Consider the following 139,380-nt stretch of genomic DNA (forward strand, 5'->3'; position numbering starts at 1 on the left):
TTTGTAACCATCAGCAGGCGAGCGTTCTGATGTCTGAGGAGCACCGAGGGCGACGGCGTCTCCTACAGCCCCGCCGAGCTCGCCGCACGCCGGATCGGTCACATTGACATCATGGAACAGACTCCACATCTTCACTTGACTGGCTTAGAACCAGGATGACACGCTGGCTGAGGTATAAGACTAGAGGTTCTTCTCTGCGTACCCCCAAGTCGGCTAACTGCGCTGGCCGTCAGGGAAGGGAACAAGGCCGAGGGGAGGACGGCGGCCTGGAGCAGGACCTATGGCCGCATGTCGAATCTGCAGCTACAGAAACCAGCTGTTCTTCAAAAGTAAAATCTTATCAGTTAGCACAAAAGTCATGAAAAGAGTCTTTACTGAATAGGACTTCCCCCAAATCCATGGACCATATTGTCGAATAGATCTTTGATCATTCTGCTTCTACTTTCTTAACTTACTTGTGGCCAAAACACAAAAATACCTAGTGCCCCCCCCCCAACAAAACAATTCCCTTCAAACTAAACATTTCTGGATCACCTCTAAAAGAAAAAAGACCCCGATTATTCAAAAGACTATTGTCATTTAGGTGACAGCTGACTGGAAATTGTTAATTTATAAATAACTAAAATATTAGGAATGAAATGCACCAAACTACACCTGTGTAAAAGCAAACAAGTTTTAATTATGGGCTAAAAATGTCTAATACAGTAAGCATGAATTAGAAAAATTAAGATTCCAAATACAATGCTAGAGAATTTCACAATGGGGGGGAGTGGGGTTAATGAAGATCCTCTTCTACATACATTATGATCATTAACAGACTAGTATCTTAATTGGAATGATAAGGCAAAAATAGTAAAACCACACTTTTCCTATAAAAAGTTACACATTATCTTCTGTAGGGATAGCTGTCATACAAGAAACAGAGAAGATATGATCACTCTATTGCACACCCAGGGACAAAAGGGAATCTGATCGTAGAATGATCTAATCATCTTCCTCCTCTCCATCATCTTCAGCATCTCGTTTCCTTTTCTCTCCCCGAAGACTTTCTTCATCTGAAAGAATGAAAGACAATATGTAAAATACGTGATTCTTACAAATGAATTTTTTTTCCCCCAAGGTAAAATCTCGCTCTAGCCCAGGCTGACCTGGAATTCACTATGTAGTCTCAGGGTGGCCTTGAATTTATGGCGATCCTCCTACCTCTGCCTCCCAAGTGCTGGGATTAAATGTGTGTGCCACCATGCCTGGCAAGTTAAAGTTTTGAATTTGTTTTTTAATTTTAAATTCTTTATTGAAACGTACTTAGTTTTTTTTTTAATTAAGATTTATTTTTATTTATTTATTAGAGACAGTGAGGGGGAGAGAGATTGGCTACACCAAGGCTTCTAGCCACCACAAGCAAACTCCAGACACATGTACCACCTGTGCATCTGGCTTACATGGGGACTACATAAGGCTTTGCAGCAAGCGCCTTAACCACTAAGCCATCTCTCTAGCCCTAAAGTTTTTAATCTTAGGGAAAAGCTAATGACAGAAGAAAATTACATATTAAGTTTCCACTCTGGAATTCCTTTCCTTTCAGTTAATAAACAGATGTCACACTTGGAAAGCCATGACAGTTTGCTATGCACTCTTGTGGACAAATCCTGAAATACAGGTCAAGAAAATAAATGCTTGACCATCAATGCAACTCTTAGTAGATTTTAACAATTAATTATTTGAAAGGGCTGGTAAATAAATCCATATAAAAGTAAAACTCGCTAGGCGTGGTGGCACACACCTTTAATCCCAGCACTTGGGAGGCAGAGGTAGGAGGTTCCCATAGTGAGTTCCAGGTCAGCCTGGGCTAGTAAAACCCTACCTCGAAAAACCAAAAATAATAATAATAATAATAATAAAAAACTCGGGCTGGAGAAATAGTTTAGTGGCTAGCGTGCTTGCCTGTGAAGCCTGAGGACCCAAGTTCAACTTCCCAGTACCAACATAAACCAGATGCACAGGGTGGAACATGCATCTGGACTTCATTTGCAGTGGCTACAGAACCTAGCACATCCATCTCTCTTGCTCTTTCTCTACCTGCCTCTTTCTTTCTCATAAATAAATAAAATAATTTGAGAGACCTAGGTTTAAAAGTACCAAAAAGCAAGTTTAAAATGGCATAATCTGGACTAATCTGTTCCTCTGACAGACAAGGATTCACCTGCTCCAGAACGAGACACTATGCATATAAAAAATTGAGTTTGCTGGGTGTGGTGATACACTCCTTTAATCCCAGCACTTGGGAGGCAGAGGCAGGAGGATCACTATGAGTTCAAGGTCTCCCTAAGACTATAAAGTGAATTCTATGTCATTCTGGGCTTGCGCAAGACCCTATCTCAAAAAAACAGAAGAATAAAAAGTTAAAATAGGGCTGGATAAATGACTGAGCAGTTGAAGTGTTTGCCTGCAAAAGCAAAGGACCCCAGTTCAATTCTCCAGGACCTACATAAGCCAGATGCACAAGGGAGCACAATGCATCTGGAGTTCATTTGCAGTGGCTAAAGGCAATGGCATGCCTATTCTCTCTCTCAAATAAATTATATTTAAAAAATAAAAATAGGGCTTAGTGGTTAAGGCGCATGCCTGCGAAGCCTAAGGACCCCATTTCAATTCTCCAGGTCCCACGTAAGCCAGATGCACATGGTGGCACATGCATCTGGAGTTCATCTGCAGTGGCCAGAGGCCCTGGCATGCCCATTCTCTCTTTCTCTCTCTCTGTCTCTACAAAATAAAAATAGAATAGGGCTGGAGGGATGGCTTAGCAGTTAAGGCATTTGCCTACAAAGCCAAAGGACCCAGGTTTTGATTCCCCAGGACCCACATTAGCCAGATCCACATGGGGACGCACAAGTCTGGAGTCTGTTTGCAGTGGCTGGTGGCCCTGGCATGCCCATTCTCTCTCTCCCTCTTTGTCAAATTAATAAACCACTAACCCATCTCTGCAGCCTGAGTTTTTATTATTATTTACTTGAGACATAGTATGGGCACAACAGGGCCTTGTGTTATTACAAACTCCAGACACATGCGCCACTTTGTGCAGCTGGCTAACGTGGGTCCTGGGGAATCGAACCTGGGTCCTTCGGCTTTGTAGGCAAATGCCTTAACTACTAAGGCATCCCTCCAGCCCAATTTTATTTTTATTTTGTAGAGACAGAGAGAGGAAGAATGGGGCATGAAACCCATACAGGCTTTGCAAGCACCTTTAACTACTGTTTGTTTGTTTGAGGTAGGGTCTCACTCTAGCCCAAGCTGATCTGGAATTAACTATGTAGTCTCAGGATGGCCTCAAACTCAGTGATCCTTCTACCTCTGCCTCCCAAGTGCTGGGATTAAAGGTGTGTGTCACCACGCCCGGCTTTTTTTTTTTTTTTTTTTTTTTTTTTGAGGTAGTGTTTCACTCTAGCTCAGGCTGACCTGAAATTCACTGTGTAGTTTCAGGATGGCCTCGAACTCACACAATCCTAGGAACTCTGCCTCCAGAGTGCTGGGATCAAAGTCATGAGCCCATCTTAAATGTTTTTATTTATTTATTTGCAAAAGAAAGGAAGATATACAAAGAATGGGCATGCCAGGGTCTCTAGTCACTGAAAACAAACTCCAGGCACATGCATCACCTTGTACATCTGGCTTACATGGGTTCAGGGGAATTGTACCTAGGTTCTTAGGTTTCTGAGGCAAGTAAGTACCTTAACTGCTAAGACATCTCTCCAGCATATGAAGTATTTCTCCTGCTGTTTCAAAAGAATGCCAGATGCTTATATGACCTTTTTATAAAATTTTTTATATGTTATTTATTTACTTGAGAAAGACAGAGAAAGGCAGATAGAGACAGAGAATGGACATGCCAGGGCCTCCAGCCACTGCAAACGAACTCCAGACACATGAGCCCCCTTGTGCATCTGGCTTACACGGGTACTGGGGAATGGAACCAAGGTCCTTAGGCAAAAAGCCTTAACCACTAAGCCATTTCCCAGCCCTTATATGACTTTTTTTAAAGCACTTGGATGAAAGGCTTTGCAAGCAAGCATCACTAATCACAGAACCACCTTCCCAGCCCTGTTGATTTTTATAAATGAAGCCATGCCCCAAGAAATTGCTCTTTTAAAAAACCTCTAAGGCTAGGCATGGTGGTGCATGCCTTTAATCGCAGCACTTGGGAGGCAGAGGTAGAAGGATCGCCGTGAGTTCGAGGTCACCCTGAGACCACATAGTGAATTCCACGTCAGCCTAAGCCACAGAGACCCTACCTCAAAAAACCAAAATTTCATACCTCTCAAGTTACTTTATGATAAACATGAAACCAGAAAATCAGCAGTACTTTGCACTAGAGCCTCATTCCTTCAAAGTCTATGCACAGTTCTACAACTGTAACTTGAATTGTTTGTAGCCAGCGGAACTACTCACCCTCTTCCTCATCTTCTTCCCCCTCTTCAACATAATCATCGTCATCTTCTTCATCCTTAAAATTGAAATATTCAGTTTGAGGTAAGTAAATCATGACATGGATTTTCCAGGTTTTTTTGTAGGGTCTCCCTCTAGCCCAGGTAGACCTAATCTCAGGGTGGCCTGTAACTCACACTGATCCTCCTGCCTCCCAGAATGCTGCGAATAAAGGCATATGCCACCATGCCCAGTGGATTTTTCACTTAATTCATCCAAGCAAGAGCAAAGAAATTATCACTAGTCTATGTTCTGACAGTGACAACTGCCTACTCTACATGGATGTGTTTTGAAATCCAACAAAGTATCTGGTTTCTTTGTAAAAATATATTATGGCACCAGACCACCACTGTGCAAATCTGCGTTGTGCCCATCACAACTCTAGCCACACACAGCCACTGAGCGCTCCGTCACCAGCACGGGCGAGGAGGCGAACCTGTCTGCATCGGCTCGGGTCTTACTGTGCAGTCCAGGCCGGTCATCAACTTCCTGGCTCTGCCTCCCCAATGCTAGAGTTCCAGGCATGCCCCACTATGTCTGGTTTAATTTTAAAAAGCCACGTATGTGTACTGGCTACCATAATAGACAGCAAACTGTTAACTATTTTAAAGTTTTTATTTTGTTATTTCAGAAAACGCAGGAGAGAGAAGAGAGATGGCCAGGGTCTTAGCCACTGCAATCCAGATGGGCATGTGCAACCTTGCGCTTGCCTCACCTTTGTGCATCTGGCTTACATGGGATCTGGAGCGTCAAACATGGGTCCTTAGGCTTCGCAGGCAAATGCTTTAATCGCTATGGCATCTCTCCAGACCTTGACTATTTTTAAAAAAAAAAAAAACAGGATACTGTACAAATTGAGGCAGAAATCACCTGACTCTTACCCTGAGTTGAGTAAGTAAATTTATTTCTCTGGACTTGGGTTTTCTAATCAATGAAAACAAAGTTAAGGTTAGGCATTATTTTTGTTATTGTTTTCTTTTCCAGGCAGGAGCTAACTCTAGCATAGGCTAACCTAGAACTCATTCTGTAGACCTAGGCTGGCCTCCAACTCACCACAATCCTCCTACCTCAGCCTCCAGAGTGCTGAGATTAAAGGTGTTCACCACCACGTCTAGCAGATCACTTATTTGAAACAGGGTCTCATTGCACAGCTCAGCTTCTACTGGATCTAACTATACAGCCCAGGCTGCCTTTGCATCACCGCCCTCCCATTAGGACTGGATGACAGGCATGAGCTCCATGGCCCAAAACTTTTGTATGGTTACAATGTTGATTGTGAACATTCTGCCTATTAGTATATGCTGACCCTGTGAGCCTATCGGGGTGAGATCCTACCTCAAAAAACAAAATAAGTAAATAATAGGGGCTGGAGAGATGGCTTAGTGGTTAAGAGCCTGCTTGGGAAGCCTAAGGACCCCAGTTCAAGGCTTCATTCTCCAGGACACATGTAAGCCAGATGCACAAGGTGGCCCAGGCACACCCATCCTCCATATTTCTTGTTTGCTTGCTCTCCTCAACTAAATAAATATTTTTTAAAGTAAAATAAAATAAAATTCAACTGGTGTTTACAGCTATCTGAACATTATATGAGGCAGTCAGTAGCACTCAGTAAAAGAAAAGACAAGCAGAGGGCTGGAGAGATGGCTTAGCGGTTAAGCGCTCGCCTGTGAAGCCTAAAGACCCCGGTTCGAGGCTCGGTTCCCCAGGTCCCACGTTAGCCAGATGCACAAGGGGGCGCACGCGTCTGGAGTTCGTTTGCAGAGGCTGGAGGCCTGGCGCGCCCATTCTCTCTCTCTCCCTCTATCTGTCTTTCTCTCTGTGTCTGTCACTCTCAAATAAAAAAAAAAAAGACAAGCAGAAAGATACATGCACATTGACAAGTTAGGAAACAACTCAGGTTCTGCACAACTTACTTTTCTTTTAGGTATTTTGGGGCAAGGCCTCACTTTAGCCCAGGCTGGCCTAGAACTCACTCTGTAGCCCAGGCTGGCCTCAAGCGTATGGCGACCCTCATACCTCAGCCTCCTAAGTGCTGGGACAGGTGTGCACCAACACACGTGGCTACAAATCACTTTTCATAGTACTAGTCCTATATATAAATACTTTTATTTGCAAATATGAAATTATTCACCTGAATTTCTTCTTTCATTAAGTATGAGAGGCCCACTTCTTCTCCTCCTCCCACTTCTGAACCTCCTTCATCTTCATCCTCATCCTCATCTTCATCCTCCTCCTCCTCTTCATACCCTTCAGGGGGACCAGCCTCATCTTCCTCCTCATCTTCATCATCTTCATCTCCATCTTTGAAAACATTTTAAAAGATAAGCAAATGGCTGAGCAAATGTGGGATCTTTTTACTATGATGAAAAGTATCCAGGTCAGCCTAACTTGGAAAAAAGGAAAGAAAGAGAGAGAGAGAGAGAGAGAGAGAGCACACAAGCGAGCAAGCCGGGCGTGGTGGCACACACCTTTAATTCCAGCACTTGGGAGGCAGAGGTAGGAGGATCACCATGAGTTCGAGGCCACCTGAGACTACATAGTGAATTCTAAGTGGGCTTGGGCTAGAGTGAGACTCTACTTCAAAATAAATAAATAAACCAAAAACAAATAAATAAAGAATAACAATGACAAAAAGAATAATTACCTTCCTCATCCTCCTCTTCCGAGTCTGGGGCTTCGTTATCCTCCTGATCAAATCCATCTAAATACGTGATTTGTTGCAGCAGTTCAAAAATACTTTCTCTATAATCTTCCAGGTTTGTGATCTCACAGTTAAACAAGTCCAGACTTTTCAAATTTTTCAGATTTTGCTGAGAAAAGTAAAGTGAAAATTATAGTCACAATTTTTAAATACCATGTTCTTTATTTTTAATGAGAGATCCAGAAAACAGGTTTAAAACTGAGGAAAGGATTTTTAACTTTTTTATCTGTGCCATCGGCCAACGGTGGACAGGCTCCTCCTGTCTGCACTCCCCCCAGGGTTAAGATTAGGGCACATGCCATCACACCCACTTTTGACATGTGTGTGGGGGATCCAAACTCAGCTTCCTCATGCTTATGTAGTAAGCACTTTACCAACCGAACTAGCTCCCATGCCTGAGTGCCTAATTTCTGTTAGACACCCAAGTCATTTTTTTATTTTTTGAGATAGGGCCTTGCTCTAGCCTCTAGGGAGGGCCATCCTTGAACTCATAGTGATCCTCCTCCCCCTGCCTCCAGAGTGCTAGGATAAAAGGCATGTACCACCATTCCCTGGGTTTTTTGTCCCCCCCCCCACCCCCCCCCCCCGTCAAGGTAGGGTCTCACTCTAGCCCAGGCTGACCTGGAATTCACTATGTAGTTTCAGGGTAACCTCAAACTCATGGTGATCCTCCTACCTCTGCCTCTGGGATTAAAGACATGTATGTACCACCATGCCCAGCTTTCACTCTTTTTTAAAGACCAAAGCCACAATTTTCAGAGTTTTACCTAATCATCCTTTCCTTCCTGAACACCAAGAAACAAGGAGACATATAAGAAAGTAACTCAGAATTAACAATGAGCGTGGTATGGTGGCACACGCAGGAGGCAGAGGTAGAAGGATCACCCCTGAGTATGAGGCCACACTGAAACTACATAGTAAATTCCAGGTCAGCCGGGGCAAGAGTGAGACCCTACCTTGAAAACCAAAATAGAAAAAAAAAAAAAAAAATAGATTAACAATGACAATACAAATCTGAAAATTACTGAATATTTAAAAACAGAAAGTAAACTTTAACTAATAGAAACTAATAATAAATTCATACTGATAAAAAAAAAAATCAAGGAGCTGGGCGTGGTGGTGCACACCTTTAATCCCAGCACTCAAGAGACAGAGGTAGGAGGATCTAACTCTAGGTTACCCTGGGACTATAGTGAATTCCAGGTCAGTCAGCATGGACTAGAGTAACACACTACCTAAAAAACAAAAACAACCAAAAAAAAAAAACAGGGCTGAAGATGTGGCTTAGCGCTTAAGGCATTTGCCTCCAAAGCCTAAGGAGGCAGGTTCGATTGCCCAGAACACATGTATGGTGGCACACGTTTCTGGAGTTTGTTTACAGTGGCTACAGGCCTGTTCATTCTCTTTCCCTCTCTCCTTCCCTTCTTCTAATAAAAAATTGTTAAAAATATTTTTAAAGGGGGGCTGGAGAGATGGCTTAGCAGTTAAGCGCTTGCCTGTGAAGCCTAAGGACCCAGGTTCGAGGCTCGGTTCCCCAGGTCCCATGTTAGCCAGATGCACAAGGGGGCGCACGCGTCTGGAGTTTGTTTGCAGAGGCTGGAAGCCCTGGCGCGCCCATTCTCTCTCTCTCCCTCTATCTGTCTTTCTCTCTGTGTCTGTCTCTCTCAAATTAAAAAAAAAAGGTGTGAAAAAAAAATTTTTTTTAAAAATATATTTTTAAAGGGACTGGAGAGATGTCTTAGTGGTTAAGCACTTGCCTGTGAAGCGTAAGGACCCCAGTTCAAAGCTCCAATCCCCAGGACCCACATAAACCAGATGTACAAATTGGCACATGTGCCTAGAGTTTGACTACAGCACCAAGAGGCCTTGGAATGCCCATTCTCTCCCCCCACCCACCCAGTTTCTCTCTCTCTCTTCTCAAAATCCAGACACATAGTGGCACATCTATTATGGAGGAAACCAACCAATCCATGGGAGGGAATACATCCCTGACACTGAAAACCTACAACAGGGGTGGTCATGAGCCCTCGGGGTATAACGTCTGCAGCTGTCTGGCTAAATGTATACACTATGCTCACCAAACTACCCAGTAAGCACTTCTCTTAATGTTCATACCCATATATTAATGCTTTGGTTTTTCGAGATAGGGTCTCACTCTAGCTCAGGCTGACCTGGAATTCACTATGTAGTCTCAGGCTGTCCTCGAACTCACAGCGATCCTCCTGCCTCTGCCTCCTGAGTGCTGGGATTACTTTTGGTTGGAGAACCTTCTCTTTTCAGATGACAGTAATCTTTGGATGACTCAGAAGCACCATGGTGCTGAGAAGTGACAGAGTGTTCAACACTGAAATATCTCTATCACACCTGCCAAGGCTCAGAGTCCATTGTGGAAGAGGTGGCGGAAAGAACATAAGAGCCAAAGGAAGAGTAGGACTCCTTACAACGTGCTCCTCCAGACACAAAATGGCCTGGATATCCATGACCTCACAGTGCCTGACACCACCTACACAAGACCATCATAATAGGAGGAAAAGATCATGACATCAAAATAAAAGAGAGACTGATTGAGAGAGGGAGAGGATATGATGGAGAATGGCATTTCAAAGGGGAAAGTGTGGGGGGGAATTACCATAGGTTATTGTCTACAATTATGGAAGTTGTCAATTAAAAAAAAAAAAAGTCCAGAGACAAAATCATCCCACTTACCAAAGCTTCTACTGTACTGAGATCTTTGATTTTGTTTCCACTCAAATTGAGGTAGGTAAGATTTGGGCATTTCTCTGCCAGGACTTCCAAGCCTCCAGAAATTATATTGTCACTAAGTTCCAACTATATATTCAACATGAGGAGAAAAGAAAGAGTAATGAAGGCCTTTAAATGTATACCAATTAGAAGAAAAACATTTGTCATTCGCTTTGGCTTCATGAGACTATAACTGAAATCATTCGTTTTCAAAATTTCCATCTATATCTATCAAATACATCAAGCCCCTAAAATACATCTAATAGGTTTCTACAGTGAACACTGCACGCCTGAAGTTTGATCAGCCAGGCCCAATGAGTCAGTAGGTACAATATTGGCAAGTCTGTTATGGGAGAAGCCAACCATTCACTCATTGAACCGGCAGCCTGCTCTACAGGAGGAAATACTTGCCTGATACTGAAAACCTGTGACAGTTATGAGCCCTAGGGGTGTAATGCCTGTTGGTATCTGGTAAATGCATATATTGTGTTCCTCAAACTGCCCAATAAGCACTTCTCTTAATGTTCATATTAATATAGTAATGCTACTCTCACTTTTGGATTAAAGTTTCTCTTTTCAAATAGCAGATGACTCAAAAGGCACCATAGTGCTGAGAAGTGACAGAGGAGTGTTCAGCAATGAAACATCTCTATCACACCCTCCACGGCTCAGGGTTCATTGTGGCAGAGGTGGCAAGAAGAATGTAAGAGCCAAAGGAAGGGGAGGATGGCTTACACTGCAGACTTCCAGATGGCCTGGATACTCATGACCTCGCAATGTCTGATACTACCTACACAGGACCCGCATAATTAGAAGAAAAGATAATAACATCAAAATAAGAGAATGAGCTGGGTGTGGTGGTGCACGCCTTTAATTCCAGCACTTGGGAGGTAGAGGTAGGATTGCTGTGAGTTGGAGGCCACCCTGAGACTACATAGTGAATTCCAGTTTAGCCTGAACTAGAATGTGACCCTACCTGGAAAAACCAAAAAAAAAAGAAAAGAAAACAAGAGAGAGAGAGAGAGAGAGAGACTGATTGATAGGAGGAGGGGATATAATGCAGAGTGGATATAAAAGGGAAAAGTGGAGGGGAGGGAATTATCATCGCTTACTATTTATAATTATAGAAGCTGTCAATAGAAAAAACTTTAAGCCAGGCGTGGTGGCGCATGCCTTTAATCCCAGCACTCAGGAGGCAAAGTAAGAGGATCTCCAAGTTTGAGGCCACCCTGAGACTACATAGTGAATTCCAGGTCAAAAAAATTATATATATAAGCTGGGTGTGGTGGTGTACACCTTTGAAGGAAGAGGTAGGAGAATCACTGTGAGTTCAAGGACACCCTGAGACAGGCAAAAGTGAGACCCTACCTCGAAAAAAAAAAAGTGTGTGTGTGTGTGTGTGTGTGTGTGTGTGTGTGTGTGTATAATGTCAATAAAAGTTTTAAAATGATAGGTTTATAAACTCAGTTGTGGTCCCAGTTGTGTTGTTTGGACTTTGTGATTTAGAGAACGGTATTTGAAATTTTTGGGGGCGTGGGGGTTGATTATTTTTTTGAGGTAGACTCTCACTCTAGCTCAGGCTGACCTGGAACTCCCTCTGTACTCCCAGACTAGCCTCGAACTCACAGTGACCCTCCTACCTCTGCCTCCCAAGTGCTGGGATGAAAGGCGTGCGCTACCATGGGCAGCCTTGGTAAGTTTTAAATTCAAATTTGTGTCACGAAAAGATTCTACTAATAAATTTAAATTGCTAGGCAATACAAATCCTTGAACTCTTCTACAAATGTAAATATTTATAATTAGCAGGTAGAATGGTATGTCATTTCACCAAGAACTAGAGCTAACAGCCTTGGTATTGAAACCACACTGCTTATATACTAATCCTGACTTACCTTTCGAAGTTTATTTAAGCTGGGAAGCCGAGCCAAGGAGCTTAACTCCACATTAGCCATGCTCAGAAACTCTAGTTCTTTAAAAGTGTCATTCAGGCCTTCGATTTCCCCATTGACACACAAGCAGTTATCAAGGACTAACTCTGTCACCTGAAAAAAGAAACACATGACCAGTTACTCACTTCGCACTTTACTTAGCATAGACCTGGGTCTTGGTGCTCTGGAAATGTTAAAGTATTAAAAATACCAGTTAAGGGCTGGAGAGATGGCTTAGTGGTTAAGCGCTTGCCTGTGAAGCCTAAGGACCCCGGTTCCAGCCTCGGTTCCCCAGGTCCCATGTTAGCCAGATGCACAAGGGGGCGCACACGTCTGGAGTTCGTTTGCAGAGGCTGGAAGCCCTGGCGTGCCCATTCTCTCTCTCTCCCTCTATCTGTCTTTCTCTCTGTGTCTGTCGCTCTCAAATAAATAAATTAAAAAAAATTTTTTTTTAAAAATACCAGTTAAGGGCTGGAGAAATGCCTTAGCAAAAGCATTTGCCTACGAAGCCAAAGGACCCAAGTTTGATTCCCCAGGATCCACAAAGCCAGATGCACAAGGGGCACATGCATCTGGAGTTCATTTGCACTAGCTAGAGGCCCTGGTATGCCCATTCTCTCTCTCTCTCTGTCTCTCTTCTCTCTCCTTGCAAATAAATAAAGAAAGAAAAGAAAAAAATACCATTCCGGGGCTGGAGAGATGGTTTAGCACTTAAGGCACTTGCCCACAAAGCCTAATGACCAGAGTTCAATTCCCTAGTACCCATGTAAAACCAGGTAAATAAAGTGGTACATGTATCTGGAGTGGTTCATAGCAGCTAGAGGCCCAAGAGAGAGCCCATTCTCTCTTCTTTCTATTTTTTTTTTTCTTTTTATCTTTCTCTGCTTGCAAATTTTTTGTTTGTTTGTTTTTGAGGTAAGGTCTCACTATAGTCCTGCCTGAACCTGGAATTTACTATGTACTCTCAGGGTGGCCTCAAACTCAAGAGATCCTCCTATGGGCCGGGCGTGGTGGCACACACCTTTAATCCTAGCACCTGGGAGGCAGAGGTGGGAGGATCACCATGAGTTTGAGGCCACCCTGAGACTACATAGTGAATTCCAGGTCAGCCTGGGCTAGAACAAAATAACAAAAATAGAGTCCCCTAAACCAGATGCAGTGGTATGCGGTTGCAGTCCCAGCTACTGAGATGAGAGGGAAAGCACACTGGAGCCATGAAGTCTGAAGCCAGCCTGGGCAACAGCAAAGCCAAGTCTCTAAACAACAAATCTTCCAGCTACAGATCCTTCTCATTCCTGTTCTAAACTAATACGTTGTCCAGCCATCACTATGAGCAAGTTTGGGGTTTTTTTTTTGCTGTTTTTTGTTTTTGGTTTTTGTTTTTCAAGGTAGGGTCTCACTCTGGTCCAGGCTGACCTGGAATTCACTATGTAGTCTCAGGGTGGCCTCGAACTCTCAACGATCCTCCTACCTCTGCCTCCCAAGTGCTGGGATTAAAGGCGTGAGCCACCACGTCCAGCTACTACTATGAGCAAGTTTTTAAGTTCAAACTTGAATTAACACATTCAATGCCAGCTTCAAATCACTGAGGCAGAAAAGTAAAACTGGAAAATAGTCAGAAAAACTTTGTGAAAAATATTTTGGACCCTAATGATCATTATTACCCAGCCATACCTTTACACAAAAGGGGAAATCGGCTCTCTGGGCGGGGGAGGGAAATCAAGTGAGCTACCCTTAAAAAAAGAAAGGAAGGGCTGGAGGGATAGCATAGCGGTTAAGGCATTTGCCTACAAAGCCAAAGGACCCAGGGTCGATTCACCAGGACCCACGTTAGCCAAATGCACAAGGGGGCACATGCGTCTAGAGTTCGTTTGCAGTGGCTGGAGGCCCTGGCATGCCCAGTCTCTCTCTCCCTCCTTCTCTGTCAAATAAATAAATAAATATAAAATATATTTTAAAAAGGAAGGAGATAGAAAAAGGGAAAAAAAGTAACTTTCATCACTTGTGTGTGACCCTCCTCCTTGACTAATACCACTAGAATTCAAACTCTGTTGCTGTTCATGAAGACGGCTTTCAGGAGCTAAGTCAAACAGCACCAAACAGAATGATAAATCCTGGGTGAAAGTATTATTTCTCCCCGTGGCTCTAGAAGGTAGCAGCTCTGTGGGCGTGCCCATTCTTGGAGGGAAGAGAAGCTGGATTCCCTATTAGATCAGAGCTCCAGCAACACACGTACGGAGGGACCCCTGAATGTACTTCATGTTAAGCGGAGAAGCTGCTTCTCTATCCCCAGTACAAAAATTCTGACTAAGGTTTAAAAACTGGCAACAGTGCATGCCATCTTCTGAGTATGACGCCGACATAATTATTTCAAGGATCAGAAATGGCATCATGATCTCCCTTCTGGAGGAGAGGAAACTCAGCAAGAATGACTTGCATTAGGTCACAGAGTGAGTGTGTGACAGCGTTTGCCTTGCTGTTTAACACTTGTGATTACAAAGCCAGGCATGATGGTCCCAGAGGCAGGAGGATCAGGTCAGCCGGAGCTAGAGTAAGACCCTATCTTGAAAAACAAAACAAAAAGTCTAGGGTGAGTGGCAAGAGGACTACTAAATTCAGTGTGGGCAAACCAGTCGGGGCACTTGAACAAATCACTTCTCTACCTTGAGTGGATTCTCAAACAGTAAAACCCACCTTCCAAGTTCCCCAATGGGAAAAGTAAATAAACTTGAAAAGTGTTTGCAAACTGCATAAGCAAATATGAGACCGTTAAGAAAGAGCCTGCAAAAAGGCAGCCACCTGCAATTCCCCCCAACTGGGAAGGAAATACTACTGCAAAAGAATTAGGGCCCAGAGGGCTGGCCAGATGGCTTAGAGGTTAAGGCACTTGCCTGCAAAGCCAAAGGACCCAGGTTCCGTTTCCTCAGTGCCCACGTAAGCAAGGTGCACAAGGTGGCTCAATGCGTCTGGAGTTCACTTGCAGCGGCCTGAGCCCATTCTCTCTCTCTCCCTCTTCCTTTCTCTCTCAAATAAAATAAAATAAAATAAAGAATTAAAAAAGAATTGGGGTACATTTTTTTAATTTTTTGAGAGAGAGAGGGGGTCGGAGGGAGGAACAGGCAGGGAGAGAGTGAAGAGGAATGGACATGCCAGGGCTTTAAGCCACTGCAAATGAACTCCAGACACGTGTGCCCCCTTGTGCATCTGGCTAACATGGGTCCTGGGGAATTGAGCCTTGAACCCAGGTCCTTAGGCTTCACAGGCAAGCGCTTAACCGCTTAGCCATCTCTCCAGCCCCATTTTTTAAAATTTTTATTCATTTATTTGACAGAGGAAGGGATAGAGAGAATGGGCACACCAGGGCCTCTAGCCAATGTAAAGGAACTCCAGACACATAGGCCCCCTTGTGCATCTGGCTAAGGTTGGGTCCCAGGGGATCGAACCTGGGTCCTTCGGCTTTGCAGGCAAATACAATTAAGCTATCCCTCCAGCCCATGGGGAATATATTTTAATAAGACATTAAAAAAAGCATATTATATGTGTGCTTCTGAGACAGCTTATTAATTACCTAATTATTTATTTACTTATTGATTTAAGAAAGACAAAGAGCAGGCCAGGTCTTCAAGTCAAGATACATGCGCATCTGGTTCTACATGGGTTCTGGGGAAGTGAAAAGCTGGCAGGTTTTGCAAGCAAGTACCTTTAACTACTGATCCATCTCCTCAGACCCAAGACAGCTTTTCTTTTTTTTTTTTTAATTTTTTATTTATTTATTTGAGAGTGACAGACACAGAAAGAAAGACAGATAGAGGGAGAGGGAGAGAGAATGGGCGCGCCAGGGCTTCCAGCCTCTGCAAACGAACTCCAGACGCGTGTGCCCCCTTGTGCATCTGGCTAATGTGGGACCTGGGGAACCGAGCCTTGAATCGGGGTCCTTAGGCTTCACAGGCAAGCGCTTAACCGCTAAGCCATCTCTCCAGCCCCAGCTTTTCTTTTTTTAACTTGAAAGAGAGACAGAGGAAGAGGCAGAGAGAAAGAATGGGCTTTCAGCCACTGTACTCCAGATGCATGCGACCCCCTTGTGCATCTGGCTTATGTGGGTCCTGGGGGAATCAAACCGGGGTCCTTAGGCTTCACAGGCGAACGCCTTAACTGCTAAGCCATTTTCCCAGGCCAAGATAGCTTTTTTTTGTTTGTTTTGTTCTATCTTGTTTTCTTTGAGATAATCTCACTCAGTAACCCAGACAAGCCTGGAACTCACTATGTAGCCTATTGTTGGCTTTGAACTTGCAGCAATCCTACCTCAGCATCCATGGACTGAGAATTACTGGTCTCACCACCTGCAGCTAAGTGAGAGCTTTTAAGTATGATTTTGTTACTGTTTTGGTTTTAGTGGCAGGGTGACTCTAGCCCAGGCTGAAACTCACTCTATACCTCCAAGCTAGCCTTGAACTGATATCTCCGACCTTAGCTTCCCTAGATTAAAAGATTTGTAGCACCACGGCTTGCTTTTGTTTTTCTAGACGCCCAGAATAATCTCTAGAAAACTCACAAGTTCCCCCCCCCCCACCCCGGATGACCCTCACTAGCAACAATGTCTCCTCCCCTGCTGGCTGCCAGTTCGCAAGGATATAGGTAGTAAAAACAGAAAGAAAAAAATATATATGTGTAAGTAGAGAAAGATCTTATAGATACCACTGTACAAGTGAACTATCTGGAAAGCCAGGCAGAGCCTACCCATCCTCTTGACGGGTGTGTCCACGCAGGACCCCAAGTTTAAAAGAAGTGTCCCTTGGATTCCAACGCTGCTGCTTATTTCAGGGGACCACCGGGCAGCACGGTCCTCCGAGACCACAAGCCCGAGGCTCCCCGGGCTGCGGGGACGGGACGGGGGAGGGAGGGAGGGTGGAAAGTGAGGACCCCGCGGGAAAAAAAAACGGGGTGTCACCTCCCAGGGCGCGTCGTCGGAGGGCGGGGCGGGGGAGGAAAGGAGACGGAAACACCCGGCCGGGCCCCCCAAAAGTTTTAATCGCGCCCCGCCCCACGTGACCCTCGGGAGCCCGCGTCTTTAAAGGCCACAGCATCAGCACCCTCGGGGCGGCGACCGACCCTCGGCCGCACCGGCTGCACTTTTCGCGAAGGACCGGGGGTGGGGGTGGTGGAGGGAGGTCACGGCCACGACCCACGCATGAAAGTCGTGCCGAGCCGGGGGTGGAGGACCCCCGAACCGGATGCGTCGCACACGTCCCCGCCGCGCCACCTCGGGTCACCGCGCCGGCGGCGGCGACGACTCGCGACAGCCGCCCGCGGTCCGACGAGGCGCCGCTGACCCAGATTCCGCCGGCCGCGGGCGGGCGCGCGAGCGAGCGTCCCCCGGGGCTGGGGACAGCGGGGCGCGGACTCCACCGGAGACCCACGCGCGACCCCCGATCTGCCCCCCCCCTCCGTGGGTGGGTGGGTGGGGGACCCTCGCGTCCAGAAGCCCCACCACCACCCTCCAAGTCGACTTGGCCGCACGCACGCCACGAAAAGTTGGGACTTAACTTCTGGGCTACGGCCGGGGCGACCGGACTGGGGCGGGGAGGATGTGGGCGGGGGGCAGCGGGGAGGGTCGCAGCCCACGCCGAGGCGCGGACGCGCGCGGGGAGCGCAGCAAGCTTTCCATCCAGCACCTTCCCCCCCCTCCTCCGCCCCGCCCGCCCCACGAGGCCCCAGGCTGCAAGGGAAGCGAAGGGGCTAAGCCCTTGCACACGCACACGCACACGCACAAAAACGCCCCTAGAAACTTAAGCCCTTCGCCATTTTAACCATGCGATCTGGATGATTTAAAAACTTAAAAATAAGCCGGGCGTGGTGGCGCACGCCTTTCATCCCGGCACTCGGGGCGGCACAGGGAAGGTGGACCGCCGTGAGTTCGAGGCCAGCCGGAGACGACAGAGTGAATTCCAGGTCAGCCCGGGCTAGAGCGAGACCGTACCTCGAGAAATAACCAAAAAGAAAGAAGGAAGGCGGGTGTGCGGGGGGGGACAAAAACTTAAAATAAACACTCCCCACCCCCACCCCAAGTGAGGATGAGCCCAGGCAGCCCTCCACGCGCACCCACCCAGGACCCCAGAAACTGAACATCTCACAAGAGAAGACTGATGGCCGAGGGGTGGGGTGCAGGGGGGGGTGGGCTGAGTCATCTCACCTCCTCCGGGGCTCTGTTCTTTAACTCCAGGTTAATCTTCTTCTTCATCTCCATGTCCTCCTCCTGCTCTTCCGACACTACTCTCTCTCCTCCTTTCCCACCCTTTTCCTGCCTTTCCCACCCCACCCCACAACCTTACCAAAAAAATAAATAAATAAATAAAAATTTAAAAGATTTGGTAATGAATGAAAAGAAACGCAAATATAAACGCCCACGACCACCAAAAGGTGTGGGGAAGAAAAGAAATGGAGCCCAAGGAGTTGGGACTCTTCACTAGCCTCCCCCCCCCAACAACCACCACCACCTCCTCCTTGTCCACACACCCGCGCGCGCGCGCGCTCACACGCACAGACACACACACACGCGCACACACACGGGCACGCACACACACACACACACGCCCGCAGTTCCTTCCCCTTCAATGGCTGCTGCGAGACTGAGCCTCCATGACACGGCACCGCCAACCCCCTGGCCTAGACTCCACCCACCTCCCGAGTTGGATTGGTCTGTTCTTCGGAGTCGCGCGATGCCATTGGTCGGGGCAGGCGTCGATCTGTGTTTAGGGCGGATCTAGGCCACAACCTCTGTGCCTATTGGCCAGGACCAAGCGCGCAGTTAACTCCGATAGGCCGAGCGGGGTGTTCGTCCTGGCGAAACGATTTTGAATCCCAGTCGTCCCCCTCCTTTTCTTTGTGTGATTGGCGCGCTTTCCCCAGGCGCTGGGATGGTTTTGGTGTCTGGTGGGTTTGTTTTTGTTTTGCGGGGTGGTGTTGTTGTTGTTGTTGTTGTTGTTTTTGTTATTGTTGTTTCTCACTTCTGGTTTTAGTGCTGAACTGGGAGGAAAGACATCCTTGAAGCATTTCCGCGGCGTGCCCGTGCTGGGAAATTGGTGATTTCACCCACTACGCGCACGAACGCTGCCAGCTGCGCTTTCTGCAGGGTTGCCAAGGAGTGAGCAACGTGCACGCGGCTTCAGAATCATCCCTTTGTGGCACTGCCCTCACCCACGCTGACCTGGAGCCTTGCAAACCCAGGGCCCGGATCAAAATGGTATTTATTTTATTTTTGTTTTTGGAGGTAGGGTCTCACTGTAGTCCAGGCTGATCTGGAATTCACTGCGTAGTCTCGGGGTGGCCTCAAACTCAGGGTGATCCTCCTACCTCTGAGTGTGCTGGGATTAAAGGCGTGCGCCTCCATGCCCGTCACTCAACTCAACCATGGTATTTTAACTTCCACCGTGCTGAATGAAAGGCTGAACGGCGTTTGAAAGCAGTTGAGCGAAGCACGTTACGTTAGGAGCGTTTACATAAACTGTTCGGGAGGAATTGCTACTGAGGTAATTGTGTGGTCATACAAGATGAGACCTTGGAGGAAAAGCAAGGCTGGCCGAGTGAAAACAGGCATTAATTCTCACGGGACAGGCGCAGCAATGTCTCTCCCCTCTAATTTCTCTTTCATTACTTCCCACACTGTCATTAAGATGCGGCTAGCCGGGCGTGGTGGCGCGCGCCTTTAATCCCAGCACGCTTGAGAGGCGGATCACTGTGAGTTCGAGGCCAGCCTCAGACTACAGGGTGAATTCCAGGTCAGGCTGGACTAGAATGAGACCCTATCTCGAAAAAAAAAAGAAGAAGAAGAAGAAGGGCTGGAGAGATGGCTTAACGGTTAAGCGCTTGTCTGTGAAGCCTAAGGATCCCGGTTCAAGACTCAATTCTCCAGGACCCACGTTAGCCAGATGCACAAGGGGGCGCACGCATCTGGCGTTTGCAGTGCCTGGAAGCCCTGGCGTGCCTATTCTCTCTCTCTCCATCTGCCTCTTTCTCTCTCTGTCCATCGCTTTCAAATAAATAAATAAAAATAAAAATTTTTTAAAAAGAAGAAACCTGGTGTGGTGGTGTGTGCCTTTAATTCCCAGCACTTGGGAGGCAGAGGTAGGAGGATTGCTCTGAGTTCAAGGCCACCCTGAAAGTACATAATGAATTGCAGGTCAGCCTAGGACAAAGTGAGACCCTACCTCAAAAAAAAAAAAAGCCTATGCAAAAGCCAGGCATTGAGGTGCATGCACATAATCCCAGTACCTGAGAGGCTGAGGTAGGAAGATCACCAGGAGTTCCAGGCAGACTGGACTGCGACAGTGAGTCGTTTTTTTTTTTTGTGGGGGGCAGGGAGGGAACTATATAAAATAAGGATTTTTTTTTTTTTTTTTTTTTGAGATAGGGTCTCACTCTAACCCAGGCTGACCTAGAATGCAATCTCAGGGTGGTGTGAACTCATGGTGGTCCTCCTACCGCTGCCTCCCCCAAGCGCTAGGATTAAAGGGGTGCACCACCACACCCAGCGGTTTTGTTTGTTTTTTTTCTTTTGAGGCTCTAACGTCACTTAGTGTTGCTTAAATTCCGGCTGCATTCTCTTAGACCATTCCTGGGATAATTATCCAAAGAAGTTCCAAATGATTTGAGGAAATGAGTGTACTCCCTGTCTTCTAGAATTGATGCTGCTTACCCCGGTCTAGAGATCTTTGACTTTCCAACAGAATCCTTACCACTCTACCCTCCTTCTTTGGCATTTATGGGGGGTGGGGAGAGAGACACACTGTAGTGGATTGATTCAGGTATCCCCCACAAACTTAGGTGTTGTGACTGTTAGGTCCCCAGTTGGTGGCAATTTCAGAATTAAAGCCTCCTGGAGACAATGTATTGTTGGGGGTGGGCTTATGGATGTTATAGCCAGTTTCCCCATGCTAGTTTTTGGCACATGCTCCTGTTGCTGTTGTCCATCTGATGTTGGCCAGGAGATGATGTCCACTCTCTGTTCTCATGCCATCGTTTTCCCCTGCCGTCATGGAGCTTAGCCACATAAGCCAAAATAAAAACCCTTTTTCTCACAAGCTGCTCTTGGTCAGGTGTTTTCTGCCAGCAATGCAAACCTGAGTACAGCACACAGAAATAGGCTTACACTTAATAGGTAATATAGGGTTGGAGAGATGGCTTAGCAGTTAAGGTGCTTGTCTGGGAAGCTTAAAGACCCAGATTACATTCCCCAGTACCCAGGAAGCCAGATACACAAGGTGGCACATGCATCTGGAGTTCCTTCGCAATGGATAGAGGCTGTAGCCGCCCCCCCTCGGCCATGTCTGTCTCTGTCTGTCTCTTTCTCTAACTCTCAAATAAATAAATAAAAAATACAAAAATAATGACCCAGTGAGGTGGCACACACCTTTAATCCCAGCACTAGGGAGCCAGAGGTAGGAGGATCACTGTGAGTTTGAGGCCAGCCCAGGAGTAGAGTGAGAGTGAGTTTCAGGTCAGCCTTGATTAGAGCGAGACCCTACTTCAAAAAAACAATAATAATAATAAAATTGCAAATTTGAAAAGTTATGTTTTGTTTGATTGTTTTTGTTTTTGTTTGTTTGGTTTTGGTTTTTCGAAGTACGGTCTCTCTGGAGCCCAGGTTGACCTGGAATTCACTAGGTAGTCTCAGGATGGCCTCCAACTCACAGCAATCCTCCTACCTCTGTCTTCTAAATGCTGGGAATAAAGATGTGCACCACCACACCCCATGTTTGCTTGTTTTAATGCTAATAATGCTAAAGGAAGCCAGGGTGGTAGAGAAACAAATAAAATGGGCAAAGAGCTGGCCAAGGAAGAGTTTAAAAATCAGCGTGAGGAACAAAAAAAAAGGAAGAAAACAAAAAACAGTGGGGGATGAGGGAGAAAAAAAAAAAGTCAGGCAGGGTGTGGTGGCACTCACCTTTAATCCCAGAATTTGGGAAGTTGAGGTAGGAGGATTGCAGTGAGTTCGAGGCCACCCTGAGACTACCTAGTGAATTTCAGGTCAGCCTGGGATAGAGTGAAATCCTACCTCGAAAAACCAAAAAAATAAAATAAAATAAAGATTAATTTTTTTTCTTTTCATTTTTTTTTATTAAGAACGTCCATGATTATAAAAAATATCCCATGGTAATACCCTCCCCCTCCCCCAACCTTACCCTTTGAAACTCTATTCTCCATCACATCCCCTCCCCCCTCTCAATCAGTCTCTCTTTTATTTTGATGTCATGATCTTTTCCTCCTATTATTATGGTCTTGTATAGGTAGTGTCAGGCACTGTGAGGTCATGGATATCAGATTTATTTATTTATTTATTTTTCAAATTCATTTTATTTTATTTTTATTTTCACAATTTTTATTAACACTTTCCATGATTATAAAAAATATCCCATGGTAATACCCTACCCGCCCCCCGCACTTTCCCCTTTGAAATTCCATTCTCCATCATATTACCTCCCCATCACAATCATTGTACTTACATATATACAATACCAACCTATTAAGTACCCTCCTCCCTTCCTTTCTTTTCACTTTATGTCTCCTTTTTAACTTACTAGCATCTGCTACTAAGTATTTTCCTTCTCACCCAGAAGCCCAATCATCTGTAGCTAGGATCCACATATGAGGGAGAACATGGGGTGCTTGGCTTTCTGGGCCTGGGTTACCTCACTTAGTATAGTCCTTTCATGATCCATCCATTTTTCTGAAAATTTCATAACTTCATTTTTCTTTACCGCTGAGTAGAACTCCATTGTATAAATGTGCCACATCTTCATTATCCACTCATCAGTTGAGGAACATCTAGGCTGGTTCCATTTCCCAGCTATTATAAGTTGAGCAGCAATAAACATGGTTCAGCATGTACTTCTAAGGAAATGAGATGAGTCCTTAGGATATATGCCTAGGAGTGCTATAGCTGGGTCACATGGTAGAGATATAAGATTTTTAAAAATAGATAAATAAATAAAAATAAAGTCAGGGAACAGGTGGGCACTGTGGCAGTCTCCTGTATTCACAACAAGGACAGTCTGGCCTATCTAGAGACACCCAGTCTCAAATACCCAAACAAACAAAAAAATCAACCAGGCATGGTAGTACTCCTTTTTAATCCCAGTACTCAGGAGGCAGATGTAGGAGGATCCTGTGAGTTCAAGGCCAGTCTGGAACTACAGAGTAAATTGCAAGTCAGTCTGGGCTAGAGCAAGACCCTACCTGGGAAAGAAAAAAACAAAAATGACATTAATGAGGTAGATGAAGGAGTAGATTAGTGAAAAGGTGATTCAGATGTCTTTTTTTGTTTGTTTTTGAGGTAGGGTCTCATTCTAGTCCAGGTTTACCTGGAGTTCACCACACCCAGCTTTCAGAGGACTATTTTATTTATTTTTTTTTAACTGACAACTTCTATAATTGTAAACAATATCCCATGATAATTCCCTCCCTCCCCCCTTTGAAGCTCCACTCTCCATCATATCCCCTCCCCCTCTCAATCAGTCTCTCTTTTATTTTGATGTCATGATCCTTCCCTCCTCTTATGATGGTCTTGTGTAGGTAGTGTCAGGCACTGTGAGGTCATGGATATCCAGACCATTTTGTGTCTGGAGGAGCATGTTGTAAGGAGTCCTGCCCTTCCTTTGATCTTACATTCTTTCCACCACCTCTTCTGCAATGGACCCTGAGCCTTGAAGATGTGATAGAGACATTGCAGTGCTGAGCACTCCTTAGAGGATTATTTTAATTCAACAATAAGAAGCAGACATTGGGGATGTTATTTAACAGAACATATATTTAAGATTCAAACCAGGCATGGTGGTGCATACCTTTAATCCCAGCACTCAGGAGACAGAGGTAGGAGGATCGCCATGAGTTTGAAGCCACTCTGAGACTACATGATGAATTTCAGGTCAGCCTGGGCTTCAGTGAGACCTTACCTCAAAAAAAAAAAAAAAAAAAAACACCACTTATCAACCACTGGTAACTCATGACATTACAAAGCTTTTGTACAGCAAAGGACACTGTGAACAGAGCAAAAAGACAACATACAGAATGGTAGATGATCTTTGCCAGCTATTCATCTGACAGAAGAGTAATATCCAAGATATACAAAGAACTCAAAAAACTAAATAACAAGAAATCAAACGACCCAATTATAAAATGGGCTATGAAACTAAATAGAAAGTCATCAAAAGAAGAAATACAGCCAGGCATGGTGGCGCACGCCTTTAATCCCAGCACTCCGGAGGCAGAGGTAGGTGAATCACCATGAGTTCAAGGCCACCCTGAGACTACATAGTGAATCCTGGCTTAGAGAGAGACCCTACCAGAAAAAAAAAAAAAAAAAATCTTTGGACCAAAACTTCAGTTGCAATTATCTGAGAGATTATAACCTTTGAGATTGGGGCAACAGGAAGAATGTAGACTCTTTCAAAGGGGCCTGAATATTCAAACTGTGTCCTGTTCTTCAAAGTCTGTTTTATCATCCCCTGGACTAACAAATTGGCACCCTACCTGGTATTGTGGAGTATGAGAAATGCAGGACAAAGGGGGTCATTGAGTTTGCAACACAGTCTTGAGTTTTGGAAACAGCCATGGGCAGTGTGAAGCAGGTTTGCTGGATGCCTTCATGGAGTCCCCATGGAGCAGTAAGGATGGACCGTGGGTTGCAGTGGAGATGCCAGGACCACAAGATGGCTGCTAAGGAGAACTGCCAGCCCTGGATGAAGTTTTCCAGGACTGTGAGTAGCGTAGCTGGAGGAGAGGATTGGAATTCCAGAGACTTGTTGCTGGTTAGAATGATCGGACTTGGAGCCAGGTGTGGTGGCGCACACCTTTAATCTCAGCACTTGGGAGGCAGAGGTAAGAGATCACCATGAGTTCAAGGCCACCCTGAAACTACATAGTGAATTCCAGCTTAGCCTGGACTAGAGTGAAACCCTACCACAGAAAAAAAAAAAAAAAAAAAAGAATTATTGAACTTGGAGACTTGTTTTTTTTTTTTTTTTTTTTGCTTTTTCGAGGTAGGGTCTCACTCTGGTCCAGGCTGACCTGGAATTAACTCTGTAGTCTCAGAGTGGCCTTGAACTCATGGCAATCCTCCTACCTCTGCCTCCCGATTGCTGGGATTAAAGGCGTGCACCACCACGCCCGGCTGAGACTTGTCTTTGACTACAGTTATTGGACTTGGATGTTGTTTTCTCTGTTTAAATCTTGTATTGGTTGAATATTTCTTTGCTATGTCCAATGTGTGTTTAGTGTGTGTCATTATGGGGCTTGGGGGTGATTTTCTGGTATTACGGCTTAGTTAAAAGATCTTGGACTATGGGAATGTTTGAACATCATTGGGATTGATAAAAACTCTGGGGTTGTTTAAAGTTGGACGAATGCATTGCATTTTACATCATGGATGGTTATCAGTTTATGGGGGCCAGGAACGGAATGTAGTGGTTTGATTCAGGTGTCCCCAATAAATTTAGGTGTTCTGAATGCTAGGTTCCCACCTGATGGAGCTTTGGGAATTGACTCCTCCTGGAGGCAGTGTATTGTTGGGGGTGGGTTTATGGGTGTTACAGCCAGTGTCCCCTTGCCAGTGTTTAGCACACTCTTCTGTTCCTGTTGTCCACCTGATGATGGCCAGGAGGAGTGTCCACCCTCTGAGCATGCTATCATTTTCCCCTGCCATCGTAGAGTTTCCCCTTGAATCTGTAAGCCAAAATAAACCTTTTTTTCCCACAAGCTGCTCTTGGTCGGGTGATTTCTTCCAGCAATGTGAACCTGAATGCAACACCCAGCTATTCCACTCCTAGGCATATATCCTAAGGACTCGTCTCAATACCTTAGAGATACCTGTACATCCATGTTTATTTCTGCTCTAGTCACAATAGCTAGGAAATGGAACCAGCCTAGATGTCCCTCAACTGATGAGTAGATAATGAAGATGTGGTACATTTTATACTATGGAGTTCTATACAGTGGTAAAAAAAAAAAAAAAAAATTGAAATTTGCAGGGAAATGGATGAACCTGGAAAGGATCACACTTAGTGAGGAAGCCAAGGCCAAGAAAGCCAAACATCACATACTCTCTCTCTCATGTGGATCCTAGCTACAAATGTTCCAGTTTGTATGTGAGTTGGAGTCAAGGTCAGTAGTAGACATCAGGAAGCTAGAAAGGGACTATGAGGGAAGGAGGAGTGGGAAGGACTTAAGGGGGGGTATTGTAGATAGGTAAGTAGAGAGCCAGATTACTGGAGATGGAATGGTCGAAGTGGATGGATGCTAGATACATATATATTTAAGAGAGAGAGAAGTTTGGCGAGGTGGCGTACACCTTTAATCCCAGCACTTGGGAGGCAGAGGCGGGAGGATAGCTGTGAATTCGAGGCCAGCTCAAGACTCCATAGTGACTCCAGGTCAGCCTTGGCTAGACCAAGACCTTACCTCAAAGAGAGAAAGAGAATGGGTAGAAGCATCCTGTGCATATGGATAATGGTGCACCCAGAAGCCATAGATTGTTATTAGAAAAATTTCAATGCCACAGGTCAGATATCTTTCAGTGAGTTCTTGGTCAGGGAGACCCCTGATGCCACCAAAACATTACAGGCCATTGCCAAGGCTCATAGCTATCCACCAGAAATAGATGGTAAGAACCTATTGCTGAAGACCCCTCATGCTTGGGCTGCAAGGTCACTGAGAAGTCAAGCTGGAGCTGAACTGAAAACCTCCTTCCCTGTGGACCAGCTGACAGAAAGCTGGAAAGACCTTTCCTGCATGCAGACCTTTTGGATAGAGATGTCATCAATAGTGATAAACAACAGTGCACTTTGCAAGCCTTAAGACTGGCCAGGCTAAATGTGCCAACTGGTGCAATAGTGGCATGTCTGTTATGGGAGAAACCAACAGCTCCCTAATTGGACTGGAGGCCCGCTCCACAGGAGGGAATACATGCCCCATACTGAAAACCTAGTCAAAAGTCTATGGCAGGGGAGGTCAAGTGCCCTAGGGGAGTAATGGCTGCTGCTGTCTGGGTAAAGTCACATATTATGCCCACCAAACTGCCCTGTAGAAACTTTCCTTAATGCTTATATCCATATATTAATGTTACTTTCACTTTTGGTTAGAGAAACTTCTCTTTTACTTTTTTTTTTTTAATTTTATTCATTTATTTATTTGAGAGTGACAGACACAGAGAGAAAGACAGATAGAAGGAGAGAGAGAATGGACGCGCCAGGGCTTCCAGCCTCTGCAAACGAACTCCAGACGCGTGCGCCCCCTTGTGCATCTGGCTAACGTGGGACCTGGAGAACTGAGCCTCGAACCGGGGTCCTTAGGCTTCACAGGCAAGCGCTTAACCGCTAAGCCATCTCTCCAGCCCCTCTTTTACTTTTTAAAAAATATTTTATTTTTATTTATTTGTTTGAGAGAGAGAGACAGAGTAGGCAGGTACAGAGAGAGAATGGGTGCACCAGGGCCTACAGCCACTGAAGACAAACTCCAGATGCATGTGCCCCCTTGTGCATCTGGCTTATGTGGGTTCTGGGGAGTCGAACCTGGGTCCTGTGGCTTGGCATCTTAACTGCTAAGCCACCTCTCCAGCACTTTTTTTTTTTCCTGGTTTTTCGAGGCAGGGTCTCACTCTAGCCCAGGCTGACCTGGAATTCACTATGTAGTCTCAGGCTGGCCTTGAACTCCTGGTATTAAAGGCATGTGCCACCATGCCCAGCTCAAGAAGCTTCTTTTTTTCAGATGGCGATGACCAATATGGGGTGACTCAAAAGTCACCATAGTGCTGAGAAATGACAATGGAGTTTTCAGCACTGAGACATCTCTATCACACTCTCCAAGACTCAGGGTCCATTGCAGAAGAGGTGGCGGAAAGATACAAAGAAGGGTAGGTCTGCTAACAACGCACTCTTCTAGGCACAAATGGCTTGATATCCATGACCCCATAGCACCTGAGACCACCTACACAAGACCTTCATAATAGGAGGAAACGATGAAGTGTTGAAACAGGAGAGCTGGAGAGATGGCTCAGCAGTTAAGGCACTTCCCTGCAAAGCCTGAGAACCAGAGTCCCCAATAACCCACAGAAAACCAGATGCACAAGGTGGTACACGCATGTGGAGTTTGTTTGCAGTTGCTAGAGGCCCATTCTCTGTCTCTCTCTCACTCTCTCTCTCTCTCTCTTTCTCTCTCCCTGTTTCTCTTTCTCTCAACTAAATTAATTAAATATTTGAAAAAAGAAATGAAAAAAAAATTATTTTAAAAAGCCAGGCATGATGGTGCACACCTTTAATCCCAGCACTCAGGAGGCAGAGGTAGGAGGATCGCCATGAATTCAAGGCTACCCTGAGACTACATAGTGAATTCCGGGTCAGCCTGGGCTAGAGTGAGACCCTACCTAGAAAAACCAAACAATAAAATAAAATAAATAATATAAAAAAAAAACAAGCGTGGTGGTACACGCCTTTAATCACAGCACTCAGGAGTCAGAAGTAGGAGGATTGCTGTGAGTTCAAGGCCAGCCTGAGACTATAGAGTGAATTCCAGGTCCACCTTGGCTAGAGAAGACCCTACCTTGAAAACAAACAAATAAATAAATAAAACAAAGGAAGAATGTCTTTTTTTTATAAAAGTACAGTTTTGCTAGGAGGCTTTGAACCCATGAAACTCCCAAGCACTGGGCTTAAAGGTATAGCTACCATGTCCAGTTTTACTTGTAATTTTCAAATAATTATTTTATGTATTACCTTATTAATAATTCTTATTAAACTATTTTATAATTAAATAATAGGATCACCATGAGTTCGAGGCCCACCTGAGACTACATAGTGAATTCCAGGTCAGCCTGGGCTAGAGTGAGACCTTACCTCAAGAAAAAAAAAAAAAAAGAAAAGAAAAGAAATATAATCGTATCTAATTTGGTCTCGCCACTAACCTTCCTCTCTCCCAAGTGCCCCAGCACATGCTCTGAAGCAGTGTGCATGTATATCCAGGTTAAAACCTTTTAAGAAAAGATAAACAAGTCACCTCACTTGAACACTTCTGACTTTCACGTTTCACTGCATCGGCAAGGACAGAAGATGGCGCCAGATGGCAGTGCAATGTCTTGCTTTTAGTGAGATTTAAACCTATTCCAGGGTAAGAAAAGGGCTTGGGAAAGAAAAGGACGAAACAGATACAAAGGTGCCAGAAATTAAGCAGAAACTCAAGGGGAAGAGAATGATAGTCACCGTCCCCCCCACACACACACACAACTAAGTAGGGTGCTTTTTTAAAATATATATTTTATTTTTATTTATTTGACAGAGAGAGGGAGAAAGGGAGAGAATGGGCACGCCAGGGCATCCAGTCCCTGTAAACAAACTCCAGATGTATGTGCCCCCTTGTGCATCTGGCTAAAGTGGGTCCTGGGGAATCGAACCTGGGTCATTTGGCTTTGCAGGCAAATGCCTTAACAGCTAAGCCAACCCTCCAGCCCTAGGTAGGGTTCTTTTCACACACACACACAAAAAAAAAAAAAAAAAAAAAAAAAAACCTAGGTAAGGCTCTTTACACACACGTAGGGTAGGGTTGAGGGGTTTTTTTGTTGTTGTTGTTGTTTTTGTTTTGTTTTGTTTTTTGTTGTTGCATCAAATCAACTCCCAGTAACCATGACCCAAACAGACTCTCAGCATGGAGGGATAGCTCAGCGGCTAAGGCACTTGCCTGCAAAGCCTAAAAACCCTAGGTTCGATTCCTCAGTACCCATGTAAAGCCAGATGCACAAGGTGGATGCGTCTGGAGTTCGTTTGCAGTGGCTAGAGGATCTGTGCACCCGTTTTTGTTTTGTTTTTTTTGTTCTCTCTCTCATAAATAAATGAAATATATTTTTAAAGACCTGCCAGGCGTGGTGGCTTACGCCTTTAATCCCAGAATTCTGGAAGCAGTGGTAGAAGGATCACCTTGAGTTCGAGGCCACCCTGAGACTGCACAGCGAATTCCAGGTCGGCCTGAGCTAGAGTGAGACCCTACCTCGAACATCCCCATCTCACCCCTCCCCCCCAAAAATAAAAGACCTTTTCAGGACGGCGTTTTCTCGCCCAGTCCTAGAAACCAGGGCCACTATGGAGCGGCTGCCCACGGGGATCTACAGCGAAAACATCTTTATGAAGCTGTATTCTGGGGGGGGGGAACCTCAAAACCCGCGGGCAGTGAAAACGTCCCATAAGGAATGGTACACACTTTAAAGTTCACAGACGAGCCAGGAGGTGGCGCTCGGCAAGACAGGCTACCTGCCTGGATGCTGAGCCTCGGCCCCAGATGCTCCAGGGGACCTGTCTGTCCCAGCAGAGGTCATTCTGTCTTTCCCGTCCTGTGAAAATTGCTTTCTTTCTTCTTTTTTTTTTTTTTCCTTTTCCCCCTTCTACGATCACCTTACTGACTCCAAAGAAGTCTTAATTCACACTGGATACCTTTTATTCTTCCTAGCTGAGACGGGATGGGGCTGTGGGGAACTTCAAAACAGAAACTTCTCTTTTTGTTGTTGTTTTTGTGGCTGGGTCCCATTCTAGCCCAGGCTGACCTGGAACTCACTACGAAGTCTCAGAGTGGCCTCGAACTCACGGTGATCCTCCTGCCTCTGCCTCCCGAGTGCTGGGATGAAAGGCGTGCGCCACCAACGCCAGGCTGAAACTTTTCCTTTTTTTAAATGTTTTTATTTATCTGAGAGATTGGGGGAGAGAAAGAAGAACAAGTGGACAGAGAAAGAGAGAATGGGGCTCTCCAGGCCCTTCCGGCACTGCAAATGAACTCCAGATGCAAGCGTCACCTTGTGCATCTGGTTTAGGTGGGTGCTGGGGAATCGAACCTGGATCCTTAGGCTTTGCAGGTCTTAACCGCTAAGCCATCTTTCCAGCCCCCCAAACAAAACAAAACAAAACTTTCTTGCAGGGAGGAAGTGTTCAAAAGGTGAGGAGCAAATGACCTTGCGCCGCAGCTCAGCGGTGAGCGCCCATCTCCGCGGGGGCTGAGGCCCCAGCACATGCGTTATTCTGCTCATTTGGCTTTTATCCAGTGCCCTTCATTAGCTTCTGCTCCCCTGGCTTCAGCTACTTATTGCTACTTGATAGGAGCAAAGAGGGTAGCAAGAGCTCAGATGGATGCATCCTCTGGGCCAGCGATGAAGGGTACGGAAGGACAAAGAGATTTCCATGTCTAGCTTGAAATTATCTGTGGTTGTCACACACTCTAATGAGGGATTTAGGACGTACATTCCGATCGGGATTTCCAGTCCCGTGGGGGGGAGCGCACACAATCCCACATTCCTCAGACGCTGCGCAACCTCCCTGCTCCACGGGCCCCAAGTCCACCGAGCCAGGTTCCACCCGGCCCCGCTGGACCTGCCTCGACCCTTTTGTTGGACAGTGGAGACCCTGGGGTGGGGGTGGGGGGCAGCATCCGTCCGGATCACGTGGTCCATGGTTCCCCACCCCTCTGCTTTCCCTAGAGTCCGCCTTTTTTTTTTTTTTCTCCTGATGGTGATAGTGATTGTTCCCACAGTGTCCCCCCCTCCCCATCGCTTCTCCCTCTCCCGCCCCAGCCTCTTCTGCTAGGGGTCAGTGTCCTCTTCAGTGACAAAAGGCGCCCTAGATCCTGGGCTCCCCGGGGAGGGAGGTGGCTGGGTCTGGCAGTTAGAGCCGCTGTCTCTCCATGGTGCAGCGGCCACCCCTCCCCCGCGGTGCACACAAATGGGCTTTATACAGCAAACAAAACCGCCCCCCCTCCCCACTCCCCGGGGGGCCACTCAGGCACGTGGACCCAGGCCTCGCCGTGGGAAGGGGTGGCGACAGGCACAGGAGAAAGAGCGCTCGAGACAAGTTCTCCTCGCCTCCCTTATTCTCCACAACCCAGGTTTTATGAAACCTTGACTTTCCACCCTCCATCTGCACCGTGAGCACCACACCCACCCACCCCCAGGACACCCCCCCCACACAACCTCCTCCTGGTCCTCTGTCCTCCCAACCCTGGACTCTGCTACCCTTGTCCCCAAGCCCGCCGGCGCTTTTCCGCGGGCTTTGCAAGCAGGTTCGCCCACCAGCCGCGCACACACCCAAAAGAGGTGTTCCTTGGAGTTGAAGAAACCGAGCAGGCGGATAGGAGAACACAGTGTCCTTGGGTTGGGAGGTGGAGGGGGGGGGACTGGGCCCCCTTCTCTGCTCCCCCCTCCCCACCCCTGGCAGAGCCGCGGGACACCCATCCTGAGTCTGTGAATAGCAGAAGAGCTCACTCCAGCTGGGCTCCTGAGCCAGGGCCAGGACTCGCGGGGAAACGCGCGCGCTCCGCTCCGTAGGGCCATCCTGCATGCCTAATGGGCTATTTAAGGAGCTGCCCGCCAGACACAGTCACCACCGCCCCCCCTTCCACCGCGTTCACTCGTCCAGAGCCACCTTAAAAGCGGGAGGCAATTGTGGAGCCGCTGGCCAGCCAGCCAGTGGAGTAGAGACTAACTGAGAGAGGGGAAGGCAGGAAAAAGGGGGCTGCGACAAATTCATCCTCACTTCCAGAAATCGGTGGCACCCTTGCTGAAAATCAAATCAGCTGGAAGCCTACAGAAACAGCAAGAAAGCAGATATATACATTAAGCGCCACAAACTCAACTCTCCTCTCCTCTATTTTCTTTTCTTCCCTCTCTCTCTCTCTCTACCTCACCCCCTCTCTCTCTTCCAGTCCCCAAATTCCTGGTCTCCATGCTCCATTGTAGGGATACCATGCTGTTCTTGGCTCTCCTGGTAAAGGTGACTTGGATCCTGGCTGCAGAAGGCGGTAGGTACAACTGGATGGCTGTGTGTCACCATGTGTACTTAGCTTTGGGGGCGGGGGTGGGGTGGGGTGGGCGAGGAGATGTGCAGAAGGAAGCCTGGGGGCTGGAATAATAGGCTCAGGGGTGAGAGAAAAGAGTATAAAGAGGATTCTCCTTCCTTTTACCTCCCCAGCCTAGCTGTTACTGTGAATGGCGGAGAACTAGCCGGGGGCAGGGTATGAATATACACATGTGCAGGAATTTCTACAGGCTTCAGTTCTCTTTCCCGGCCGCGCCCCCCCCCCCCTTCTCCATTCATGAACTCTGTGGGTTAGGGAGACAAATAGAGACCAGGGTGGGAGGGAGCATGGCTGCCCAGCTCAGACCCGGATTTCCAGCTGATCATCTGGTAACGCGCCCTCTATTCCATAGAGCCCCTCGCTAACTTATCCATTTCCCCGAAAGTAATGGCATTACCAGACTACATGTGCTTGGGGCCTTCACAGTGTGCAAGCAACTTTCAGGAGCTCTGGAGAGACGGGTGGAGACGGGTGATAGGGAGAAACTGCTGGAATAAAGAGGCCAGGTGCTCCTGCAGCCCTGGGCTGTCTCTGGAAGTTCCTTTACCTCTTTTGTTTGGTCTTATGGTGGTGGATTTTCTGTTCTGTTCTGTTTGGTTTGAAACAGAGTTCCTTTTAGCCAGGCTGGTCTCAGACTCTTTATTTTATGATTATTATTATTTTCAATGTTTTTGAGGCAGGGTCTCATTCTAGCAAAGGGCTGACCTGTAACTAACTTACTTTGTGGCCCAAGCTGGTTTCAAGCTCCAGGCGATCAGCCTCCCCAGGGCTGGGATTAAAGGTGCCTTGCCGCCTCATCCGATCCTAAACAAACTCTTTTTGAGATGGGCTGGGGCTCCTGACACTCTCCCCTCTGTCTCCTGAGTTCTGGGGCCATGGGTTCCGGCCACCACCACAGCGCACTCCTCCCCTCACTTTCCTGCTTCCCATGCCTAGTGCAGTGTGCAGCACATAGTAGGTGTGCAATGAAGGTTTATTGGAGGAGGAACAAAGTGGGGTGGAGGCAGTAACTCAAGTGCAAGAAAATCATCGGACAGGAGCCGCATGGGAAAGGAAGAACTCGGAGAGGAGCTAGGAGATTCGGAATCTGGGAGGATTTTGTTTGCTTGCTTGTTTTTTGTTTCTCTTGGCAGGGATTGGGGGTTCGAGGTAGGGTCTCACTCTGGCTCAGGCTGACCTGGAATTCACTATGTAGTCTCAGGGTGGCCTCGAACTCACGGCGATCCTCCGTCTGCCTCCCAAGTGCTGGAATTAAAGGCGTGTGCCACCACGCCCGGCTTTCTGGGGAGGATTTAATCGAAGGAGAAAGACATCTTTGTGGACATAGGGAATTCCACCAGAAATCACAAAACGAGAGGCTGCCTCCAGCCCTCTCTGGGGCTGCTTTTCGGAGTTGCCTTGAACTGAGGAATGGCCTTTGTTGTGTAGACCAAGGTTGAGAGCCAAAACATTTTACAAGTTTGAGCATTTAAAGGAATATATTACAGAAGCTGGGCATTGTGGTGTATACATATAATCCCAGCACTCAGGAGGCTAAGGCACAAATGCCACTAGTTCCAGGCCAGCCTGGGTGATATAGCAAGACCCTATATCAAAAATAATAAATAGTCGGGCATGGTGGCACACGCCTTTAATCCCAGTCCTTGGGAGGCAGAGGTAGGAGGATTGCCGTGAGTTCAGGGCCACCCTGAGACTACATAGTGAATTCCAGGTCAGCCTGGGCTAGAGCGAGACCCTACTTCAAAAAACAAAAATTTAATTAATAAATAAAATAATAAAAAAGAAGGGTAAATTGGGATTTTTCTTGTTTCTCACAGTTTAAGTATTTCAGTAATAAAGTTTAAAGGCTTCTCTTTTTTCTTTAAAAATATATTTATTTTCGGGAGGCAGAGGTAGGAGGATCACATGAGTTCAAGACCACCCTGAGACTACATAGTGAATTCCAGGTCAGCCTGAGCTAGAGTGAGACCCTACCTCGAAAAACATATATATATATTTGTTTGTTTTTTGAGGTACAGTCTCACTCTATCTCAGGTTGGCCTGGAATTCACTATGTAATCTCAGGATGGTCTCAAACTCATGGCAGTCCTCCTACCTCTACCTCCTGGGTGTTGGGATTAAAGGCATGTGCCACTACGCCCGCCACTAAAAGTATTTTTATTTATTATACGCAAGCAGAGAGAGGAGAGGGAAATGGGTGTGCCAGGACCTCGTGTCATTGCATCCAAACTCCAGATGCATGTACCACTCTGTGCATCCAGCCTTTACATGGGTACTGGAAAATTGAACCCAGGCGGCCAGGCTTTGAAAGCAAGTTCCAGCCGGGTGTGGTGGTGCACGCCTTTAATCCCAGCAGAGGCAGAGGCAGGAGGATCACCCTGAGTTCGAGGCCACCTTGAGACTACATAGTGAATTCCAGGTCAGCCTGGGCCAGAGTGAGAGCCTTTCTCAAAAAAAAAAAAAAAAAACAACCAACAAAGCAAGTTCCTTTAACCGCTGAGCTATCTCTCCAGCCTTTTGTTCTTAAAGCAATTTGGCTCAGCGGAGGTTGAGGGGAAGGGCTAGACCTGGTCTGGCAGACCCCCAGCTTTTTGGCCAGAGACAGGACTGCACGAGAGGCTGGCATGTGACCGTGCTGGCAACTCTCCTCTCCACACACAATGCTTTACTTTCATCATGTCCCTGCCAGCCTGGCTGCCTGTGCCCACCCACCACCCTCAACCTAGAATAGACCCTGCCCTGACTCCTGCCCTTCGCAAGTCATCTGGGAGTGCAAGAGCAGAGGTTCATGGTGGCCAGGAGCTCCTCAAGAGACATTGGGAACACGGGGAAAAAAAAACTTGAAACCCAGGGCATGGTGGCATGGTTTAATCCCAGCACTCGGGAGGCGGGGGTAGGAGGATCGTCATGAGTTCGAGGCCAATCTGAGACCACATAGTGAATTCCAGGTCAGCCTGAGCTAGAGTGAGACCCTACCTCAAAAAAACAAAACAAAACAAAAAGGCTTGAAATACCAGCCTGGAGCCAGGAGTCCTCATTCATGTGGCACTTAAAGAACACGGATCTTCCTTCCTACTCTTCAGGGTTCCTATCCTGCAAACCCCACCCCAATCTTCTGTTTGGTTGATTTGGCCCAAGCAGGAGAAAAGCGTTGGGCCGACTGCACCTTTGGATCCAGGTTAATTTTAGTTTCAGAGCTTTATCTTTCTATTCTTTCTTCCCCTTCGCTCAGCGCAGCCAGGCTAGTGATTTTTAAATATCACCTCCCACCGACCTTTCCAGCGAGGTGTCCAGTTTCAGGGCTTCCGTGGGGAAGTGCTCAAGCTGAGGAGGCCAACAGCACAGGGGGAGGGGGACAGCAGCAGCAGGAAAGAGTGGAGGTCAGCGTGCTGCCCCAGGCTTGCTGGCCCTAACTCAAACCACTCTGCCTTACAGGTCACCACTGGACATATGAAGGTGAGAGCGGAAATTCCGGTGGGCTGATAACCGCCCCCCCCCCACCCGTCACCCTGGGATCCCTTCTCCTGACAGGAAGATTCCTTTAGTTGAACCACCCAGCTCCTCTCTCCCCCATCTCCCACGGCCCTGGATTTTGTATATGTAGCTGCTAGACCCTGTTCTAATCATTAAATCCCTCACCTCCTGACTCAGCATCAAACCAACGGAGTTCTGAGTAACTCCATGTGGGACAGCAGCAGTTGAAATGGAAGGGAACCTGGGTGGGGTGAGGAACCCTGAGTTTAGGGACAAAGTTTGAGATTAGGGGTGAGGAGGGGGGCTGGCACGACCCCTTCAATTCTGGGGAAGAGGGAGCTCAATCCCTTTGGACTTCTGATGGATGATCTGAGTCAACAACAAGCCCAGTGTGAGAGCAAGAAGTGAATGATAGAAAGGATGCCTGAATCCTGAGACCAGTTGACAGGGAGCCCCAAAGATGCCCCACTTCTCTAGGATCATTTGTTTCTTCTTACTTTATTACTCCTGCCCTGATCCATCTCCTCTTCCCCTTCATTCACCTTTCTTGTTCTCAAAGTTAAGTAAAAGAGCCCCCAATCCTCCACTAGTTGGGAGACTGATTTTAGCCTCTGGGGAGGCAAAGGGAGCTGTCGACTTAAGTCCAGTGGGGACCCCTACCTTATCCAGCCTACCCAACTCCATGAGAACGTGGCAGGTAGCACTGAAGGGTGTCTGGGGCTGTACAAATGTACATGGTAGCCCCCCACCAGGCCCACATGGTCAGGACCACTGGCCAGCCTCCTACCCTGAGTGCGGAAGCGATGCTCAGTCTCCCATCGACATCCAGACGGTCAGTGTGACGTTTGACCCCGAGCTGCCGGCTCTGCAGCCCCATGGGTATGACCAGCCGGGCACTGAGCCTTTGGATCTACTCAACAACGGCCACACAGGTAAAAGCCCAAGCTCCCAGGAGTTGTAGGCTCCGATCCAAACTGTGGGAGTGCAGGGGGAGCATTCTCATAATTCATGAACTCCAAACACAAAAACCTGGAGACATGGAAGTGGGGCTCGGGCTCCCGGAGCCGGGGTGGGATTGAATGTCTGTGGTCAAGTTCGATGTGCAGTTTAGTGTCGTAGTGCTGACTTAATCTTCCCTGAAGAGGGGAGCTCTCTGCTGGAAAAACCAGTGGCTCTGAGAGGCACTGCCTATCGCTGGGGCTGGAAGACCATGCGTCTCTGAGAAGTGATGGCAATTAAGGGTGGCATGACCCGCATGACCCCGCCAATTCCAGCTTGCTTTCTTCCCCCCCCCCCCATAGTACAGCTCTCTCTGCCTCCTACCCTGTACCTGGGTGGACTGGCCCAGAAATATGTAGCTGCCCAGCTCCACCTGCACTGGGGTCAGAAAGGGTCCCCCGGGGGATCAGAGCACCAGATCGACAGTGAAACCACAGCTGCAGAGGTAACAATGAACGAAATGTCACAGGAACGGTCAGTCCTAGAGAAAGGATCTAGCCAGACATATGGAGGGATAAAGCCAGGCTTTGGAGGGAGAGTCTTGGGGTCTGGTGTGGACTGCCTACTGTTGACTTAGGTCAAAAGCTTCGAGGGGGCTGGAGAGACAGCTTAGCTGTTTAAGGCCAGGTTCAGTTCTCCAGGTCCCACGTAAGCCACATGCACCTGGCGGCACCCGCATCTGGAGATTGTTTGCAGTTGCTACAGGCCCTGGCACAGCCATTCTCTCTTTCTCTAACAAACAAATTAATTAATTTTTTAAAAAGCCAGGTGTGGTGGCTGACACCTTTAATCCCACCACTCGGGAGGCAGAGGTAGGAGGATCGTCGTGAGTTCCAGGTCAGCCTGAGCCAGAGTGAGACCCTATCTCAAAAAAAAAAAAAAAACGTTTCGAGGGAGTAGAGAAACATTCAATGACTCGGTTTTCTTCCCACAGCTCCACATTGTACATTATGACTCAGAGTCTTATGACAGTTTGAGTAACGCTGCTCAGAGGCCTCAGGGTCTGGCTGTCCTGGGTGTCCTAATTGAGGTTAGTGACCCTCACCCTCTCCTGCCCCCCCACCTTCCTCTGCATCCCTTAGTCCTATTCCATTACCAGTCTCCCTCCCAAGGCAGACTGCAACCCACCCTATGGACCCAATACATTCATATCTTACTCCAAGTACACAGTTATTCCGTATGTTCTCCCTTTCCTTCCAGGTGGGTGAGAATGAGAATCCAGCTTACGAACATATTCTCAGTCATTTGCATGAAATAAAACATAAAGGTATGGCCTAAAATCTATAGTTGGTGAAAAATAATTAGCCTTCGGGGAAACTTCCAAAACCTAACCCTAACTCAGGGGCTGGAGAGATGGCTTAGCAGTTAAGCGCTTGCCTGTGAAGCCTAAGGACCCCGGTTCGAGGCTCGGTTCCCCAGGTCCCATGTTAGCCAGATGCACAAGGGGGGCGCACGCGTCTGGAGTTTGTTTGCAGTGGCTGGAGGCCCCAGCGCGCCCATTCTCTCTCGCTCTCTCTGCCTCTTTCTGCTGTCTGTCGTTCTCAAATAAATAAACAAAAAAAAAAAAATTAAATTAAAAAGAAAAACCCTAACCCGGGGCTGGGGAGATGGCTCGGTGGTTAAAGGCACTTGCTTCCAAAGCCTGCCAGGCAGATGGACTCAGAAAGTGACACAAGGGCTGGAGAGACGATGGCTTAGTGGTTAAAGCGTTTGCCTGCAAATCCAAAGGGCCTTGGTTCAATTCCCCAGGGTAAGCCAGATGCACAAAGTGGCACATGCGTCTGGAGTTCATTTGCAGTGGCTGGAGGCCCTGGCGTGCCCATTACTCTCTCTCTCTCTTAAATAAAATATTTTCATTTAAAAAAAGTGGCACGAGCATCTAGGGTTCCTTTGCAGCGGCCTGGCACACCCACACCACACACACGTACACCCACACCACACACACACACACACCCTGGACTGAAGAGGCCTTGGGAGGAAGAGATAAATTAAAGCAGTGGGTTTGGCCTGCAGGAACCCTTTCTAGGAGGGTTAGGGTGTGGCCAGAGCAAGGCCAGTCTGATCACCTGTTCTTCCCAGATCAGAAGACCTCAGTGCCTCCCTTCAACGTGAGAGGACTGCTTCCCCAACAGCTGGAACAGTTCTTCCGTTACAATGGCTCCCTCACAACACCCCCCTGCTACCAAAGTGTGCTCTGGACAGTTTTCAATCAAAGAGCCCAGATTTCAAAGGGACAGGCAAGTGATGATGTGAAGGCACTTGTTAATTTCAGACCCTTGCCCACCCTCCAAAAGTGACATCCCTCTTCCATTCCTCAGCTGGAAAAGCTTCAGGAAACACTGTTTGCCACGGAAGAGGAACCATCTGAACCCCTGGTACAGAACCACCGGGCCCCGCAGCCTCTCAACCAGAGGACGGTTTTTGCTTCCTTCATGCAAGGTACTTGGCAGGGCCAGGAAGTGATGGGAAACTTGAGGGCATCAAAGGAACTCGCCAGTGAACCTAGGAGAAGGCTGAGGGGAGCAGTTCTGAGTACATCCCTCAGCCATAGGTGTCCGGGCGACTTTCTGGGGCATATAAGCAGTGCTCTGAAGCACAACTGACCGTTTTCTCCCTCTACAGCGGGACCCTTGTATACTACAGGTAAGGAACGGGGGGGGGGTCCCCCCAAAGGCTCACTACTCCTCGGTTTGGGCTGACATTTTTATTCCTTCAGGAGAAATGCTGGGCCTAGGTGTGGGAATCGTGGTTGGCTGTCTCTGCCTTCTGTTGGCCATTTACTTCATAGCTAGAAAGATTCGGTAAAGTTCTACTTACTATTCCCTTTTGGCTTTATTATTATTATTATTAATGTTTCTATTTTTCAAAGTAGGGTCTCGCTCTAGCCCAGGCGGACCCAGAATTGATTGATTATTGTAGTCTCAGGCTGACCTTGAACTCTCAGTGATCCTCCTACCTCTTTCTCCCAAGTGCTGGGATTAAAGGTGTGTGCCACCACGCCTGGCTTTACCTTCTAATCCTGAAGTACATTCTTTTCTATTAAAAAGCATTCTTGGGCTGGAGAGATGGCTTAGCAGTTAAGGCATTTGTCTGCAAAGCCAAAATACCCCAGTTCGATTCCCCAGGACCCATTTAAGCCAGATGCACAAGGGGGCACATGCATCTGGAATTCATTTGCAGTGGCTAGAGGCCCCGGTGTGCCCGTTCTCTCTCTCCCTCTGCCTCTTTCTCTCCCTCTCTATCTCTCAAATAAAGAAATAAAAACTTTAAAAAGTTAAAAAGCATTCTCGAGGGGCTGCAGAGATGGCTTAGCAGTTAAGGCATTTGCCTGCAAAGACAAGAGATCCTGGTTCGATTCTCTAGGACCCACATAAGACAGATGCACAAGGGGACACGTGTCCGGAGTTCGTTTGCAGTGGCTGAAGGCCCTGGCACACCCAATCTCTTTCACTCTCACAAATAAATAAAGAAGCTTTCTCTTGGGCTGGAGAGATGGCTTAGTGGTTAAGGCGCATGCCGGCAAAGCCTAAAGACCCAGGTTCAAGTCCCCAGTACCCATGTAAGCCATAAGGTGCTATTATTTCTGGAGTTCATATGAAGTGGGTGGAGGCCCTGGCATGCCCCTTCTCTCTCTCTCAAATAAATAAAATATTAAAGAAAAAAAAAAAGAAAAAAGGAAAGGAAAGGAAGGGAAAGGAAAGGAAAGGAAAGGAAAGGAAAGGAAAGGAAAGGAAAGGAAAGGAAAGGAAAGGAAAGGAAAGGAAAGGAAAGGAAAGGAAAGGAAAGGAAAGGAAAAGACATTCTCAAGATGGGTGTGATGATCCACATCTTTAATCCCAGCACTTGGGAGGCAGAGGTAGGAGGGCTGCTGTGAGTTTGAGGCCACCCTGAGACTACCTAATGAATTCCTGGGCTAGAGCGAGACCCTACCTTGGTGGGAGGAGAAGCATTCTATCTCCAAAAAAAATAAAACAAAATTTCTCCTACTCTATCTCGAATCTTCACCTAGGTCACTAATTACTCCTATGAACCACTATTCCTCCTTCCAGGAAGAAGAGGCTGGGAAACCGGAAGAGTGTGGTCTTTACTTCAGCCAGAGCCACCACAGAGGCATGAACTCTCTCTCTCAGACACCATGGATGCCTTCTCCTCATTCCCACCAGGGAGCCTCTACAAGGGGGTGCAGGAATGGGTTAGAAAACAGAGCTAGTAGCAGTAGGCAGATAGATCCCTAAACTTCTGGACGTGTCCCCAGGGGAGCAAGGTCCCAGGCCTCTTTCTTCAAGGAGGAACTGGGCCCTCTGCCTCTATAAGCATGTGGAGGGTCAGGAGAGCCGTTTTAGTGCAGACAGCAAGCTAGGTTTAGTTTTAAGGGAAATTGGGGGTGTCCCCCACCCCACACCTTCACATCCCTCCTCTAGATAGACTCCCGGATTTCCCCTTAGGAAAAGGGGCTGCTGCTGGAATTATATTTTTCTGCTGAATATATATTTGGAAATTAAAGTTTCTGACCTTAATCCTGGCCTGTCCTTTGCAGTATTCAAAGGTGTGAGAGTTCCTCAATCCTTCAGGTAACAGAGATGGGCAAAAGATAGGAACAAAAGAAGGCTGGGCGATTAACTCCTTCTGTTCCACCCCTGGCCCAGAAGAAAATACCTGAATCTCCACAAGTTAAGCCACCAGCCCACATTCCTACCATTGCATCAAAGCTACCAGTGGAGCTCACTGGTTGCCAGGTTGGGAAGGAGGCTGGATGAGAGACATGGGAGGGCAGAAATCTCAATTAATGATGTTATCCCTTCCCTTAAAAGCCAAGTTTCCCCACAATTACAAAGTCCTTTTTATTAGTCAAAATCACAATCACCTTGATTAAAAGGATGGAACACTCCACCCTCGGCAGAAAATGATACAGTTGATAGAAAACCTCCCCGACCCCTCCCGCGCCCCAATTAAAAACTAGAAAAAAATCTGCCCTCCTGCCCCGCGACGTCATGTCGTCTGACTCCAGCGGCGCTGTGGCTCTGGAGTGGGCCAGCTCCCCCCCAGCACCCTCTACTTCACCTTGGGGAGAGAAGTGATGCTAACGGTGAAGGAGGTTAAAACCATTAATTCCAGTAATGCCAGTTCCCAAACATGCACTCTCTTCCTTCCCCCCAGGGCCTGGGACCAAGAGGAAAGGGACTAGAAATGAGCCCAGCCACCAAGGAGCAATTTGAGGATGTAAAATATAGCCTCCTTCTCCCCACCCCCCTGCCACCCCACGCTTAAAAAAATAAAATAAAAGGCAGTTTGGGGTCTTTATCATACCAAAAAAAAAAGGTTCCCTTCAGACCTGAGAAAAAGACCAGGATGTCCAGTCTGGGCAGGGATACTTGGAAACTCAAAGCTCGTCTACCCTTGAGCGTCCATTAATTGCATCTCCAAGGGCCATGGCTAAACTACGTCCCTTTTCCTTACAACCTGCACTGTCCAGAACTGGAGATGGAGAAGTACATGGTGAGGAGATGGGGAGGGCACCCCAGGCCCAGGGGTCCTCCCCCCCACGTTCCCTCAGTCCTCGGGTGGGATGCGCAGGGCAGAATACACCATCACCCGACTGTCCTCCTGCCGTCGGCCTGCAGAGGGGAAGGGGGGTGAGTTCGCGGACCGGACGAGAGCACTGACACACGGGGAGACCTGGACAACAAAGGGGTCGGGTCCCCGCATGGCAGGGAGCGAGTGTAGGTTCAAGCCCACCAGGCCACGACTGGCTGCACCCAGGCTGCTCCTGGTGAAGCTTAACACGCGAGAGGTCACACGAATGGACAAAGCAAAGGACACACCACCGAGGACACAAGAGACCCGGGCTGGGGCTGGGTTCAATCATGGGCAGTGGACAGGCAGGTGGGATCGGTCGGGCGATCAGTCCAGGTAGTCAGTCCTTACACGAAAGGCTGCGCTGGATACTTCGGAGGGAGCCTCCGGCTGTGAAGAAGGCCCAGAGCCCCATGGAAACGGTGACTGTATAGATGGGCAGCAAGCTAGCCTCATACCAGGGGTTCAGGAAGGTCTAGGAATGAACGCAGAAAAGAAGTCAGATTCAACCTCCCTGTTTAAGCCCCACATTCGCTCGGCGCCTCCTGCCCATCCCTCTCTCCCCAGGTACCTCGCGCAAATGCCTAACTTCCCCTTCAAAGTACAACACACCTTGTGGCTTGAAGGGGGCTTTTTGATTTTTCAGCTCCCTCAAAGGTCTCAACCCTCCGACTCACCTCGGGCCTCCTGCGTTACTGTTTGACTTGGTCAATCCAAACTCCTCCCCAGAGCATTCCCACAGCAGGTGCCATTTAAGTGATGCTGAGGTGAGAGACCTCTAGAAACTCACCTTTCTGCCTCAGCCCAAGGTAAGTGAAAAACTACGAAGATGTGAGACGACATACCCCATCCCACACGCCATGGAATACTTTTCTTTTCTCTCTAACTCAGGCCCCTATCTCCAACTCACCAGTCCTGATGTCAGTAGGTGACTCCCAACCACCAGGCCCAAAGCCCAGTACCGTCTCCTCTCACAGGCATCAAAGAACACAACTCCCCAAAAGGTATGGAGCAGGATAATGGCTGCTGTCAGAAAGGCTGCGGGGAGGGAGACGGGGATGAGATACATCCCTGACCTTCTCTCAGCCTCCTGAGATGATGAGCCAAAGAAGTCTCCCAGGGCAGGCCAAATACATCAGATCAGGGCCAGGGAATGGATAGGGCACAAAAGCGAGGCTGGAAGCGAGGCTTACCTGAAGTCAAGAAGTAATAAGGTGAGTCTCCATGGATCCCAACCACACCTGGCCCAAGTGCATCAGCCAGAATATTGATAACAGAGAAGACACCACTGATGATACCGAAGGACAGACCAGAAACTAGGGGGAGGGAGGGGCTCATCAATGTCACATGCCACTACGGTCTCACTGCCAGTGTCCCCTCCCAGTGCCCAGTGAACGTTCCCCCGTACCTACTCTCCCTTGAGACCACCTCTCCTTGGAAATCAACTAGGAAGACTGACCACTTTGCACATGTGGGTGTTTAGACTACCCCTAGAGGACAGGGTCTCTCTCCCTTTGGCTCACCATAGGCCATCTGGCGGATGGAGATGGGTGATCTTCCGTCCTCACTCAGCGAGGCTAACCCTTCATCTGCCTTCCTGGGGTGAGGTAGAAGAAATGTAAGGGAAGAACACCCTCCCTTTAGCGCCTATTTCCAACCAGTGCCAGCGGGCTGGGGCCACTTCCCACAGTTCAAACCTCTGCCCCTTTTCCCTCCGGAGCCCCCCCCCCACCATCACCACACACACACACACACACACACACACACACACACACACTTTTCCTTACTTAAGTAGCTTGTAGTAGGCAAAGCGGAACAACTCCTGTAGAAGGACGGACACGGCAGCACCAAAAATCAGGAGGCCATACTGGAGCCGGGCATCTGAGCGGTCTGTCACATGGACCAAGATGAACCAGACCACAGAAGCCAGGAGGAGGGAGACCAACCAGAAAAATGCCCTGAGAAAACAAAGGCAGTGAGACAGGCGAGGGCAGGGGGTGCGGGCAGCCACAGAAACCAAGGAGGGCAACTAATCAAGGCTGTAAAGTGAGAAGTGGAAGTCAAGACTTCCGGGTGGTCAGGGAGACAAGGAGCAGATAGGGTCGGGGGCGGGGAGGGGGGTGTCTCCCCAAGGGCCTCGTCTGAAGGCACCTGCAGACAGAGCTAACTGAGGGGACAGAGGCTCATGTCATGTGTCTTGCGAGAAATGAAGATTGACTCAAAGTATACGGGCACGGAAGGGCAAAGTATCCATTCCTGATCCTTCCCGGGGAACTGGCAACTAGGGTGGCCCCAAGTCAGCCCAACCCCTTCACGAGCCTTTGGCCTCCTCCACAGAGCAAAGGAGAAGGAATCGGAGACGTTCCCCATGAGGCGGAAACCGTGTGCGGTTAAGGCTAAGGGTAAATCATCCAGACACCCCGAAATGACCCTGTCCCCCGGGCCCCCCAGCTTCAGGCTCGCCCCAGTTCCTCCAATCCCGTCGGCCTGCATCTCTCTCCACCACTCTCCCCCACCCCAACTCCATCCCCCCCTTACTCACCCGGCGACCAGGATGATAACGCGAAGAGGGTCCCCAGCCACAGTGATCAAGAAGAGCGCGAAGGCTGGGCCGAACGCCACGAAAGTGCATCCGAAAAACACCGCAGCCCCCATGGCTGGGCGGCCCGGGGTGGGGATGGGGGCAGGGGGCGGGATGGAGCCCCAATCCAGACAGGCGAAGGGCAGCAGCGCGCCAGCTGGGTGGGTGTGTTGGGGGGGGGTTCCGCGTGGGCTGGAGACGCAACCCCGCGAGGGGCGCGGTGCAATGTCACCCCCGGACCCCGGGGAAGGGGAAGGGGGGGGCACCGAAACCCCAGACGAAAGTCCTCCCGACCTCGTCTACGGAAGCCGAGGAGGGAACAAGCCCCGGCCGCAGCCCCATGGCCACCTCCCTTGCAATCCCCACCCCCCGGAAGGCAGCGGCAGAACTGTGCGTGAGAGCGTGGGGGGGGGCGCCGCGGGGCCTTCTGGGAGTTGTAGTCTCCCAATCCTCGGCTGGGGAGTGGCCCCGGCTGGGTTAAGGGGAGCAGATGGCCAGGGGGTTAGGAACTGGACACCCCGTCGGGACACGCGTTCCTGGGCTCGGTTGCGCCCTGATCGCGGTTTCCTTTCGTCACTTGGTGGTAGCCATCCTATCCCTAAAGAAGGGCTCCGGAGGGGGAAGATCCTGTTTGACTCTAAAGGGACACATACAAAGAGAGCACAGGATAAGGGGTGTTGGGAGATAGGGACGGGCATTGTTCTAACTTGAATAAGAGGAAACGGACCAGAGCCACAGCCGAAGGGATGAAAGTTTGGACTTAAAGTCGAAGTTCTCTGGTGACAGTCTAGCGTAGGAAACGTTAAACAGTAGGTCTAGAATGAAGCCTTCGTCTGTGATCTGTAATGACAAAATCAACGAAAAACGAGAGGAACCGGGGAGAGAAACCTTAGGAAGGAGTTTCCAAAGAAAGCAGTGTTTAAAAAGCAACTTGGTAACGGGGGTGAAAAGGCCCAAGGTGGAGGGAGGGCTTATCAAAATCTAAGAGGATATAAATAAATCATATGGAAACCTGCTTTCTTGGACAATAGAACACTCAGAAGCTGTAGATTGTTACTAGAAAACTTTCAGTGCCAGGGATGGTATATCTTCCAGTGAGTTGTTGGCCAGGGAGGTCCCTGATGCTCCCAAAACATTACAGGTCACTGAAGAGGCCCTTGGGTTCCCACCAGGAATAGATGGTAAGACCTTATTGCTGAAGATTCCACATACTTGGGCTGCAGGGCCACTGAGAAATCTTGCTGGAACTGAGCTGAAAACCTCCTCCATGTAGACCAGCTGATAGAAACCTGAAAGATGCCATTCTGCATGCAGTTCAGTGGGAGAGAGAGAAATCACCAGTGAAGATACTCAACAGTGGACACTGCAAGCCTTATATTTGGCCAGCCAGGCCAAATGAGCCAACGGGTACAATAGTGGCATGTCTGTTGTGGGAAAACCGACCACTCTCTAATTGGACTGGAGGCCCGCTCCATGGAAGGAAATACATCCCTAATACTGAAAAGCTAAAACAGGGGTAGTCATGAGCCCTAGGGGTGTAATGTCTGCTGTTGTCTGGCTAAATGTATATACTATGCTCATCAAACTGCCCAGTAAGTACTTCCCTTAATGTTCATGCCCTGATACTAATGCTACTCTCAATTTTTTTTTTTTTTTTTTTTTTTTGGTTTTTCGAGGTAGGGTCTCACTCTGGTCCAAGCTGACCTGGAATTAACCATGTAGTCTCAGGGTGGCCTTGAACTCATGGCAATCCTCCTACCTCTGCCTCCTGTGTGCTGGGATTAAAGGCGTGCGCCACCACGCCCGGCTTACTCTCACTTTTGATAGAGAACCTTCTCTTTTCAGATGGCAGTGACCTTAGGATGACTCAGAAGGCATCTGCTGGAAAGAAGTGACAGGAGTGATCAGCACTGCAATATCTCTATCCCACCTTCCAAAGCTCAGGGTCTAATGCAGAAGAGCTGTCAGGAAGAATGTAAGAGCCAAAGGTAGGGTAGGACTCCTTACAACGTGCTCCTCCAGACACAAAATGGCCTGGATACCCATGACCTCACAGTGCCTGACACTACCTACACAAGACCATCATAATAGGAGGAAAAGATGATGACATCAAAATAAAAAGACTGATTGAGAGGGGGAGAGGATATGATGGAGAATGGCGTTTCAGAAGGGAAAGTGGGGGGAGGGAGGGCATTACTATGGAATATTGTTTACAATCATGGAAGTTGTTAATAAAAAAATAATTTTTTTTTTAAAAAAGGAAAAAAAGCAATTTAGGGGCCTGGGGAGATGGCTCAGCGGTTAAATGCCCCAGTACCAGTGTAAAGCCAGGTGCACATAGTGGCACATGTCTGGAGTTCATTTGCAGCAGCAAGAGGCCCTGGTGCACCCATACTCTCTCTCTCTCTCTCTCTCTCTCCTTTTATCTCTGTCTCTGTCTCTCTCAAATAAATAAGTAAATAATATTTGTAAAAAAAAAAAAAAGAAGAAGAAGAAGAAGCAATTAGGGGCTGGAGGGATGGCTTAGAAGTTAAAGTGTTTGCCTGCAAAGCCAAAGGACCCAGGTTTGATTCCCTAGAACACACGTTAGCCAGATGCACAAGGGGCGCACGAGTCTGGAGTTTGTCTGCAGCAGCTGGAGGACCTGGCGTGCCCATTCTCAGTCTCTATCTCTCTCCCCTCTTTCTCTGTCAAACAAATAAAAATAATTTTTTTTAAAAAAAAAAGAAATTTAGGGGGCTGGGGAAATGGCTCAGTAGCTAAAGGTGCATGCTTGTAAATACTGCCGGCCCAGGGTACCATTCCCCAGGGTCTCTGTGAAGGCAGATGTGCAAACCAGTGTATGTTTGCTGGGGCAAGAGGCACTACAAACCTGTACACCCTGCAACCTACTCTCTCTTTCTCTTCCTCTCTCCTCTTTCTCTCAAGTAAATATATATTTTTCTTTTTAAAAATTATTTATTTCAGTAGATAGAAAGAGGGTGATAAGAGAGAGAGGGAAAGAGAAAGAAAGAATGGGCCTGCCAGGGCCTTCAGCCACTGCAAATGAACTCCAGATGCATGCATCACCTTGTGCATCTGGCTTATGTGGGTCTTGGGGAATCAAATCTAGGTCCTTTGGCTTTGCAGACAAATGCTTTAACCACTAAGCCATCTCTCCAGCCCGCAAGATACTTATTTATTTATTTATTTATTTATTTTTATTTTGGTTTTTCGAGGTAGGGTCTCACTCTAGTTCAGGCTGATCTGGAATTCACTATGTAGTCTCAGGCTGGCCTCAAACTCACTGTGATCCTCTTACCTCTGCCTCCTGAGTGCTGGGATAAAAATCATGTGCCAACACACCCGGCCCTATTTTTATTTATTATTGTTTTTTGTGTTTTTTTAATTATTATTTTTTATCGACAACTTCCATGATTGTAAATAATATCCCATGGGTAATCCCTTCCCTTCCCCCTATTTTTTTTTTTTTTTTTTTTTGAGGTAGGGCCTCACTCTAGCCCAGGCAGTATTCACTCTGTAGTTTCAGGGTGACCTCAAACTCATGGCAAACCTCCTACCTCTGCCTCCCCAAGTTCTGGGATTAAAGGCCGGTGCCACCCCACCCAGCTTTAAGATATTTATTTATTTATTTTATTTTATTTTTTCGAGGTAGGCTCTCACTCTAGCCCAGGATGACCTGGAATTTACTATGTAGTCTCAGGGTGGCCTCGATCTCATGGTGATCCTCCTACCTCTGCCTCCAGAGCGCTGGGATTAAAGGCGTGCGCCACCACATATATTTATATTTATATTTATTTATTAGTAAGCAAAGAGAGAGAGAAACAGAAAGAGAGAATGGTTATGTCAGGGCATAGTGCCACTGCTAACAAACTCCAGATGCATGCGCCACTTTGTGCACCTGGCTTTATGTGGGCACTGGGGAATTGAACCCCGGTTGTTAGGCTTTGCAAGCAAGTGCCTTAACTGCTGAGCCATCTCTCCAGCCCTGCCAGTATATCTTGTTCACCATGATTCTACAGAAGCTTACACGGCACCAGGTTCATTGTAGATGCTCCACAGATATTCATTAACTCTCTTTTTTTTAAAATTTTTTATTTATTTATTTGAGAGCGACAGACACAGAGAGAAAGACGGATAGAGGGAGAGAGAGAGAATGGGCGCACCAGGGCTTCCAGCCTCTGCAAACGAACTCCAGACGCGTGTGCCCCCTTGTGCATCTGGCTAACATGGGACCTGGGGAACCGAGCCTTGAACCGGGGTCCTTAGGCTTCACAGGCAAGCGCTTAACCGCTAAGCCATCTCTCCAGCCCTCATTAACTCTCTTTTATACTTGTCCCTGCGCCTGTGAGCTCTGAATTGCCAAGCAAGACTAGACCTCACACATCTGCTACTGCTTCTGAGCTGAACTGGACGAAAAGGGAATTAGGGGAGCAGAAAGAGTGATAAGGACTCTACCTCTGGCGGCCAGAGAATGAAGAGAAGGCACCAAGCAACGGGAAATGGGAGGTGGGGTGAAGCACCTGCCACAGAGAGACACTATTTGCTTACTGCCTGCTTCCTTCCCGTGCCCAGGAATTTGGGGAAAAGATGAGGTCAGCACAGGAAAGGAAGCAACTACCCCAGGCCGAGAGATCTTTATCAGCAGCCTGCACCAAGTGCTTTCTGGAGTCAGTGATGGGTAAATATTGTGCCCATCCTCCGCGGCTAACTCAGGAAGAGGAGAACTATGTACAGTCTAGGAAAATAAGAAAGAAAAGACTCACCCTTTCATGTCAGCGTGAATTTCACATTGCTGGAAGAGACTTATGATTAAACCTGAGAAAGAAGGGCAATGCTGTATGGCAATGGTAAGTCAGGACCGTCCAGAGGGAGGGTGAGCCTGGAGGCGATGGTGCTTGCCTTTGATCCCACCCAGCACATTGGGAGGCAGAGGTAGGAGGATGGCTGTGAGGTGGAGGTCAGTCTGCAACTACAGAGTCAATTCCAGGTCAGCCTGGGCTAGACCCTATCTCAAGCCCCTCCCCCTCAAAAAAAAAAGGAGGGAGGGTGAGCTTCTTGGGAGAGAGGAGGGGAAGGAGGAGACAGGGTGAAATTCTTGGTAATCTTTAGGAGCAGCGGCAGGAGCCCCGGGATGGACTCAATGGACTAAGGCTGGGGGATCGCTAAGAACAAGCGACTTGCCCTCTCTCAGTCCAGCTCAGGCCCGGGGCCGGTAGTCGCTGAAGGTCTGCTTAGCGTAGGCGGGGGCACTCGGTCCCCTGGGAGAGGAATCACTGTCGCTCCATGACTTCAGAGCCATATGGGGGGGGGGGTAGGCGGGGGAAGTTTGGTGGGAAACAGTGTAATTTCCTCTTTTTATTTTCACAGCGATAGTGCAGAATCCAGAATGGATGTCCTCTTTGCAGCCATCCTTATTGTGCCCCTTATCTTGGGTAAGTCCTCTTCTGACCCTGAGCTTTTTGTGTCAGTTCTTTTTTTTTTTTTTAACCACAAATGGAGGAGTTGGAGGGCTGTAAGTACAGGGTGAGAGGGAATGGCTGTGAAGAGTGATGGCGCTAGATTTTGTTGTTGTTTTCAAGCTAGCGCTCCGACCTGGAATTCATTCTGGAGTCTCTCAGGGTGGCCTTGAACTCACGGCGCTCCTCCTACCTCTGCCTCCTGAGTGCTGGGATTAAAGGCGTCCGCTACCACATTTTGATCGGTGCTGGCGTCTAAGGCCGGGGCGGGAGCTGAGGTCGAAAAGGTGGAGCCAAAGGAAACTGGGAAGAAAACAGGGTCCTGTCAAAGCAGAGAAGGCTCATAGAAAATGAAGTCCTGTGAGCAAGACTCCATCACCGCAAATCTGAACACCATGAGAGGTTGACTTTTGGATGCTGAGGGTGCGAAACCAGTGAGAAAGGCCAGGGTAACTCCTTTTCCACAGAGAAGGAAAAACCTGCTCTTAGTAAAGACCTCTCTGCCCGTACCCGCAGGCGGGGCGGTGCAACCTTTCATCCCAGCACTCGGGGAGGCAAAGGTAGGCGATCCTGAGACTACATAGTAAATTCCGGGTTAGCCTGGCCTAGAGTGAGACCCTATCTGGAAAAACCAAAACAAGAAAAAGACTTCTCTAGTGAAAGCCAGGCATGGATGGTAGTGCGCACCCATAACCCCAGCACTTGGAAAGTGGAGGCACGGGGGATCAGGAGTTAAAGGTCACTTACTACATAGTGAATTGCAAGACCCCTCTGGGATACATGACACCTAGCCTTAAAAAAAAAAAAATAGCCAGGCGTGGTGGCACATGCCTTTAACCCTTAAATCCCTGCACTCGGGAGGCAGAGGTAGGAGGATTGCCCTGAGTTCGAGGCCACCCTCAGACTACATAGTGAATTCCAGGTCAGCCTGGGATAGAGCGAGACCCTACCTTGAAAAACCAAAAAGGAAAAATAGAAAAGGCAGATGTGGGTTGGTTTATAGGAGCATGGGGAACTAGCCGCCTTTAGGGAAGTGTAGCTGGCCCCTTCCCTTCTTTGTTTTCCAGTGGGCCAGGTGTGTCTCATTGTTTCTCTTCCTCTAGATACTTACATTACTGGCTTGAGGTGGGAGGGATGTGTTTAGCAGGGGGCCTAGAATTCTGGATTCTGTCATCAAAGCTGCATATTTTTAGTGCTGGTGAGGAAGAAAAACGAACAGCAATGGGCCACTTGATGCAGCTGACTCATTTTAAGAAAGCGGATGTGAAATGGCCTGTTCAAGGTTATTCTAGTTGCCAGTGAATCTGGAACTAATCCCAAATCTGAAAGCCCCAGAAGTGTGTTACTTATTTGCTGATAAGATCTCTCAGAGATACAAAAATATTCTGGTCACTATCTTCTAACTTTTTTTTTTTTTTAGTCTCAGGGTGGCCTCGAACTCTCAGTGATCCTCCTACCTCTGCCTCCGAAGTGCCAAGGTTAAAGGTGCACACCACTACACCTGGCATTATCTTCTAACTTTTGTTTGATTTGCTTTTCTTCTTGGGCCTATAGAATATGAAGGTAGGGCTTGAGGCATGGCTTAGCAGTTAAGGCGATTGCCTGCAAAGCCAAAGGACCCAGGTTCTATTCCCCAGGATCCATGTAAGCCAGATGCACAAGATGGCACATGCATCTGGAGTTTATTTGCAGTGTCTGAAGGCCCTGGCATGCTCATTCTCCCTGTCGGTCTGCTTCTTACTTTCGATTTCCCTCTCTCTCAAATAAATTTAAAAAAAAAAAAAAAAAAAAGGTTCAGTTTCAGGCTGGAGAGATGGTTTAGCAGTTAAGGTGCTTGCACGAGAAGCCTAAGGACCCAGTTTTGACTCTCCAGAACCCACTTAAGTCAGATGCACAAGGTGATGCATGCATCTGGAGTTGGATTGCAGTGGATAGAGGCCCTGGCATGCCCGTTCTTTCTTCTCTCTCTCTCTCTCTCTCATTAAAAAAAAAAAAAAAAAGAAACAGGGCTGGAGAGAGAGAGATGGCTTAGCGGTTAAGCGCTTGCCTGTGAAGCCTATTCGAGGCTCAATTCCCCAGGTCCCAAGTTAGTCAAATGCACAAGGGGGCGCATGCATCTGGAGTTCGTTTGCAGTGGCTGGAGGCCCTGGCATGCCCATTCTCTTTCTCTATCTGCCTCTTTCTCTCTCTGTCGCTCTCAAATAAATAAATGAAAATAAACAAAAAAAAAATCATTTAAAACAAACAAAACAAAACAAACAAACAAACAAAAAAAACAGAAAAAATAAACCACAATAGAATATGAAGGCATCTGTTTTCTGTCCTGGAGTTCTAGACTGAAAGCAAAGGGTAGCTGCCCTCATTATAGATAGAAGCCTAGAAGGCTGAGCAGGTGTAGAGGGAGATAAATCTCTTAGGGTGGAAGCAGAAAGAAGGGAAATGCGGGGCTGGAGAGATGGCTCCACATTTAAAGGTGCTTGCCTGCAAAGCCTGACAGCCTGAGTTTGATTCCCCAGGACCCACCTAAAGCCAGACCTACAAAGTGATGCATCAGCGTTTGTTTGCAGTAGCAAGAAGCCCTGGCACGCCAATACACACACTCTCTCCTGCTTGCTCACTAGGAATGAAATGAGTAAATAATAAATAAATGAATAAAATTCAAAGCCAGGCGGGGTGGTGCATGCCTTAAATCCCAGCACTCGGGATTTAAGCAGAGGTAAGAGAATCGCTGTGCGTTCAAGGCCACCCTGAGACTACATAGTGAATTCCAGGTTAGCCTGGGCTACAGCAAGACCCTACCTTGAAAAACCAAAAAAGAAAGAAACAAACAAACAAAACTTAAAAGAAGAGGGCTGGAGAGATGGCTTAGTGGTTAAAAGCTTGCCTGTTAAGGACCCCGGTTTGAGGCTCAACTCCCCAGGACCCACGTAAGCCAGAAGCACAAGGGGGTACATGTGTCTGGGGTACGTTTGCAGTGGCTGGAGGCCCTGGCGTGCCCATTCTCTCTCCCTCTCTCTCTCTCTCTGCCTCTTTCTATGTCTGTCACTTTCAAATCAATAAATAAACATAAAACAAAAAAATTTTTTTAATGCCGGGCGTGGTGGTGGCGCACGCCTTTAATCCCAGCACTTGGGAGGCAGAGGTAGGAGGATCGCCGTGAGGTTGAGGCCACCCTGAGACTACATAGTGAATTCCAGGTCAGCCTGAGCTAGAGTGAGACCCTACCTCGAAAAACCAAAAATAAATAAATAAATAAAAAACTTAAAAAAAGAAGGAAGGAAAACTAATAGAGCTGGGGTCTACTCCAGGTGTCCCGTTGCTGAGGTGTCGCAGACGCTCCTTGACCTGTGCTCCTTATTCCCATAGGACAAGAATATGACAACGAAGAAGGGCTGGAAGAGAGTGAATATTATCAGGTGGCTTATTATTATTACAATACAATCACCCCTAATTATGGTGAGTATATGAAAGGCTCTGACCATTAGAGGGGAGGAAAAGACTTAGGGAATACTTAGTACATTATAAGAAGGAAAGCCCGGGGCTGGAGAGATGGCTTAGCAGTTAAGCTTTTGCCTGTGAAGCCTAAGGACCTCAGTTCGAGGCTTGATTTCCTAGTACCCACATAAGACAGATGCACAAGTTTGCAAACGCATCTGGAGTTCGTTTGCAGTGGCTGGAAGCACGGGTGCCCCATTCTCTCTCTCTCTCTCTCTGTCTATTGTTCTCAAATAAATAAACAAAAAAAAAATTAAAAAAAAAAAGAGAAACTCCTCTAAAAAATAAATAAATAAATAAATAAATAAAGCCGGTCGTGGTGGCGCACGCCTTTAATCCTAGCACTTGGGAGGCAGAGGTAGGAGGATCGCCATGAGTTTGAGGCCATCCTGAGACTACACAGTGAATTCCAGGTTGGCCTGAGCTAGAGTGAGACCCTACCTCAAAAGACCAAAAAATCAAAATTTAAAAAAAAAAAAAAAAGCCAGGCGTGGTGTTGCATAATACCTTTAACCCTAGTGAGGTAGGAGGATTGCCGTGAGTTCGAGGCCAGCCTGGGACTACAAAGCAAATTCCAAGTCAGCCTGGGCTAGAGTGAGACCCCACCTTGAAAAAAATTATTATTATTTGTTTGTTTGTAAGGAGAGGAGACAGGGAGGATGGGTGCCCAAGGGCCTCTTGCCATTACAAATGAGCTCCAGATGCATGCACCTCCCTGTGCATCCCGCTTTATGTGGGTACTGGGGATTCCACCCAGGCCTTTAACTGCAGAGCAATCTCCCCAGCCCAGGGAATACTTAGTTCTGAATTTGCTCTTCACTTTGCAAGAGAGTGTCACAATCAGAAAGAAATTTGGCTATGGGGCTCAGGAGATGACTTAGCAGTTAAGGCACTTCCTGTGAAGCCTAAGGACCCAGGTTCGATTTCCCAGTACCCACATAAGCCAGATGCACAAGGTGACACATACATCTAGAGTTTATTTGCAGTGACCAAAGGCTCTGGTATGCCCATTCTCTCTCCATCTGCCTCTCAAATATTTAAATTTATTTATTTATTTATATTTATTTATTTATTTGAGAGCGACAGACACAGAGAGAAAGACAGATAGAGGGAGAGAGAGAGAATGGGTGCGCCAGGGCTTCCAGCCTCTGCAAACGAACTCCAGACGCGTGCGCCCCCTTGTGCATCTGGCTAACATGGGACCTGGGGAACCGAGCCTCGAACCGGGGTCCTTAGGCTTCACAGGCAAGCGCTTAACCGCTAAGCCATCTCTCCAGCCCTCAAATATTTAAATAGATAAAATTTTTAAAAAAGAAAGAAATTTGGACTGGAGAGATAGCTTAGCAGTTAAGGTGTTTGCCTGAGAGGCCAAAGGACCCATGTCCAACTCCCTAGTACCCATGTAACCCAGATGCACAAGGGGCACATGCATCTGGAGTTTTCAACAGCTAGAAGCCTGGGCATGTCCATTTTCTCTCTCTGTCTCTCATTTCTCTCTCTCTGTTTACAAATAAATAAAAAAAAATTAAAGAAATTTAACTATGAACAAAAATGATCAAGACTCGTGGCTTTGGTGGCTGGAGATGGAGCTCAGCTGTTGTGGAGGGTTTGCCTAGTTATAAAGCCCTGGGTTCTATCCCCACTGCACAAACTGGATGTGGTGGACCTCCTATGTAGTCTAGCACTCAGGAGGTGGAGGCAGAAGAAATCAGGAGTTTAAGGTCAGCTTTGGCTATCTGTTGAGTTGGAGGCCAGCCTAGGCTACATGAAACCCCCCTGCCATGAAAGGGAGGGGGAAACTTAGGGTGTTAATTTCTCAATTTTGTTTTGTTTTGTTTTGGTTTTCAAGGTAGGATCTCACTCTAGTTCACGCTGACCTGGAGTTCACTCTTTAGTCTCAGGGTGGCCTTGAACTTGCAAAGATCTTCACACCTCTGCCTCCTGAGTGCTGGGGTTAAAGGCGTGTGCCACCATGGCCGGCTTGTTTTTATTATTATTATTATTGTTATAATCCTTTGAAAAATAGTTGAGACAATTTGGAAATTTTCAAATTTGTAAATTATTTTAGATGCCAGACTGAAAATATAAATATATACATTCACAAACACTTTTAGCACTAAAGTTAATTTTAAATAGACTCTGCTGGGGGCTATAAATGTGGCTTAGTCGTTAAAACATTTGCCTGCAAAGCTGAAGGACCCAGGTTCAGTTCCCCAGTACCCATGAAAAGACCAGATGCACAAGGTGGCACATGCATCTAGAGTTCCTTTGTAGTAGTTGGAGGCACTGACAATCCCATTCTCTCTCTTTACCTGTCCCTTTCTCGCTCTCTCTCTCTTAAACAAACAAAATATATTTTCAAAGGAAATAGATTCTACCGATTAATTTTCCGTCTTGAGCAAGTTGAAGTAGTCTGAACAGTTTCTTCTGCTGTCATTTCTGGATCTAAAAATCCCTTTCTCACATATTACTACTGACTTTTCTCCTCCACAGATGACTCTAGTGTAAATTTCACCATTGATTACGCCCTGTTTGAGGCAGAGGACAGGTTGGTGAGTGGCCTCTACATCTAAGAGGATCCGAATAAATAACACTTCAAAAGAAACTGGGATGGGGGGCGGGGAGAGAGAGGGAATTACCATGGGATATTTTAATAAAAATTTTAAAAATTAAAAAAAAAAGAAACTGGGAAATGTTGAAATCTAACTGATCAGCAGCAATGAAAATTAGTGTTGGGCATGTGGTAATTGCCTGTAATCCCAGAGGCAGGAGTCTATGGTGGGTCTGGTCTATGCAGCAAGTTAGCAAGATCTAGGCTAGCCAGAGCTAGCTAGACAGTGACACCCTGCCTCAAAAACTAATAATAATAATAACAATAACAATTACTACTACTATTATTATTATCATTACAAAAAGGAGAAAGGAAAACCAAATATATGGGGAAAAACAAAACTAGGAAATGGGGCTAGACTTGTTAACCGTAGCTGGGAAGGAGAAGGAAACCAGAACCCAGTAGGTTTATTAACACATGAAGGAAGTGGAGTCATTAAGGGATTTCTGAATGGGATGGACACATACATCACCCAGGCAAGGATAAGGTCCACAGGATCCTTCAGCTTAAGTTTTTTTGCAATGTGGCTACAGTGGAGGCTCCCTTGGGGAGAGAAAATGAAACAATTTTTTTTTTAAAAAAACTGCATGCAGATATTGGATTAAAGAGATGATACCTCTGTATTTCCTAATCCTGCCGAGGACAGGACAGGCTGGCTAAGGAGGTCACAACAGAAACAGTAGAAACGACCATCAGTCTTCAGACAGATCACGTGGACCGCCAGCAGCCTGTGACCATGAAGCCAGTGACCATGAAGCCAGTGACCACGAAGCCAGTGACCACGAAGCCAGTGACCATGAAGCCAGTGACGATGGAACCAGTGAGTTGAACAGGGATCAGGGAAGAGAAAGGAGACAGGTAGATCACGGGGCTGGTGAGTGACCTGGAGTACACGAGGGCAGGTATTGGAGGGGAGGATCAAATAGTGCAATGCAAGTGTTCATATCAACTTGGCACCCATATCTTTTCACGAGATCTAATACTAACTACAAATATTGAAAAGACTCAGTGCAGTTAAATTCCAGCTCAGTAGTAGTAAATGAAAATGTAATCTATGCCTCTGTAATCAATGCTGAGGATACTAATGAAAAGTAAGTCTATGATGCTGTTATTACCTTTAAAGAATGAATAAAACTGACATTTACATTTAAAAAATATTTTATTTATTTATTTATTTATTTATTTATTTATTTAAGAGGGAGAGAGAGGCAGATAGAGAGAGACATAGAGAGAAAATGGATGCACTACCAGGGCCTCCAGCCACTGCAAACAAACTCCAGATGCATGCACCACTTTGTGCATCTGGCCTATATGGGTCCTGGGGAATTGAATCTGGGTCCTTTGGCTCTGCAGGCAAGCACCTTAACCATTAGGCAATCTCTCCAGCCCTACATCTTTTTTTTTAAATATCTTTATTTATTTGAAAGAGGGAAAGAGGCTGAGAGAGATGGAGAGAGAGAGAATGGGTGAGATTTTACTAGACTGTGTATAGAACTTAGGAGAGAGAAGGATGGTAAAGCTCCTATACAGCAGGAGGGGATTTCCAGAAATGGAAAAACCCACCCAGAGACCCAGACTGGGGTCTTTTGTAGGTTCTGAATGGGGGCTGCCATGAAGTTTAATCCTTCCAACAATCCAGGAGAAAAGTGTTACAGGAAAGGGGAAAATGTTTCTAGGGAGGGGCCCAGGTTGACTTGAAGGAAAAACAACCTTAAAAGAACACCCTGGAGGGGCAGTGGTAACTGACGGAAGAATGACACTGGCCTGTGCTGGGGGATGTCTATTTTAGCAGAGCCCAGAGCTGAATGAAGCTGTATCCAGTCTGCAGAGTCCTGTTTCCTTCCTCCTGTCCTGGGCCCTCCTTCAGGGGTGTATTTACCTCATGTAGAAGGTGAGAACACAGCCATTGGCCTTGGGGGAATGAGTGTGTGAAAGAACTCTTGGGCAGGATTCCAATCCAGTCAGTTTTCAGAGGTGCTTACAGAGGGGTCACCTTTAGAAAAATATTATTATTATTATTATCATTATTTTGTATTTTTGAGGTAGGGTCTTACCGTAGCTCAGACTGACCTGGAATTCACTATGTAGTCTCAGGGTGGCCTTGAACTCAAGGCGATCTTCCTACCTCTGCCTTCTGAGTGCTGGGATTAAAAGGGTGCACCACCACACCTGGTTCTATTCTTTAGTTATTTTGTTTTTATTAAAACATATTTATTTATTTGTGAGACAGAGAGAGAGAGAAAGAAAGAGGTAGAGAGAGAGAACAGATGAACCAGGGCTTCCAGCCACTGCAAACAAACTCCAGATGCATGTGCCCCCTTGTGCATCTGGCTTATGTGGGTCCTAGGGAATCGAACCAGTGTCCTTTGGCTTTGCAGGCAAATGCCTTAACCACTAAGCCATCTTCTCCACCCTATTTTTTTGTCTTTTTTATTACCAGGCAGGATCTCACTCTAGCTGAGTTTATTTTTTTTTGTTGTTGTTGTTGTTTGTTTTGTTTTTCCTTTTTGGATTTTAGAGGTAGAGTCTCACTCTGGTCCAGGCTGACCTAGCATTAACTATGGAATCTTAGGGTGGCGTCAAACTCACAGTGATCTTCCCACCTCTGCCTCCCAAGTGCCGGGATTAAAGGTGTGTGCCACCATGCCCAGCTAGCTGAGCTTTTTTATTATCTAGCCTTTTTTTTTTTTTTTGTCTTATTTATTTTTTACTTGTTTAGAGGGAGACAGAAGAAGAGGGAGAATTTGTACACCAGGGCCTCAGCCATTGCAATTGAATTCCAGACACTTGTACCACCTAGTGGGAATGTATGACCTTGGGCTTGCCTCACCTTTGTGTGTCTGGCTTAGATGGGATCTGGAGAGTCCAACATGGGTCCTCAGGCTTAGACTTTACAGGCAAGCACCTTAACCACCAAGGCATCTCTCCATCTCCAGCCCCCCTCTGGTTTTTTTTTTTTTTTTCTGATTTCCTTTTTATATGTTTATTTGAGAGAGTGAAGGACAGAGAGAATGAGAATGGGTGCACCAGGGCCTCCAGCCACCAAAAACAAACTCCAGATGCATTCGCCACCATGTGCATGTGCATCTGGTTTACGTGGGACCTGGGGAATCGAACCTGGGTCCTTAATCTTTGCAGGCAAGTGCCTTAACCAGTAAGCCCTCTCTCCAGCTCCCCCCATTTTTTTTTTGTTTTTCGAGGTAGGGTCTCACTGCAGTCCAGGCTGACCTGGAATTCACTATGGAGTCTCAGGGTGGCCTCGAACTCACAGAGATCCTCCTACCTCTGCCACCAGGCCGGCTTTTATTTTCTATTTTTATTATTGACAACTTCCATAATTATAGTCAATAAACCATGATAGTTCCCTCCCCCTTTCTATTATCTAATCTTAAAGAAGTTTGGAGAGTGTTCAGGCAAAATCTTTCGTGATACAAATCCTTACTTTTTCTTTTTTTAAATGTTTATTTATTTATTAGAGATAAAGGGAGGGAGGGAGAGTGAAAATGGGTGTGCCGGGGTCTCCAGCCACTGCAAATGAACTCCAGATGCATGCCCCACTTTGTGCAACTGGTTTACGTGGGACCTGGAGAATTGAACCTGGGTCCTTAGGCTTCGCAGGCATACGCCTTAACCGCTAAGCCATCTCTCCAGCCCCATCCTTATTTTTTTCTAAGAGGCTTTCAAGACATCCTAGAATGGAGGCAAGTGGAACAGAGAAGTATCTTCTCCATGCTTCCATAGGCTTTGAGGAGCCAGAGCTGGTTCGGTTCTGGCCAGGTCTGAAAGTATAGCAGGTGCCAGAGGTCAAAGTGGGTGAGTCCTACAACCCTGCCGAGCCAAGAAGCAAAGTTCAGCGTTGAGAAGGTGGAGAGATACCGGGAAGGGAGGAGGAGACGAGAGAGAGCTATTATAAGGAAGGAGTGAAGCTGGGACTGTGACTCTGCAGCATGGGGATTTCACAGGATGAGGATGAAGTGAAAAGCAGAGAAACATGTTGTTCTGAGGAGACAGAACAGAGCAAGCCCAGCTAAGCGTGTGAAATCTGTGGAGCGCATAGAGATATGGAGGAGGGCCTGGGGAGGCTTCCTGATCCCGTCTTGATCGCCCCCTTTCTTTACTTTTTTAGGTGAGAGAGAAGACTGCTGTGACTCTTGGGATAAAGAGGAACTTGGAAGATAAAATAAATTCTTAAAAAGTGAAATTGTTTAATTCAGTCTGCTTTTATTGTTATTTTTGGTTTTTAGAGGCAGGGTCTTATAGCCCAGACTGACCTGGGATTCATTATGTAGTATCAGGATGGCCTCAAGCTCATGGTGATCTTCCTACCTCTGCTTCTGGAGTGCTGGAATTAAAGGCTTGTGCTACCCACGCCAAGCTTCTTTTTTATTTTAAAATTTTATTTATCGGGCTGGAGAGATGGCTTAGCAGTTAAGGCATCTGCCTGTGAAGCCTAAGGACCAAGGTTCCACTCCCCAGGACCCACATAAGCCAGATGCGCAAAGTGGCGCATGTCTCTGGAGTTTAATTTGCAGTGGCTGGAGGCCCTGGTGTGCCCATTCTCTCTCTCTCTCTCTCTCTCTCTCTACCTGCCTTCTTCTCTTTCTTTCAAGTAAATAAATTTATTATTTGAAATAGATGGGCATTCCAAGGCCTACCACCACTTCAAATGAACTGCGGACACATCTGCCATCTGCATCAGGGATTAAAGGCGTGCGCCGCTACACCCGGCTATCTTAACATATATTTTTTTAAATAATCACATATTCTCCAACTTTTTCACTTCGAAATGATGGCAGGGACATAAAATTAAGCTGTCCTGCAGACCCTAGTCGGAGCTCGGCTGCCCCCTTGCGGTCTTTCTAGAGTCATAACTACTTATCGTCAGCCAGTCCTCGGGTGCCTGCTCAGGTGACACTCAATTCCGGACTCGCCTCCCTTCTTTCCTCCCAGTCTTCTCCAGGTTCGGGACAAAACAAAGTGAAGCGAGACCAAGGCCATAACCTAGAGGATCCGGGAACCTACCCAACTCGGTTCCCTGGGCTTAGAATCTGCATTCAGGACGCGGGTCCCCAGAGGGTCCCCCCCCCCCAACGCCCCACCCCACGGGGCGGTGAGGACGCGGGTGGGGGGAGATGTCCGGAGTCGGGAGCGAGCCGCCACCGGCTTTGACCTCCGGCGCCTCGGCGGGGGCCTGCTATCTGAGCTGCTAACGTGCGTGGCCGGTTACGTAAGCAAAGGCTGGGGAGAAAACGCCCGGCCGGAGCCCGCGGACAGGACGCCGTGTTCCGGGGCCCCGCGGTCCCCACCCTCCTCACCCAGCGGGGGCCGGGAGGCGCCGGGCTCGGAGGCGAGCGCGCACGGGACAGCGGCGTGGATCAGTCACGAGGGCCGGGCCGCCCCGCTGCGAAGGGGGTTACGGCGGCGTGTCACACCGCCCCGCTCGGTCACACACGTTGCAGACACAAGTCACCGAGGGCTTCCACGTGCTGCGCTCGTGAGCAGAGGCGCTGGAGGGTGGGGGCGGGTGGAGGAGGGAAGAGAGGGGGGCCCCCCTCCCCCGGATCCCGAGACAAAAGCCCCCAGGGCTCGCGTTCCCCGCAAAGCGCCGCCTCCGCTCCCGCAAGCCACTCTCCGCACGCTCGGACCACGCGTCCAGGCGCATCATCATCCTATTTAAGGACACGGGCTCCTCCCTTTTCCTCCCTTGGCTCGGTTTTCACTTTTTTTTTTTTTTTCCAACCCTCCTCCTCCTCTTTTTTTTTTTTTAATCACCGGGTCCTCTCCGGGAGCCGCATGTAGGGGCGGAGCACGGAATGCTTCCCTTCCGACCAATCAGCGCTCGCCGGCCCTCCCATTGGCCGAGAGCCCCCGCGCGCCGCAGCGAATGGGCTACGAGGGCCCGGCTCGAGAGTCACGTGTTGCCGGCTGCACGACCAATGGCGGCGCGAGATCTGTGTACGCAGGGGGAGGCACGTGCCGGGCCGCACGTGTCGGGGACCGGGACGCGGACGCGGACGCGGACGCTGACGGCGAAGGGAGGGCGGGAAGGGGCGGGACCCGCACGGAGTGAGTCGGAGGTGGGTAGACGAGACACCGGGACGCGCTGAGAAGGAGCCGGAGCCGAGCTGACCGCCGCAGGTGAGGAGCCCGGAGGACGCCCCCTCGCCCCTTCCCCGGCCCGGCGGGGAGTGGGGGCGGGACGGGGGCACGCAGGTCAGGGCGTTGGGAGGGAGAGCATCACCTTGCGGCCGCGACCACCGGGGCTGGCGGGGACGAGGAGTGGGGGGGAACCGAGCGGGGGTCGTTTGCCAGAGCAGGAGCAGGGATTTCTATAGTGAGATTGGGAAAGCGGAAGGGACCGGCTGTCCGCGGGGGCGGTGGCCGTGGTGATAGTACGTGGGCTCTGGGGTGTTGGGGGTGTGGGGGACGTGGGCACACACTTCCCACTAGCTGGGACGGATCGGTATTTATTGACTCCGAACCAAGGGAAGGAAGTAACGGAGGGGACTTGTCAGGCCAAGGTAGTCCGGGGTTTTGTGTGTGTGTAGAGGGGAAGAGTTGGATTTTTCTCATCTGTTCGGCATGGGGAAAAGGTATTATTACCCTTAACGCAGTTTGCCCCAGTGTCCCAGTCCATTTCCTGATCCTTACGCTCTGGTTTCAAACTCCCTCGCTTTGCTCTTCAGTTGCAGGTTCCGATCTTTGGGTACTACCACAGGAGCTGCTCTCCAGCCCCTGCTTCTGGACCTATGGATTCTCCGTCTAGCGTTTCTTCTCATTCCTCCTGCTCTCTCTCTTCCTCTTTCTCCACCTCCCCAGTGAACAGTGACTTTGGCTTCCCCTCTGATAGTGAGAGGGAGGGCAAGGGCGCCCATGGGTGCAGGCCAGACGACACTGTTGGGCAGAGGGGATGTTCCCGGCCCAGCCCGGGTCCTATCCGCTGCAGGCATCGACCCAAGGTTTTCAGTAACCGACATACAGCATCTCATCTGGGACAGCGAGGCTTGACTTCTGTGGTGGGATCCGGGGTCAAGAGATCACCAAGACACGATGAACCAGAGACCAGTCTAAATATCCAGGGTTGTACCTCGGAGGGAGACCTACTTTTTGCGCAAAAGGTAAGAGAAAGGTGAAAGACAGGACTGTGGTCTAAACACCTAAGTGATCGAGAGGATTCTTGATGGTAGTAGGGACTGTCCAATACCTTGGTTTTCTCATAGGCTTCGCGCTGTTTTCCCACAGTGTAAAGAGCTCCAAGGATTCATACGCCCCCTCACGGACCTACTGAACCGGCTAAAGATGGGTCGTTTTGACAGAGGTAATTATCTAATTAATGGCATCCTTTTGGACTAGGTTCCCTCCCTTCCCCTTCCTCTCTCCCTCAAATGTGTCCTCTTGTAAGTCTTTGCGTTTTGAGTTATTCCTTTTTCGCCTTTGTAATTTAGTTTGTTTAGACAATTCAATATTAACCCCTTTCTGTCCTCCTTTTACCTGGCCATAGCTTGACTCTCAATTCATTCTCTTCCCCATCCCCCTTTCCTCCCTATGCCATGGTGGGAAATGAAACCCTAGACCTGTGCACACTAGGCAAAGAAGCATTCTGCCACTGAGCTCCATTCCCCAGCCTGAACCAACCTCTCTTCCTCTGTCTCTCCCCAGGATTGAGCAGCTTCCAGCAGAGTGTGGCAATGGATAGACTCCAGCGTATTGTGGGTGTGTTAAAGAACCCTCAGATGGGGTAAATTCCTAGTTCTGTCCTTCCTTTCCTGGTAGTCTATAGAATCAATCCCGTCTCATTTCTCTTCTCACATGTGTTCTAATCTCCTTTTCAGAGAGCGCTATCTGGGGACTCTGCTGCAAGTGGAAGGGATGCTAAAGACATGGTTTCCTCACATAGCAGTCCGGAAGTCAGCACTGGGAACTAACAGGCATCAGCTGACCAAGGTGAGAATTTAACCTGAGGAAGAGGTGGGAGAAAAAAAAAATCAAGGAAATGGAATGTGCATCCAGAAATCACTTCCATTTTCAAACTTCTTTTCTGCAAAGGGAATGTTTAAACTTTCTGCATTACTGTATTTCTAGACTTAAAAAATAGATAGATAGATAGATAGATAGATTGATTGATTTGAGAGAGAGAATGGGCATGCCAATGCCTTCAGCTACGGCAGACGAACTCTAGAAGCATGTGCCACCTTATCACCTTGTGTATCTGGCTTCTGTGGGTCCTAGGGAATCAAAGCTGGGTCCTTTGGCACCTTAACCACTAAGCCATACCTCTGGCCCTAGATTTTATTTTATTTTATTTTATTTTATTTTATTTTATTTTATTTTATTTTATTTTATTTTTGCCTAGATGTTGTTTTGTGGGGATCCTGGGCAGAACTCCCATGAAGTTTAACATCCTTGTGCACAGCTTATCTGCCTTCTGCACAGACACAAAGGCTGTTAATCTGGCCAAATGACTGGGCCAGGAAGGTGTACCAGCTTTTCTCTGGAGGGCTTTCCCTGAAACCTTGCTACTGTCTCTTGACTCCTGAGTCTATGCTGGATTTCAGGGACCAGCAATAAGAAGGGCATGATTGTGAGTGACAGAGATTACCCAGGGCATCTCTAGGGAGGAACATTAGGTTCTTGGAGCTGATAGGGAAGTGATTTATTTTCTGTGCCTTCAGGGTTATGTCTCATAAAGCACTCAACACAGAAAATTTAGAATATGAAAAATAGGAAATGACTTCAATTAAAATGAATGCCTCTAGCTGAGAGTGTAGTTTATTGGAGTACCTGCCTAGCATGTAGGAATTCCTGGGCCCAATTACCCAGCACCACAAAAGAATAGACTTTACTCTATGGAAATTTGAAAGGAATAATTTTATAAACAGTGAGAATCTATAGATTATTTTATTTTGCTAGTCTCTGAATATCTATTACCTACTGTGGTATGTAGCACATCCTTTTGTTGTTGTTGTTTGTGTTTTTGAAGTAGAGTCTCACTCTAGCCCAGGCTGACCTAGAATTCACTATATAATCTCAGGGTGGCCTCAAACTCACGGAGATCCACCTACCTCTGCCTCCCGAGTGCTGGGATTAAAGGCGTGTGCCACCATGCTCGGCTGCTGTTTTGTTTTTTTTGAGGTAGGGTCTTGCTCTAGCCTAGGCTGACCTGGAATTCACAATATAGTCTCAGGTTGGCCTCAAACTTGTGGAAATTCTCCCACCTCTGCCTTCCAAGTGCTGAGATTAAAGGTGTACACCACCACACTCTGCCAATTTTTTTTTTTTTTTTAATGAAAGAGTTGACTGCTAAAAATTGTACTTAGTCTTGACCTGGCAAGAGAAAGTCTACTGCACAAAACGAGGTGTGTTTGCATTGCTCCCTGACTCGACAAGGAAAACAGAAGTCTAAGCTCTTAAGTGGGGCTAGTCTGGCAGCTTCCCTAACAGTTGTTTTTTCTGATTTCTCCCTTTCCTTAGCATTTTGCAAGCCACCGCACTGATTCACCTGCCTCCTCTCCAGCACCGCTCATGGACAAGAGGGGCCGGACACAGCTAGAACATTCAGTTTTGAAACCACAGCAGCCTTGGCATCTGGCGGAATGGCCAACTATGAACCTCACCTGGATCCACACTACTCCAATTTGCAACCCCCCTCTCAGTTCCCCAGATACCGTCTCCTTTAGCCATGGTCCCTTAGGTACTGGAGCCAGCATTGGTGTTATCGTTTTCCTCCAGCATGGAGCACAGCCCTTCACCCACTCGGCCCCAGGCACTCCAGTCCAACCTGCCACCGTGTCCCCTGTCATCCCTGCTGATCCAAAGAGGCTCTCTGGAGAGGGGCCTCGTTGCCACAGTTTGCCAGGGACTCTGCCATCAGACTGGAGATGCTCTGTATCCCCCACTGGTCTACCCGCCATAGCCAGAGAGAGGATCACAGGACACCTCCAGCCACAGATGAGCTGCCATCCTCCAGTTGCTTCTACTGCCCATCTCCTCAAACCCTAACCCAGGCTGCATGACTGTCCTCTGTGATTTCCAACTCGCGTGCGTGTGTGTGTGTGTGTGTGTGTGTGTGTGTGTGTGTGTGTGTATGTATATATATGTATTTTTTTTTACTTTTAATGTGTATATTTGTGTTGCAGAAAGATATATCCTTTCCGATTAAAGAATTTTTTACCTGAACACTTTGTTGACTGGGGTAAATTTAAAACTTTTTTTTTTTTTTTTTGAGGTATGATCTTGCTCTAGCCCAGGCTAACCTGGAATTTACTATGTAGTCTCAGGGTGGCCTCAAACTCACAGCAGTCCACTGAGATAAAAGGCATGCACCAGTTGGCCCAGATAGAATAAAAACTTTCTGTCTGCAGTGAATCTGTATGCCCTGAGCTTCAGAAAAGAAGATGGGATGGAAGTGTTTACAAACAAGAGCTCCACAGAGTTGAGAGTCTGGATGGGACAATATAACACCTGTGAGAGAAGGGACTCTTGCTGCTGTTTTCAGGGGGAAAACCCTTGGGACACTTACAGGGTTCATAGTTGAGGTTTGTTTTTCTGTTCAGAGAACTTTCCCCTTTGTAACTCTTCCCCATGTAATCTTCCAGCTAGCCCAGACAAGCAGGTTCTGCTGCTCTGAGATCTGATGGGAGCTGTTGATGCTTGTGGGGAAATGCATATGTAACCTTGTGCTGCCACCAGAGGAGGGGTCCAAGAGCCAACATGGCCGCTGGGGTGCCTGGGTGGGAGGGACTCACTGACACTGGGCCACACTGCTATTCAAAAATCTGCAACCTCTCAATGTAAGATAGCCCAAGGAAAGATCCTCAGTGTTAGGAACAGAACTAAAGTCATGACTGTGTCTATGGCTGCGCTCCTCTGTGGATTACTCTTCCTGATTTGTCCCACTTTCTGCCAAGACCATTTCCTCCCTCAACTCAGCCTTTCCAGTGTACCAGACAATTCTGTCATCTCGGTCACTGCATGTTAGCTCCTCAGCGTGCTTCTCGCTATTCAGACATCTTTCCCCTGCTTCTCAAGCCCTGTGTTCTCAGTGAATAAATTGCTTCTCTTTAGTTCAGAAAATATGACCTCCTTTCTAAGGCAAAGCTCTCCCTCTGTGCTGGCCTTGCTGGTGTCTTCATTTGCCAGTATCTCACTCTGTAGCCCAGGTTGGCCTAGAATTCACTACGCATTGTGGCCCAAACTGTAGGTGACCTCAAACTCAAGGTGATCCTCCTGCCTCACCCCGTCAAGGGCTGGGATTGCATGTGTGAGCAACCGTTCCCAGCTTCAGGTGTACTTTTTAAAGGAAAGAGGAGTTTCTATGAAGACCTCCTGTCCATGAGAAGGTAGGAGGGGATAAATCCCACTCAGAGACCCAGATTGGGGTTATGTATAGGTTATGAATGGGGACTGAGCTGACCAGCTTTTTTTTTTGGCATCCAATTTATGTGGGTGGTTCCTTTACTGACTGAGCAATCTTCCCAGTGTCCCATGTGCGCTTTTATTTATGTATGGGTGGGGGGCAGTAGAGAAAGGGTGTGCCAGGTCCTCCAGCCACTACAAACTCTAGATACATGCGCCACCTTGTACATCTGGCTTTTTTTCTTTTATTTTTGTATTACGGACATACTTAGTATGGACACATCATGTGTTGGTACCATCTTTTCCCTCGTCCCTGCCCCCATTCTGTTGTCCTTAGTGGGGTTGCTGGCATTCCCCATTTGGTTGTGGGAGCAACAGTCAGTTATTGGGGGGAGGCAACGCCTCTGGGCATGATATCTCAACCTGTGGCTTTTACAATCTTTCTGGGCCCCCCACAAAATTCCCTGAACCGTGGTGGGTTTTAAGTTTACTTTGGTGATGAGCTCTTACAAGTGCCTAGATCTCTGCTTTGGTAGGTGCTGAGTGTTCTCAGGGTCTGTCTCCTTCACCCTGGCATTGCTCATCAGGCTCACCAGGGAAACAGCACTCTTGGCCGGCTCCCCAATTTCTCTGTGGTTTTAGCTGGGGCTTGGCCAAAGTGTGAGGGGTGATTTATCTCCTCAGTCTCGCTACCTTCTGATATAACCCCAAGCTGGAGTGGGCTGAGGAGCACGCCATCTTGACCACAAATCGACTCCGCAGCTGGCTTTCACTGGGTACTAGGGAACCTGGGTCCTTTGGCTTTGCAGTCAGGCACCTAAAACTAAGCCATCTCATTTGTAAAACTACTTTTTTAAACATGGTGTGGTGGCTCACACCTTTAATCCCAGCACTTGAGAGGCAGAGGTAGGAGAATTGCTGTGAGTTCCAGGCCACCCTGAGACTAAATAGTGAATTCCAGGTCAGCCTGAGCTTACTTTAGGCCAAGCTAACGTAGAAATCACTCTGTATCTCAGACTAGCTTCAATTTAATGGTGCTCCTCCTACCTCAGCTTTCTAAATGCTGAGATTATAGGCATGAGCCACTACACCTGACTCCAATTTGTGAAACTTCTATAGCTTGTACTGGTTCCCCATAATTATTACTCCCCTGTAAATATCCTCAGGTATTGCCTTTTTTTATTTTTTGTTTTGTTTTGTTTTTCGAGGTAGAGACTCACTCTAGCTCAGGCTGACCTGGAATTCACTATATAGTTTCAGGGTGGCCTTGAACTCATGGTGATCTCCTACCTCTGACTCCCGAGTGCTGGGATTAAAGGCGTGCGCCACCAAGCCCAGCTGGGTATTGCCTTCTTGAAAGCAGAGCTTGAGTGAGCGCGTGAGTTCTTTTCTCTTTAATTCTCCTTGGCCCTCTGTGCTAGGGATTGAACCCTGGGCCCATGCATATTCGTGCTCTACCGAGGAGCTCCACCCCAGTCCTCTCCATAACTTTTTGTTTGTTTTTTGTTTTTCAAGGTAGAGTCTCTAGCACAGGCTGACTTGGAATTCACCATGTAGTCTCAGGATGGCCTTGAACTCTGATCAACCTACCTCTCCCTCCCAAGTGCTGGGATTAAAGAGGTGTGCCACCATGCCCAGCTCTCTATCCATAACATTTTTTAAAATTTATTTTTATTTATTTGAGAGAGAAAGAGGCAGAGAGAGAGAGAGAGAGAGAGAGAGAGAGAGAGAGAGAGAGAATGGGTGTGCCAGGGCCTCCAGCCACTGCAAACAAACTCAGGACGCATGCACTCCCTTGTGCATCTGGCTTATGTGGGTCCTGGGGAATCAAATTCAGGTCTTTGGCTTTGCAGGCAAATGACTTACCCATTAAGCCATCTCTCCAGCCCTTTCCATAACTTAAAAAAAATATTTTAGTTATTTATTTGAGAAAGAGGCAGATAAAAAATATGGGGTGCACCCCTGCAAACGAACTCCAGACACATGTGCCATCTTGTGCAGCTGGGCAATCGGACCTGGGTTCTTTGACTTTGCTGGCAAACATATTAACAGGTGATCTATCTCTCCAGCCCCGTCTCCACAGTTCTTGAGGGAGCCGTCTTTCTGGTGCCTCCCTCTGGACCCTTAGCCCCTTGCAGCCTACCTTACACTACTTTCACTTCGTTGTACTGCCAAAGCCACTAATGAGCCTGCAGAGCCAGCATGCCACACCTCCCACCATCAACAGCCATGCCCAGGAGCCTCCACACTTGACACTTGGTGTCGCCTACTGAAACGCTCCTCTTGGATCCCATGACAGCACCACATCCTGATTCTCCTCTTACCTAACTGGCAGCAACTTCTAGGTCTCTTAATGGCCCCACAGCCACCTACTCCCCGTTGTAGGTGTTCCCCTGGGCTCTGGTCTTGGCCTTTCTCTCTGCGTGTTCCTTCACCTCGTTTTCGTTTTCTTGCATAGCTTTAACTATTGCCTCAGATTAGATGACTGGTAAATCTTTGTCTTCTGTCCCAACCTTTCCTCTGAGAAGACAAACTTGAATGTATAAGTTTCTGCTGAGAAGTTGTCACCCCCCTCGCCCCCTGCCCCCCGCCCCAGGTAGTGTCTTGCTGTAGCCCAAGGTGACCTGGAATGGAATTCACTATGTAGTCTCAGGGTGGCCTTGAGCTCAAGGCGATCCTCCTATCTCTGCCTCCCAAGTGGGTACTGCAGAATCAAACCAGGGTCCTTAGGCTTTGCAGGTAAGTGCCTTAACTGCCAAGCCATCTCTCTAGCCCTCTTCCCTCCCCCCACCCCAAGGTAGTTTCACTCTAGCCCAGGCTGATCTGGAATTCAGTATGTAGTGTCAGGGTGACCTCAAACTCTCAGAAATCCTCCCTAGTGCTGGGATTAAAGGTATTTGCCACCACACCCAGATTAGGCTATACTTTTGGGGTTTGGGAAGATGGCTCAGTGGGTACAATGCTTGCCACCCAAGCATGAGTACCTGGGTTTGGATCTCCAGCACCCACTTAAAAGTTGGCCATGGTGACATTCACCTGTAATCCCAGCTCTTAGGAGTGGGAGACAGAAGATCCCCAGGGTCTGCTGGCTGGTGAGCTAGTCTAGCAGAATTAGTGAGCTATAGGCTCAGTGAGAGATAAGGTGGACAGCAGTTAAAGACATTAAATCACCTCTGACCTACACACACACACAGCACACATGCACAATACAAACAACACACACACACCATACACCACATGGATGCTCACACACCAAGACATGATTTTGTGCCTAATTCAACACAACTCCCTCATTTATGGATGAGGAAACTTAAGTAACTTGTCCAAGCCAACATAATGTGTGGTGCAGTGTGGTATAGTAACTCAGAAACTCAGTGTTTAACCTAGTGTTTTCTGTTGATGGCCAGTAACTTTTTTTTTTTTTTTTTTGGTTTTCAAAACAGGGTCTCTTGGGGCTGGAGAGATGGCTTAGGAGTTAAGCACTTGCCTGTGAAGCCTAAGGACCCCTGATTGAGCCTCGATTCCCAGGACTCACATAAGCCCAATACACAAGATGGTGCATGCATCTGGAGTTTATTTGAAGTGGCTGGAGGCCCTGGTGTACCCAATCTCTCTCTCTGTCTGCTTCTTTCTCTCTCTGTCTCTCTCTCAAATAAAATAATAATAATAATAACAACAACAACAACAACAGGGTCTCCTGGCCTCAAGCTTGCTATGTAGCTGAGGATGACCTTGAACTTCATCATGCTGCCTCCTGAATACTGGAATTACAGGCATGCCCCACACCTGGTTTAGGCAGTGCTAGGGCTTGAACCCAGGGTTTTGTGCATGTAAGGCAGGCACTCTACCAATTGAACAAACACACCTCGATCCAATTCTTCCCATCGTTCCACAGTTACTTCTCTAATTTGCACTTTATTTATAGCAACAGCCTCTCTTAACTCTAATCCTTTCACACTAGTAATCAGATTAATTTTCCTGGAACAGTGCTTTCCTTACATTCATTCCTTATTTATACTCATGAGCAGATCCCCAGTGCTCTGAGAAAAAGTCTTTTTTAAAAAAAAAATATTTTATTTATTTACTTGAGAGACAGACAGAAGAAGAGGTAGAAAGAAAGAGAGAATGGGTGCACCAGGGCCTCCAGCCACTGCAAACAAACTCCAGATGCATGCACTCCCTTGTGCATCTGGCTTATGTGGGCACTGGGGAATCGAAGCAGGATCCTCAGGCTTCACAGGCAGGCAAACACCGTAACTACTAAGCCATTTTTTTTTTTTTTCAAGGTTGTGTCTCACTCTAGCCCAGGCTGACCTGGAATTCACTATGTAGTCTCAGGTGGCCGCAAACTCAAGGCAATCCTCCTACCTCTGCCTCCCGAGTGCTGGGAGTAAAGGCATGCACCACCACACCCGGCATTAAATAAATATTTTTTAAAAGTTGTTTTCCCATGCAGGAGGGATGGCTTAGCGGTTAATGCGTTTGCCTGCAAAGCCAATGGATCCCAGTTCGACTCTCCAGGACCCATGTAAGCCAAATGCACAAGGGGGCGCACGTGTCTGGAGTTCCTTTGCAGTGGCTGGAGGCCCTGGCTCCCATTCTCTCTCTGTACCTCTCTTTCTCCCCCTTTCTAAGTCAAATAAATAATATATATTTTTTATTTTTTTCTCAATTTTATTACCATTTTCCATGATCAGAAAAAAAATCTCATGGTAATACCCTCCTTCTCCCCCCCACCTTCCCCTTTGAAATTCCATTCTCCATCATATTCCTTCCCCATCTCAATCATTCGACTTATATATATACAATACCAACTTATTAAGTACCCTCCTCCCTTCCTTTCTCTTCCCTTTATATGGTCCTTTTTAACTTACTGGCCTCTGCTACTGAGTTTTTTCCTTTTCACGCAGAAGCCCAATCATCTGTAGCTAGGATGGGGAGGGAGAACTTGTGGCGCTTGGCTTTCTGGGCCTGGGTTACCTCACTTAGTATAATCCTTTTTTTTTTTTTTGAAAAGAAGTTACTTTCCCTATTCCTTTCTTTCCAAGGCTCTTCAATCTTCTCTGGTGGTCTAATGGTTAGGATGAAGTGCTCTCAAAATAACATTTTTTTTTTTTTAAGAACAGTGTTCTTTCTTTTTTTATTTATTTGTGAGTGACAGAGATAAAGAGGCAGTTAGAGAGAGAGAGAGAATGGGCTTGCCAGGGCATCCAGCCCCTGCAAATGAACTCCAGACACATGTGCCCCCCTTGTGCATCTGGCTAACGAGGATCCTGGGGAATCGAGCCTTGAGCCAGTGTCCTTAGGCTTCCCAGGCAAGCGCTTAACCGCTAAGCCATCTCTCCAGCCTGTGAACTTTCCTATTTATTTATTTATTTATTTAACAGCGAGCGAGAGAGAATGGGTGCACCAGGGCCTCCAGCCACAGCAAAGGTACTCCAGATGTGTGCGCCCCCTTGTGCATCTGGCTAACATGGGTCTTGAGGAATCAAACCTGGGTCCTTTAGCTTTGCAGGCAAATGCCTTAACTGCTAAGCCATCCCTCCAGCCCACTTTTTGTTGTTTTGAGGTAGAGTCTCACTCTGGCCTGGGCTGACTGGGAATTCACTCTAAAGTCCCAGGTTGGTCTCAAACTCAAACAGTGATTCTCCTACCTCTGCCTCCTGAGTGCTGGGATTAAAGGCATGAGCCATCATGCTTAAAGTATGTTTATATCCTATCCTAGTTGATTCCCATCACTAATTGTGAGGTGTGCCATTTTACAGTTTAGGAAAATGGAGTTAGTTTGGCAACAGCCAGATATTAAATATCTTAAGCCTCTGTTTCTACTGCCTAACTCTGCCATTGTAGCCCTAAACAGTCATACATAATAAACAAACATTATGGTGTTCCAATACTTTTTAATTAATTAATTATTATTATTATTATTTTTGAGGTAGGGTCTTATTCTAGCCCAGGCTGACCTGAAATTTGCTACATAGTCTCAGGGTGGCCTTGAACTCACAGCAATCCTCCTACTTCTGCCTCCCAAGTGCTGGGATTAAAGGCGTGTGCTACCTGAGATTAGGTAGTGAATTCCAAGTCAGCCTGGGCTGGAGTAAGACACTACCTGGGGGGGGGGGGGAGGAAAGAAAAAGAAAAAAGAAAATTAAAGTGGTGGTGGAACTTACTGACCTGCCGGTAGTAATTTGCAGACTTTTTTTTTTTTTTTCCTGAAGTAGGGTCTCACTCTGGCTCAGGCTCACCTGCCATTAATTATGTAGTCTCAGGATGGTCTTGTACTCATGGTGATCCTCCTACCTCTGCCTCCCAAGTGCTGGAATTAAAGTCATGTGCTGCTACCTGAGACTACATAGTAAATTCCAGATCAGCCAGGGCTGGAGTAAGACACCATCTGGAAAAAAAAATAAAAAAGAAAGAAAAGGAAAATTGGTGGAACTTACTGACCTGCTGGTAGCAATTTGCAGACTTTTTTTTTTTTTTTTCTGAGGTAGGGTCTTACTCTGGCTCTGGCTCAGGCTCACCTACAACACCTGCAATTAACTATGTAGTCTTAGGGTGGTCTTGAACTCATGGTGATCCTTCTACCTCTGCCTCCCAAGTGCTGGGATTAAAGGCATGCGACACCATGCCTGGTGAGACTTCAGGTTTAAGTAACTTTATCAAGGTCATATACCTGATGAGTTTCATAACTATAGAATCCAGACCTCCTAACTTCTAATACAGTGCCTTTCCAACATATTATGCTGTTGTCTATATCATGTATTTTACATTTTGTGTGTGTGTGTGTGTGTGAACATAGAAACCAGAGGGTAATCTCAGATGTCATTCACCTCTTTTTTAAATTTTATTTTATTTATTTATAACTTTTTTTGGTTTTGTTTTTCAAGGTAGGGTCTCACTGTAGCCCAGGCTGACCTGGAACTCACCATGTAGTCTCAGAGTGGCCTTGAACCCTTGGTGATCCTTCTACCTCTGCCTCCTGAGTGCTAGGATTAATGGCATGTGCCACCACACCCAGCTTATTTATTTATGTTTTACGTATTTATTTGCAAGCAGGGAGAGATAATGGGCACATCGGGGCTTTTAGCCACTGCAAACAAACTCCAGATGCATGCACCACGTAGTGCATCTGGCTTATGTGGGTACTGGGGAATCGCATCCTGGGTCCTTAGGCTTCACAGGCAAGTGCCTTAACTGCTGAGCAATCTCTCCAGCTCTTTAAATTTATTGTTATTTTTCAATTTTTTTTTCATTCAAGTCTTTTTGAGACAAGGTAGCTCACAGGCCTGGGGCTCACCAATTACTCCAGACATTGCCTGGCCAGTGAGCTCCCGGGATTTGCCTGTCTCTACCTCCCAAGGGTAGGATAACAGGCTTGGCACCCCAGCTTTTACATGGTACTGGGGATCTGAGTCAGGGCCTCTTTATCAACTGAGCTATCAAGTTGGCCCTATTTTGCACTTGCAAGTTACTTTGCCTATTTACCTTTTATGTCCACATACTGTCTTTTAGTGATGCAAGACACACTGGAATGGTATCAACAGTACCTGGCATAGGATGGGCATTCAATAAAAATGAGTGATAAGCATGTCCTAGTTTAGCTCCACTTTGGTACTTTGGACCCTGGAGTTCTAAGGCAGGCTTAAATTTTTGGGTTTTTTTTGTTTGTTTGTTTGTTTTGTTTTTCGAGGTAGGGTCTCACTCTGGTCCAGGCTGACCTGGAATTCACTCTGTAGTCTCAGGGTGGCCTCGAACTCATGGCGATCCTCCTACCTCTGCCTCCCTCCCAAGTGCTGGGATTAAAGGCGTGCGCCACCACACCCGGTTTAGGCTTAAGTTTTTTTTGTGCGAGTCCCTGTTATGGTAACTGATGAAGACGTGTGTCTGCATGCGTTCTAAGGGAGGTACATTTTCCCACAGTCATTACATCTGAACTTATGTGAATTACCACACAAGGACAGTGCCCAACGCATAAACAAATGGCTGTCTTGACAATGTGGAAGAAATAAAAACAAGGAGCTATTTCTACCACATCTTCCTGGGATGCACACAGCAAAGCTGACATATAACTCTGACTCTGAGTCCTGCATGCCTTCCTCACTTCCCCTTTTTTTGTCCTTTCAATGATTTTACTTTAATGAAATTGTTACAAACATGCTTTGTATGAAAGTGGGGGGGCTCTTTGTATGGGAAAGAGGTATGTTCATATCTCTTCCTTAACTTTTTATTAAACTGAAAAAAAATTTTTTTGCCCCGAGTGGTAGTGCATGCCTTTAATTCCAGCACTCGGGAGGCAGAGGTAGGAGGATAGTCATGAATTGGAGGCCAGCCTGAGACTACAGAGTGAATTCCAGGTCAGCCAGGGATAGAGTGACACCCTACTTCCAAACACCCCCCTAAACTTTTTTTAAAATTTATTTGAGAGAGGAAGACAGAGAGAGAGAGGCAGGTAGAGAGAATGGGCGTTCCAGGGCCTCCAGCCACTGCAAAGAACTCCAGTCGCATTCGCCACCTTGTGCATCTGGCTTACGTGGGTCCTGGGGAATCGAACCTGGGTCCTTAGGCTTGGCAGGCAAGCGCCTTTACGGGTAAGCCATCTTTCCAGGACTTTTTTGTTTTTTTGAGGTAGGGTCTCACTTTGGTCCAGGCTGATGTGGAATTCACACTGTAGTCTCAGGATAGCCTCAAACTCATGGTGATCCTCCTATGTGTCTGCCTCCTGAGTGCTGGGTTTAAAGGCATGAGCCACCATGCACACGGCCACCAGCCTTTCTTTCTTTCTCTCTCTCTCTTTTTCCTTCTTCCTTTCCTTCCTTCCTCTTTCTCTCTCTCGTTTTCCTTCTTCCTTTCCTTCCTTCCTCTTTCTCTCTCTCTTTTTCCTTCTTCCTTTCCTTCCTTCCTCTTTCTCTCTTTCTCTTTTTCCTTCTTCCTTTCCTTCCTTCCTCTTTCTCTCTTTTTCCTTCTTCCTTTCCTTCCTTCCTCTTTCTTTCTTTCTCTCTCTCTTCCCTTCTTCCTTTCTTTCCTTCCTCTTCCTTTCTTTCCTTTCTCTCTCTTCCTTCCTTCCTTCCTTTCTTTCTTTCTTTCTTTCTTTCTTTCTTTCTTTCTTTCTTTCTTTCTTTCTTTCTTTCTTTCTTTCTTTCTTTCTTTCTTTCTTTCTTTCTCTCTCTCTCTCTCCCTCTCTCTCTCTCTCTCTCTCTCTCTCTTTCTTTCTCTCTCTCTCTTTCTTTCTTTACTTTTCCTGACTTTTCCTTACCCTAGCCTCCCACTTTCGCCGCAGGCTGGAACGGAATCCGCGGGCACGGAACCCGCGGCGTGTGACTCGGGCGCCCAGCGCGGGCCTCACCCCGGGCGGGGGGGGGGGGAGCGTTGCCATGGTTTCCGCGAGCCGGCCTTGGCGCGGCGCCGGGGATTCCGTAGCTTCCGCTTCCGGTCGCGAGCGGCGCTGGTGGTGGTGGGGGTTGCGGAGGAGGTCCGGGCCGAGTCGCCGGGCGCGGGTGAGGAGGCGCGGGGTGACGGGCCCGGGAGGCGGCCGGGAGGGCGTGTGTGTCGCCATCGCGCCTTCGCGACCGGCCAGCGGAGGCGGCGTCCGCGGCTCGCGGCCCTGCCCGGCCGCGCGGGAGCCCGTGACGTCCCGGGCGCCGTCGCCTCCTCGGCTTCCCAAGCGAGGACAAGGGCGTCTCGACAACCATTCGGTTGCATTTTTTTTTTTTCCGAGCTAGGGTCTGGCTTTAGCTCAGGCTGACCTGGAACTCACTCTGTAGTCGCAGGGTGGCCTCGAACTCACGGCGATCGGCCTACCTCTGCCTCCCGACGGCTGGGATTGGGATGAAAGTCCCCCCAGCCCTTTCTAAACTGCGGAGTCTAACTCCGACCTGCGCTTCCAGGGTCTCATCCTAGACGTAGAATAAAAGGATCAGCCACGGTGAAGGTGTAGTCTGGTGATTCGTTGTCAAACTTGGTTTCTCTTTTTTCCTGCAGAGTGAAGACTGTTAAGTAAAAGGTCATGGCAAAACATCTGAAGTTCATTGCCAGGACTGTGATGGTGCAGGAAGGGAACGTGGAAGGTGCATACCGGACTCTGAACAGGTAAACCGGTCAAAGAGTTAGTCATGCCTAGACCAGCAATGTGGAAAATGTAAGGTTATTCTTTCCCTCCCCTTGTCGTTCTGTGTTCTCAAACCAATGCCACCCATTGTTGACATTCATGGATGGACCTTCTCAGTCTCTCCGTTTATTATTTAAAAGTGAAGCCCTGGGCTGAGGATATCGCTTAGCGGTTAAGGCATTTGCCTGCGAAGCCAAAGGATCTTGGTTCAATTCCCCAGGACCCACGTAAGCCAGATGCACAAGGGGGGGGTGTGCATGCATATGAAGATCAGCTGTAGTGGCTAGTAGACCCTGGCATGCCCATTCTCCCTTTCTCCCTATCTGCCTCCCCCACCCCCGGAAATAAATAAAAAGTATTTTATTTAATACTTAAAAATGAAGGCCTGTTAGCTTTAATCTCAGGAGGCTGACGCAGGAGGATTGCTGTGAGCTGGAGGCCAGCCTGACAGTATCTAGTGAATTCCAGGTCAGCCTGGGCTAGAGTGAGACCATGTCTCAAAAAAAAGGGGGGGGGGATGGCCTGATGTGGTGGTGCACACCTTTAATTCCAGCACTTGGGAGGCAGAGGTAGGAGGATCACCGTGAGTTTGAGGCCACCCTGAGACTACAGAGTGAATTCCAGTTTAGCTTGAGCTAGAGACCCTACCTTGAAAAGCCAAAAGAAAAAAAAAAGAGCCATCAAAGCAGGCATGATTGTGTATATCTATAATTCCAACACTTGGGAAGCAAAGGCAGGAAAACTAGCTGAGACCACATAGACCCTGACTCATGCTGAGAATGTAGGCATGTGCCTCCACTAAAATGCTGGACTGTAGGAAATGAATTATGATTGGGATCTTGGAAAAACAAGTAAAAGATGGGGAGATATTAGATTCTGAAGAGGAAAATATGTAACTGGAGTGGAAGAGCTGTATTGAAAGGGTTTTTATGGGCTGGAGAAATGTCTCGGTGGTTAAAGGTGCTTGCTTGCCAAGCCTGATGGCCTGGGTTTTACTCTCCAGTACCCACGTAAGCCAGATGCACAAAGTGACACATGCGTCTGGAGTTCATTTGCAGTGGTAGTAGGCCCTAGCATGCCCATCCTCATTTTCTATCTTACCTCTTTCTCTTTCACATAAATAAAATTAAGAAAAAGAGCCCGGCAGGGTGGCGCACAACTGTAATTCTAGCGCTTGGGAGGCAGAAGTAGGATTGCCATGAGTTCAAGGAAACTCTGAGACTGTATAATAAAGGAAGGAAGGAAGGAAAGAAGGAGGGAGAGAGGAAGACAAAGAAAGAAAGAAAAAGATTTGTATCTCATAGCCTCATGCTAGGCTATGAGATAAGAAATACCATAATACTTTATTACTCTAGTTTCTCAAATAAAAATTTCCTTCTTTAGCCTTCCCTTCTGTTTTTAAGGATAATTTTTTTCCTAGCATGCCTCATTTTTTGGGGGGGGGGGGCAGGGTCTCATTCATCTTCTCCTTTAGGGAATTGATCATCATCTCATTGATGCCTTGTCTGCCAAAAGCATAAAGGCAACTCTCCCTTCTGAAAGGTAACTCTTTCTTTTGCTGGGACTGCTCTAATAAAACATAGAATCATACCTCTCTGTCTGCCCCTATCTTAAAATCCTTAATCAGGCATTTCTTTTTTGTTTTGTTTTGTTTTTGTTTTTCGAGGTAGAGTCTCGCTCTAGCCCAGGCTGACCTGGAATTCACTATGTAGTCTCAGGGTGGCCTCGAACTCATGGCGATCCTCCTACCTCTGCCTCCCGTGTGCTGGGATTAAAGATGTGCACCACCACACCCAGCTCAACATATATTTTTTTTATTTTTATTTATTTATTTTTTAAAATTTATTTATTTGAGAGCAGCAGACAGAGAAAAAGAGGGAGAGAGAATGGGCGCTCCAGGGCCTCTAGCCACTGCAAACAAACTCCAGTCAAGTGCGCCCCTTGTGCATCTGGCTAACGTGGGTCCTGGGGAATCGAGCCTTGATCTGGGGTCCTTAGGCTTCACAGGCAAGCACTTAACTGCTAAGCCATCTCTCCAGCCCGTATGTATTTTTTTTTTTTTTTTTTTACCGTATGTATTTTTAATTTAAAACATTTTAGTATTTATGTGAGAGAGAGGGAGCCAGAGTCTCTAGCCACTGCAAAGGTGCTCCAGATGCATGTGCCACTTTGTGCATCTGGCTTATGTGGGTACTGGGGATTCAAGCCTGGATCCTTAGGCTTCACAAGCAAATGCCTTAAACACTAAGCCGTCTCTCCAGCCCCCTAGATCTAAAAATTTTTCCTGGTCCTAAATGCAACTCCAGAGTTCAACTATTCTTTTTTGTTGTTGTTGTTGTTTGTTTGTTTGTTTGTTTTTGTTTTTCAAGGTAGGGTCTCACTTTGGCTCAGACTGACCTGGAATTCATTATGTAGTCTCAGGGTGGCCTTGAACTCATGGCGATCCTCCTACCTCTGCCTCCCGAGTGCTGGAATTAAAGACGTGCGCCACCACGCCCGGCTCAACTAATCTTTTTATTACTTTATTTTATTTTTACTTTAGGTAGGGTCTCACTGTAGCCCAGGCTGACTTGGAACTCACTATAGTCCTAGGCTACCTTTGAACTCACAGTGCTGGATTAAAGGGATGCGCCCCACACCCAGCTAGATTTAAGTAATCATCCCACCCTCAACCTTCTGAGGGCATCACCATTTCCAATCTTATTTATTTTAATTTTTAAAATTTTATTCAATTTTTATTTATTCATTTGAGAGGGACAGACAGAGAGAGAAAGAGGCAGAGAGAGAGAATGGGTACACCAGGGCCTCCAGCGACTGCAGACGAACTCCAGATGTGTGTGCCCCCTTGTGCATCTGGCTAATGTGGGTCCTGGGGAATCGAGCCTTGAACCGGGGTCCTTAGGCTTCACAGGCAAGTGCTTAACCGCTAAGTCATCTCTCTAGCCCACCATACCCAATTTTAAACAAGAAAACAAACAGAAAGAGCCCTCTTCACATCAGGGCATAACTTAAAACAAAATCAGAATATGGGTGGCAGTGGAGGGCTGGCCAGCCACATTTTTCAAATTTAAAAAAGTAGAAACATGTCCGGGGGTGTGGCACATACCTTTAATCCCAGCACTTGGGATGCAGTGGCCACCCTAAGATTACATAATGAATTTCAGGTAAGCCTGGGCTAGTGAGACCCTTCCTTGAAAAACCAAAATAATTTTTTTTTAAAGTAGAAACATTTCTTTTTTCTTTTTTTTAAAAATGTCTTGGGGTCTTATGGTATGTGTGCCATAAATTGTATTCTAGCCTTGAGGGAGAAAGTGAAGAGGTAGTTTGCTCTTAAAATACTTCTCTAGGCAACGACTTGTAAGGTTACACATGTGATGGGCAGGCCAGTATGGGAACGGCCTGGTCTTGTCCTCCTGCACTTTCAGTGTGGTATTTTCTGACACTTCACTTGCTTTCCCTCTGCTTTTCTCTAATGTCCTGCCTCTGACCATCTTTTCTGTGTATTATCTCACTCTCAGAGTTCTCAGCCTTAGGATGTTTGGTGCTTTAAAATAAGTTGCTTGCTCTGTGCTCTGATTACAAAAGGAGCACAAGTGAGAGGGGTGGTTAGACCCTTACCATGTTTGGAGCACGGAGGGAACCTTACAAAGGACACAGCCTATGTGGCTGCCCAGAGACCGCCACAGAATGCTTATTACATAACCAGGGGCCTTCACTGGTGACCTGAAATGAGGATGATGAGTGAGGACTGCTGGAAGCCCTGCCTGATTGGCTGGCCCCAAACAAGGAGAAACAAGCACACTAGCAATGTGCCCAGTTGTCCCCTTTACTCTGGCCAGGCCAGCTTCTGGGCCCATTGAGTTCTTCTGCACACACGTTGGTCCTGACGTAGGCTGGCTACACTGACATGTGAATCTGCCACCCCCAGTTTCCCCCTCTAGGCAGCTCAGCTCCTTTTACATAATCTGTTGAATTGCAGTAAAACCGGCAGCTAGTTTCTCCTTCATGTAAGGTTGCCAGGCACCCAAACTCCAAGCTGATCTGTTTACACTAAGCTCCTCATTTGCTAGTCCTTGAACTACCTTTGGAAACAGAAGCATCTTAGTCACACCTTCTCTATTTACTTTTCTCTCCCTTCTCTCCCTCCCCTGACGTAGGGTCTCACTCCAGCTCAGGCTGACCTGGAATTTACTCTGTTATCTCAGGGCAGACTCGTTGCGATCCTCCTACCTCTGCCTCCCAAGTGCTGGGCTTAAAGGCATGTGCCACCACACCTGGCTTCTCTTTGTTTTTTGAGTTCGGGTCTTAACTCTGTAGTCCCAGGCTAGCTTCAAACTCCCCTCCATCCTCCTACTTCTGCTTCCTGAGTGCCAAGATTAACCGCATGTGCCACCACACCTGGCTCATTCTTTTTCTTTTTCTTTTTTTATTATTTATTTGGGAGAGATAAAGAGGAAAAGGCCCACAGAAAGAATGTGAGACTGAAAGAGCCTCTGCCGCTGCACATGAACTCCAGACGCATGTACCACTTTGTGCATCTGACATTACATGCGTTCTGGGGAATCAGCCTTGGGCCTTCAGGCTCTACAAGCAAGTGCCTTTAACCACAGAACTACCTCTCCAGCCCCTGTTCTTACATCCTTTACACCTTTCCTCCCAGTGTTCCCTGAGCCTTTGTCAGGGTGATAGAGGTAAACTGAGGGCTGGAAACTCAACAGTCAACTCTTATCAACCCTTTGATGAGTATTTTTTTTAATTTTAAATTTAATTTACTGAGAGAGAAATAGGCAAGTAGAGAAAGAGAGAGAGAGAGAATGGGCATGCCAGAGTCTCCAGCCACTGCAAATGAGCACCAGATGTGTGCAAACGCCCCCCCCCCCCGGTGTATCTGGCTTACATGGGTCCTAGGGAATCAAACCTGGGTCCTTAGGCTTTGTAGGCAAGCGCCTCAATTACTAAGCCATCTCTCCAGCCCAAGAAGCAGCTCTGGGATTATAGGTGTGAGCACAGCTCAGTAAAGGCACTGCTAAAGCTTCCCGAGCCGGGTGCAGCAGCGCACACCTTTAATCCCAGCGCTGGGAGATTGAGGTACGGGACCACTCTCAAATTTTAAAAAAGTAAGAAAATACTAGACCTTTATATACTATAAGGTCACTTAATCCTTTTTTCAGTAAACATCTGTCTGTCGTCTAGAGAGTTCATTAAAATTTTTGTTGTTGTTGTTTGTTTGTTTTCAAGGTAGGGTCTCACTCTAGCTCTGGTTGACCTGGAATTCATTATGTAGTCTCAGGGTGGCCTTGAACTCACAGCGATCCTCCTACCTCTGCCTCCCAAGTGCTGGGGTTAAAGGTATGTGCCACCATGCCTGGCTAAATATTTTATTTATTTGAAAGAGAGAAAGAGGCAGATAGAGAAAATGGGTATGCCAGGGCCTCTAGTCACTGCAAGCAAACTCCAGACACATGTGTCCCCTTGTGCATCTGGCTTACTTGGGTCCTTGGGAAACTTCTTAACCACTAAGCCATTTCCCCAGCCCTAGACACAGTTCATTTTTGCCACACATTTACTGAGAATTTGCTCTTTGCCAAGCAGTGTGTCTGATGTGTAAGAGTGAATTGGAACCTTGGGTCTCTAGCCTTAGGAAGCCCACAAGCAGTAAGGGACGCTTCTGTTAATGTGGTTAATTATAATACTATCTAATCAGTGCTATAATAGTGGCTTTAAGCCTGTCCTGGTGGCTCATGCTTTTAATCCCCGCACTTGGGAAGCTGAGCTAGGAGGGTCACCGAGAATTAGAGGCCAGTCCAGGCTGCAGAGTAAGTGCCAAGTAGCCTGAGCTACAGTGCGGCTCTTGGAGAAAACAAGAAAAGACAAGACTACACGAATGGCAGTAACAGTGTGTTCTGGGTTGTTTCTCCTGGATCCCCAGCAGTGACATCACCTGGTGACTTGTTAGAAATGCAGCTGGGGCAGCGCAGTGGTGGTGTGTGTGTCACGTGGTCCTTGGCACCATTAAAAAGAAGGTGGGGGGTGCAAACTTCTCTCTTCTTTTTAGAAAACAAAATTAAAAATTAAAAGCTGGGCTGGAGAGATGGCTTAGCGGTTGGCACTTGCCTGCAAAGCCCAGGGACCTGGGTTCAATTCCCTAGTAAGCCATGTAAGCCAGACGCTCATGGTGGCGCCTGCATCTGGAGTTTGCAGTGGCCTGAGGCCCTGGTGCACCACTCATCCCCCCCCCACCTTTTTCTTAAATAAATAAAAAATAAAGACAAGCTTATTTTGTGTACCGCAGAGTGCAGTGGGCATGGCAGTAACCAAAACTGCCAAGAAATGAAAGTACCTGAGCCCCTCCTCCCACAGGCTTCAGAAATGAGTGCGCACTGGAGCCTGAATTTTGCCATGCTGAGAGAATACCGTATGCTACAGGGTTGGTTGTTGGTTATATGACGTTTTTGAGGTTAGTACACAAAGTAACGGAGTCCACCATGGCATCCTCATACATATGTGTTACTATAAAATGTTTTGGCCAGGCGTAGTGGCACACACCTTTAATCCCAGCACTCGGGAGGCAGAGGTAGGAGGATCACGGTGAGTTCAAGGCCACCCTGAGACTACATACTGAATTCCAGATGAGACTGGGCTAGAGTGAGACCCCACCTTGAAAAGAAAAAAAGGTTTTGGGGCTGGGGAAATGGCTTAACGGTTAAGGCGTTTGCCTGCGAAGCCTAAGGACCCCAGTTCATATTCCCCAGGACCCACATAAGCCAGATGCAAAAGGGGGCACATGCTTCTGGAGTTCCTTTGCAGTGGCTGGAGGCCCTGGCACACCCATTCTCTCTTTGCCTCTTCCTTTCTCTCTCAAATAAATAAATAAATAAAATATTAAAAATAAAATAAAAAGGTTTTGTTTTTAGCTTTTATAGAAGACTACACCTAGGGTTTGCATGTATTCCAGGCATGTGCTCTGTCACTTAAGTATATACCCAGAAAGAGAATATGAATGGGTATATCAGGGCCTCCACCCACTGCAAACAAACTCCATATGAATGCCTCACTCTGTGTCTGCCTTTACATGGGAACTGGGGAATCTAATCCAGATTGTTGGGCTTTGCAAGCAATTGCCTTAATGGCTGAACAATCTCTCCAGCACACACTTTTTTGGGGGCCCAGGTTGACCTGGCACTCACTCTGTAGTCCCAGACTGACCTCTAATTTAAGTTTATTCTCCTACTTCTGCCTCCCAAATGTGTGCCACCATATCTGGCCTGATATTTTCTCTTCAAGTAGGGTCTAACTCTAGCCCAAGCAGACCTACAACTCAGTATGTAGTTTCAGGCTGGCCTCAAACTCACTGTTTCTTACCTCTGCCTCCCAAGTGCTGGGATTAAAAGCATGTGCTACCATACCTGGCACACTTTTAAAAATATATATATATATTTCATTTATTTATTCACTTGAGAGAGAGAAAGAATAGTGAGCCAGAGCCTCTAGCCACTGCAAATGAATTCCAGATGCATGCTCCACCCTGTGTATCTGGCTTTACATGAGTACTGGGGAATTGAACCCAGGCCATCAGGCTTTGCTAACAGATGCCTTTAACTGCTAAGACATCTTCCCAGTCTTGTAATTCTGTTTTTTTTTTGGGTGGGGGGTTTGAGGTAGGTTCTCACTCTAGCCCAGGGTGGCCTCGAATTCAGGCAGTACTCTTTCCTCTACCTCCTGGGTCCTGGGATTAAAGGCATGCAGCACCACACCCCAGCCCAGCTTTGTAATTCTTATAAAATATTCTAGGACAGCTACAACTTCGAGCATGTTTTATGCCTGTAATCCCACTCTGAGAGATTGAGGCAGGAGGATCAGGAGTTCAAAGCCAGCCTCAGTTATATAGCAAAGTCAAGGCCTGCCTGAGCTAATGAGATCATGGTTCAAAATACTAAAAAGCTGGATGTGTTGGCACATGCCTTTAATCCCGGCACTTGGAAGGAGGAAGTAGGAACATCACTGAGTTCAAGGCCAGCCTGAGACTACATTGTGAGTCCTAGGTCAGCCTGGGCTAGAGGGAAGCCCTACCTTGAAAAGCCAAAAATAAAGGAAGTACTTTGTTCCATCTCCTGTTAGTACCCTCATAAAATTCTAGGTGTGGTGAAACATGCTTTCATCCCAGCACTAGAGACGAGAGGATCCCTGGGGCTTGCTGGCAGCCGGTCTAGCCCAATAGCTGAGCTCCAGGCCCAGGAGAGAGCCTGTCACGAAGGAGGTGGCGGATGTTCCTGAGGATGGCACCTCATCCATGGCCTGCATGCACGTGCAAACATGGGGACAGTCATTAGGACTGAGGCTATGTGAACGATGCTAGGAATGGAGGCAGCCTAGAAGGGGCCTCCTCAGATCAGATGATGGAAAGCTGAGAGAAAATGAAATTGTAGATTAGAGCCAGAGTTCTTGGGAATCTAGGAATTCAGGTGGCTGTCCAATAAACACCAGTGTCAGTAAGAGAAGAGAGGTGAATTTGAAGTAACAGAGTTATAATCCCAGGAGAAAAAAATTGGGTAGGCGGGAGAGAAACAAATTGGGATCATTTTAGTGGACACTTACACAGGATGCGTGGGAGAGGTCAAACCCCAGGTAAGCATGCTAGGCAAGCCTCCTGCCGCTGCACACCCCTGCTCAAGATTACTGAGTGTGACCTGGATTCTGCCTTCAAGGGTCCTTAGTCAAATAAAGATGGCTATAAGTAACTAATACAGTGGCACATATAAGTAACAATGTTCAGAAGATAATGATTTTCTTTAAGAAGAAGCCAGTGGGGATGTAGCTTGGTGATAGACCACTTGCCTAGCCAAAGCACGACCCTGGGACACATGTCCAGCACCAAAAAATAGAGGGAGGGCTGGAGAGATGGCTTAGTGGCTAAGCGCTTGCCTGTGAAGCCTAAGGACCCCGGTTTGAGGCTCGCATCCCCAGGACCCACGTTAGCCAGATGCACAAGGGGGTGCACGTATCTGGAGTTCGTTTACAGTGGCTGGAAGCCTTGGCACCCCCATTCTCTCTCCCTTTCTCTCTGCCTCTTTTTTTTCTCTCTCTCTGTCGCTCTCAAATAAATAAAACAAAAAAATTTAAAAATAGAGGGAAAGGAGAGTAGATGAAAAGAAAGGGAAGAGGGAGGAAACAAGGGGCTGCAGGTGCACCTTATCAAAGGGCTGTGGGGGCACCTTAGTGGTGGAGAACGTGCCCACGCCAGACAACAGAGAAAATGGGGCTACAGAGATGGCTCAGCAGTTAAAGGTACTTGTTTATAAAGCCTAATAACCTGGGATCAGTTCCCCACGTAAAGCCAGATAAGCAAAGTGGTGCACATGTGTTTAGAGTTTACCACAGTGACTAGAGGCCCTGGTGTGCCTATTCTCACTCTTGTTGGTTGGTTGGTTGGTTGGTTTTAAGGTAGCCTCTCACTGTAGCCCAGGCTAACCTTGAACGTACTATGTAATTTTAGGGTGGCCTTGAATTCCCAGTGATTCCCCCTACCTCTGCCTCCCCAGTGCTGGGATTAAAGGCATGTGCTAGCATGCCTGGCTTTATACTATTTACCAAAAAAAAAAAAAAAAAAAAAAAAAAAAGGCCAGATGTGGTGGCACTGGGTAGGCAGAAGTAGGAGATCACTGTGAGTCAAGGCCAGCCTAACTACATAATGAATTCCAGGTCAGCCTGGGCTAGACTGAGACCCTACCTCAAAAAAACTTAGAAAAGAAAAGAGTGCTGCAGGAATGGCTCAGCAGTTAAGGCACTTGCTTGCAAAACATAATGACCAGAGTTTGATTCTCTAGTACCCACATGTAACCAGATGCACAAAGTGGCGCATGCATCTGGAGTTCATCTGTAGTGGCTGAAGGCCCTGACACGCCCATTCTGTGTATCTCTTTCTCTTCTCTTTATCTCTCTCTGCTTGCAAATAAATAAAGAAAAAGAAAACTGAGAAAGTAGAGAGGTGTCATCTGAGCTTGGTATGAAAATTGAGGAAAACCTCTGGCAGAATGTAAGCGGAGGTGACATGGTAATCTTGCCTGAGCAAACAGTGAGTATTAAGGTGTTTTTGGAGTGTATCGCTGATGTGATAAGACCCCAATATTGCCCAGCAGAGAATAGGCACAACAGGGCCTCGAGCTGCTGCATAAAAACTTCAGATGCATGCACCAGTTTATGCCTCTGGCTTCATGTAGGTACTGGGGAATTGAACTCGGGTCATTAGGCTTTGCAAACAAATACCTAACCCCTGATCCATCTCTCCAGCCCTCCCATTATAATTTTTCAAGCAAGTTTTTTTGGCCCATCAACTTGTGAACACCTGTGAAGTTGGAAAATAGTAGCCAAGCTTCTAACACCATTGCCTGCCTTTATACAGAATCCTCACCACAGATGGGCTGGTTGAGGACATTAAGCGACGGCGATACTACGAGAAGCCTTGCCGCCGCCGCCAGCGCGAAAGCTATGACACGTGCCGGAGGATCTACAACATGGAAATGGCTCGAAAGATCAACTTTTTGATGCGAAAGAACAGGGCAGACCCTTGGCAGGGCTGCTGAGCCTGTGGATAAGAGGCCCACATCCAGCTGTCTTCACCTCTTTTCTTTATTCAGTCCTGTTTTATCTTTCTCTCCAATAAACTCAAGAAGACCTGCATAGATGGAAGCATTTGCATACGGTGGACCCTTTCTTTTATTAAGTGAAAGGAAAACGAATCCAAAAGCTGCTTAAGAAGTAGCACCAGTGGTTGCCGAGGTGTAGGGCGGGAGCAATCAGGAGCTACTGTTAAACGGATGGATTTTTCCTTTATGAAGATTTGAAAAACTTCTGGAAAACATTGGTGTGAATGGTGGCACAAAGAAAGAATTAAAAACCTTTCTCTAAGCTGGGCATGGTGGAAAATGCCTTTAATCCCAGCACTGGGAAGGCAGAAGTAAGAGGATTACCATGGGCTCGAGGCTACCCTGAGACTACATAGTGAATTCCAGATCAGCCTGGACTAGAGTAAAACCCTACCATGAAAAAACAAAAAGAAAGAAAACCATTTTCTAAGTCTGAATTTTATATTTTGGGGGATATTCAAGGAAGGGTCTCACTCTAGCCCAGACTGATCTGGAATTCACTCTATAGTCCCAGGTTGGCCTTGAACTAACAACAATCCTTCTAGCTCTCTCTCCCAAGTGCTGGGATTAAAGTATTGCTCCACCATGTCTAGCTGTTTTTTGGAAGTAGGGTCTTTCTGTAGCTCACTAGAACTTAGTGTTCACCCAACCTGGCCTAGAACCCACAGCAATCCTACTTCAGCCTCCTGAATGCTGGGATTAAAAATGTGCACCTGGTAACACCTGGCCCTATTTATTTATGTATTTATTTGTAAGCAGAGAGAATGGGCACTCCAGGGCCTCCAGCCACTGCAGATGAAGTGTAGATGCATGCACCACTTTGTGCATGTGGCCAATTTTTATTAAAGAATATTTTTGGCATTTCTTGGGTGTTCATCTCTTTTCTGACAGCTGAACCTCAAAGTCCCCGCTGTGGTAGGCCTCCCCCCACCCCGGCTGGCTGGCTTGGGACGGGGTAGGAACCCCACTCCCACCTCAGCTCTCGCCCCTCCTGCCTTCCACGTGGCAGCTCTTTGTACTTCCTTCCCTTTCCTTAATCTAATCAAGTATCTCTAAACCTCAGAAATTTTTGTTGGGCTGGAAAGATGGCTTAGTGGTTAAGGCACTTGGCTGCAGAGCCTAAGGACCTAGGTTCAATTCTCCAGGTCCCACATAAGCCTGAGGCACAAGGTTGCTTGCAATGGACAGAGGCTCTGACATGCCCATTATTTCGATCTCTCCAAAGTATTTTTGTTTATTGGAAAGAGAGTGGGTACTAGGGCCTCTTGGCATTGTAGGTGAAGTCCAGACATCTGTACCATCTTGTGCATCTGTCTTACATGGAGAATCTAACCTGGGTCCTTTGGCTTTGCAAACAAGCGCCTGAACTGCTAAGCCATCTCTCCAGCTCCCTACCCAACCTTTATGGACCCCAAAGCAAAATCTTACTTGAAAAGCATCTATTAGTTTACTGACATGTCCCCCCACAAAGACAAGAGGAAGTGTGTATATATGTGGAATAAATTCCAAAATACTTAATTGCCACATGACTGCTGGAATCCTTGTTAAGAGGAATCCAGAAGACAAATTTGACAATACTCATTCCTGTACTCTAGTTTTTCTAAAGGAGTCTAAGCGGGAGATGGAGAAGTGAAACCGTCACAGAGTAAAGCAGTAAATGGGTGATAGTAGAGGAGACAACCAGCTTGAAACACAGATCGCGGACCCTACCGAAGGTCTGAATTGGAAGCTGAAGTCCAGCAATCTGTTCTAGCAAGACTGCAAGTGATTCTGGTGCGTGCTGATGTGCATGCTACAGTTTGAGAACCTCTGAACTCTACTTTTATTTTTATTTATTTATTTATTTTTGTTTTTCCGAGGTAGGGTCTCACTCTGGCCCAGGCTGACCTGGAATTCACTAGTCATCTCAGGGTGGCCTCGAACTCACGGCGAGCCTCCCACCTCTGCCTCCCGAGAGCTGGGATTAAAGGCGAGCGCCACCACGCCCGGCTTGAACTCTGCTTTTAGATGGAGAGTCCCCCACCTGTCCACTACAAGCAGGTGCTACTCTGACCACTTGGAGTAAACCTGCTGCTTGTCTGCTCTCTCCTGCCCTTGGATCCTTAGCACAAATGCTATCAGAACAGGATTAATAGTCCACCTCTGACAAAGGGAGGAGCCATCAGAGCCTGTTAAAAAAGAAAACAGCCTGGGCTGGAGAGATGGCTTAGTGGCTAAGTGCTTGCCTGTGAAGTCTAAGGACCCCAGTTTGAAGCTCGATTCCAGAGGCACAAGACTGGAGTTTTCAGTGGTTGGAGGCCCTGGTGCACCCATTCTCTCTCTTTCTCTCTCTCTCTCTCTCACTCACTCACTCACTCTCAAATTTTAATTTAAATTTAATTTTAATTTTTAAAAAACCTTGAAATTAAAATAAGAAAACAACCTGGTGTGGTGGTGCACGCCTTTAATCCCAGCACTCGGGAGGCAGACGTAGGTGGATCGCTGTGAGTTCGAGGCCACCCTGAGACTACATGGTGAATTCCAGGTCAACCTGGGCTAGAGTGAAACTCTGATTTGAGAAACCAAAAAAGAAAATACATAATAAAAAGAAAACTGAGCACTTGGTCTTCTAGCCTAAGACTTAGGGTTTGTGGGTAAACAGTGCCCCCTTGTGGTATAATACACTGCCTTCACATTTCTAGTCTTTTTTTTTTTTGGTTCTTTGAGGTAGGGTCTCACCCTAACCCAGGCTGACTCTCAAATAAATTGATTAGTTATATTAAAAAATATTTTTATTTATTTGAGAGAGAAAATGGGCACCCCAGGTCCTCCAGCCACTGCAAACAAACTCCAGATGCATTCACCACCTTGTACATCTGGCTTATGTGGGTCCTGGGGAGTTGAACCTGGGTCCTTTGGCCTTGCAGGCAAACGCCTTAATGGCTAAGCCATCTCTCTAGCCCAAATAAAATATTTTTTAAGTTTTTATTTGTTTGGTTATTTCAAGGTAGGGTCTCCCTCTAGCCCTTGCTGACTTGGATTTTACTGTGTAGTCTCAGTCTGGCCTCCAACTCACTCCAGCACTCAGGAGGCAGAGGTAGGATCACCATGAGTTCAAGGGTACCCTGAGACTACACAATGAATTCCAGGTGAGCCTGGGCTAAAGGGAGACCCAACTTCGAAAAAAATAAATTAAGGATAGCTGAAACCTGGAATTGACTTTGTCTTTCAAAATTATCCCCTGCTTGAACACACCTTTAATCCCAGCACTTGGGAGGCATAGGAAGATCGCTATGAGTTCAAGGCCACCCTGACACTACATAGTGAGTTACAGGTCAGCCTGAGCTATAGTGAAACCCTACTTTGGATCCCCCCCCAAATAAAAAAGAAAAAGAAAATTATCCTCTGCTTGTTCTGATCTCTAGTCCTGAGGTTATTGTGCAATGAACAAGGATTCATTTTAGGAAATGGCCAGGCAAGATGGCATCAATGGGCATCAAGTGGTAGGCCGGTTAAAGTTCCACTCTTGTGACAGCAGGGAGAAAAACCTCCCTATGCTGGTGGTTCAGTGAGTAGGGGTTACTCTAATCCTTGAGCAGAGGGGTGGCTTGGTAGTAGGTAAGTACATCCTGCCCTTATCCTCGACTCCAGTGAAGTATCTAGCAGTCCACTGAAGTGCCTATTGCAAGGGTTGTTCCCATCATAATGGCAGGCTTAAATAATGTAGCGCTGTGGAAATTCCCCTTCAAACTTGGGACTGTAGCTAGGCATGGAGGTGCATGCCTTTAGTCCCAGCACTCGGAGGCAGCATTAGGAGGATCTCCACGAATTCAAGGCAACGCAGAATACATAGTGAATTCCAGGTCAGCCTGGGCTAGAGTGAGACCCAGTCTCACCAAAAATCAGGGGCTGTGTTGAGTAACTTAGACCCTATACTTTAAAGATTTCCGTGAGACCCTGCCTCAAAAAAACAAAAAAAAAAAGAAGAAGAAAAAAGATTTTAGAAGTACACTAAATATACTGGGTTGGTGATGTGGTTTAGTAGATAGAGTGCCTGAGTTTGATTCCCATTACCACATAAACCACGTGTGCATGTAGTGCACGCCTGCAATCCCAGCACTTGGTAGGCAGAGGCAGGAGGATCAGACAAGGTCATCCTTGGCTACATAGAAATTTTGAGGTCAACCTGGAATATGTAAGACCCTGTCTCAAAACAAAAACAAAAGACCGGAAGTGGTGGTATATGCCTTTAGTTGCACTTGGGAGGCAGAGGTAGGAGGATTGCCATGAGTTTGAGGCCACCCTGAGACTACATAGTGAATTCCAGGTTAGTCTGCGCCAGAGTGAGACTCTACCTTGAAGAGAGATGGCTTAAAAGTTAAGGTGCTTGCCTGCAAAGCCAAAGGGCCCAGATTCAATTCCCCAAGACCCACGTAAGCCAGATGCAAAAGGTGACACATGTGTCTGGAGTTCATTTGGAGCAGCTGGAGGGTCTGGCATGTCCATTCTCTCTCTCTCAAATACTGTATGTATGCATGCATATATATATATATATATATATATGCATGTGTGTGTGTGTGTGTGTGTAGTTTTAAAGCAGGAGGCTGGAGAGATGGCTCAGCAGTTAAGGTGCTAGCTTGACATTGCAGTCAGGTTCACATTGCAGGCAGAAATCACTTGAGCAAGAGCAGCTTTTGGGACAAAAGGGTTTATTTTGGCTTACAGACTCCAGGGGAAGCTCCACAATGGCAGGGGAAGATGATGGCATGAGCAGAGGGTGGACATCACTCCCTGGCCAACATCAGGTAGACAACAGGACCAGGAGAATGTGCCAAGCACTGGCAGGGGGACGCTGGCTATCACAACCATAGCCCACCCTCAACCATACACTGCCTCCAGGAGGTGTTAATTCCCAATTACCATCAGCTGGGGAGAACACCTAAGTTTATGGGGGAACACCTGAATCAAATCACTACACCTGTCAAGCCTAAGGACCTAGGCTCGATTCCTGAGTACCCACATAACCCAAATACACAAGGTCGTGCACGCATCTGGAGTTTATTTGCAGTGGCTAGAGGCCCTGGTGCACACATTCTCCCCCCTCCCCAATAAATAAAAGTTTTTTTGTTGTTGTTGTTGTTTGTCAAGGTAGGGTCTCACTCTGGCCCAGGCTGACCTGGAATTCACTATGGAGTCCCAGGGTGGCCTCGAACTCACGGTGATCCTCTTACCTCTGCCTCCCCAGTGCTGGGATGAAAGGCGTGCACCATCACGCCCGGCACAATAAAAGTTTTTGTTTGTTTTTTTTTAAACTAGGATTTTGGTGCATACCTTCAATCCCAGCACTTGGAAGGTAGAGGTAGGGTTAGTTCAAGGCCACCCTGAGACTATATAGTGAATTCTAGGTCAGGCTGGGATAGAGGGAGACCCTTACTTGGAGAGGAAAAAGAAAAGTATGGGGATGGTGTGCTGTCCCTCATAAATTTGTGTTCTGAATGCTTGATCCCCAACTGATGGCAATTTGGGAGTTAAGCCTTGGAGGTGTGGAGTTAGTAATGGGTTTATGGGTGTTATAGCCATGTTTCTCTTGCCTGTGTTTAGCACACACTCCTGTTGATGTTGCCCACCTGAAACTGGCCAGGAGGTGATGTGGACGTCACCAGCCTGTGCTCATGCCACCGTTTCCCCTGCCATCATGGAGCTTCCCCTTGAGTCTTTACGGCAAATTAACCTTTTTGTCCCAATCACTGTTGTTCAGTTTCTTTGTGCCAGCAACTCAACGCTGCAACAGCTAGGGAGATGGCTCAGTGGTTAAAGGTGCTTGCTTTGCAAAGCCTGTCAGCTCTTGGTCAGTTCCTCACTGAGGAATCCACATAAAGCTGAACCACCCTTTGTTTGCAGTGGCAAGGGACCCTAGTGTGCCATACACAAACACCACAAATAGGCTGACCTGGAATTTACTTTGTAGTCTCAGGGTGGCCTCAAACTCACGGCTGATCCTCCTACCTCTGCCTCCCAAGTACTGGGATTAAAGGTATGTGCCATCACGCCCAGCTAATCATGATCTTTTTAAATGCATTTTATTTATTTGCAACGGGAGAGAGAGAATGAGGGCACCAGGGTTTCTAGCCACTGCAAAGGAACTTCAGACAAATGGGCCACTTTGTGCATCTGGCTTTATGTGGATACTAAGGAACTGAAGCTGGGTCATTAGGCATTGCAGGCAAGCGCCATAACCACTTAGCCATCTCTTCAGCCTAAGACATCTTTTTTTGTAGTGCTGGGGGTTGAACCCAGGGCCCTGCATATGCGATCATGTAGCATTACCAGTGCACTCCATCCCTGGCCATGATCTGTGTCATTGCTCTCTTTCCCTCTGTAAACTAGGATAATGGCATTGGAAGGCATCTGTGATGAGGAATGAGTGAAAATGCATGTCAAGTACTTAACACAGAATCTGGCACCTAGAACCCAACATCAGCATTTAATAACCCCCAGTTGTGCCAGCCAGAAACCTGATCCTTAATTCCCCTCACTAACACCTAGTATCTGTGTAATCCTTTCTGGCTGTGTCTAGGACTAAATGCCATCATTATAACTCCTCAAATCCTGCAACAGCCATTCAGCCTTAGTGTTGCCTGACTCCAGCCCATTCACACTTGGGTGAGAATGACCGCTCCAGATGCAGCCTTCAAAACAAAATCCAAACCACGTGAGACCTGCTGTGATTGGGTCCCGCTTCCTCTCTACCCACCTGTCCCCTCCCATGGACTTCGGATCACACAATACATGCTTCTTTCTCTTCATCTCGTGTTTTCTGACACGCCTTTACCATCATCTTTATCATATTTTATTTATTTGCAAGAGACAGAGACTGAGAGAGAGAGAGAATGTACCTCTAGCCACTGTGAATGAACTCCAGCCATACACACCACCTGTGCTTTATTTACCTGGGTACTGGGGAATTGAACCTGGGTCTTTAGGTTTTCAGGCAAGCTCCTTAACCACTGAGCCAACTGTCCAGTCCTGTTTTGTTTTGCCTGTATGCGTGGTGTGCATACATGGGGGCACACGTGTGTGCGGCTGTACAGTTGTACGTGCACATGTCTATGTGGAGGTCAGAGATTGATCTCAAGAGTCTTCATCTATAGGTCTTTTTTAAAAATTATGAATCTTTTTATTTATTTATTTGCAAGCAGAGAGAGAGAGAGACAGACAGACAGAGAGAATGGGCACACCAAGGCCTCAAGCCAACTCCAGATGCATGTGCCCCTTGTGCATCTGACTTACATGGGTCCCGGGGAATTGAACCCAGCTTCTTTGGCTTCACAGGCAAATGTCTTAACTGCTAAGCCATCTCTCCAGTCCTGGGTCTTTAGGCTTCATAGACAAGCTCTTTAACCCCTAAGTCATCTCTCCAGCCCCCATAGTAGATTTTAAATTGATTTTCTGGTCTTTTATTCTGGATGATCTCCAGAACACTGTTAAATGAGGGAGAAAGGAGCTGGCTAAGGTGCTTTTCAGGACTCTTATAAGGTTTACTTTCGACCAGAGAGGCTGACCTGGAACTCACTATGTAGTCTCAGGATGGCCTTGAACTCACTGCGATCCTCCTACATCTGCCTCCTAAGTGCTGGGATTAAAGGCGTGCACTACCACGCCTGGGTTAATTATTTTAAGGGAGAGGAAAAAAACAGAGAGAGAGAAAAAAAAAAAAGGGGCTTTCCAGGGCCTCGAGTCACTGCAAACGAACTCCAGACGCATGCGCCCCTTGTGCATCTTGCTAACGTGGGTCCTGGGGAATCGAACCTGGGTCCTTTCGGCTTTGCATGCAAGCGCCTTAACCGCTCCAGCCCATATCGCCCTTATTCTTGAAAGCCGCAGGCAGCCCAGTTTCTGCATCAGACGACACACAACGACGATTTTAATTTTTGTTGTTGTTGTTGTTTTTGTTTTGCTTTTGCCCAGGGGAAGATGAAAGCCACTAGCCACAGCGCGAGAACCTTTGGGAATACCGCCACCGCGCATGCGCCGCCGGGCCTCGGTCACGTGACGAGGGACAGCAGCGTGGCGGCGGCCGTGGCGGTAGCGACGGCGGGCCGTAGGGCGACCATACGATTTCCGGTTCCGGTGTAACGTTCGGGCTCCGTCTCAGGGGCTGAAGTTTGTGTGGTGAGTAGTGTCCCCGGGCCGGAGACGCTCTCCCCCTCGGGCCGAGCGGCCGGGGGCCCCGGGCTGGGGTTGGGGGCGGCAGGCTCGTTGCACCGGGGAGGACGCGGCGGGGAGGCCGACGGCAGCAGCGGGCGCTGGGGAGCGGCAGTTCGAATGAGATGGCTGGAGCAAAGGGCGGGGGCGGGAAGATGGATGAGACCTTGCTCGGAGCTGGGGAGTTTGGGCAGAACGCGCCGGGGTCACGGGCCATCCGGGGAGACGGCATCCCGAAGCCTGGGGGCCCGGCCCGCCTTCCAGCCCGGCCCTCGGGACGCAGAGGCAGGACGAGCGCCGGGAGTTCGAGGCCAGCCCGGGACGACAGAGTGCATCCTGGGTCAGCCTGGGCTAGAGCGAGAGCCTACCTGGGGAAAGGCAGCCCGGCAGTCACGGGGATGGATGGGGAGGCAGCTCCGGAGAGGGACGATTCCTTCCGGACCGGATCTGCCGCCTGCTCCTTTGGAGGACGCATTCTGCCTCTCTGTCCATTCATCCCCCCCAACTTCCCGGCAACGCTGCCGCCGCCCCCACGCAGTCCTGGTTGGAGTATGCAGTGAGTGGCAAAGCTCATGACTGCTGGAAACTTTCTTGTCCCTTTAGGTGCTTGGTTTGCACATCATCATCTCTCTCTTTCTCTCTCTCTCTCTCTCTCTCTCTCTCTCTCCCTCTCTCTCTTAACAAAGGATTGGGTTGAATATGAATATATTGGTTAGTATAATGCTTAGGCTCACGTTCAACCTGAACAACGACGCTTCATTTATATTTGGGATTTTTCAAACTGCTTGTACTTTTCTAGCTGATTGTTCCGTGGTAGTGGAATCGGAGTCCTATGAAGTTGAGGACTCTTGTCGCTTTTGCTCACTGTTGTATTTACCCCTGCGTGGCAGCAGTGACTTAAATATTGAACCTGCTATAGTAGATGAGCTCATTTCCCAAGGTGAAGAAACTGAGGCTTTCAGAATATTTAATCCACTTGCTTAAGGGCTTGCTCTGACTTTTCAGTGAGGTGTTTTCACTCCGGCTGCTGCCTGTTCATGCTGCCCTTTTGTGTGTGTGTTTTTGCTTTTTTAACAACGCACAACCAGGGCGTAGAAATTGACGGGCTACGCCGCTATCTCTTGATGGCATTTACAGAGCCACCATACAGTCATTGATATAACTTGTTACAGAGGCACAGGATTTTTAAATCTTAGTTTCATGACTTTAGTCTGCCAACTGTATTTAAGTATACCAAAATTAAATCCACTGTTGGTTGGCAGATCTTTTTTTTTTTTTTAATTATTCATTCATTTGCAAGGGGAGAGAGAGAGAATGGATGTGACAGGGTCTCTAGCCACTGCCAACAGACTCCAGATGCATGCACTGCTTTCTGCATCTGGTTTTACGTGAGCGCAGTTTGGTGGTTATAATATACCCATTTAGCTGTCAGCAGTAGTAGTTTCCCTCTTAAGGCTTATGACCTCCTTAGCCATGGGCTTTTGAGTGGGTTTTCAGTAACAGGCGTGAATTCTCTCTCATTGAGCAGGCTTCCAGTCCAGTCAGAGAGCCATTGGTTCCCCCAAAACAAACATGCCACTATCGCACCAGTTGGCACATGTGGCCTGCCTGGCCAGCTGTAAAGGTTGCAGGGTCCACTGCTGGTTAAGACTTCATGAGTTACTCCCCAGAAGGTTGCATAGCTCTTTTTGGCATCCTGACAGCTAGATAACAGGGAGGAGGTTTCCAGCTCAGCCCCAGCTTAAAGTCTCGGTGACCTGCAGCACCAGCATGTGGAGTCTTCAGTCATAGCGTCTTCTTACTATGTAGTTTTGGTGGGTAACCAAGAGCCTTGGCAGTAGCCTGTACAGTTTTGAGGATCAGGGACCTCCCTGGCCTCCTTGGCAGATCTTTTTTTAAACTTTTTCCTGATTTATTTTTATTTATTTGAGAGACAGAGTGAGTGAGAATGGGCGCGCCAGGGCCTCTAGCCACTGCAAAGGAACTCTAGACATATGCGCCACTATGTGCATCTGGCTTCCATGGGACCTGGAGAATCGAACCTGGGTCCTTAGGCTTCACAGGCATGCACCTTAACTGCTAAGCCATCTCTCCAGCCCTGGTTGGCAGATCTTATAGAAGGCAAATCTGCCAAGAATGTAGAAGCTACTTAGACTGTATCCTTTTGTTTTATTTGAGACAGGGTTGGTTTTTGTTTTGACTTTACTTGGGGTGGTGGTGACTGAGGTAGGGTCTCAGTCTAGCCAAGGCTGACCTGCAGCTCACTCCCCTAGTCCCAGGTTGCTCTCCAACTCACAGCGACCCTCCTACCTCTGCTTCTTGAGTGCTGGAACTAACGGAGTGCACCACTATGCCTGGCTGTCTCTCCTTTTCAATTCATTTGTATGTGTGTATGTCCTTGTGTGTGAATTCAGATGCACAAAAATGCTACAGCACATGTGTGGTTAGAGGGCAACTTTCAGGCTGGTCTTTGCCTGAGAGAGTCTTAATGTAGCTCGGGCTGACTTCGACCTCACTGTGAAGTAGGGGCTGACCTTGAACACCTGATCCCTATCTCCAGTTTACAAGTTCTGGGATTACAGATTTGTACTAACACACTGAGCCAGACTGCATCTCTTTTTTTTTTTTTTTAGTTTATTTGCAAGGAGAGAGAGAAAGAAGAAGACGTGCCAGGCTTTTGTGCCACCATGTACATCTGGCTTTAATGTGGGCACCGTGGAATTGAACCTGAGTCTTTAGGCTTTGTTAGCAAGTGCCTAAATTACTGAGCTATCTCTCCAGCCCCCAGACTGCATCTTTCAAGAGTCGTGTGCTCTAACAACTGAGCTAACTTGGTGGCTACAAGGCTGCATCTTTTAGAAGAAAAGATTTTTTTAAAAAAATATTTATTTTTAGAATATTTATTTGAGAGAGAGAGAGAATGGGCATGCCAGGGCATCCAGCCACTGCAGACAAACTCCAGATGTGTGCGCCCCCTTGTGCATCTGGCTTACATGGGTCCTGGAGACTTGAACTGGGATTCTTTGGCATTGCTGGCCAACGCCTTAACTGCTAAGCCATCTCTCCAGCCCATTTGTTTGTTTGTTTGTTTTGAGGTAGGGTCTCACTCTAGTCCATGCTGACCTGGAATTCACTATGTAGTGTAAGGGTAGCCTTGAACTCACAGCAATCCTCCTACCTCTGCCTCCTGAGTGCTGGGATTAAAAGAATGTGCCACTACACCCAACAAAAAAGATTCGTTAAATATTTATTTGAGAGAGAAAGAAGCAGATACAGAGAGAATAAATGTGCCAGGGTCTCCAGCCACTGCAAATGAAAATCCAGCTGCATGCACCACCTTGTGCATCTGACTTATGTGGGTCCTGGGGAACTGAGCCTGGGTCCTTAGGTTTTGCAGCAAGTATCTTAACCACTAAGCCATATCTTCAGCCCTAGAAGAAAAGATCCTTAAAACACCTTGAAAGATTATTACCCCATCATACTATGATGAGTGTCAATGCTGAGAAGAACTTAGCTGGAAAATTGAAGTTCATATAGTTCATTGACTAACATAACAGCCATTATGAAGAAAATGAGAAAGTCCCCTGTGTTTTTGCAGATGCTTGGGATTTAGGGAGGAACTCTGATGTAAACAGGAATGACATTGAAATTTTATTTTGTTTTATTTATTTTTGGTGTTTTGAGTTAGGGTCTTACTCTAGCCCAGGTTGACCTGGAAGAAGAATGAAGGTGAAAAGGGAGAAGATCCAAAATATGGGTACTGTTTTCTGAGTTTTGGGATTATTCTGGTCACATCAGCCAACAGACACCCGGTAGAATATGATGAAGAATTATCTGTGTATAGAGTGCCTACCACAAGTAAAACTACATGAAAATGTAACCGAACTCCTTAAGGATTGTGAGATCTAATGTGGGACGGCTGAGCTTGACAACCCTTCCCTTATTTGCATCCTTGTTAGGTCACAGCTGGGTTAGGGAATGCCTTCTTAGTGAAGTTGACCTCTAGCTCCCCTGCTCCCCCCTTTTTTTTGAGGTAGGGTCTCACTCTAGCCCAGGCTGATTGGGAATTCACTATGTAGTCTCAGGGTGGCCTCAAACTCATGGTGATCCTCCTACCTCTGCCTCCCAAGTTCAAGTTGCAGGTGCCTAATTAGGGAACTTAAAATGCATAACATCTCTGGGAAAGTACATCTGTTGTCAAGTACATAGGTAAAAGGCTGAGATAACTTAATTAGGGAGCTTAAAGAAAATACATCTGGGAATTGTTCCTAAAAGCTAATCATTAAAGGTGTTTATACTTGAAAGAGAGTCTGGACTTACCTTGTCTAAAGAAGAGAGGAAGGAGTTAGAAAAGTGTCCAGGTAGTGTCTTGCTTTAGCTCAGGCTGACCTGGAATTCACTGTGTAGTTTCAGGGTGGCCTCAAACTCTTGGCGATCCTTCTACCTCTGCCTCCTGAGTGCTGGGATTAAAGGCGTGCACCACCGCACCAAACTAGAAATTTTCTCTTTTTTAAAAAAAAAAAATTTTAGGAAAAAAATATTTTAGGGCTGGAGAGATGGCTTAGCGGTTAAGCGCTAGCCTGTGAAGCCTAAGGACCCCGGATCGAGGCTCGGTTCCCCAGGACCCACGTTAGCCAGATGCACAAGGGGGCGCACGCATCTGGAGTTCGTTTGCAGAGGCTGGAAGCCCTGGCGTGCCCATTCTCTCTCTCTCCCTCTATCTGTCTTTCTCTCTGTGTCTGTCGCTCTCAAATAAATAAATAAATAAATAAATTTAAAAAAATTAAAAAAAAAATAATTTTAAAATATTTTATTTTTACTTATTTGAGAGAGAGACAGAGAGTGGAGATAATGGGTGCACTAGAGCCTCCAGAAACTTGTGCCACTTTGTGCATCTGGCTTGCGTGGGTCCTGGGGAGTCGAATCAACATCCTTTGGCTTCGTAGACAAAACTCCTTAACTGCTAAGCCATCTCTCCAGCCGTAATCTTTTCTGTTTTACTTGTTTTTTTTTTTCGAGGTAGGGTCTCCCTTCAGCCCAGGCTGACCTGGAATTTACTATGTAGTCTATGTAGTCTCAGGGTGGCCTCGAACTCACAGCAATCTTCCTCCCAAGTGCTGGTCTTAAAGGCGTGCACCACCATGCTTGGCCTGAACTTAAAAAAAAAAAAAAAAAACAGCAGAGAATATATAAAGATAGCATATATAAATTAATGAAATGTATTTACTTCTGGGGGTTAGCACCATGCCAACAAGGCAGGTGTTGAGTGGGTTAACAGTTCACCTTTGAATTCCAGCACTTCAGATGCCATTGATTACTGACTCTGAGCTGAAAGTAACAATCAGGTGTAATTTGCTGTGGTGGGTCATGCCTTCCATGCCCGCACTGAGGAAGCTGAGGTTGGAGAATCACTGTAAGTTCCAGACCAGCCTGAGTTGGAGTGAGACACTGCCTCAAAACAAGCAAAGTCACAATCAGATTGGAATGGGCCATGCTGGTGTACTCCTATAATCCCAGCAGTAGAGAGGCAAAGGCAAAATGATTTTTACCCCATTTTTCAAGGTGGGGTCTCATTCTAGCCCAGGCTGACCTGGAATTCACTGTGTAGTTTTCGGCTGGCCTGAAACTCACCACGCTCCTCCCGTGTTTCCCTCCCCAGTGCTTTCACGCCCAGCAGAGGCAAGATGACTTTGAGTTCTATTTGAACCTGGGATACTGCCTCAAAAATTTAAAAATCAGATAAAATCTGTTTCCTTCTACTTGGAGGCCTAGTTCTTTAGGGAAAGTATTTTCCTTCAAATGAAGTGCAAGAATATACCCAGGGGTTGAAATAGGCCTGGGAAATGGCTCAGCAGCTAAAAGTGCTTGCTTGCAAAGTCTACAGGCCTAAGTTCGATTACCCAATACCCATGTGATGCCAGATACACAAAGAGGCACATGTGCCTGCAGTTTAGCAGCAGCAGTAGGAGGCCCTCTCTCTCAAGTAAAAATATTTAAAAGAAAATGAAAATAGGACAGGCATGGTGGTGCATGCCTTTAATCCCAGCACTCGGGAGGCCGAGATAAAGAGTATCAGTGTGAGTTCAAGGGCAGCCTGGGACTACAGAGTGAGCGTTAGGTCAGCGTGGGCCAGATTAAGACCCTACCTTGAAAAAACAGAAGAACAAGAAAACAGGGCTGGTAAAAGCATTCTGGTTAAACATTGTCCTAGATTTCTGTCCACCTTCTCCCTAACTTTTGTCTGGTTTCTTTTTGTCCCCCAATATTTTTATTTATTTATTTGCCACCTTCTGCATTTGGCTTACATAGGTCCTGGGGAATTGAACCTGGGTCCTTAAGGCTTTGCAGGTAAGCGACTTAACCACTAAGCCATCTCTCCAGCCCTGTTTGTTTATTTGCAAGCAGAGAGACGAGAGAATGAGAGAGAGAGAATGGGCACGACAGGGCCTCTGCCCAGGTCAAACACTGCAGGTGCATGTGCTCCTATGTGCATCTGGCTTTATGTGAATACTGAGGAATCGAGCTCGGGTTGGGTTTTTCAGGCAAGTGCCTTAACTACTGAGCCCTACCTGGTCTCTTTTTAGATACAGTGTTGAGCCCACTTGCACTGTCATTCTCCTGTCACAGAAAATGGCGCTGTCCAAAAGGGAGCTGGATGAGCTGAAACCATGGGTCGAGAAGACGGTGAAGAGGGTGCTGGGTTTCTCGGAACCCACTGTGGTCACCGCCGCGTTGAACTGCGTGGGGAAGGGCATGGACAAGAAGAAGGCAGCTGGTATGTACCTTCCTTCCCCTTGACTTAACAAGTAGAATGATCCCAAACCGTGCTCTGAGCTTCCCCTGGATGCATCCTGCTAGGAGCACCTAAAGGAAGGGCAGGCCATTTTTTTATTTTCTGTTATGGTGGAAATAGCTTAGATAATTTTTATCTTTTTTAAAAAAAATTTTTAGCTTTATTTATTTATTTGAAAGAGAGAAAGAGGGAGAGAGAGAGAAAGAATGGGCACACCAGGGCCTCCAGCCACTGCAAACGAACTCCAGACACGTGTGCCCCATTATGCATCTGGCTTACATGGGTCCTGGGGAATCGAACCTGGTTCTTTCGCTTTGCAGGCAAGCACCTTAACTGCTAAGCCATCTCTCCAGCCCCTAATTTTTATCTTTCATTTTAAAGATTGATCTATTTTTATTGACAACTTCCATAATTATAGACAACAAACCATGATAATTCCCTCCCCTGACTTTTCCCTTCGAAACTCCACTCTCCATCATATTTCCTTCCCCCTCTCAATCAGTCTCTTACTTGATGTCATCATTTTTTCCTCTTATTATAGGGGTCTTTGGTAGGTAGTGCCCAGGTGAGATCATGGATAGCCAGGCCACTTTGTGTCTGGAAGAATGCATTGTAAGGAGTCCTACCCTTCCTTTGACTATTACATTCTTTCCGCCACCTCTTCCACAATCGATCCTGAGCCTTGAAAGGTGTGATAGAGATGTTTCAGTGCTGAGCACTCCTCTGTCACTTCTCCCCAGCACCATGATGCCTTCTGAGTCATCCCAAGGTCACTGCTATCTGAAAAGAGAAGCTTCTTTAACCAAAAGTGAGAGTAGCATTAATATATGGGTATGAACAGTAAAGAAAAGTGCTTACAGCGGGCATCTGGAGCTCAGAGGGCTCCATGGGCAGTGGCAGCAGAATGTTGGCCACCAGAACTCTTAGCCTAATTGGCAAGTGAGCCATTTCCACCTCAGTGTGTGTTCAAGCACATGGGAGTTTTGTGAAGAGTGAAGACTATGCTCTCCCGTCTACGCCCAAGGGGATCGGCGTGACTGCCTTTGCCTGATACGGCCCTGTGAAGCATCTGCCTGCCAGCCAGGAGGCCCTGAAGGGGACGGAGAAGGCTGACAGGGGCAGCCTGAGCAGAGATGTTTACAAAGAGCTTTGCAGAGATGAACAGGGCCACCAACGAGTGGAAATGCTTGTGGGTATGACCATGTTCTTCGTCCTCGCTCGGATCTGGGAGAAGCACTGTGGGGACAGCCCCATCCCACATACCTTTGATGAGGATTGGTTGGCCATGCAGACCAAGCAGATGCTTGACATGAAGGTGAACCCCATCCAGGCCTCTCCACCAAGTGGGACTACGACAAGGATGAGTGGAAGAAGTGAGAGTCACCTGCTCTGCTCGGCATGTTTACTGAAGCTGTTAGGTCCAAGTGCTGATGGCTAATGAATGACAGTTTACGTGGAGGGAAAAAATCATGAGCCAGGTGGGGTGGTGCACTCCTGTAATCCCAGCACTCAGGAGGCAGAGGTAGGAGGATCACCATGAGTTTGAGGCCCACCTGAGATGACATAGTGAATTCTAGGTCAGCCTGAGCTAGAGTGAGACCCTACCTCGGAAAAAAAAAAAAAAAAAGAGAGAAGTGCATACCAGGCAGTTCAGTGAGCATAATATGTATTTAGCCAGACACCAGCAAGTGTTAACACCCCTAGGGCTCATGACTTGCCCCGTCATAGGTTTTCAGTGTCACGCATGTATTCCCTCCCATGGAGCAGGCCTCCAGTACGTTTATCTTATTCTTATTTTTGTATTATTTGTTGTGTATTTTGACTGCCATATTGAGTCACCTAAGTCAGATTTACTTAGGAAATAATGCTGAACTTGTGTAGGCATTTTTACATTTCAGCATATGAAAGTCCATAAGATATGTGAAAATGGAAGGCACACCGTCATCCACAGAGCTCACTTCCACTCCTCATCTTAAACCTCGGTGTTCGGCTTAAGCAGATTGCACAGGCTGTACTCCCTCCTACTCCAAAAATTTATAACATGTAGCAGGCTCATTAAGTGTATCAGAACTTGTGGGAATTCTGCAAAAATCTTAAAAAAAAATATTTCCTCCATCCTTTAGATACAGTTTAGTGTGTTATCTGTTACATGTCTAATGTTGGGCTTAGTACTCTTATCTTTTCAATCTTGACGACCACCTTTTTTCTGTCAGACCATCTGAAACCTTTTCTTGATGATTCTACTCTCCGGTTTGTGGACAAACTGTTTGAGGCTGTGGAAGAAGGCCGAAGCTCTAGGCATTCCAAGTCTAGCAGTGACCGGAGCAGAAAACGAGAGTTGAAGGTAGGTTACAGTTTACTATCTAATGAGCTCAGGAGTGTTTTGAGTGATAAAAACATTGCCATGATTACCTGGCTCACCCCTACAATATCCATTAGTAGAATATTTAACATTTGAGAGAGGGTTCAGCTGAGAGCAACATAGAACACTTCATGTTCAAGAGGGGCCTGTAGACAGTAAAGTAGAGGAGGTCGAACTTGGATTATCACCGTTTTAGGATTCTGAACAAAGTTCTTGCCAATGAAATCATTAATAGCTTTCTTTTTTTGATGCATAGCTTTTATTTTCATATTTCCCCCTTTACTATAACTGGTAAACTGATTGTTCCTGTCTGGCTGTAGACCTCATTCTTGTTCACTTACAGAAAAAGAGCCTACCATTTACCATGTACCATATAGCATATAGTGAGTCATTTGATCTCATGACTGGGGTGTCTAAGGGGGCTGGCAGTACTCCTTTTCTTTCTTTTCTTCTCCTATTTTTGGTTTTTCAAGGTAGGGTCTCACTCTAGCTCAGGCTGATCTGAATTCACTTTGTAGTTTCAGGGTGGCCTTGAACCCACGGCAATCCTCTTACCTCTGCCTCCCAAGTGCTGGGATTCAAGGCATGCGCCACCACGCCCGGTAGTACTCCCCTTCTTATTACACTGTTTATCCTCTGCTTGCTGATTAGTCATGGCAGTGTCAAGTGCCTGATCTCACTATCTTATGTCCCCAGCGTGGTCATTTTCCCTTCTTTGTGTGTGTGTGTGTGTGGTTTTTCAAAGTAGGGTCTCACTCTAGCCCAGGCTTACCTAGAATTCACTGTGTAGTCTCAGGCTGGTCTTGAACTCACAGTGATCCTCTTGTCTCTGCCTCCCTAGTGCTGGGATTAAAGGCATGTACCACTACACCTGGCTTTTTGTTTTTTTTTGTAGGTAGGGTCTCACTCTAACGCAGCCTGACCTGGAATTCAGTATGTAGTCTCAGGGTGGCCTCAGACTCATGGAGATCCTCCTACCTCTGCCTCCCAAGTGCTGGGATTAAAGTAAAGGCGTGTGCCACCATGCCTGGCCTGCTGGATGCTTTTGTTTGCTTTTTAGTTGAATGGTTGGTTTTTCAAGACAGGGTCTCACTATGTAGTTTGCTTGGCGAGCCTGGAATTCTGGATCCTCTGTTTACTTGTCTCTTTTTGTGGGGAGAGTTTGTATGATTCTTTGACTCTTGTCAAAGCTTCTGAAGTCTCTGTTTTTTTGTTTTGTTTTGTTTTGTTTTGTTTTGTTTTTGGTCTTATTCAAGGCAGGGTCTCTGTAACCCAGGCTGACCTGGAACTCACTCTGTAGCTCCAGGCTAGCCTGGAACTCACTGCAGTCTTCTTGCCTCTGCCTCTGTAGTGCTGGGATTAAAAGCGTGTGTCCTTTGTTATTGTTTTTGAGACAGGTTCTTACTGTACAGGCCAGCCTTGAACTCACAGCAGTCCTTCTCCCAAGTGTTGGAACTGCAATGGGATTACAAACATGCTCTACCATTCCCAGCTCTCAAGTGCTTTTGATACATTGGTATCATATTGCTTTTTCTGATACACAAAGAAAAGATAAGCAATGTCTGCTTGGTCCCTACCATGCTATGCAGCCAAGAAAAATAGAAATTCATTTCATATTGTATAATAACATTAGCATTGCCAGCTATAAAAGAAGAAAACCAAAGAAAATAGAAATGTGCCTTTTGTTTTTAGAGCAGCATAGGGTGGCCAGAGAAATGAAACGTAGCCTTTACCTTAAAATCATACTGCACTATAGAAAGCATGAGGTGGGGGGTGCCATACACAGGCACACATGATGAAATTTAAGTCACAGTTTTGCATAAATTTTATGGTTGGTTATGGAATTTTAGACTTATCTTGAATTTTTTTAATTGTTAAGAGGGGATGATTAATCCATACACTGTTCAGATCCATGCAATAAAGATTATTTTATGGTAGGACATGCCAGTGTATAAGTGCTGAAGTCATGCTATGAATGAATTGACTACATTGGGTGGGATTAATAAAATAGTTTCATGAAGGAGATGTCTAGTTAGCCATGGGATATGGGTCCCATTTTTGGTCCATTCTAGTCCCCACTCCACACAATATATTATGGGAGAGTCCTTTTTCTTGAACTGTAGGAGTTCCAGGAAGCGCTCGCCCCTGGCTGAGGATATGTCCTTGCAAAACACGAGCCCTCCTAGTGAAGAGGGGATGTCACCCAAAGCCTACCACCGGTGTGTACATTTGCTTTTTCCCATTGTCCCTTCCACTTGGCCACCCTTGGTCCTATTAAATTCATCTTGCAAATTAGTCAACATATTTGAGTTCCCGCTGTATATAGTGAGAAAAAATTGTTGTTTGGGAATATTAAAAAAGAAAGATAAAACTTGTGTCCTGGAAGAACATAGATGCAAGTTGTGAGAAAGTACTAACACTTGCTAACCAGAGTGTCAGCCATGTACTTTAACCCACTGGGAACCAAGCTTGGAAGTACTGAGAGGATGTGGAGGAACACATCAGAGTGGGATGAGGTTGTGAGGAAAATCTAGACGAGGTGAGTTTTAGGCAGGATTTTGAACACATTATGGAAAAGTGGAGGGAGAGCATTATAAATGTGTACAGTAGCATTTGTAACGACCTTGAGATGGGAACATTTATAAGAACATAAGGATGAAATTTGCTTGCCTCAAGTAGCAGATTGAAGTTGGGTGAAATGTTTTCATGGTGGAGGGTCTAGAAGACCCTGCTTCTGGCAAGCAGTTACTGTTGCCATGTTGTGTCATATGCCTGTGGGGAAGCAAAAGCGTCAAGATGCTGACAGGGGTTAGGATGATTATTCCCTTTTTCCCATAGGGGAGGATACAACTCTTCTTTCATCTTGGGTTCCCTTAGGAGGTGTTTGGCGATGACTCTGAAATCTCCAAGGAATCATCAGGGGTAAAGAAGCGACGAATACCCCGTTTTGAGGAAGTGGAAGAGGAGCCTGAGGTGATCCCTGGGCCCCCCTCAGAAAGCCCAGGCATGCTGACTAAACTTCAGGTTAGTTAAAAGAGACTAGAAGCAAAGTGGTTTGGTTTTGAAACAGGGTCCCATGTAGCCCAGACGTAGCCTCAACTCACTGTAGCTGAGGATGGCCATGAGCTGCTTTATTTCTTTTTGCTTTTTTCAGACAGGGCCCACACTAGCCCAGACTGGCTTAGAGCTCACTCTAGTCCATGCTGGCCTCCAGTCCCAGCTCTTGGGATTGCAGTAGGAGGATCACTGGAGTAAGAGGCGTGAGCCATTGCACCCAGCTGTGACCTTGCTCTTCTCATCTTCCTTCCCCCACCTCCTTGGTGCCTGGATTTTAGGCATGTGCCACAATGCCAGGTTTCATGTAGCACTGAGGATCAAACCAGGGCTTTGTGCATGCTCAGCATGCATTGTACAAACCAAAGTACATCCTCAGACCACAAATGGATTTTGTCTATTGAAGCAAAGAGCACATGGTCTATGCTCACCATAATCATTGATTTAGGTTAGTGTTTACCATTGGGGAAGTTTCCTATCCTGCTTTGTTTTACCTTTCTCTGCAGTGATCAATAATAGTCCATTAAGGAATATTGAAATTGCACTTTTCTGAACACCTAGTGTGCTATATGCATTGTCTAATTACCACCACATTGTCATTGGGAAAATGAAATAAAATCATCAGAACTCAGTTTGAAGGCTTAGGAGAAGAATTTCCAAATATATCAAAAACTTAGCATACTCATTTAAAATTAGGCTGGCAATAAAGCTCAGTAGTGAAATACTTGGTTAGCATGCGCTAGGTTCAAATCTAGGAACATAAAACAATTTTTTTCAAGTTGCCTATTTAATAAAAAAAAAATTGTCTTTAATATATTGTTATTTATTTGAGAGAGAGAAGACATGAATGAGAGTGAGCATGCAGGGCCTCTTGCCTACCAATGAGCTGTAGTCATATGTGCACATTGTGTGTCTGGCTTTACATGGCTACTGGAGAATTGAGCCCTGAGCTATCAGGCTTTGCAGGGAAGTGGGTTTAACTACTGAGCACCCTCCCCTGCCCAGGAAATGCTTGTATTTTTAAAAATAAGTGCTACTAAGCCATTTTGAAACTACATTAATACTTCCTGTACTACTTAAAATTGAGGTGATAGGCTGGAAAGAAGTCTCAGCAGTTAAGGCACTACCCTACAAAGCCTAATGACCAGAGTTCACTTCCCCAGTACCCACATAAAGCAAGATGCACAAAGGGGCACATGCATCACAAGTTTGCAGCAGCTGGAGGCCCTGGCATGTCCATTTTCTCTGTCTCTCTTCTATTTCTCTCTACTTGAAAATAAGTAAAAAAATATATTTTTAAAAATTGGGATAGAATATATAACTATAATATATCCATAGAATAGAGTATATATAGATACCATATAACTTTGTGAATGAATGAGAAATATATGGGTAAATAGGTTTGTGTATGTATGTGTATGTGTATATATATATATATATATGGTCTTTCTGGGAAAAAACGATTTTTTGAATTTCTCTTTTTTCACTTTTGTGTGCGTGTTTGTTTATTTTGTGGTTTTTTCGAGGCAGAGTCTCACTCTAGCCCAGACTCACCTGGAATTCACTACGAGGTCTCAGGGTGACCTCAAATTCACAGTGATCCTCCTACCTCTTCCTCTTGAGTGCTGGAGATTAAAAGCATGTGTCACCACACCCAGCTTTGGGGTTTTTGTTTTGTTTTGTTTTGTTTTAGAGAGAATTGGCATGCCAGGGCCTCAGCCACTGCAATCAACAGGCATTTGTGACACCTAGTGGGCATGTGTGACCTTGCATTTGCCTCACCTCTGTGTATCTGGCTTACATGGGATCTGGAGAGTCAAACATTTGTCCTTAGGCTTTGCAGGCAAGAGCCTTACTGCTAAGCCATCTTTCCAGCTTGTGTTTATTTTCTATATATATATATTTTTTTTTTTTTTTTGGTTTTGTTTTGCTTTTCAAGGTATGGTCTCATTCTAATTCAGGCTGACCTGGAACTCACTATGTAGTCTCAGGGTGGCTTCAAACTCATGGGGATCTTCCATCATCAGGATAGAACAAAAAAGGTTTATAGAAGTCTACAGAAGTCCTTTCACTGTTGTCTGTGTTTACCCACACTAGAAGCTTAGAGACTGATAACATAATTTGATAAGTGAATACATAAATATGAACAAAATATGAATAAATTAAGTTAGTAAGTTTTAACACCCCTCCCTTTAGATTCTTGGCAGGAGGTTAGCTTGTCCAAGGCCACACAGGCAGCAAACAACAGTTCTATACCTAGCTTCGTCTGAGTCTTTCTTTTTTAATATTAAAAAAAAATGTTTTATTTATTATTTATTTGAGAGAGAGAGAAAGACGTAGGGAGAGAGAATAGGCACACCAGGGCCTCCAGTCACTATAAATGAACTCCAAACACCTTGTGCATCTGGCTTACATGGGTACTGGGGAATCGAACCGAGGTCCTTTGGCCTTGCAGGCAACCTCTTTGACCACTAAGCCATCTCTCTAGCCCCTTGTCTGACTCTTAGTCATTACAGCTTGTACCAATCCTGCTTTAGGAGAAAAGGTTGAATAATTCTAATGCTCAGCAGTGTAGGCTCTCTTTATGTAGCTTTTAGTCTGTGGTTTAGGTAGGATATAGTGGAGACAGTTTTAGGTCTCCAGACACAAATGCGTTTCACTCTAGGAACCTATATGGGAGAAGTTAATACTTGTCAATCTTTCCCTCTGGAGAGCAGATCAAACAGATGATGGAGGCGGCAACACGACAAATTGAAGAGAGGAAAAAGCAGCTGAGCTTCATTAGCCCCCCTGCGCCTCAGGTATAGTGCCCGGTTCCTCTGAAGAGAACGTTGAGTCCAGAAGATGTTGCTATTCATCCACGTGAGGGTCCCGAGGGTTCTGATCTGTTATGGGTATAGGTGCGTATCTGTATACCTATCTAATCCATCTCGTTTCTTTTCCTCTGTCTCGTAGCCAAAGACGCCCTCCTCTTCCCAAGCAGAGCGACTTCCCATTGGCAACACTATCCAGCCCTCCCAGGCCGCCACCTTCATGAACGACGCCATCGAGAAAGCCAGGAAAGCAGCGGAGCTGCAAGCCCGAATCCAGGCCCAGCTGGCACTGAAGCCAGGGCTCATCGGCAACGCCAACATGGTGGGCCTGGCCAACCTTCATGCCATGGGCATTGCTCCACCGTGAGTAAACTACCTATGAATGTTATTGATTCACTTTTTTTCTAAAGAATTTAAAATTATTTCTTGCAGATTTTACTTCTTTTGGTGTTTGTTTTTTGAGGCAGGATCTCACTCTATCCCAGGCTGATCTGGAACTCACTGTGTAGACCAAGATGTTGTCAAACTCATGGCAGTCCTGGTAGCTCAGCCTCCTGAGTGCTGGGATTATAGGTGTGAACCACCATGCCTGGCTCCAGTTTCATGTTTGCTTGTTTTTATAATTTTTTTTCAAGATTTTGTAAAAATTTTATTTAGTTATTTATTTGTAAGCAGAGAGACAGAGAGAGAATGGGCATGCCAGGGCCTTTTTCCACTGCAAACAAATTCCAATACATGTGCCCCCTTGTATATTTGGCTTATGTGCGTCCTGGGGAATAGAACCTGGGTCCTTTGGCTTCACAGGCAAATAAATGACTTAACTGCTAAGCCATCTCACCAACCCAGTCTTTTTTCTTTTTTTTTCCTGTTTTTTGTTTTTTTCGTGGTAGGGTCTCACTTTAGCCCCAGCTAACCTGAAATTCACTATGTAGTCTCAGGGTGGCCTTGAACTCATGGTGATCCTCCTACCTTTGCCTCCCGTGTGCTGGGATTAAAGGCATCTGCCACCATGCTGGCTCCAGTTTCATGTTTTTAAAATAGGACCTATACATACATATTAGATTTATTTATTTTTTTATTTTTTGGCTTTGTTACATGCCTTGTCTTGTTTCTATAACTAGTAGAACTGAAGTAAAGATTATTCACTTAATATTGGAGCTAGGAATAGAACTAGATTAGACTTGGTCCAGATTTTTTTTGTTTTTGTTTTTCTTTTTTTTTTTGCTGAGGTAGGGTCTCACTCTAGTTCAGGCTAACCTGGCATTCACTATATACTATGTAGTCTCAGGGTGGCCTTGAATTCATGGCCATATTCCTTCCTCTGCTTCCTGAGTGCTGGGATTAAAGGTATTAATGTTATAAGGAGAGTTCCAGGCCAGTCAGGACTATATAACAAGACCTTTTCTGAAAGGAAGAAAGAGAGAAGGAGGTTGGAGAGGGAAGGAAGGAAAGAAAGCTAGGCATAGTGGTACACACCTTTAATCCCAGCATTTGGGAAGCTGAGTAGAAGGATTGGTATGAGTGCAAGGCCAACCTGTACTATAGAGTGTTCCAGACCAGCCTGCGCTATAGTGAGGCATTGCCTCCAAAAGGATGTAAAGGTATTTGTGGCCTAGCATTTGTGATTTCTCTGGTGTCCCATGACTATCTGAAGAACACTGGGGATGGGTCCCAGGGCTACAATACTTGGCCAGCATGCCTTGGGTTCAGTCTTTAGCACCGCCACCAGAAAAAAGCATTTCAGGAGTAAAGAAAGATAGGATTACAAATTCTTCTCAATATAATTTTGAAAATAATTTTTAATTCATTTATTTGAAAGAGGAAAAAAGAGTGGTCACACTCGGGCCTCTAACCAGTGCAAATGAGCTCCAGACACACGCACCACCCTGTGCATCCGGCTTACGTGGGTACACATGTGGATTTGTTTCTCCCCATCAGGGCTGGAGACAGAAGCTGTGGCCTTGCATGTACGGGGCAGGTGATCTCCAAGGAGCTAAATCCTCAGTGTCAGCTTGATGGTGCTGCCTTTACTTTTAACCAGAAAGCAACAATCCAGTTTGATGTTTTAAATGAAGATTTTATTTACCGATAAGATTACATGCCATAGAATTATTTTACCAAGTATTTTTTTTTTTTTTTTTTGTAATTGGGCTTAATATCTTTCATCTTCTGTTTGTTTTCTGTTTGCCTTAACGGTATATAGGATTTATTTCTTTATGGGCTATTTTTCAGGAAGGTAGAGTTAAAAGATCAAACTAAACCTACACCGCTGATCCTAGATGAGCAAGGTCGCACTGTAGACGCAACAGGCAAGGAGATTGAGCTGACACATCGGATGCCCACTCTGAAAGCCAATATTCGTGCTGTGAAGAGGGAACAGTTTAAACAGCAGCTCAAAGAAAAGCCATCAGAAGACATGGAATCCAATACTTTTTTTGATCCTCGAGTCTCCATTGCCCCTTCCCAGCGCCAGAGACGCACTTTTAAATTTCACGACAAAGGCAAATTTGAGAAGATTGCTCAACGATTAAGGACAAAGGTACCTATCTGGCTTTGAGTATATCCCAGAATTTAGAATTTAGGCAACTTAACAGAAAGGAAATTACTGCCAACAAAAAAGTAAAGAATTTAGCTGGATATACTGGCTCACGCCTACAGGTCCAGGCCAGTGAAGGTGGGAGTATGACTGTGAGTTTCAGGTCAGCCTTGGCTGGAGTGAGACCCTGCCTCACAAACAAACAAAAGAGATCTAGACCTGAGGAATTACATAAACAGGTAATTAAAACAATGACGCCAGGCGTGCTAGTGCACGCCTTCAATCCCAGCACTCGGGAGGCAGAGGTAGGAGGATCACTGTGAGTTCAAGGCCACCCTGAGAATACAGAGTGGTCAGCCTGGGCTAGAGTGAGACCCTACCTCAAAAAACAAAACAAAAAACAAACAAAAAAAAAAAAATGAGTATCTTTTTAGTGTATTTACCAATTCTTTTTTTTTCTTTTGTGGTTTTTTGAGGTAGGGTTTCAGTCTAGCCCAGGCTGACCTCAAATTCACTATGTATTTCAGGGTTGTTTATTTTCTTTCTTTCTTTTTAATTTATATTTTATTTGTTTGAGAGAAAGGCACGCAGACAGACAGAGAGAGATTGAGAATAGGCATGCCAGGGCCTCCAGCCACTGCAATGAACTCCAGGCGCATGTGCCACCTTGTGCATCTGGCTTATGTGGGTCCTGGGGGATTGGACCGAGGTCCTTGGGCTTTGCAGGCAAGCACCTTAACCACTGAGCAATCCCTCCAGCCCTATTTTCCTTTACTTATTTTATTTTATTTTATTTCATTTCATTTCATTTCATTTTATTTATTTATTTGAGAGAAAGAGGCAGATAGAGTGAAAATGGGCATGCCAGGGCCTTTAGTCATTGCAAACAAACTTCAGAAGTTCGCACCACCTTGTGCATCTGGCTTAACGTGGGTAATTGAACTTGGATCCTTTGGCTTTGCAGGCAAGCGTCTTAACTGCTAAACCATTTCCAGCCCAATGAGGATTCCCCCCCCCCCCACCCGAGGTAGGGTCTTGCTCTAGCGCAGGCTGACCTGAAATTCACTATGTATTCCCAGAGTGGCCTTGAACTCACTGCAGTCCTCTTACCTCTGCCTCCCGAGTGCTGGGATTAAAGGCGTGTGCCACCGTGCCCAGTTTTGAGCATTTTTTAAAGATTATGTTTAGTCTTGTAATACTGGTTCTAAGTGTGTGTGTATTTCATATATGTATATGTTCATGTATGTGAGCACACATGTATCTGCTTAGGTCACCATGTCAGGTGTCTTCCTCAAGCCCTTGCCCATCTTATTTTTATTTCATTGTTTGTTTGTTTTTCCAGATAAGGCTTCATGTAGCTCAGGCTGGCCTCAAACTCACTATGTAGCTGAATATAACCTGAGACTTTTGGTCTTGCTGTGTTCACCTCCCAGGGCACTAGGGTTATAATTGTGTGCCACCATTCTCCATGCCCATCGTGCTGGGACTCAAACAAGCTTGCTTTGTGCTAGGCATGCAGTGTATGATCTGCCCGACATTCCCAGCTTCTCCATCTTAGTTTTCAGACAGGGTCTCACTGAATCCAGAGCTCACCAGTTCATCTCAGCCAACTAGCCTCTTGTCTCCCCTTCCCCATTTCCAGCTTTTATGAGGGTGTTGAAGATCTGCACTCAGGCCTTAATGCTTGCATGATAAGTACTTGACTGACTGAGCCTTCTCCCCAGCCCCAATACTTTATTTACTTATTTTTTAAAATTTTATTTATTTGTTTGTTTGAGAGGGGGAGGCAGATAGAGAGACCATGGGTGTGGCTGGTGTTAAAATTTACTGCAACATGGATGTGATGACCCATGACTTTCATTCCAGCTCTGGGGAGGCAGAATTGGGATTGCTGTGTGTTTGAAGCCAGCCTGAGTCTCCAGAGTGAGTTCCAAGTCAGCCTTGAGTAGGGTGATACCGTACCTCAAAAACTACTGCAGAAGGGGCTTTAGAGATGGCTTAGCAGTTAAAGTGTTTACCTACAAAGCCAAAGGAACCCGGTTCGATTCCCCATGACCCACGTAAGCTAGAAAGACGCCCTGGCACACCCATTTTATCTCTTTTTCTCTCTCAAATAACGTTTTTTTTAAATTTATTTTTATTTATTTATTTATTAGAGACAGAGGGAGAGAGAGAAAGGGCGTGCTAGGGCTTCCAGCCATTACAAATGAATGCCATACGCGTGCACCTCAATGTGCATCTTGCTCACTTGGGACCTGGAGAATCAAACCTGGGTCTTTATGCTTCTCAGGCAAGTGTCTCAACCTCTAAGCCATCTCTCCAGCCCAAATAAAATATATTTTAGGGCTGGAGAGATGGTTAAGACACATGCTTGCAAAGCCTAAGGATCCAGGTTCAATTCTCCAGGACCCACATAAGCCAGATGTACATGGTGGCGCATGCATCTAGAGTTCGTTAACAGTGGCTGGAAGCCCTGGGGTGCCCACACTCTCTCCCTCACTCTCTCTCTCTCTAATAAAAAATTTAAAAATACATATTTTGCCCAGTGTGGTGGCACACGCCTTTAATACCAGCACTCAGGAGGCAGAGGTAGGAGGATTGCCGTGAGCTCGAGGCCACCTTGAGACTACATAGTGATTTCCCGGTCAGCCTGGGCTAGAGTGAGACTCCACCTTGAAAAACAAACAAACAAACAAAAATAATAAATAAATTAAAAAGATATATTTAAAAAAATTTCTGCAGAGCTGGGCATGGTGGTGCACACCTTTAATCCCAACACTTGGGAGACAGAGGTAAGAGGATCGCTGTGAGTGTGAGGCCACCCGAAGACTACATAGTGAATTCCGGGTCAGCATGGGTTAGAGGGAGACCATACTTTGTGGGGGGGGGGGATTACTGCAGAAACTCTAAACATCAGGTGACTTGAAATAGTCTTTTAATTATTGTCCTCTCTGAATGAGGTTTTCATGAAATTCCACTTCTGCATATCTGCTGCAGGCACCTCTGAAGTGGAGGGAGATGGGGATGGGTTGAGCTGTTAGTAAGCAAACTGAATGAAGGATAAGATAAAGCAGAAGTGGCTGCTTCCCTAAACTCTTGGGAATTGTGAGTTATTGGTCTCAGAAGGGTTTCAATCAGGGGTGTTTTAAAGTTTGATTCTACCACTTTCCTGTGGCTCCAGCTTTCTTCTTGACTTGGTCTTTTTACCTGTAGGCTCAGTTGGAGAAGCTGCAGGCAGAGATTTCACAGGCTGCTCGAAAAACAGGCATCCATGCTTCAACTCGGCTCGCTCTCATTGCTCCTAAGAAGGAGCTAAAGGAAGGAGACATCCCTGAAATTGAATGGTGGGACTCTTACATCATCCCCAATGGCTTCGACCTGTGAGTTTCTTGTTTCTACTAGAGGTGGTGCACAGGCATCAAATAAAAATTTATTTTTATTTATTTATTTATTTGACAGAGAAAGAGGGAGGAGAGTGAGTGAGAGAATGGGCACACCAGGGATCTCCAGCCACTACAAATGAACTCCAGATGCGTGCACTACCTTGTGCAGCTGGCTAACATGGGTCCTGGGGAATTGAACCTGGGTCCTTTTGCTTTGCAGGCAAGCGTTTTAACTGCTAAGCCATCCTTCCAGCCCCAAATAAAAATTTAAGTCCAAATGAAATAACTGTGCACAAGCTCATGTATTTTCAAAAACACTGGTTTTTGAGTAATTCTTAGCTTTGAGTGAATGCAGCAGAATCAGAAGCACAGTGTACATACAAAGTCAGTCTGTAAAATTGGACATATTTATGTTTTCAGTGCTAGGGTCTAAACCCAAGGATTTGCATATATATGTATACGTGTGTGTGTGTGTGTGTGTGTGTGTGTGTGTGTGTGTATTTTTGATTACTTTTCAAGGAGGGAGAGAAAGAGAATGAGTGTGTGTGTGTATTTATTTATTTTTGATTACTTTTCAAGGAGGAAGAGAAAGAGAATGAGCAAACTGGGGCCTCTGGCCACTGTGAACAAGCTCCAGATGTGTGTACATACATCTGATTTTACATGGGAACTGGGGAATTAATCCCAGGGTGTAAGGCTTTGCAAGCAAGCGCCTTAAACTGCTGAGCCATCTCTCTAGCCCAAGGTGTTTTTGTTGTTGTTGTTGTTGTTTTTTGTTTATTCGAGGTATGGTCTCGCTGTAGTCCAGGCTAACCTGGAGTTCACTATGGAGTCTCAGGGTGGCCTCAAACTCATGGCCATCCTCCTACCTCTGCCTCCTGAGTGCTAGGATTAAAAGCATGCGCTACTATGCCCAGCTCCAGCCCATGCATTTTTTTTTTTTTTTTTTTTAATGTAACATCTCACTGTAATCCAGACTGACCTGGAACTCACTTTGTAATGCCAGGCTGGCTTCAAACTCACAGTGATCTTCCTACCTCTGCCTTCTGAGTGCTGATCATAAAACATTGTGCTATCATGCTCTCTTCTTTGCTTTTATTATATAGTGTTACTTGTGTTTTACAGTATTCCATTTTTTTTAACTACTTATTGACAACTTCCAACAATACAGACATTATACTATGATCATAATTCTCTCTCACCATCCTCTCTCTCCCACCTCTTTTTCTTTTATTATATATATAAAAATATATAAATATTTATAAATATATATATATTTATATATTATTTTTATGTAAATAAATATATAAATATTTATAAATACATATTTTTTAAATATTTTTTTGTTCATTTTTTATTTATTTACTTGAGAGCGACAGACACAGAGAGAAAGACAGACAGAGGGAGAGGGAGAGAATGGGTGCGCCAGGGCTTCCAGCCACTGCAAACGAACTCCAGACAAGTGCGCCCCCTTGTGCATCTGGCTAACGTGGGACCTGGGGAACCAAGCCTCAAACCGGGGTCCTTAGGCTTCACAAGCAAGTGCTTAACCGCTAAGCCATCTCTCCATGCCAAAGCCTCCACCTGTTGCAAGTGGACTCCAGATACGTGCACCACTTTGCGCGTGTGGATTTTACATGGGTACTGGGGAATCGAACCTGGGATGTTAGGCTTTTCAGGAAAGTGCCTTAATTGCTGAACCATCTTTACAGCACTCTTTGGATTTTTAAGAAAGTATTAGTTTATTTATTTGAGAGACAGAGAATGGGTGCACCAGGGCCTCCAGCCACTGCAAACAAACTCCAGACACATGCACCACTTTGTGCATTGAACCTGGGACCTTTGGCTTTGCAGGCAAATGCCTTGACCGCTAAACCCTCTCTCCAGCCATCTTTTTGGATTCTTAAAAAATAGTTTTTTCATTTGTTTGAGAGAGTGGGAGAGAATGGTGTGCCAGACTATTTCCCTTTAAATATGTGTGTGTGTGTGTGTGTGTGTGTGTGTGTGTGTGTGTATACTTTTTTATACTCATATATGTATACTTATTTGAGAGAGAAAGAGGGAGAGAGAGAGAGAGAGAATGGGTGCGCCAGGGCGTCCAGCCACTGCAAACAAATTCTAGGCACATGTGCCCCCTTGTGCAGCTGGCTTACCTGGGTCCAGGGGAATTGAACCGAGGTCCTTTTGGCTTTGCAGGCAAACACTTTAACCACTAAGCCATTCATCCAGTCCGTATTTTTTTAATTACATATTTTTGCTACATTCTACATGTTTAGTCTTTTAAATATGTGTGTGTGTGTGTGTGTGTGTGTGTGTGTGTGTGTGTGTATGTGAGTGATGGGAGAATGGCACATGTAGTGTGCATGTGGAGGTCAGAGGACAGTCTCCATATTTTTCCTCTGCTTCCACCTTGTTCTGAGACAGAATCTCTTGTTTGCTGCTGTTTGTGAGTTCCTAGATTTTCCTGGCTCTACCTCCTATTGCCATAGGCATGTTGGGATTACAGGTGCATGTGTCACTTTGTGTCAAGCTTTATTTAAAATATTAATTTTTATTTATTTGCAAGCCAAGAGAGATAGAAGAGAAACAGAGAAAATGGCTACACCAGGGCCTCCAGCCATTGCAAACGAATTCCAACACATGTGCAACTTTATGCATCTGGCTTTACGTGGACACTGGAGAACTGAACCTGGGTCATTAGGCTTTGCAGGCAAGTGCCTTAACCACTGAGCCATTTCTCCAGTTTGGTAGCCAGCTTTATTTACCTGGGTTGGCAGACTTGTAAGCAAGCACCTTTAACCATTGTGGCATTTCCCCAGCCCCTGTTTATGTTCTTATAAGGATTCAGTTCTAGGGCTGGTGACCAAGCATGTAAAAGGCCCTGAGTTTGATCCCTTATACTTCAAAAACAAAAACTGGGGCTGCAGGGATGGCTTAGCAGTTAAGGTGTTTGTCTGCGAAGCCAAAGGTCCAAAAGGTCCCAGGTTCAATTCCCCAGGACCCACATTAGCCATATACACAATGTGGCACCTACGTCTGGAGTTCATTTGCAGCGGCTGGAGGCCCTGGTGCACCCATTCTCTCTCTCTCTCTCCCCTTGCAAATAATAGGGTGCACCAGGGCTTTTAGCCGCTACAAATGAACTCCAGACACATGTGCCACATACATTTAGTCCCAGCACTTGGGAGGCAGAGGCAGGAGGACTGATGTAAGGCAAGCCTGGAATTACAGAGTAAGTTCCAGGTCAGCCTGGGCTAGAGTAAGTCCCCTGCCTTGACAAAAACAAAGGGCTGGAGAGATGGCTTAGCAGTTAGGCACTTGCCTGTGAAGCCTAAGGACCCAGGTTCAATTCCTCAGTACCCATGTAAGCCAGATGCATAAGGGGGCATATGTATCTAGAGTTTGTTTACAGTGGCTGGTGGGGCCCTGGTGCACGCATTCCCTCCCTCCCTCCCTCCCTCCCTCCCTCCCTCCCTCCCTCTCTCTCTCTCTCTCTCTCTCTCTCAAATAAATAAATAATTTTTTAAAAGAAACACACAAGAACCCACCTTCCAAAAAACTAGAAGCCAGATGCACACAGTGGCACATGCATCTGGAGTTTGTTTGCAGTGGTAAGACATCCTCAAGCCGGGCGTGGTGGCACGCGCCTTTAATCCCAGCACTCGGGAGGCAGAGGTAGGAGGATTGCCATGAGTTCGAGGCCACCCTGAGACTCCATAGTGAATTCCGGGTCAGCCTGGGCTAGAGTGAGACCCTACCTCAAAAACCAAAAAAAAAAAAAAAAAAAAAAAGACATCCTGGTGTGCTCATCCTTTCCTCTGTCTCTTCCTCAGGTGGGTGGGGAATGAAAATAAATAAACAAAATGTATGTGTATATATATTTATATTTATATTTATATTTGAATGAAGGGAGAATAGCTGGTATAGTAGATGTACCCAACTTTTGGAGGGCCCCATTTTCTTGTCATGTAAAGTGTATGTAACCTAAGTACATAGTGAAGAGACGCAACGCGCATTCTAAAAGCGCTAGAACACGTAGAGATGGGGTATTGTCGCTGTGTCCTGAGATTACACTTAACATCGTCTCTACCCATACATCTTGTTCTTTCTTCTTCCTTTTAGTACAGAGGAAAATCCCAAGAGAGAAGATTATTTTGGAATCACAAATCTTGTTGAACATCCAGCCCAGCTCAACCCTCCAGGTAACGTGTAGATTTACTCAGGCAAGGCTCCAGAGCAGCACTCTCCAGTGGTGATGTACGCAGTGATGTATATGTTCTGTCTGGGCTGTCTTGAACTGAACCACTATTCACTTACAGTTGCTGCATCTGAAAACCAAATTGTACCAGTGAAACCAAAGGCCTGTTTGTACTTTTCAAAAAAAAAAAAAAAAAAAAAATATATATATATATATATATAAATTGATTTATTTATTTAATTTGAGAGAGAAAAATAGACTAGATGCACCAGGGCATCCAGCCACTGCAAGTGAACTCCAGGTGCATTTTCCACCTAGTGCATCTGGCTTACACAGGGCCTGAGAAATCAAACCTGGGTCCTTTAGCTTTGTAGGCAGGTGCCTTAAACACTAAGCCATCTCTTCAGTTTTGTACTATTTTTTTTCCTTTTTTTCAAATTTTATTTAATCATTTGCAAGCAGAGAGAAACAGACAAAAAGAGAGAGAGAGACAATGGCAGGGGCCCATGCCAGGGCCTTCAGCCACTGCAAATGAACTCCAAACACATGCACCACTTTGTGCATCTGGCTTATTTGGGTACTGGGGAATTGAACTGGGTCCTTACGCTTCATAGGCAAATGCCTTAACCACTAAGCCATCTCTCCAGTCCCTGTTTGTACTTTCTTAAATTTTTATTTATTTTTGTTAATTTAATTTTTTTTTCAAGGTAGTATCTCACTCTAGCCCAGGCTGACCTGGAATTGCTTATGTAGTCTCAGGTGACATTGAACTCATGGCAACCCTCCTATCTCTGCCTCCTTAATGCTGAGATTAAAGGCATGTGCCACCACACCTGGCTCTGTTTGTACTTAAAAACAACAAAAAAAAAAAAAAAAAAAACATTATTTGAGAGAGAGGTGGAGAGAGAGAAAATGAGTGTACCTGGCTCCTTAGGTTTCTTAGGCAAGTGCCTTAACTGCTAAGTCATCTCTCCAGCTGTTTGTATTTTTAATAATTTAAATGTTCTCATAGGTTAGTGGCTACTAGACATGTAATATTAAGATCATTGAGAATTACAGTCTTGCGTAAGACTTAATACACTACTTACAAAGATAATACTGGGTTAGAGAGATGGCTTAGCAGTTAAGGGGTTTGCTTATGAAGTCTAAGGACTCATGTTTGACGCTCTAGGTTCCAAATAAGCCAGATGAATAATGATGCAAGTATGCATGGGGGAGTGCACGCATCTCGAGTTCAATTGCAGTGGCTGGAGGTCTTGGCACACCAATTCTCTCTCACTCTTGCTTTTAAAAAAAAATGCTTCAAAAAAAGATGATACTTTAAAAATTATTATTTTTCTCAGAACTTAAAAATACTAAAGCTGGATGTGGACAGCCTAGGACTACAGAGTGAACTCTAAATTAGTCTGGAGTGAGACCCAACCTCAGAAAATAATAATAATAACAATAAGAGGCTAGGCACACTAGTGCCTTCCTGTAATCCCAGGATTTGGGAGGTGAAGGTGAGAGATTTCAAGTTCAAGGTCAGCCTGGACTACAAAGCAAAGCCCTGTCTTTATTTCTCCCCCTCAAAAATAAATAATAAGCCTGGCGTGATGATGCACGCCTTTAGTCCTAGCACTCGGGAGTCAGAGGAGGTAGGATTACCAGGAGTTTGAAGCCACCCTGAGACCACCTGGACCAGAGAGAGACCATATCTGAACCCCCCCCCAAAAAAAAAAATAATAATTTAGCTAATGGTCCTTTTAATGTGATTGATCTTCACCTCTGGTACTGTCTGCTTTGGTTCACTTGTTTTCTCTGCCCGACAGTTGACAACGACACACCAGTTACTCTGGGAGTCTATCTTACCAAGAAGGAGCAGAAGAAACTCCGGAGGCAGACGCGGAGGGAGGCACAGAAGGAGCTGCAGGAAAAAGTCCGGCTAGGTCTGATGCCGCCGCCAGAACCCAAAGGTATGCCTCTTCACCCGCTGCTGCTGCAAAGAGCAAGCTTGCCTTGCATTCCAGAAGAATTGGTAGCATCTTTCTTCGAGTGTTTTTTTGTTTCTCGGAATTATCCACAGGTTCATGGTTCATTGGTGACATTGTCTTTACTTATTAAGTGAAGTCAACATATTCCTTATAGAAGTGAATTTAAGACTCTTTTTTTTTTTTAATTTTTTTTTTAATTTGAGAGCAACAGACACAGAGAGAAAGACAGATAGAGGGGGAGAGAGAGAATGGGCGCGCCAGGGCTTCCAGCCTCCGCAAACGAACTCCAGACGCGTGCGCCCCCTTGTGCATCTGGCTAACGTGGGACCTGGGGAACCAAGCCTCGAACCGGGGTCCTTAGGCTTCACAGGCAAGCGCTTAACCGCTAAGCCATCTCTCCAGCCCTGTTTGTTTTTTGTTTTTCGAGGCAGGGTCTCACTCTAGCCCAGGCTGACCTGCAATTCACTATGGAGTCTCAGGGTGGCCTTGAACTCACGGCAATCTTCCTGCCTCTGCGCCCCAGGTGCTGGGGTTAAAGGTGTGTGCCACCATGCCTGGCTTAAGACTCATATTTAAGCATTATTAACTGTATAGATCTCTGGTTTTCCTGAAAGGATTTTAGTCTTTAAATTCCTGGAGGTGAGGCTGGCCATTGTGGCACATCCCTTTAGTCCCAGCACCCTGGAGTTCAAGGCCAACCTGGGCTAGTGTGAGACCTTACCCCCGCCCCAATCTCTCAAAATAAATAAATAATTTTTTAAAAAAGAACAAAAAAAATAATAAAACTGGTGGTGGCACATGCCTTTAATCCCAGCACTGGGGAGGCAGAGGTAGGAGGATGGCTATGAGTTCGAGGCCACCCTGAAACTACATAGTGAATTCCAGGTCAGCCTGGGCAGAGTGAGACCCTACCTTGAAAAACCAAAATGAAAACAAAAAAATAATAATAATAAAACTGAATAATATATAGGTGTTCTAATCCGAAGGTCATATCCTAATGCCAACAAAAATCATGAGGTGAATGTGTGTGGGGAGATGGGGGAATCTGCCAAGCATAGTGGCACACGTCTGTCACCCCAGCATTTCAGCAGGTGGTGCAGGTGGGTATACTGGATCATAATCACCTTCATTACCTGTGGTTTCTCCTTCCCTTCCACTGAACCTCTCCCTTTGTTTATTTGAGAGAGAGAGAGAGAATGGGTATTGGCACGCAAGGTCGTCCTGCCACTGCAAACAAGCTCCAGATGCTTGTGCCACTTTGCATCTGGTTTACTTGGATACTGGGGACTCAAAGCTGGGCCGCCAGGCTGTGCAAGAACACATCTGTGAATGCTGAGCCGTATCTTCTGCCTCTGAACCTCTCCTTTTTGCCAACTAGTCCCTCTTCTATTTGATCTTTTTTTCATCTCCTTCCCCCCTCCATCATCTATGACAGAGTATTGGTGGGTCCAATATTGTGCAGGTAAGGACAGCTGCTATGAAGCCATGAATACAGCGGCCACTTCAAGTCACAAAGCACGCTTCCCCATCCTGAGTATCTTAAACATTTTTACTTTTTATTTACTTACTTACTTTTACTTATTTATTTGAGGGACAGAAAGAGGGAGAGAGAGAATGGGTGTGCCAGCCTGTACAAGTGAACTCCACACACGTGCGCCCCTTGCGCATCTGGCTTATATCCTAAGGAATCAAACCTAGGTCCTTTGATCTCTCTAGCCCTCTTTTTTTTGGGGGGAGGAGCTTTTTTGAGGTAGGGTCTCGCTCTAGCCCAGGATGACCTGGAATTCATTATGTAGTCTCAGGATGGCCTTGAATTCTTGGCGATCTTCCTATCTTTGCCTCCCCATGCTGGGATTAAAGGCATGTGCCACCATGCCCAGCTCCTCTTAATTTTTTTTTTTTTTTTAATTCTCTGAGCTTTGGAGATGGTGGTATGGATGTCTCATCTGGCACTGCGCACTCAACATTGTTTTTTTTTTAATTTTATTTATTTTAATAATTAATTTGAGAGCTAGAGAGTGGGTGCACCAGGGCCTCCAGCTATTGCAAACAAACTCCAAATGCCTGCGCCACCTTATTGGATCCTGGGAAAGCAAACCTGGGTCCTTGGGCTTCGCAAGTAAGTGCCTTAACTGCTAAGACATCTCTCCAGCCCTCGCGTTGTTTTTCATAATGTAAGTGCAAACCAACTTTTCACATTGCTTGAACTTCTAGGAGTTTCAAGGTAGGAATTACTGGAGAAGGTGATTTGGGGCAGGTATTTTAAACAGAGGAGCAGGGCAGTGTCTGTAGGCATAAAGAACAGGTTATCGTAGTGAGAGAAGCAGTCTGGGAGATTGATGGCTTTCTTCTCTCCACTGTAGTGAGAATTTCCAATTTGATGCGAGTACTAGGGACAGAAGCTGTTCAGGACCCCACGAAGGTGGAAGCCCACGTCAGAGCCCAGATGGCAAAACGACAGAAGTAAGTGCCGTGGGACTGGGTGGGAAGCCAGGATACGTGCCTTTTCCAGACTCCTCTGGGGGATCCATATTTGGAGGGAGGGGAGAGTTCTCTGTTGCTCTCTCTTTCCCTTAGCCCTGCCTCTGATCTTCAATGCCTTTCTCACTTGTGGATGTCCTTCCTGTCACGACAGAGCGCATGAAGAGGCCAACGCTGCCCGAAAACTTACAGCAGAACAGAGAAAGGTCAAGAAAATTAAAAAGCTTAAAGAAGACATTTCTCAGGGGGTACACATATCTGTATATAGGTAGGTGTTTGCAGTAGGCCAGCTTTCCCTAAGAAATTCTAAAATAATTTCCAGTATGTTCTGCTTCAGACAGAATCATTGTGACCTAAAATCATGGCCAACACTAGTCCTTCCTCAGTTTCCCTAGTGTGAATCAAGAGCTAGGAGCTCTTTTACGGAGGTAAGGGTTAAAGGCTTCTTGTTGTGGCGGCTATTCATTTCTCTCCTCAGATCTTAGTCACCAGTATATATTCCAAAGAATAAATCAAGGGATGTATTTGTTCACGCCATATGATAAAATATCCTGTTTCTCCAGAAAGGTGCTTTTTTTGTTTGTTTGTTTTTGTTTTAAGGTAGGGTCTCACTCTGGCCCAGGCTGACCTGGAATTCACTATGTAGTCTCAGGGTGGCCTCGAACTCACAGTGATCCTCCTACCTCTGCCTCCTGAATGCTGGGATTATAGGTATGCGCCCCCACACCCGATCCAAAAAGTGTTAATTTTTTCCTCAGTATTCATATCTTTATCTTATGTACTCATTCCAAAATCCATTTGTGTACTGGAAAATTCTTTTGATTTTTCAGGTTGGGGTCTCTCTCTAGTCCAGGCTGACCTGGAAGTCACTGTGTAGTCTCAGGGTGGCCTCGAACTCACACAGTCCTCCTACCTCTGCCTCCTAAGTGCTGGGATTAAAGGTGTGTGCCACCATGCCCAGCTCTGGAAATATATTTTTGCTTTTGTCTTGATTTAATGTTTTCATTCTTTTAGGTTAAGTTCATGTGCATCTTCTATTAAGTGTGCTCATTTTCTATTAACTAGTTCTTCATTAGAAGTGATACATTATTATAAAACGAGTAATGTTTATGAGATAAAATTTCTGAGCCAGGCATTATGGTGCCTGCCTGTAATCCCAGCCCTTGGAAGGAGGAACAGGAGAATCAGGAGTTCAAGTTTAACCTGGATTACACAGCAGCTCCCAGCCTAGCCCAGGCTGGAAAATATCAAAAAACATTCTAACAGTCCAGAGTAGCACTTACTGGAGAAGTCCCCTTCCTGTTCTCTGATTTCTTAGGACCAGTCCTGATATTACTGTTTTGTTTTGTTTTTTGAAATTTTTAAAAAACTTTTATTTTTTATTTATTTGGGAGAGAGAGAATGGGCACGCCAGGGCCTGCAACCACTGCAAACGATCTCCAGACTCATGTGCCCCTTGTGCATCTGGCTTATGTGGGTCCTGGGGAATTAAACCGAGGTCCTTTGGCTTTGCATGCAAACATCTCAACTGCTAAGCTATCTCTCCAGCCCAATATTACTTGTTTTTCATGTCTCCGTATAGATGATTTTCATGCCTACATAGCCACATTATAGATGTCTAAAGCTTTTAAACTGTCACAAGTGGTGTGTTTATAAATAGTTTTGGAGGATAGTGAGTACTTCCCCTCATTCTGAGATTTTAACCAGTTACCTTTGTCCTAAAATGTAGTGTCACACTTGGAAGAAATACAAGTGAACAGAAACACATTTGTACACTCCTGAGGCCTTGTCTTTAAAGAGAAAAACATGTTGGATTCTTCTGTTTATTTGCCACTCCATTTGTGCAGCTACTGATGGTAAAACTGAAGACATAATGAAACTTTCCCTCCCCTAGAGTTCGAAATTTGAGCAACCCAGCCAAGAAGTTCAAGATTGAGGCCAATGCTGGGCAGCTGTACCTGACAGGGGTGGTGGTTCTGCACAAGGATGTCAACGTGGTGGTAGTGGAAGGGGGTGAGTCTACGAAACACTGAGAGAATATCTAGACAGCCCAAAACCTACATTGATTGGTATTGTGGGGAGAAGGGAGAAAGATGTACTTAGAGCTGTATGTATTTGGATAGAACTTTCTAGACTTCTGTTTCTGTGGTTATTGGAATAGAAGGCTACAGTGGTTCCTTGGATTACTTCAACTACCGCATTAATGTCTGAGCATTAGATGAATTCACAGTTTCTTTCTATATTGTCATCTTTACAACTCTGGCAAAATTCTGTTTCCAGGCCCCAAGGCCCAGAAGAAATTTAAGCGACTCATGCTGCATCGGATAAAGTGGGACGAACAAACTTCTAACACGAAGGGAGATGGTGAATGGGGTTAGGAGGGCATGAATGGGAGAGCAGAGTTGTGGGAGGTGGGATGGTACATTTGCCCATTCATCTTGACCCTTTCTGCAACGTTCTAGAGTTCAAGAATTTTAGACAGACATACTCAAATTTGAGCCTGCTATAGATGCTTATACAGTGTTTATTGCAGGATCATGTGTATTAATTACTGTTAAAATTATTCTTCTGCCTGTCCTTTAAGGATATTCTCTTAGCTAGTTTCCCTCTCTATCTTGGTTGTATGTGCTGATTACATGAATATACTTAATTTGTTTAAAATCAACAAGCTAAAGCTGGGTATGGTGGAGCACGCCTTTCATCCCAGCACTCAGGAGGCAGAGGTAGAAGGATTGCCGAGAGTTCAGGGCCGCCTTGGGACTACATAGTGAATTCCAGGTCAACCTGGGCTATAGCAGGATCCTACCTTGAAAAACAACAAAAAAACAAATCAGCAAGCTATGGTTGAAACATGTTTGAGATGGAGGCAGGAGGATCTCAAGTTGGAAGGCAGTGTGGAATACATAGGTCAGTCAAACCTGGGCTATTTACAGAGATTCTGTCTCCAAAAAGGAAGAAGAAGAAAGGGGGCTAGGGAAATGACAGTGTTTAGTGACTAAAACATTGTCAGGCCTTACATGCGTGTGTACACATGCGAACAACACGTTCAACAGGGGTTTTGTTTGGTTGGGTGTTTTTTTGTTTGTTTGGTTTTTCGAGGTAGGGTCTCACTGTAGCCCAGGCTGACCTGGAATTCACTATGCAATCTCAGGGTGGCCTCGAACTCATGGTAATTCTCCTGCCTCTGCCTCCCAAGTGCTGGGATTAAAGGCGTGCACCACCACACCCAGCTGTGCTTTTTTTATTATTGTTGTTTATTTGAGAAGTATATAGAGAGCACACCAGGCCCTCTTGTCCCTGTAGATGAACTCCAGTTGCGTGAGCCACTTTGTGCATCTGGCTTTACATGGGCACTGGGGAATCGAACTCCGACCTGTAGGCTTTGCACATAAAAGCCTTTAACTGAACCATTTTGGCAGCTCTGTCTTCATTGCTCAGATCTGCTCTGTTGTTACTGAGCATTAGCTTGTTTTACTTATTTTTTATTTTTTTCGTTAGCTTGTTTTAGAGTGCTGGAAATTGGAGCTAATGCTCTACCACATATCTCCCAACCATTCCCATCTTCATCTTTCAATCATACTTCCATGAGTATTTATTCCTCCCATCAACAAAGAGCTGCGTTAGCATTTAACAATATCTGCAGAGAGCCTCCCCTTTTTCTTGGTTGTTTGAGGTAGGATCTCACTCTAGCCTAGGCTGACCTGGAATTCACTATGTAGTCTCAAGGTGGCCTCAACCTCACAGCGATTCTCCTACCTCTGCCTCCCAAGCGCTAGGATTAAAGGCGTGCGCCACCACATGTGGTGAGAACCTTTCCCCCCCCCCAGGGTGAAGTCTAGCTTTGTTGCTCAGGCTTTAAACTCCTGGGCTCAAAGTAGTTCTCCCACTTGAACTTCCCCCATTGCTAGGACTCTGTGCATGTACCACATTGACTAGCTGCGTGATATGATGCTGAGTATTTATTAATGTCCCTACCTACCTGCTGTTTCAAGTCAAATATAGGGAAAATAAGAATATCAGAAGGAAAACATGATTCAAATACATAGGGAAATGTGACAGTATTTGAGTAGAATGGATATTGTTTAAGAATCTCAATCCTAAGGCTAGGGTAAATTTAGCTATATTGTCTTTTCCAGATGATGAGGAATCTGATGAGGAAGCTGTGAAGAAAACCAATAAATGCGTGCTAGTCTGGGAGGTAGGTGGTCTTTATAAACGAACACTAGCCAGTCCCTCATGGTTTATGATAGCCTAGTGCAGCAATAAGATGCATAAAACTAAACAACAAATCGTCTCTAGAACAATTCTTATTTCTTTTTGGGTCCATTTTTAAATGTTTAGTGGTAAATTCTTGACTATATTTTAGTAAAATTCATGTATAGTATATGCTGCCTGGAAAAATTACATGGAAAATGCTTCTAATAGAAATAAAAATATTGAAATTACTTATTTTCTGTTATGGGTAAGAAAACAGAGTGACTGGGCATGGTGGTACACGCCTTTAATACTAACACTCTTGAAGCAGAGGTAGAAAGATTACTGTAAGTTTGAGGCCAACCTGAGAATACATAGTGAATTCCAGGTCAGCCTGGACTAGAGTAAGACCTTACCTTGGGAAAAAAAAAAAAAAAGCAGAGTAAGTTGTGTTATTCCCCCTCACTCCCAACCCCAAGATATAGTAAAAATACTAGGCTTAAAAATTGGACCTGGCGAGGTGACACATGCCTTTAATCCCAGCACTTGGCAGGCAGATGTATGAATTTGACACCACTCTGAGACTACATAGTGAATTCCAGGTCATCCTGGACTAGAATGAAAACCTCAAAATCAAAAATGGCTAGAGAGATGGCTTAGAGGTTAAAGCACTTGTCTGCAAATCCAAAGGACCCAGGTTCGATTCTCCAGTACACATGTAAGCCAGATGCCCAAAGTGGTGCATGTGTTTGGAGTTTGTTTGCAATGGCTGGAGGCCCTACCACATCTGTTCTCTCTTCTATCTCCTCTGATTGCAAATTAATTAATTATTTTTTTAAAAAAAGAATATTAGGAATTGGGGCTGAAGAGCTGGCTTAGCCGTTAAGGCATTTGCCTGCAAAGCAAAGCCCTGGCGTGCCCTTTCTCTTATCTGCCTCTCTCTCACTCAAGTAAATAATAAATAAAATATTAAGAAAAAGAAAACAAGGGGGTGGAGGGGCTGCTTAGTGGTTAAGTTACTTGCCTGCAAAGCCTAAGGAAGTAGGTTCAATTTCCCACGATCCACAAAAGCCAGATGGCACATGTGTCTGGAGTTCATTTGCAATGGCTGGAGGCCCTGCTGTGTCCATTTTCTCCCTATCTCCTTTCTCTATCTCTCTTTCTCTTTCAAATAAATAAATAAAAATATATTAAAAGCAGAAAAGAAAGAAAGCTGGGTGTGATGATGGTGTGTGCATTTAATCCCAGCACTTGGGAGGCAGAGGTAGGAGGACCACCATGAGACTACCGAGTGAATTCCATGTCCGCCTGAGCTCGAGTGAGATCCTACCTTGAAAAACCAAAAAAGAAAAAGGGAGAGAGAGCAAAAGAAAGAAAGAATATTAAGAACATAGGGTCAGGAGCCGGGCATGGTGGCACTCGCTTTTAATCCCAGCACTCGAGAGGAGAGTTAAGAGGATTGTGGAGAGTTGGAGGCCACCCTGAGACTATATAGTGAATTCCAGTTTAGCCTGGGCTAGAGCGAGACCCTAACTTGAAAAAGAGTGAGGAAAAAAAAAAAAAAAGAATTTATGATCAGGGCTAGAGAGATGGGTTAGTCATTAAGGCACTTGCTTGCGAAGCCTAAGGACCCAGGTTTAACTCCCCAAAATGCACATAAGCCAGAGGCACACGGTGGCACATGCATCTGGAGTTCATGTGCAGTGGCTAAGGCCTTAATGTGCCAATTCTCTCTCACTCAGTTGCTTTCTCTGCCATAAAAAAAAAAAAAGCTTAAACCCTTATGTATATGAATTTATGCAAACATCCTAGGTGTTGGTGGTTATAATGGGTTTTACCATAAAATCACATTAAAGTAGTCACTTTGCTCCATAAATATGTCTTCCAAAAGAATACCATATATATATATATATATATACACACACACACACATTCAAATGAGAAATTGCAGTGGTAGACAGCTAGCCTGGCCTCTACAGTGCTCTACACTCAGTCTCCAGCACGACAGCTCAAGGAGGGAAGGTGAGCGGCAGTGGAGATGTTCGTTGTTGGCGTTGTGGTGAGGTGGTTAGAGGGGTTTCACTCCAGCCTGGCCTGACTTGGGAACTCACTCTGTAGCTCCAGACTGGCGTGGGTTTAAAAAAGCCTGAGCCACTATACCTGGCTTAGTATTTTATTTAAATTTTTGTCTTGGGCTGGGGAGGTAGCTTAGCAGTTAAGCACTTACCTGTGAAGCCTGAGGACCCCGGTTCAAGGCTCGATTCCCCAGGACCCACGTTAGCCAGATGCACAAGGGGGCGCACATGTCTAGAGTTCGTTTGCAGTGGCTGGAGGCCCTGGCGTGCCCATTCTCTCTCCCTGCCTCTTTCTCTCTCTGTTGCTCTCAGATAAGTAAATAAACACAAAAATTAAAAAATAAATGAATTTTTGTCTCATCTGAGCACCGTGGAATATACCTTAAGGCAGGAAGATTTCAAATTTGAGGACAGTATGGGCTGAATAGTAACAAGATCTGTCTCTAAGTAAACAAATCAAAATTTTTGCTCTTTCCCTAGGGTACAGCCAAAGACCGGAGCTTTGGAGAGATGAAGTTTAAACAGTGCCCTACAGAGAACATGGCCCGGGAGCATTTCAAAAAGCACGGAGCAGAACACTACTGGGACCTCGCGCTGAGCGAGTCAGTGCTGGAGTCCACTGACTGAGACTCCTGCACACCGCCGCCTCCGGGCCTGGTCTCTCCAGTCCTCTCACTCGTTCTACTTCCCAGCCCAGCCCACTGTGTGTATGAGCTCAGAACTGTGCCAAGCAGACATTGGGGCAAAAGGAAAATAGTTGTTTTCCCCGGTCAGCCTGGTGCTACCCCTTCATTCCTCCCATGTGCATACGATTAAAGAATTATTTTTAAACTAGGTATGATATTTTTTGTACCTTCATAGTTTTTTTTTTTTTTTTTTTTTTTTGGTTTTTTGAGGTAGGGTCTTACCCTACCTCAGGCTGGCCTAGAAGTCACTATGTGGTCTCAGTATGGCCTTGAACTCATGGCAGTCCTCCTACCTCTGCCTCCTGAGTACTGGGATTAACGCCGTGCGCCACCATGCCGGGCCCTCTAGCAGTTTTTGAAGTCTATAAATGTCGGACACGTCCTAAAGCAAAAGGGATAAACAAGGTTTTCTAGAGGAGAATGAAACAGAGTTGTTAACAAGTGGTTAAGGTATGGAGAGCAAGTGAGTAACTTTGACCTTCCTTCATTGATAAGTAACCAGGTAACACATCACCTCATGTCTTCACTGAGTGGTCATTCCATGAAATCAGTTCTTCAACAGAAGTGGTTATTTGGTTAAAGAAGACATTATCGGAGGATCAGTTTGTAAAGAGGAATAACAATCAAAAACTTATCTATTTATGGCAGGTTGTTACTGTTACTGCCATGGCCCCTGCTGTCTTTCAAAGTAAGAAATGGATATGTTTTTGTTGTTGTTTGTTTGTTTGGGGTTTAGGGTCTCAGTGTCCGAGGCTGGAATTCACTGCTTAACTCTCAGGGTGGCCTTTTTTTTGTGTGTGGGGGGGAATAGGGTCTTACTGTAGCCTAGGCTGACCTGGAATTCACTATGTAGTCTCAGGGTGGCCGCGAACTCACAACTGCTGGACCACCACACCCGGCATATTATTTATCTATTTACTTATTTATTGAGGTAAGGTTTCCTGTAACCCAAGGTGGACTCAAATTTGCTATGTACCTGTGAATGACCTTGAATCCTTGACTTTTGTTTTTTTCAAGGTAGGGTCTCGTTCTAGTCCAGGCTCACCTGGAACTCACTGTAGTCCCAGGCTGGCCTCAGACTCATGGAAATCCTCCTACCTCTGTCTCCTAAGTGCTGGGATTGAAGGATTCCCAGCAGCCCTGAATTTCTACCTCTCCCTCCTGACTGCTGGAATTATTGGTGAGAACTACCACATCCAGTTGATGTTTTTCTGGGAATGAGTTTAGGACTTTATCCATGCTAGGCAAGCACTCTACCAACTGAGGTATAATCTCCAACCCCAAAGTGCCGTTTTATTTTTAAAAAGTTAGGGCCTGGGGAGATGGCTCAGCAGTTAATGGTGCTTGCTTGCAAAGCCTGCTGTCTCAGTTTCAATTCTCCAGCCACCCACAGAAAGCCAGATAGATAGGCATTCGGTTGCTGCAGAAAGAGAGCCTGGTGCACCCATACACAATTTTTTTGCTAATACAAGTCTTTGTCCTCCCCGCCACCAACTGTAGGATCTGTATCCCTAGTCCATCACACTCCTTTTCTAAAATGTGGAATTTCTCATTTCCTATGTAAGAATCTGACTAGGTGATTGGTTCTATTTTAGCATTAAATGTTTCTAATTTGATTTAGGAGTATGTGGGTCAGTTTAAGCATCCATTTCATGTTTCCTATTGAGGACATATTGGGAATGGATAAAACCAGAAAGCTTGGGCTGGAGAGATTAGTGGTTAAGGTGTTTGCCTGTAAAGCCAAAGGATCCCAGTTTGATTCTCCAGGACCCACGTTAACCAGATGCACAAGGGGTGTGTGCATCCGGAGTTCATTTGCAGTGGCTAGAGGCCCTGGTGTGCCCACTCTCATTCTCTTCCTCCTCCCCTCCTTCCCCCCCACCTCTTTTCTCAAATAAATAAAATACATTAAAAAAAATAATACTAGGGCTGGAGAAGTAGCTTAGTGGTTAGGCGCTTGCCTGTGAAGCCTAAGTACCCTGGTTCAAGGCTCAGGACCCATGTTAGCCAAATGCACAAGAGTGTGCACGCATCGGGAGTTCATTTGCAGTGGCTGGAGGCCCTGAGGCGCCCATTCTCTCTGTGTATGTGCCTCTTTCTCTCTCTCTCTCTCTGCCACTCTCAAATAAGTAAATAAAAGTGAACAAAAAATAATTTTAAAAAATACTAGAAACCTCATAGAATTCCCATGAGTTCATGCCAGGTGGAGTGTCATATGCATAGTGATGGAGAATGGACTTGACACTGTCAGAGCACAGAGACAGCCAGTGTGGTGAAAAAACAAGGATCTGAATAGGGCTCTAGGGGAACAATGTAGTTTTTCTTTTTTTTAATGTTTTTTAAAAATTTTTTGGGGCTGGAGAGATGGCTTAGCGGTTAAGTGCTTGCCTATGAAGCGTAAGGACCCCGGTTCGAGACTCGATTCTCCAGGACCCACATTAGCCAGATCCACAAGGGGGCGCACGTGTCTGGAGTTTGTTTGCAGTGGCTGGAAGCCCTGGCGTGCCCGTTCTCTCCCTCTCCCCCTCCCTCTCTCTCTCTCTGTCTCTCTCTCTCTCTCTCTCTCTGCTTCTTTCTCTCTCTCTCATTCTCAAATAAATAAATAAAAATGAACAAAAAATTTTTTAATTAATTAATTTATTTATTTGGCGGGGGGGGTTGAGGTAGAGTCTCACTGTAACCCAGGCTGACCTGGAATTCAATATGGAGTCTCAGGGTGGCCTCAAATTCACGGTGATTCTCCTACCTCTGCCTTCTGAGTGCTGGGATTAAAGGCGTGTACCACCATGGCCGGCTTTAATGTTTTTATTATTTGAGAGAGAGAGAAGCAGAGAGAGAATGGGCATACCAGGGCCTCCATTGCAAACAATCTCCAAATATGTGCCGCCTTGTGCATCTGGCTTACATAGGTCCTGGGGAATTGAACCTATATCCTTTGGCTTTGCAGACAAGGATCTTAACAGCTAAGCCATCTCCCCCAGCCCTAGTTTTCCTTTTTCCTGAGATAATTTCACTATGTAGACCAGGCTGCCCTAGAACTCGAAAACTTCTTGTCTCTGCTACCAGAGCACTGGTATTACAGGCATATACCACCATTCTTAGCACGATATTTAAGTGAAAATAATATGAAACTCATCCCTTTGTACAATGCATATATTATAATCCCAGCACTCAAGAGGCAGGAGGATCGCTGTGAGTCCGAGGCCAGCCTGAGAAGACATAGTGAATTCCAGGTCAGACTGAGCTAGAGCAAGACCCCACTTCAAAGAACAACAACAAAAAAAGAAACATTTGTTTTAAAAGCTAAAAAAGGGGGGGAGTGGTGCTGGAGAGATGTTCAGCAGTTAACACACTGGCCTGCAAAGCCTAGAGACCCACGTTTATTCCTCAGCACCCCTATAAAGCCAGATGCATCAAGTGATACGTGTCTGGAGGCCCTGGCATGTCCATCCTATTCTATCTCTGCTTGCAAATAAGTAAAATTAAAAAAAAAAAAAAGTATTGCTGGGCATGGTGGCACAGGCCTTTAATCCCAACACATGGGAGGCAGAAGTAGGAGGATCACGGTGAGTTTGAAGCCACCCTGAAACTCCATAGTGAATTCCAGGTCAGCCTGGGCTAGAGTGAAACCCTACCTCAAAAAAAAAAAGTTTTAAGAAAGGAAAAAAAAAAGGACTGACGTGATGGCTTAGTGGTTAAGGTGATTGCCTTCAAAGATCTAAGGACCCTGGTTTGATTCCCCAGTACTCATGTAGAGCCAGATGCACCAGTTGGCCTGTTTGTGGTATCTGGAGGCCCTGGAGCACCCATTCTCTCTATATCTCTATTCTGCAATAAATAAATATTTTTTTTTTAAATAGTGATCTCTAGCTGGGTGTGTTGGTACATGCAGTTAATTCCAGCTCTGGAGGCAGAGGTAGGAGGATTGCTGTTGAGTCCAGCCTGAGAGTAAATAGTGTATTCTAGGGCAGCCTAGGCTAGAGTGAAACCCTACCTTGAAAAACCAAAACATTAAAAAACCTCCAGTCAGGCAGTGTAATCTCACCATTTGGGAGGCTTAGGCAGGAGGATCATGAGTTTGAGGCCAGTCTGAGCTATGCAGCAAGACCCTGAGTCCGGGATGGAGAGATGGCTTAGTGGTTAAGTGCTTGTCTGTGAAGCCTAGGGACACTGGTTCGAGGCTCGATTCCCCAGGACCCACGTTAGCCAGATGCACAAGGGGGCGCACACGTCTGGAGTTTATTTGCACTGGCTGGAGGCCCTGGCACACCCATTTTCTCTATCTGCCTCTTTCTCTCTCTGTCACTCTCAAATAAATAAATAAAAATAAACCAAAAATATTTTTTAGAAAGGACCCCAAGTCCAAAAGAAGAAAAGGTTAAGCTGTGGGTGATAAGCCTTTCTTTGGGGTCGAGCTGGAAATGGTGCGAAGGAAGGAAAATGGGGCCTCATGCTCACTAGGGCAGCTGCTCCACCACCGAGCCGAATCCCAGCTTGCTTACTTTTTGAGACCAGGTCTGTTGTCTAGGCTGGAACTGAAATCGCTAGCTCAGGCAGCTTGAGTGTATAACCCTCCTGAGTAGCTGGTTGCAGGTTGTGCCATCAGGGAGCACCCAGCAATGTGCCTGTCCGATTTAGGTTCCTCTGTTCTAACGCTTACGCTTGGTAATGGAGGAGCTGTCTCTGTGTGTGCAGGTAATCTGTAGGAAATGTCTCTGCTCCATGCTCAATTTTGCTTGAACCTAAAACTGCCCTGAAAAATAAAAGCTAGAGCTGGATGTGGTTGTGCACATCTTTAATCCTAGTTCTTGGGAAGCAGAGGTAGGAGAATAGCTGCATTCAAGGCTAACTAACACTACAGAGTGAATTCCACGTCAGCCTGACCTAGAGGGAGACTCCACCTCGGGAAAACAAGCAAATAAGAATAAAGTAGGCCAGGTGTGGAAGTGTACACCTTTAACCCTAGCACTTGGGAGGCTGAGATAGGAGGATCGCTATGAGTTCAAGCCCAGCCTGAGACTACATAATGAATTCCAGGTCAGCCTGGGCCTGAGTGAAACCCTTGAAAATCCAAAAATAAATAAATTCAAGGGCTGGAGGGAACGCTTGGTGGTTAAGGCGTTTGACTGCAAAGCCAAAGGACCCAGGTTCGATTCCCCAGGGCCCACATTAGCCAGATGCACAAGGGGGCGCATGCGTCTGAAGTTCATTTGCAGTGGCTGGAGGCCCTGGCATGCCCATTCTCTCTCTCCCTCTTTCTCTGTCAAATAAATAAAAATAGATGCAAGAGGCTAGGGGCATAGTTATGTGAGTCTGTATTTAGCATGCACTAGACTGTTTCATTCCTATACCTAAGCAAGGTCTAGACAGGAAAGGGCCATTTGGAATTTATATTGGAGGCATGATGGCACAGGCCTGCAATCTCAGCACTTGGGAGGTAGAGGCAGAAGTTTAAGGTCATCCTTAGCAACTTATCAAGTTTCAGGCCAGGGATACATGAAACTGTCTCAAGAAAATAAAAGCAAGTATGAATCAGGTGGAATCACACACACACACACACACACACACTTTTTTTTTTTTAATTTATTTATTTGGGTGTGACAGACACAGAGAGAAAGACAGATA

At 46.3% G+C, this 139,380-nt stretch overlaps 7 protein-coding genes, 1 long non-coding RNA gene and 1 pseudogene across 14 annotated transcripts; 7 read left to right on the plus strand and 2 right to left on the minus strand.

The window, feature by feature from the left end:
- Window positions 1-659: 659 nt before the first annotated feature.
- Window positions 660-18,189, minus strand: Anp32e (acidic nuclear phosphoprotein 32 family member E). Its single transcript, XM_045138624.1, has 7 exons — window positions 18,044-18,189; window positions 11,818-11,967; window positions 9,890-10,012; window positions 7,127-7,292; window positions 6,614-6,783; window positions 4,447-4,501; window positions 660-1,055 (listed from the first exon to the last, which is right to left on the minus strand). Exons 1-7 carry the CDS (start codon window positions 18,095-18,097, stop codon window positions 985-987), a joined length of 789 nt encoding a protein of 262 aa, XP_044994559.1. The 5' UTR covers window positions 18,098-18,189; the 3' UTR covers window positions 660-984.
- Window positions 18,190-18,738: 549 nt separating this feature from the next.
- LOC123456045 lies at window positions 18,739-19,583 on the plus strand. Its single transcript, XR_006634294.1, has 3 exons — window positions 18,739-18,783; window positions 18,870-19,093; window positions 19,524-19,583. It is a non-coding gene; the product is annotated as an uncharacterized LOC123456045 (long non-coding RNA).
- A 12,734-nt stretch (window positions 19,584-32,317) lies between these two features.
- Window positions 32,318-41,714, plus strand: Ca14 (carbonic anhydrase 14). Its single transcript, XM_004667129.2, has 11 exons — window positions 32,318-32,667; window positions 36,160-36,180; window positions 36,951-37,130; window positions 37,500-37,642; window positions 38,132-38,227; window positions 38,398-38,464; window positions 39,277-39,434; window positions 39,516-39,636; window positions 39,820-39,840; window positions 39,914-39,998; window positions 41,247-41,714. The coding sequence occupies exons 1-11, from the start codon at window positions 32,592-32,594 to the stop codon at window positions 41,311-41,313; spliced, it is 1,035 nt and encodes a 344-aa protein (XP_004667186.2). The 5' UTR covers window positions 32,318-32,591; the 3' UTR covers window positions 41,314-41,714.
- Window positions 41,715-42,024: 310 nt separating this feature from the next.
- On the minus strand, window positions 42,025-45,714 carry Aph1a (aph-1 homolog A, gamma-secretase subunit). The gene is made up of 7 exons (XM_004667130.2): window positions 45,314-45,714; window positions 44,559-44,729; window positions 44,295-44,368; window positions 43,965-44,087; window positions 43,682-43,809; window positions 43,123-43,246; window positions 42,025-42,812 (listed from the first exon to the last, which is right to left on the minus strand). Exons 1-7 carry the CDS (start codon window positions 45,424-45,426, stop codon window positions 42,748-42,750), a joined length of 798 nt encoding a protein of 265 aa, XP_004667187.1. The 5' UTR covers window positions 45,427-45,714; the 3' UTR covers window positions 42,025-42,747.
- Window positions 45,715-47,305: 1,591 nt separating this feature from the next.
- On the plus strand, window positions 47,306-61,126 carry C19H1orf54 (chromosome 19 C1orf54 homolog). 4 transcript variants are annotated; one of them, XM_045138633.1, is made up of 8 exons: window positions 47,306-47,340; window positions 49,928-50,202; window positions 50,723-50,787; window positions 54,178-54,267; window positions 56,800-56,858; window positions 57,564-57,737; window positions 58,710-58,808; window positions 61,044-61,126. In XM_045138633.1, the coding sequence occupies exons 3-7, from the start codon at window positions 50,742-50,744 to the stop codon at window positions 58,803-58,805; spliced, it is 465 nt and encodes a 154-aa protein (XP_044994568.1). In that variant the 5' UTR covers window positions 47,306-47,340; window positions 49,928-50,202; window positions 50,723-50,741; the 3' UTR covers window positions 58,806-58,808; window positions 61,044-61,126. The 4 variants fall into 4 exon arrangements, with proteins under 4 accessions (XP_044994568.1, XP_044994565.1, XP_044994566.1 ...); XM_045138630.1 differs by having other exon boundaries at window positions 47,311-47,340; window positions 58,707-58,808; XM_045138631.1 differs by having other exon boundaries at window positions 47,313-47,327; window positions 58,707-58,808.
- Window positions 61,127-62,969: 1,843 nt separating this feature from the next.
- On the plus strand, window positions 62,970-67,093 carry Ciart (circadian associated repressor of transcription). Its single transcript, XM_004667029.2, has 6 exons — window positions 62,970-63,055; window positions 63,604-64,035; window positions 64,160-64,235; window positions 64,577-64,655; window positions 64,750-64,861; window positions 66,389-67,093. The coding sequence occupies exons 2-6, from the start codon at window positions 63,667-63,669 to the stop codon at window positions 66,914-66,916; spliced, it is 1,164 nt and encodes a 387-aa protein (XP_004667086.2). The 5' UTR covers window positions 62,970-63,055; window positions 63,604-63,666; the 3' UTR covers window positions 66,917-67,093.
- Window positions 67,094-77,678: 10,585 nt separating this feature from the next.
- On the plus strand, window positions 77,679-89,066 carry Mrps21 (mitochondrial ribosomal protein S21). Its single transcript, XM_045138597.1, has 3 exons — window positions 77,679-77,769; window positions 78,254-78,361; window positions 88,780-89,066. The coding sequence occupies exons 2-3, from the start codon at window positions 78,279-78,281 to the stop codon at window positions 88,958-88,960; spliced, it is 264 nt and encodes an 87-aa protein (XP_044994532.1). The 5' UTR covers window positions 77,679-77,769; window positions 78,254-78,278; the 3' UTR covers window positions 88,961-89,066.
- A 7,962-nt stretch (window positions 89,067-97,028) lies between these two features.
- Window positions 97,029-133,903, plus strand: Prpf3 (pre-mRNA processing factor 3). Of its 4 annotated transcripts, none has more exons than XM_045138556.1 (16): window positions 97,029-97,174; window positions 103,835-103,982; window positions 106,214-106,344; window positions 109,240-109,386; window positions 112,134-112,217; window positions 112,372-112,592; window positions 114,462-114,768; window positions 117,979-118,145; window positions 122,271-122,350; window positions 124,158-124,301; window positions 126,683-126,782; window positions 126,955-127,068; window positions 128,695-128,813; window positions 129,081-129,173; window positions 130,937-130,998; window positions 133,550-133,903. In XM_045138556.1, the coding sequence occupies exons 2-16, from the start codon at window positions 103,838-103,840 to the stop codon at window positions 133,694-133,696; spliced, it is 2,061 nt and encodes a 686-aa protein (XP_044994491.1). In that variant the 5' UTR covers window positions 97,029-97,174; window positions 103,835-103,837; the 3' UTR covers window positions 133,697-133,903. The 4 variants fall into 4 exon arrangements, with proteins under 4 accessions (XP_044994491.1, XP_044994494.1, XP_044994492.1 ...); XM_045138559.1 differs by having other exon boundaries at window positions 129,081-129,164; XM_045138557.1 differs by having other exon boundaries at window positions 97,137-97,174; window positions 103,792-103,982.
- LOC101598618 lies at window positions 104,887-105,377 on the plus strand (annotated as a pseudogene).
- Window positions 133,904-139,380: the final 5,477 nt, after the last annotated feature.

Source organism: Jaculus jaculus, chromosome 19, assembly GCF_020740685.1.
Source record: "Jaculus jaculus isolate mJacJac1 chromosome 19, mJacJac1.mat.Y.cur, whole genome shotgun sequence".
In the NCBI taxonomy this organism is placed as follows: Eukaryota; Metazoa; Chordata; class Mammalia; order Rodentia; family Dipodidae; genus Jaculus; species Jaculus jaculus.

Excerpts from the sequence above, each read along its gene's own strand:
- Aph1a (XM_004667130.2), bottom strand. The coding sequence starts at position 45,426 with ATGGGGGCTGCGGTGTTTTTCGGATGCACTTTCGTGGCGTTCGGCCCA. Across the intron at positions 43,810-43,964 it reads TTATTACTTCTTGACTTCAG|CCTTTCTGACAGCAGCCATT; the intron begins GTAAGCCTCGCT and ends CCCTCCCCGCAG. Across the intron at positions 42,813-43,122 it reads TATCCAGCGCAGCCTTTCGT|GCCGACGGCAGGAGGACAGT; the intron begins GTAAGGACTGAC and ends TCCCCTCTGCAG.
- Prpf3 (XM_045138556.1), top strand. The coding sequence starts at position 103,838 with ATGGCGCTGTCCAAAAGGGAGCTGGATGAGCTGAAACCATGGGTCGAG. Across the intron at positions 106,345-109,239 it reads GCAGAAAACGAGAGTTGAAG|GAGGTGTTTGGCGATGACTC; the intron begins GTAGGTTACAGT and ends GGGTTCCCTTAG. Across the intron at positions 112,593-114,461 it reads GCCATGGGCATTGCTCCACC|GAAGGTAGAGTTAAAAGATC; the intron begins GTGAGTAAACTA and ends GCTATTTTTCAG.
- Ca14 (XM_004667129.2), top strand. The coding sequence starts at position 32,592 with ATGCTCCATTGTAGGGATACCATGCTGTTCTTGGCTCTCCTGGTAAAG. Across the intron at positions 37,131-37,499 it reads ACTCAACAACGGCCACACAG|TACAGCTCTCTCTGCCTCCT; the intron begins GTAAAAGCCCAA and ends CCCCCCCCATAG. Across the intron at positions 39,435-39,515 it reads CCCAGATTTCAAAGGGACAG|CTGGAAAAGCTTCAGGAAAC; the intron begins GCAAGTGATGAT and ends TCCATTCCTCAG.
- Mrps21 (XM_045138597.1), top strand. The coding sequence starts at position 78,279 with ATGGCAAAACATCTGAAGTTCATTGCCAGGACTGTGATGGTGCAGGAA. Across the intron at positions 78,362-88,779 it reads GCATACCGGACTCTGAACAG|AATCCTCACCACAGATGGGC; the intron begins GTAAACCGGTCA and ends GCCTTTATACAG.
- C19H1orf54 (XM_045138630.1), top strand. The coding sequence starts at position 50,742 with ATGGATGTCCTCTTTGCAGCCATCCTTATTGTGCCCCTTATCTTGG. Across the intron at positions 54,268-56,799 it reads TACAATCACCCCTAATTATG|ATGACTCTAGTGTAAATTTC; the intron begins GTGAGTATATGA and ends TCTCCTCCACAG. Across the intron at positions 56,859-57,563 it reads TTGAGGCAGAGGACAGGTTG|GACAGGCTGGCTAAGGAGGT; the intron begins GTGAGTGGCCTC and ends TGCCGAGGACAG.
- Anp32e (XM_045138624.1), bottom strand. The coding sequence starts at position 18,097 with ATGGAGATGAAGAAGAAGATTAACCTGGAGTTAAAGAACAGAGCCCCG. Across the intron at positions 11,968-18,043 it reads AGAACAGAGCCCCGGAGGAG|GTGACAGAGTTAGTCCTTGA; the intron begins GTGAGATGACTC and ends TTCTTTTTTCAG. Across the intron at positions 6,784-7,126 it reads GGAAGAGGAGGATGAGGAAG|ATGGAGATGAAGATGATGAA; the intron begins GTAATTATTCTT and ends ATGTTTTCAAAG.
- Ciart (XM_004667029.2), top strand. The coding sequence starts at position 63,667 with ATGGATTCTCCGTCTAGCGTTTCTTCTCATTCCTCCTGCTCTCTCTCT. Across the intron at positions 64,036-64,159 it reads ACCTACTTTTTGCGCAAAAG|TGTAAAGAGCTCCAAGGATT; the intron begins GTAAGAGAAAGG and ends GTTTTCCCACAG. Across the intron at positions 64,656-64,749 it reads TTAAAGAACCCTCAGATGGG|AGAGCGCTATCTGGGGACTC; the intron begins GTAAATTCCTAG and ends TCTCCTTTTCAG.